The 142,628-nt window shown below is 43.1% G+C and overlaps 7 protein-coding genes and 2 long non-coding RNA genes across 27 annotated transcripts in view; 2 read left to right on the forward strand and 7 right to left on the reverse strand.

The window, feature by feature from the left end:
* LOC133724578 (protein NLP8-like) overlaps positions 1–2,941 on the reverse strand; it is a 3,923-nt gene extending 982 nt beyond the window's left edge. The window contains exons 1-2 of one of the 3 annotated variants that reach the window (XM_062151337.1): positions 2,647–2,941; positions 1–2,324 (exon numbers count right to left, since the gene is read on the reverse strand). The exon at positions 1–2,324 is cut by the window's left edge and continues 982 nt beyond it. In XM_062151337.1, the coding sequence (XP_062007321.1) occupies positions 1–2,274 (2,274 nt within the window). In that variant the 5' untranslated portion in view covers positions 2,275–2,324; positions 2,647–2,941. Of the gene's footprint in view, positions 2,448–2,646 lie in introns of all 3 variants that reach the window. The other 2 variants (XM_062151335.1, XM_062151336.1) reach the window with 2 other exon arrangements.
* A 49,107-nt stretch (positions 2,942–52,048) lies between these two features.
* LOC133724581 (uncharacterized) lies at positions 52,049–55,514 on the forward strand. Its single transcript, XM_062151338.1, has 3 exons — positions 52,049–52,451; positions 54,904–55,042; positions 55,131–55,514. The coding sequence occupies exons 1-3, from the start codon at positions 52,098–52,100 to the stop codon at positions 55,313–55,315; spliced, it is 678 nt and encodes a 225-aa protein (XP_062007322.1). The 5' UTR covers positions 52,049–52,097; the 3' UTR covers positions 55,316–55,514.
* Positions 55,515–57,393: 1,879 nt separating this feature from the next.
* LOC133734903 (U-box domain-containing protein 25-like) lies at positions 57,394–59,167 on the reverse strand. The gene has a single exon (XM_062162534.1). The coding sequence runs from the start codon at positions 58,821–58,823 to the stop codon at positions 57,519–57,521; it is 1,305 nt and encodes a 434-aa protein (XP_062018518.1). The 5' UTR covers positions 58,824–59,167; the 3' UTR covers positions 57,394–57,518.
* An 8,355-nt stretch (positions 59,168–67,522) lies between these two features.
* Positions 67,523–84,041, reverse strand: LOC133724582 (cation/H(+) antiporter 15). Of its 3 annotated transcripts, XM_062151339.1 has the most exons (8): positions 83,939–84,041; positions 83,762–83,856; positions 83,623–83,674; positions 83,094–83,155; positions 81,788–81,872; positions 70,987–71,386; positions 68,781–70,439; positions 67,523–68,542 (listed from the first exon to the last, which is right to left on the reverse strand). In XM_062151339.1, exons 6-8 carry the CDS (start codon positions 71,218–71,220, stop codon positions 67,826–67,828), a joined length of 2,610 nt encoding a protein of 869 aa, XP_062007323.1. In that variant the 5' UTR covers positions 71,221–71,386; positions 81,788–81,872; positions 83,094–83,155; positions 83,623–83,674; positions 83,762–83,856; positions 83,939–84,041; the 3' UTR covers positions 67,523–67,825. The 3 variants fall into 3 exon arrangements, with proteins under 3 accessions (XP_062007323.1, XP_062007325.1, XP_062007324.1); XM_062151341.1 differs by lacking the exon at positions 70,987–71,386; XM_062151340.1 differs by lacking the exons at positions 81,788–81,872; positions 83,094–83,155; positions 83,623–83,674; positions 83,762–83,856; positions 83,939–84,041 and having other exon boundaries at positions 70,987–71,539.
* A 3,882-nt stretch (positions 84,042–87,923) lies between these two features.
* Positions 87,924–93,303, forward strand: LOC133724585 (SAL1 phosphatase-like). The gene is made up of 8 exons (XM_062151344.1): positions 87,924–88,160; positions 89,568–89,643; positions 90,207–90,280; positions 90,373–90,578; positions 91,413–91,623; positions 91,710–91,808; positions 91,899–92,052; positions 92,842–93,303. The coding sequence occupies exons 1-8, from the start codon at positions 87,957–87,959 to the stop codon at positions 93,006–93,008; spliced, it is 1,191 nt and encodes a 396-aa protein (XP_062007328.1). The 5' UTR covers positions 87,924–87,956; the 3' UTR covers positions 93,009–93,303.
* A 381-nt stretch (positions 93,304–93,684) lies between these two features.
* On the reverse strand, positions 93,685–97,361 carry LOC133724584 (2-oxoisovalerate dehydrogenase subunit alpha 2, mitochondrial-like). Its single transcript, XM_062151342.1, has 9 exons — positions 96,901–97,361; positions 96,309–96,446; positions 96,021–96,203; positions 95,709–95,866; positions 95,513–95,612; positions 95,090–95,201; positions 94,841–94,980; positions 94,561–94,746; positions 93,685–94,002 (listed from the first exon to the last, which is right to left on the reverse strand). Exons 1-9 carry the CDS (start codon positions 97,123–97,125, stop codon positions 93,835–93,837), a joined length of 1,410 nt encoding a protein of 469 aa, XP_062007326.1. The 5' UTR covers positions 97,126–97,361; the 3' UTR covers positions 93,685–93,834.
* A 7,794-nt stretch (positions 97,362–105,155) lies between these two features.
* LOC133724586 (uncharacterized) lies at positions 105,156–109,742 on the reverse strand. 11 transcript variants are annotated; one of them, XR_009853785.1, is made up of 7 exons: positions 108,833–109,222; positions 108,171–108,290; positions 107,301–108,077; positions 106,191–107,153; positions 105,814–105,867; positions 105,650–105,682; positions 105,158–105,379 (listed from the first exon to the last, which is right to left on the reverse strand). It is a non-coding gene; the product is annotated as an uncharacterized LOC133724586 (long non-coding RNA). The 11 variants fall into 11 exon arrangements; XR_009853786.1 differs by having other exon boundaries at positions 105,157–105,379; positions 105,814–107,153; positions 108,833–109,223; XR_009853790.1 differs by lacking the exon at positions 105,650–105,682.
* Positions 109,743–111,283: 1,541 nt separating this feature from the next.
* On the reverse strand, positions 111,284–116,174 carry LOC133724587 (2-oxoisovalerate dehydrogenase subunit alpha 2, mitochondrial-like). 4 transcript variants are annotated; one of them, XM_062151345.1, is made up of 9 exons: positions 115,772–116,174; positions 113,951–114,088; positions 113,663–113,845; positions 113,325–113,482; positions 113,128–113,227; positions 112,665–112,776; positions 112,415–112,554; positions 112,136–112,321; positions 111,284–111,545 (listed from the first exon to the last, which is right to left on the reverse strand). In XM_062151345.1, exons 1-9 carry the CDS (start codon positions 116,042–116,044, stop codon positions 111,378–111,380), a joined length of 1,458 nt encoding a protein of 485 aa, XP_062007329.1. In that variant the 5' UTR covers positions 116,045–116,174; the 3' UTR covers positions 111,284–111,377. The 4 variants fall into 4 exon arrangements, with proteins under 4 accessions (XP_062007329.1, XP_062007331.1, XP_062007332.1 ...); XM_062151347.1 differs by lacking the exon at positions 115,772–116,174 and adding an exon at positions 115,011–115,035; XM_062151348.1 differs by lacking the exon at positions 115,772–116,174 and adding an exon at positions 114,898–115,020.
* A 1,171-nt stretch (positions 116,175–117,345) lies between these two features.
* On the reverse strand, positions 117,346–119,532 carry LOC133734919 (uncharacterized). Of its 2 annotated transcripts, XR_009858668.1 has the most exons (4): positions 119,268–119,532; positions 119,129–119,180; positions 118,602–118,662; positions 117,346–117,501 (listed from the first exon to the last, which is right to left on the reverse strand). It is a non-coding gene; the product is annotated as an uncharacterized LOC133734919 (long non-coding RNA). The 2 variants fall into 2 exon arrangements; XR_009858674.1 differs by lacking the exon at positions 118,602–118,662.
* Positions 119,533–142,628: the final 23,096 nt, after the last annotated feature.

The following is a 142,628-nucleotide window of genomic DNA, read 5'->3' on the forward strand; positions in this document are numbered from 1 at the left end:
TTGTTTACTTACCTCTTCCTTAGCCTGATGAGCAGCTGGAACCAACATACGTTCATTCATACAACAGCCATCCTCTTCCAACATAATATCCAAACTCTCACCATCATTACAAAACATTGAAGGTACTGAAACTGGATATTCGGGAACTGGAACAATATTCTGAGCAGGCAAGTTCTTCTCAGAGAAGAAAAGATTTTTCTGTGCATCAAACTCTTGGATGGTAGACCCTGTTGCCACAAACCCTCCAGTGGTTGGGTCATACTTCAATCCTCCTTCCACCCCCTGAACAGAATCAAGTACAGTTTGTATTTTCTTCAAGGAACGATTCACCTTATTTATTTTACGAGATGGCCATCTTGAGATCCCGTGTTGTCTGCAGATCCTTTTTAGTGTAGTGGGGCAGACTCCAATGCTTTTTGCAGCATCCTTGAGACTCCCAGAGAAGTATTGCTGTAGAACACTCAAGCTCACATTTTTCTCTGCTGTACTACGCTTTTTCTCCACCTGCCTTCTTGATCCAAGTGGTGCCTGTTCAGAAGGAAAATCTATTTTGACTCCACCATCTCTTCTATTATAAACATTTGAGGGCATCTTCTCAGTTAACTTCATTTCACTATCTGATGACGTTGTCTGAGAATCTCTCCTGGGGATAGGTGGGGCATTCGAGACTGCCTCCCTTTGAAACCCAGTGTTGGAGCCTTCTACCCCAGACAATTCTGCAACTGACACTGTCCTTAAACTCTTACATATTCTCTGCATGGTACCCGAGAGGTTGTTTAACAAAAGTTGCTGTTCAGAACTGCCCTTCATATTGACAGGCAGAAAAAACTCTAAGATATAGTCATCATCACCAGTGTAGGTGCTCCTTAGTCTGATTGCAACAGCAGCGTTCAAACCATACCTGCGAGCATGATGAACTAGTGGATAGTCATATATGTCATACACCTTCACATCATGAACGAAGAAGGGATGATTTGATTGAAGTGCTTTCCCAGCAATACCATTTCCTTCCTCAAGATGATGTTCTGCACATGCATGCACAAAGCCTTGCATCGCTCTATCATTTATATAACAAGCTGTTTCCTCAATGCATAGTATGCATTTTTCATTTGATTTTGTAATACCCCCTCGAACACGTACTCTTCTAATTTCCTCTGCATCACCCTCAGAGTAGCAACAAGGAATCCAGGTGAGAGCCAACGGCAATGTATGTGCATGACACACAGCTCGTAAGACATCAGTAATTTCAGTTAAAGCAGCCCTTTGGTTCTTTGAGAGGCACTGGGGATGAAGTCGGGGAGGCGTAGTGGTCCTCAACTTCACAGCCTGGAGGGCCTCACAAACCATCTCCATCTCTGCATCAAAGTTGAGTTTATCTTTTGTACTGACAAGTTCAAACACACCACAACATGACATCTCAGAGTTCAGATCAAAAACCGGTAAAGCAATTGATCCACGGACCTGATGATTAGCTGCATGTTCCACCCTCAGGTACTCGTCCTTGTTGTAATAGCTAACATTTGATGTCCACTCTGGAACTTTGGAGACAAATACACGGCCAGGAAGCCCCAGGCTAGTACCCTGCTTTTCTTCTGCAGCGAATGTAAACATCCTTGACACTTCCCGATACCCTGCAAGAACATGGTCAAGCAAATAGGGCTGTTCGCAAGTGCTTAAGAAGGAGCGATCACCATGCTTCATGGGAACCCATACTTGTGCCAAAATTCCCCCACCAGAAGACTCCTTGAAAAATGACAATGCCTTTAGCATCTTCTCATTAAGTGACCATCCACATGGCCTGGGGATCACACAGTCTGCCATGTCCATGACATTATTCTGTTGAAAAGAACCATTCTTCAGTTTAGCAGCTGCATCATGAGCGTGGTGGGAATCAGTTGACGCCCCGTATTGGGTGGTGTCCATTTGCTGAAACACTATCTTGTCACCACAATCAAAAGAACTCCCCGCCTCATCAAAAGTCCCACCATCTTCAGTCACAGGCAATGTTCCACCGTTCTGTTGTGTGAAGTTCAAGGCATCCAAAGGAGCATAACTCACCGATGGATACGCCGCCGCAATCTGCTCCATTGTTCCCGGGCTGCTGCACCATCCAGCATAAGAATCGAAATTCATAAACTCAGCAATGTTGTTAAACATATCCTCCGAAATCGAGTTCCTCACTTCACCATCCAGTGGCACCAAACCCTCCAACCCAGCTGCAGAAGACGACGACCCCTGATCCTTCCCCTCTCCAGACGAAAACTGGTATTCCATATTCGGGTTTCCAAAACAACTACTAATAGAGTTGCTCCACCACACAACAGCTGCTCAAAACAGCCTTCATCGTCAAATTGCCTCTCACTTACTAAACACAAAAACCAACAACTCTAGAATCAAAGCAGCAACCGATTTCAGGACCAAACCCAATTCAATTCCTGCACTACCCACTACAAAAAATTACACTTCCCACGATACCCCATATTCAAAACCCAATAAGAATCGCCAAACTCACTCACCCACAAAACCCAAAACAACAAATTCTCTAGCTTTTTTTTTTTTTTTTTTTTTTTGAAAGGACAGATTCTGTAGCTTTGCATATATATATAGAAATAGACAATAGAGCAGAAAGTCAAGAGAAAACTTTACCTCAAAGTGATCTATACTGGGCTCTGCCGACCTCCGCAAATTGCTGACACAAAACGCCAGAGGTTTCCATTAGGAGTAACGCTGACAAGGCACATGAGATTCAAAGCAGTTTGCTCAGAAGTAAGTGAAGGGTTGTGTCTGTATGTGAATTTTGGAAGTGGATACGTGTGCAACTGATGCAAGTAAAGACACTTTAAACCGAAATTGAGGATCAAACTTCAGAGCTCCCCATTGGAAACCCCAAAAGTAGTGTTGCACAGCAAGTCCATTCCAACGACTTGAAACAGAGGAAGCGGTCTTGAAAGAATAAACATATATAAGACAAATCAGCACCACACGTCCGGATAGTACAGCGCAGATGGCAAAGGTGTATGATATTTTTTTGTTCCGAATAGGGTTCGACTCCCCGCCAAGTGCTCCTCTTGCATATTTTATCCTGCTAATTTTTAATAGGACTAAATACTGTTTAGTCCTTGATCTTTTGACCATAAAACAGTTCAGTCCCTGGCCTTCTAATTTCACACGTTTAGTCCCTGTACTTCAAAATTTCAGACCAATAGGTCCTTGCCGTCTAAAAGTCGCGGCGAAATGTCTATTATGCCTTCAGTTCTTTTTTTTTTTAATAAATTTATTCCTTTCTCTTTTATTTATTTATTCTTTTTTTTTTTTCAAACAGAAAGAAAGAAAGGGAAAAAAACAGAAAAAAATAAACAGAAAGAAAGAAAGGGAAAAAATTTTTCCTTTTCCAAAAAAAAAAAAATTAATTAATTAATTAAAAATAAAACTGAGGGCATAATAGACATTTCACCACGACTTTTAGACGGCAAGGACCTATTGGTCTGAAATTTTGAAGTACAGGGACTAAACGTGTGAAATTAGAAGGTTAGGGACTGAAGTGTTTTATGGTCAAAAACTCAAGGACTAAACAGTATTTAGTCCTTTTTAATATTTGTGCTTTTTTGATGAATTAGAAATTACAACTTAAATCCTCTAATACAATAGAAATCTAAATTACAAGGACTATGGTGCAGAATTTACAAGGACAAGTACTTTGCATAATGCTTCGCTGTTGTCTCCTACATATAAAAAGCCTCAGAACTGCTCTAGTACTTGGTCTCGTGTAGTCTTTGATGCTAATTTGTTGAAGCTTGGTCTCCGCTGGAGAGTGGGAAGTGGAACTCAAATTAACTTCTGGAATGACAATTGGTCTACAGCTGGGGCTTTTAGACATCTCGTTACGGACACTAACCTTATTAATGATATTGCTAGTTTGCTACTGTTAATGATTTTTTGCAAGATGGTCATTGGAATATTGATTTGCCCAAAACTTGTTTACCGTCTCAAATTATTTATATCATCACTTGTATTCCTGTGTCTATGGAGTCCTCAAATGATAAGCTCATATGGGGTGGTATTACTAATGGTGTTTTTTCAGTCAAGTCTGCCTATTATCAATTATGCAGAGATCAAAATGATCATAACTTTAGGTGGAATGAAATTTGGTCTCTTGCTATCCCTCCAAAATTAAAGATCTTTTTATGGATTTTAGTGCAGGGGAATCTGCTCACGAATGAACAAAGATTCAGAAGATATATTGCTCAGTCCCCTTCTTGTAGCTTGTGTTATGGAAATACTGAGAATATGGTTCATCTCTTACGTGATTGTCCTAATGCTCAACAGGTTTGGTCAACTCTTCCCATTCCTAATACAATGCAGATTACCTTTACTTTGGGATGGAGAGATTGGATTATGACCAATTTACTTTAAGCTAAATGTGGATAGATCCAGGTCTTCTAATGGTATGATTGGTTCAGGAGGAGTGATTAGAGATGTTATTGGTGAATGGATAAGTGGATTTATGATGAACATTGGTGCTGGTTCAGTCATTCAAGCTGAGACTTGGGGTCTCTATCATGGCCTTCAAATTGCCTCTTCTCTGCATATTAATCATTTGGAGATTGAATCTGATTCTGCATGTTTACTTCAGCTTCTCCAATCTGATGCTATTGAATTGCACCCTATTGGTACTATCCTCATGAATTGCAAGCATTTAATGAACCAGTTTGATACTTGCTAGATTAAGCATATTCCAAAGAAGGTAATATGGTAGCTGATATCCTTGCAAAAGAAAGTATTAATCACTCTGCTAGTATTTGTACTTTTACCTCTCCTGCTGCTTTAGTTGTTGAAGCTATCCCTGATGATATCCTGGGTGTTGCTAGACCTAGCTAGGGAAGTCCTTAACGGATTTGGATCCTCTAAAGTTAATATTTGTGAATTTACATGAATTTCATAAAATCTTACCCATCCTTCTAATCTAATGGATTTCATTGTGCCACATAAGCTAACATTCATTTTTAAACAATTTTTCCCCAAAACGAATGTTAACGTCGTTAAGATGCGGTGAAAGAAAAAAAAAATACAATCCTGCTTCAACGAACTGAATGGATGCACTTCTGATAACCCTTCTATCGGTCTTTTTCTCTCTCTTCCTATCTGTCTTTCAGGAGCAAAAGTGTCTCTCTTTTCATTCTTAGCAATCTTTTTTATTCTACATGTAATTTTGATTTGATATGAATTTTTCCTTGCCTTTAACCAGCAGCTTTGAAGATGAGAACATTAATTCTTCTTTATGGATGAAACAATCCTGTGAAAAATTGCGCCTTAAACACAAAAGAGATACGAAAATGGTTCCGAGATTTGACATTACATGGATTGAAAAGAAGAGGCAGATTAACTACTTTTTGGGCTTTAATTCAATTTAAAAATTTAGGATTTGAGATTCGTAGGTTAAAACTTCACTTGATTATTGCATACCATCAGATCTAGGTTACTCAATATTTCAAATTTGGTGGATAAGAATTTTCACAAAGACTAAGGATTTGGTAACTACAGATCAGAGATAGGTTCTATCATATATGAGGAACTGAAGGAGAAAGACTTAGTTGGTTCATATGATCAAATGCATACGATCACAAGACAAAGCTGTTCATATGAAGTGGAAATGGAAAAATAGGCAACGGCAGCGTGAGTAATGTCGTCTAGTTTTAATTTTTAATTTTCTCTTTTAAATATGATTATCTTCTTTAATAAACGTGGACTAATCTACACCGCTAAATTGTTTAGATAGTGTAGATTTTATGAAATTCACATAAATTCACTTGGGGAAATGATCATTTACCCAAATTTAGGGTTAGTTAATCCCCCTTACCCAAACACTCTAAGAGTTTGACTACTTAAACAACAAATTACAATTTTTAAACCCAATTACCCAACTCTTTCAAAGAGGGCCTGTTTTCTTCAAAATTTCTAACCGTTTTGCCCTTTTGTAACTGGCAAGCTTTCAAAATCGTAACAGAATGAGATTTAGAGAGAGAAGCTCCCCGATTTTAGAGAGAGAAAGGATCGGCACGATTTCTAGAGAGAGAAGCTCTCCGGTTTTTGAGAGGGAATCTTTGCCATTTTAGAGAGAGAGAGGAGCTGTGCGATTTCTAGTGAGAGAAACTCTGCGATTTCTAGTGAGAGAAGTTCTGTGATTTCTAGAGAGAGAAGCTCTGCTACGATTATTACATGGAGCGAGATTGAGCTCTTGTTTGTGTTCCTCCATCGTGGTTTGATTCTTTTCTTCATGGATCTCTAATTGTTTGATTTTAGCTCGGTTTAATCTGTTTGATTTGAATTTCTAGGTCTTTTTGTGTACCAATTGTTGTCTTAACTTCAAACTGATTTTGGTGAATCTGAGCTTCGTGTTAACTTTGAACTGGTTGTGAAGTGTTTTTGTAGTTCTGATTTGAATTTCTAGGTCTTTTTGTGTACATTGTGTTACTTTTGAATTTCTATGTTAACTTCGAACTGATTTTGGTGAATCTGAGCTTCGTGTTAACTTTGAGCTAGTTGTGAAGTGTTTTTGTAGTTCTGACTATATTATTGGGGGGCAATAATCTGTCTATTGGGGGGCAATAATGTGTTTTATTATTATAATTGTTGTTTAGTGATCTTTTCCTTTGTGTTCAGAGCAATTGGTTACAGTTTCTGAAGTGTTTTGGTAGTTCTGACTACATTATTGGGGGGCAATGATCTATCTTTTAGGGGGCAATAATGAGTCTTAATTGTTATGAAGTCCCTATAATAGTTGTTCAGTGATATTTTCCTTTGTGTTCAGAGTATTTTGTTACTGCTTCTGATGTGTTTTGGTAGTTCTGATGTTATTATTGGGGGGCAATAATTTGATTATTAGGGGGTAATAATAGTTTTGTTTTGTTATTTTTTGTAGGAATATTGGTGATTAATCTTTGGTTGCTAGGTGCATTTATTCTGGCAAAGGTTATATGATTCCTCTGAAGCAGTAGTACATGTTTCTGGAAAGGATTGTTAGGTTTGATAGTTTTTATTGGGTGGCAGTAATATGTTTATTGGTGGGGCAATAATTGTTTATGTTCAAGCTCATTGTAACATTTTTCTTTTGAGGATGATTGACATTGACTTTTATTTTGATTTCTGTTGCTTTTTAAGAAATGGATTAAATTTTGAACATAATTGAGTTTGCAGTGACTGGGTTATAAGAGGTTTATTAGGGGGCAATAGAGATTTTATTGCCCCCCAATAAACCTGATTATTTGGGGACTTTAGTTCACCAAGTATTGATTTTGAATACCTGTACTTTTGCAAACTAATATAAAACCCAACTGAGTTACTTCTGACCATCTTTATAAAGATTATTGGGGGGCAATAAGGTTTTTATGACCCCCCAATAAACCTGTTTATTTGGGGGACTTGAATCTATCTGCAATTTGTTGAAAGGACCTGTAATAATTTGAATGCAACAGAAGTAATTATGTCATCCAAATCATGTCATTTCACTGTAATTGAAAAATAAATTGCATACGAGAATGTACAATCCCTACTTTTGGAATCCCTAAGTTAAATTTGTAACGTCCCGAACCCAAATTCACCCGTTTACTAGTCATTTGGACGGTAAACGACCTTTACTTTCACTTTTACTTTCGGTTTAGTACTTTTAGTGGCCCTAAAAGTCGACTTTTTGTTCGGGTCAAAATTTGAGAAAATGTTCTTCATGGAAGTTGTAGGGGACGTTAAACCGAGCGCGTGGATATGTGGTACGTAAAAATCGGAGCTCGTATGCAAAAGTTATAAGCGAAATAGTAAAGTTACTGTTCATGGTTACTGTTCATGGTAAGTTTCTATAAATAGCCAATTTACTGTGGTAAGTTTCCATTTTGGAAACTTACCGGCTTTTCTCTCTCTTCTCCCCCGACCATTTCTCCTCTTCGGCCCGATTTCTTCTTCCTCCGGTTTCTTCCTTCTCCGGCCGACCCACGACGGAATCCGGGCACCGGCAGGCTCGCCTCCTCTCCCTTGTCACGCCTGGGGTGGTGTTTTGCGGTGGCTCGACCGGTGGAGCTCGGAATTGAGCCGTGAAGTCCACTGTAGCAGTTGGAGAGTTTCGTCGATTTCCGGCGATTCCGGCCATTTCCGGCCACGAAATTGGCATCGAAGGTTCGGTTTTCATCACTGATCATTTCCCCTATGGCCTTGTGTCACGATTTGTTGTGTAGATGTCGAATTGATGAATTGAAATTTTAGGGTTCTTGAGGAATTTCTGGGCTTGTGTTCACCGGCCGAACTGGAGCTCTTTCAGGTAAAATTGGCACTTGTTGTAGTTGAATGAATGGTTGAGTGTGTTGAGTAGATGCTACTGTCCAAGTTTGGTGGCCATCGGAGGTGGTGGCCGCCGGCGCGTGGGGCCCACGCGCCGCCACTGTTGGTGGCGCGTGGAGGTGTGTTGAGCAGTGATTTAATTCCAGTTTTTAGTCCATTAAATTGTATATATGTTGTAGAGCTTGTATATGAAGTTTGGTGAATTTTGGAGGAGTTTGGAATTGTTTGTGATTTTTCGAAGTTCGGTGTTTTGTGATGGAATTGTTGGAAATCCGGCCGTCGGATTTTCCTCGTTTTCGTTGTGGAATATGTTGATTGAGGAATTGGTGTTGTGGAAGAGATTTGGGTTGAATTTGAGAAGTAGTGAAGATAGGGATTTTCGGGTTTCGTTTAGGTTCGTAATTATTTATTCGAATTGTCGTTTATGGAAATGTACTTGTGTACAGGACGTTGTTGCGAGCTATGGCTAGATGAAGGAACTCGTTTGTGTGGTCGCCAATAGTACTGTGAGTGGACGTTTGTTTTTGAATATTGATGCATGCATTTATTTTTTGAATTAATGTTTTATTAATTACCATATTATTTTAGTTTCGGATACGATTTCGGTTTTGGAATATTACTTGGATTTTCCATCATGATTTTTGGAACGTGAGTTTTATCCGCTCGGATTTGAACTTGTGATTTAAGTGATTTTCGACGAATTATTTTCCGAGGTGATTTCCGGAAATTTATAATACATTTCTTTTCGTCGATATTGAGAATTTTGAATATTTTTCGAAATGGGATTTCGATGGAATTTGGCATTTGGAATGTCTTGTTGATGATTTCAGATTTGGTTTATGATTTCGAGAATATTTTTGGCGTGCGGGGTCACGTCATTGGCATATGTATTTTCTCGTGAGATGATGGGGAAGCCTTATTGATTTTCGAGTTTTCAGATGGATTTTAACCCACCATACCTGGGTCGTTATATTTATTGCTAGCTAGCCTATTAGTACTCCTCCCTGCTTACTATGTGTTTGTGGGTGAGTAAGAGCAGAGCATGGGATGCTCCAGAGTGTGGGACACTCCGACCCGAGCCTGGGAGGCTCCCTTCTTGTATGGTGATAACTTCTTCCCCATACTTTTTCGTGACTTGACTAGCGGGGCTAGTCCGTTATTTTCGTAACCAGCGGGGCTGGTATGTTTTCACGAGAATTGTGGATTTCGATGTTATCGTAACCAGCGGGGCTGGTCTTATTTTCTTGAGAAACGAGATTTCGGTTTACGATACATGATTTTCGAATGTTTTGACTAGCGAGGCTAGTCGGTTTATCGTTTTGAAATCCTTGGATTTAAAGCTAAATGTGTTTTTCTTAAATGTTGCATGCATCGTGTTTTTAAAAGGAATAAGTGTGGGAAAGTATGAAATCCTTTTTCTTTTAAATTGTTTATTTTTGTCCACTCACTCTAACGTTTTTCGTGTACTTTTCCCTGGGCCCTTCGGTTTCAAATGCCCAGTTTGCAGGCGCTATTAGTTGAGGTCGGGCGTACATGGTTCGAGGCATAGTTGATGAATTGCTTCCGCACTTCTTTGTTTGGCTCTGACCTATCGTGGGTTACTGTTTTGGGTAGTCCACTTTAGTGGTGACTCGACCAGTTCCCGGTAGAGTTATCTCTAAGGTGGGCCCCGCAGGGCCACCTCGGATTTCAGGGCGAAATTCGGGGCGGGTCCTGTCAAAATTCCTACTTTCAAAATAAAGATCCTACTTTATAGTACATTAGAAGTTAGATATCATGTTCAGGATTTAAGTTTCAATTTCTCCAAGCTCCATCAAGAGTCATGATTCACTCAACTGTGTGCTTCCTCTTCATAATCACTCAACAGGTTGAATCTTGGTCTTGCCATTCTGTGCGCAAACAAAACCAAAATCATCATCTTAGACTTTCAAAATCAAAGTTTCCAACATTACTGACCCCCAATGAAGACATTATTGGGGGGCAATAATTTGTCTACCCCACAATAGACCACCAAGAAAACTCAATTTTTAATCAATAACAGATTAATATACTTTAATAAACACAAAGAAATAGAAGACTTTTCAAAGCCCTAATTTCAATGATTAATGAACCACATTTAAGACATTATTGGGGGACAATAATTTGTCTATTGCCCCCCAATAGACCACCCCAAAAATGACTATTTTATTTATTTATTTTTAAATAAAGGGCTGGTGCAGTTGCCTTCAAGCCTTGATTAATGAAACTGTAGAATATAGGAGGGGACATTAAGCCTAAACCCCTGATTACGATAAGCATCTAGAGTATTTCCTAAAATAATATCAAGAATCTCTACAAAAGACATGTATTCTAACAAGCACCAACGACCAGTTTCTATCATTCACAGATTATTGTACTTTAATAAACTCAAAACAACATAAGACTTTTCAAAGCTCTAATTTCAGTGATTAATTAACCACAATTAAGAAATTATTGGGGGGCAATAATCTGTCTATTGCCCCCCAGTAGACCACCAAAAAAACACTCCATTTTCAATCAATAACATATTAGTGTACTTTAATAAACAGTGCAGTGATTATTGCCTCCAGTAGACATATTATTCGGGGGCAATACTTTTTTTTTTTTTTGGTTTCGACTCCACAATAGGCTTCCAATGAGTCTCCATTTTCACTCAATTAACAGTTTATAATAAAAAAACAACATTCACAACAGTATTTCACATGTATGAACTAGAAACCCTAGATTTCACAAATTTTCGCACATGCAAAGTCTATTTCACAGATATGAACCAAATTTAAGCTATCAATAAGTTTAAATCAAAGATTTATGTAATCGATTTCGTAGAAAACCTGAAAATCTGAAAAACGAATCAGAAATTCAATTTTTACCTCTTTCGATGTTTCCGAAGCCGGAGAAAATAATACAACCGCTGCCAGACCTTGAATCTTAATCGCCGGTGTTCAGTGAGTATCGTGCTCGTTTAACAGAGAGAGAGAGAAAGAGGGGGGGGGGGGAGAGAGAGAGAGAAAGAGGGGGGGAGAGAGAGAGAGAGAGAGTTTGGGTTCCTGTTAAGCCTAATTTGGGTAAGTGGTCATGGCCCCAATTCACAATTACTAACTTTAGAGGATCCAAATATGTTGTTAACAATGGCTAAGTAGTCTTCTTTTTTCTTTTTTGGGCTTGTTGCCTCCAAAAAAAAAAAATCTAAATTAAAGGCATTTGCTGTAGTAAGTGGTAGATCGCCATTTCAGCTTCCAATTTCTATTGAATGTCCCAAATTTGATAGACAAATCAGCTACAAAACTCTTTTCCCGCCATATATGCCTGAAATCAATAGCTTCAAATTGAATTGCTAGCTGCCTGATATCATGCACAAGGACTCTGATACGCCATGATGTTGTGATACTGTTGTTGATACAGTCAATTAGGATATTTGATTCACTCTCCACTTTTATTATTTTTAGAACAATTCTTAGGTTCACCCCTAAGGTGAACGAGCATATTCACCCCCATTGTCGATTAACATACTCTTACTTAATAAATTTATAATCCAACGGTCCATATCTTAAATTAGCCTTTGAAGATCATCTTTGTAAAATATCAATCGAATCGGAAATTGTTTAATTATCTGATTGAATCAAACAAATGGATGGTTCTAACAACACTTACTACTATTATGATGAACCATCCATGTATTTCAAAGAAATGAATAACTTAAGGGTTGTTGAAGGATGTTGACATCATGTGTGCCTCTTCAAACTAGGGTTTATTCGTAGAGTTGTAATAGGAGAAGGTTCTAGATTTCCTAGATATGTCGGATTCTATTACCTTTCATATACTCTGTACCTCCCTATATAAAGGGCTCTTATTATCAATAATAATATACATAATTCTCTCTGCAATTCCATTTTTACTTAAACACGTTATCAGCACGAGCCCTAACTCTAGCCTAAAAGAAAAAAACCATGTTAACGTTAGTGATCCGTGGGATCTCTAGTTAGCTTTAGAGAGAGAGAGAGAGAGAGAGAGAGTGACACGAGATGTATAGTGGTTCGTCTCCCGCCTTAGCGGGAAACTACGTCCACTTGAATGTTACACTAGTGTGTTGAGCCTTGCGGCCCAAGGGGATTACAAAAGATGTAATGGGATGTCTTTCTAAGTGGGAGGAGAGTTCCTTTTAAAGGTGAAGGAGTGCTCTTCCTTTACACGGTTTTTGATGTGGGACAAGCAAAGATAACTATTCTAGTGTAGAAAGCCCAGTTTGTGACGGCATGTTGGCAAGGCCGGGAAGGTGGCTTCCCAGCGACGGATTTGCCACTTCCGGATACCGTAGCGTAGCTTGAACATAGGGCTACAAGATGCAAGTAGCGGTTGGGCCTCACCATGGCTTGTGGGTGTCCCAAAGAGCGTGTTACTTATGCTTGGTGAGATAGCAAACTAGTCTTGCTAGTAGAGGTATCTACAACTACCCGAAGTCCGCAAGCAAGAGGAGCTTCTTGGTTGGGGAGTTATAACCACGAAGTCATCAAGCATAAGTAACCGGGCAGCACAGAGCCCCTACAAGTCCCCGAACTCCGTAAGCAAGAAGGGACTCGTTAACCTGCACAACAAAGACAAAAAATAGGCCCAAATTATGTTGGAGTTGTCCTAGCCTCGCTAGCAGAGGAATATGTCGCCGTCGGACTTGTTATCGGAAAATGTCGACGCTGGACCTGCTAGCGGAAAATGTCGCCGCGGACACGCTGGCGGAAGATGTCACCGCCGGACTCGCTTAGCGGAAAATGTCGCCGCTGGACATGCTGGCAGAAGATGTCGCCGCCGGACTCGCTTAGCGGAAGCTGTCACCGCTGTCCTGCTAGCGGAAAATGTCGCCGCTGGACTCGCTTGCCTCTCTGGAGGAATGTCGCCCCGGACAAGCTGGCAGAAGATGTCGCCGCCGGACCTGCTTAGCGGAAGATGTCACCGCCGGACATGCTAGCCTCGATGGAGGAATATGTCGCCGCGGACTCGCTAGAGGAAAATGTCACCGCTGGACCCGCTAGCGGAAAATGTCGTCGCTGGACATGCTGTTCTGTTGACTGATGTTGACTAGAGTTGGTCGGCGTTGACCGGTGTTTGATCAGCGTTGACTAGCTTTATGGGTGATGACCGGATGCCAACGGGCCAAAGTTCATGGTACGTGACGAAGCCTTTGTGTTGGCTTCCCACAGACAGCGCCAATGTTAACGTTAGTGATCTGTGGGATCTCTAGTTAGCTTTAGAGAGAGAGAGAGAGAGAGTGTGACACGAGATGTATAGTGGTTCGTCTCCCGCCTTAGCGGGAAACTACGTCCACTTGAATATTACACTAGTGTGTTGAGCCTTGCGGCCCAAGGGGATTACAAAAGATGTAATGGGATGTCTTTCTAAGTGGGAGGAGAGTTCCTTTTATAGGTGAAGGAGTGCTCTTCCTTTACATGGTTTTTGATGTGGGATAAGCAAAGATAATTATTCTAGTGTAGAAAGCCTAGTGTGTGAGGGCATGTTGGCAAGGCCGGGAAGGTGGCTTCCCGGCAACGGATTTGCCACTTCCGGATACCGTAGCGTAGCTTGAACATAGGGCTACAAGATGCAAGTAGCGGTTGGGCCTCACCATGGCTTGTGGGTGTCCCAAAGAGCGTGTTACTTATGCTTGGTGAGATACCAAACTAGTCTTCCTAGTAGAGATATCTACAAGTCCCCGAAGTCCGTAAGCAAGAGGAGCTTCTTGGTTGGGGAGTTATAACCACGAAGTCATCAAGCATAAGTAACTGGGCGGCACGGAGCCCCTACAAGTCCCCGAACTCGGTAAGCAAGAAGAGACTCGTTAACCTGCACAACAAAGACAAAAAATAGGGATATGTAGAATGCTTGTTGCATTGGGCAACAAATGTGAGTTGCATTGATATGCGTTGGCATATACGAATGTATGAGGTGCGTGATACATGGTCGTGTGAGCATATGGATTGCATATGATAAATGTGTGACTCGCGCAAGGAGACGAACGAGGTCGAGTTTGATGGGGTTACGCTCGTGAGATGTAAGTTGCATGAGTGCCGCGAAGGTACGCATTTGTAACCCATGATCGATGACCGCGCGTACGGTTGTGTCTGTTTGGTTTTCGCTCGTATTAATGGAACGCAAAAAGAATTTGATTTGTCGCGGTCGATAAACGACAAATGGTAGAAAAAATCAATGTTCCATTAACGTGTGGTGTGTCGAGTAGACATGAGCGTAAAACTCGAGGATTGCCGGGAAGGCATGAGCGGAAAGCTCGTGAGCGGGAAACTCGGGGTTGCCGGGAAGGCATGAGCGGGGAGCTCGTGGGTTACCGAAAAGGCATGAGCGGGGAGCTCGTGGGTTACCGGGAAGGCATGAGCGAAAGCTCGGGATGCCGGGGAGGCATGAGTGGAAGCTCGTGGGTTGCCGGGAAGGCATGAGCGGGAAGCTCGTGGGTTGCCGGGGAGGCATGAGCGGAAGCTGCAGGGTTGCCAGGAAGGCATGAGCGAAAGCTCGGGATGCCGGGGAGGCATGAGCGGAAGCTCGTGGGTTGCCGGGAAGGCATGAGCGGAAGCTCGTGGGTTGCCGGGAAGGCATGAGCGGAAGCTCGTGGGTGCCGGAAAGGCGTGAACGGGAGCTCGGGGGTGCCGTGAAGGCGTGAGCGGAAGCTCGTGGGTGCCGCGAAGGCGTGAGCGGTTTGCTCGTGAGCGGAAACTCGTGAGCGGGAGCTCGGGGGTGCCGTGAAGGCGTGAGCGGTAAGCTCGTGAGCGGAAGCTCGTGGTGGCGGGAAGTCACGAGAGCGAAAGCTTGGCAGTGCCGCTGAGGCACGAGCGCGAAAGCCTGGCGGTGCCGCTGAGGCACTAGCATTAACGGGTAGCTCGATGGTGATGCCTTGAGGCATGAGCGTGGCCGTTGCTAATTATGCTGGGCTGTATGTATAAGTCCCCGAAGTCCCCAGTCAAGGAGGGTGTTCTTGCGGGTTGATACCAAAGCGTAGCTTTGTGCCGTATATTAAGCATAATTAGTGCGAGTGCGTCGTCCATCTAGAATTGGTCGGAGCGAACGCTTTTGCCCTTTCGAGTGGGCCCCTGCTAGGCCCTGCGAGGAGTCCCCCACTCCTGGCTATAGACCTCCGGATGGTCAGAAAATTGTTTGATGAGGGGAGCTGTGTTTAAGCAGTGGGTGTTAGGTAGCGAACCTAATCTTAGATACCCAAGCGTCGGGGTTAACTGCCGGATCAATGGCTGCCGTGGGCTGTGTTAACTGGTCCCTTTACTATTTCTCGGAGGAGAAACTTGACTGCAATGCCGCGTAGCGGTCATTGTCATTATGAGGCGTTGCCTTACCGCTTGGCGGTGACCACAGACTCGTAAAGTTCGTACTTGTATGAAAAATGATAAACATATAGAGCAAGTAATAACATTTTGTTTGAGTGTCCCATGTTTATTTAATTGGGTTGCAAAAATAGAAGCATGGCATATGTGTATAGCATGTACTTGTAGTAAAGTTGCTAATAACATTATGTATTATTGTAAACTTGCTTAGAGATCGTTTGAGATCGGTATATGAAGCATGGCATATCTAGCATGTGAGGTCTAGAAAGTGTTGCCAAATCTATGAAATGTTGTTGGCATGCTCAAAAGTTTATGGAAGCATGTAAAAGCATATCAAGTGTGATATATTGTAGGCATGCTTAGAAGTAGTAAAAGCATGGCATTGGCATGACACTAGCTCAAATTGAAAGAGCGTAAAGGAAGATATAGTTACTTATCTTATGCCAATTTGGAGCGAGTTGGAGTTGGAATTGATTAATTGCCCAAATTATGTTGGAGTTGTCCTAGCCTCGCTAGCAGAGGAATATGTCACCGCCGGACTTGCTATCGGAAAATGTCGCCGCTGGACCCGCTAGCGGAAAATGTCGCCGCGGACACGCTGGCGGAAGATGTCACCGCCGGACTCGCTTAGCGGAAAATGTCGCAGCTGTCCTGCTAGCGGAAAATGTCGCCGCTGGACTCGCTTGCCTCTCTGGACGAATGTCACCGCGGACACGCTGGCAGAAGATGTCGCCGCCGGACCTGCTTAGCGGAAGATGTCACCGCCGGACATGCTAGCCTCGCTGGAGGAATATGTCGCCGCGGACTCACTAGAGGAAAATGTCGCCGCTGGACCCGCTAGCGGAAAATGTCGTCGCTGGACATGCTGTTCTGTTGACTGATGTTGACTAGAGTTGGTCGGCGTTGACCGGTGTTTGATCAGCGTTGACTAGCTTTATGGGCATTGACCGGATGCCAACGGGCCAAAGTTCATGGTACGTGACGAAGCCTTTGTGTTGGCTTCCCACAGACGGCGTCGATGTTAACGTTAGTGATCCGTGGGATCTCTAGTTAGCTTTAGAGAGAGAGAGAGAGAGAGAGAGTGACACGAGATGTATAGTGGTTCGTCTCCCGCCTTAGCGGGAAACTACGTCCACTTGAATGTTACACTAGTGTGTTGAGCCTTGCGGCCCAAGGGGATTACAAAAGATGTAATGGGATGTCTTTCTAAGTGGGAGGAGAGTTCCTTTATCACTAACGTTAACATTGGCGCCGTCTGTGGGAAGCCAACACAAAGGCTTCGTCACGTACCATGAACTTTGGCCCGTTGGCATCCGGTCAATGCCCATAAAGCTAGTCAATGCCACTTCCGGATACCGTAGCGTAGCTTGAACATAGGGCTACAAGATGCAAGTAGCGGTTGGGCCTCACCATGGCTTGTGGGTGTCCTAAAGAGCGTGTTACTTATGCTTGGTGAGATAGCAAACTAGTCTTGCTAGTAGAGATATCTACAAGTCCCCGAAGTCCGTAAGCAAGAGGAGCTTCTTGGTTGGTGTTAACGTTAGTGATCCGTGGGATCTCTAGTTAGCTTTAGTTAGTGAACACTTAGGGCGCCTTAGCAAGTGGGCCATTGAGCTCAGCGAGTTCGACATAGACTACAAGCCAAGAACCGCCATGAAGGGCCAGGCAGTGGCGGACTTCATCGCTGAACTCACCGAGCGTCAGCCGGAACCCGGTACCGAGACAGGGCCCGGAACAGAAATGGTAACCGCTGAGGAAGCAACTCCCACACAGTCAGATTGGAACCTGCATGTGGACGGCTCCGCCAGGGCCAAGGCCAGCGGCGCCGGAGTCATCTTAACAGGACCCGGGGGACTGAACGCGGAGTACGCGTTGAAATTCAACTTCAAAGCTTCAAACAACATGGCGGAGTACGAGGCCCTCATTGCCGGCTTGCTCCTCGCCATTGACTCAGGGGCTGACAGCGTCAACATATTCAGCGACTCTCAATTAGTCGTTAACCAGGTCAACGACAGCTTCCAAGCCAAGGACCAACAGTTAGCGGCATACTTGGGGTACGTCAAAACGTTGCTCAAAAAGTTCAAATTTCACACCATCACACAAATCCCCAGGGAAAAGAACGCCAAGGCTGATTCACTGGCGAGACTGGCAACCGCCCAACCACATCAAAGTCCAGCGGACACAAGAGTGGAGTGCCTTGACAGGCCAAGTATCACAAAGACCCTGGCGGAGATCTTCAGCATTGAGGTCAGTCCTAGCTGGATGGACGAGATCATTGCATACAAGCGCAGCGGCACATTGCTAGAGGATAAGGTCCAGGCGAGACAGCTCAAGAGGAGAGCAACCCGCTACAACATCCAGAATGGCAAACTTTACCGCCAAGGATTCACCCATCCCAACCTCCGCTGTCTAACCCCAGAGGAGGGAAAGGTCGTCCTAGCGGAAATCCATGGCGGAGAATGTGGAAACCACTCGGGCGCCAGATCCTTGGCCAACCGCACAATGCGACAGGGCTACTTCTGGCCCACACTTGGTGATGACGCCTGGCGGATTTCGAGGTCTTGCCACAAATGCCAACAGTTTGCAGATCTCCCACATGCACTGGCAGAGCCGCTGTCAATTATCATCGGCCCATGGATTACTCCACGTGGGGCCTCGATTTGATGGGAAAGTTCCAAACCGCCAAGGGCCAGTTCAAGTACATCATTGTTGCCATCGACTACAACAGCAAGTGGATAGAGGCGGAGCCACTGACGGCAATAACTACCACCAAGGTAATTCACTTCCTCTGGAAGAACATCTATTGCCGTTATGGTGTCCCACATACAATCATTACAGACAACGGCACACAGTTCAACAACAAGGAACTCATCTCCTTTACCGCCAACCATGGCACCAAGTTGAGTTTTGCATCTGTCGCCCATCCCCAAACCAACGACCAGGTCGAAGCAGCAAACAAGATAATCAAAAAGCTGCTAAAAAAGAAGCTCGACGACGCCAAGGGTTTGTGGGCAGAAAAGCTTCCAGAGGTCCTATGGGCCATCCGGACAACTCCAACTACCGCCACCGGTGAAACCCCTTTTTGTATGATGTTCGGAACAGAGGCTGTCCTACCTGTTGAAGTCACTCAGCCTACCGCTAGGGTCGAAGCCTACTGCCCAGAGACCAACAGCGACGGCGTCAACCTGGACAGGGACCTCCTAGAAGAAAAAAGACACAAGGCCCATTTGCACAACTTGCAAAACAAACAACGGGTATCGCGTTTCTACAATGCCAGAGTCAAGGCCCGGAACCTCCAATTGGGAGACTGGGTAATGAAGGAAGTCATTCCGCCACCAACGAAACTCCGCCCAACTTGGGAAGGTCCATACAAAATTGTGGAAGTCGTTAGCCCAGGCACCTTCTACTTAATGGACAAGGATGGCGTCACGTCGACCCACCCTTGGAATACCGAACACCTTCGGTATTACTACAAATAGTCATGCCGCTACCCAGGAGCATCTTGACTTAGCTAAATTTTTGTTCAATATTTAGCTAAGGGAAGCTACCCAACGGGTACTACCCTACTTTTGTACACGCTGATCAGTCAGCTATCAATGAAACGAGGAATTATTCAAACCATTGTTCCCAAGTCCAGCACCGAGGGCAACTGGCAACGCCAGCAATCGTTAGCGAACCTCGTCCGCTACATGGTGCACTTGGACCAATCTTAATTCCTTTAATGTTTCATTGATTAACAAAAGAAAAATATAAGTCAAAACTCTAGCGGTACAGGCATATCATCACAAACACAACTTCAAAAATTTCATTCCATTTCAAAATATTTGTTACAAGTTATTATGCCTCAGCGGCTACAAAAAAAAAAAAAAAAAAAGAGAGAATCTATTGCGGTCCCAGCTGGCTTCAGGGGTTGCCCTCGGCATCTTCTGCTTCAGCAGGCGGCGGCACGATCGCTCTACTCGTTTGATCGGACCCTCGGGTTGTCGGACTTGGGGTCTCTATGGTGCCGTCCGCTCGGGTGTGTGCCGCCAGGAATCCAGCACGCGACACCTCCGACGGGGTGGGATTGGGGGTCTGCTGGGACCCTTCCGTCGGATGTACGCCGCTTTCTCCACTGCCTGAGCGGGCGCCTCCCGCTGGGGCAGGCACGACATCTTTCTCCGGCGGGGCACTCTTGGCCGGCGGCGCATCGGGCTGTGACGCTTTGACGAAGTCGATGGCGCCCTTCCGCTTCAGTATGTCTATGTTTGCTAGGGCCCCAGCCTTCGTTGACTCGGTCATCGCCTTCGCATACTCCGCCGACTGCTTGAATGCTTCAACAGCGGCAGCCGCGGCAGTATCCCCTTCAGCCCTCAGGTGGGCAACCTGGCCTTCCAGCCGCTTCAGCTCCGTCGCCCTGGCGACGGACTCCCGCTGCACAATAATAAGTTTCTTGTCCTTAGCGGCTATCCGCTCCTGCAGCAGGGCGATGTCCTCCTCCAACTTGGCCACGTCCCGCTCGATGGCCACGTTGAGCTTACCGCGGGCGTCGGCGAAGTCACATTCCGCCTTGGCCAGCCGCCTTTCTGTCTCCGCCAGATTCTCCCTCGCCTCCGCCAGCTCCCTCTGGAGGCTTTGAATCTCCTCCCTCAGCTCCCCTTCGACCAGAGGCTGCTTCTTCGCCGCCTCAAATATGTCGTGCAGCCCAGCTGATATCTGACCAAACGACGAGCTGTAGGGCGATTGGTCAATCGCTGTCGGGCGCGAGATCCCAGCTAGGCCGCCAAACCGTAGCCTTTCGCACAGATGGAAAAGGAACTCCCGCTCACCATCCGTCATAAACTCCGTGTAGGCGGCGAAAGAGTCCACGTCACTGGCAGCGGGCGCCTCCCCTTCCACCACAGCAGCTTTAAGCGAGGCTTGACGGGCCTTCTTCTGCTGCCGGCCCCCGATAATCTCCACATCCTCCCCCTCTTCCTCGTCGGGGGAGTCTATCTGCCGGCGCTTCCTCTCCAGCACCGTTGTGTTCCCGCCAGCGGCCCTCGTCACCCTCGGCAGCAGTTCTTCCCTTGGGGCGGTGACAGTCCCTGCCGGCTGCACCGGTCTTTCTTTGGAGCAGCCGCTGTTGCGGCCCCCTTTTTGCCGCCTGCCACGGGGACCCCCGCCTGAACGACAGGCAGGCCGTCGTTACCAAGGTGAGAGTGGAGCGGCATCGGCAACACCACCGGAACCTCGGACTGGCTCAGCGCCAGTGTCTCGGGGTTCACTACAGTCTTCTGGGCCGCCAACCCCTCGGCGTACATTGTCTCCAGGAAGTTATCAATCTCCGCACGGTCCATTGCTTTTTTGAAAGCGTCGCGGCTCGATTTGTTACCTGGCGGAGTTTCTAAAAAAAAATAAACCAGTCAGTCTGGGCTACTTATTACAAAAAAGAGAGCAGTATGGCGGAAATTTCTTACCAACGGAGCGAGTTAGTTTCTGCTCGACTAACAACTCCCAACCAGTCAGAAGTCGGAAGTCCAGCAGGTTGCGGTTCCGCCAACAACCTCTGATCCGCGCCACGCGACACTCCTCCTCACGCGTTAAGTTGTACAGCAATCCCGCTGCACAAACACAAATCGATTAGTAAAGGTACATCTGCAAAATACAAGCACCCGCCAGCTACATTCAGCAGAAACTGGTTACCAACCTCGGATAGGTTGGAACTCCGACTTAATCCTAAACGTCGGCCCTTCCTCATTCGCCCCAGCCTGATACTCCCACCCCTCTGTGGCGACATAGAAGGTCCCCCGCCAGTAGGACATTGAATCCCTTAGATTCTCGATCAGCTTGGGCGCTCCCTAGTGGCGGCTCAGGTTCACTTGCCCTCTGCAACCCTGGCGCTTCACGTAGACCAGCTCGTAGAAGTGAAGCACTTCCGCCATAGTAGGCCCCTCGCACCCGGACAACCACCACAGTGAGTTCATCGCCAGCATCAACCGCCACATGTTGGGGCAAATCTGACCGAAGGCAAGGCCAAACTCGCACACCAAGATTTGGAAATTGGGCACCAGCGGGAGAGTCACTCCTTGGCGGAATATCGCCTCATGCACGGCCGCAAATCCCTCTGGGAGAATCGACGCCTTCTCATCTACCGTCGGCGGGCGTAGCTTCACCGAGCCCGGCAACCGGAACGTCTTCTTCATTCGAGTGACGGCGGCGGAATTCATCCGCCCTCCTGCCTTGTCAATGGCGGTTCCATCCTGGAGGAACCACGCTGACTCAGCATTCTCCCCCGCTGTTTCTTCTTCCCCAGCGGAGCCGCTGGCAGCGCTATTGCTCGCCAAACGCTCGTCGCGCCTAGCTTTGGCAGCAGCGGCCTCACCCGCCCTAGAGCTCTCTGGACGTGGACCATAACCCATAGCTACTTCCCAAGGTATGGTCTGTAGCGGCTCAACCTCTAGCGGTTCTGGCAATGAGGTTCCTGCATGGGCAGACGGACGCAACGAGTCAATAAATATCCTATCCGCCGCGCTGAACGACATGTCAGACCCGGAATCCTCACTGCTCGAAATCTCTATGACGTTAGCCATCCCAAACCCTAAAACCCACACCAGTTAGCACAAACACAGATCTAGCCTATTCTTACATCAGTTATAGCCAAGAACATCAAGAACAATTTACCCAGAAAATGCCAAAATAAGAGGAAACACTCAGCCCAGATTCAACCATCTAGCAAATCCCTAAACGCCAACTCTCTGCCAACCACCATAACCCAACCCCCCACAAATCTCACTTCACACCTCAGAACACGCCAAAGAAGAACAGAAATCATCCAAAAAAAAAACCAAAAACGACAAAACCCAGAAAATAGCAGATCCAATGAAACAGGGAAAAGGGGAATCCAGGTACCAACCTCGGTGGTGAAGCCTACGATGTGATGGTGCGCAGTAATCTTAGGGGGGTAAGATCGTCGTTTCTCCGGGAACGGTATCTCCAAGCTCCGGCAACCTCTTTCTTCAGTCTCGGACGAACAGAGCGAGAAGACGACGACTGTGAGTTTGAAGCTTTTACCAAAGTGTCAAATCTCGCTGACTTTCCCCCCCTTTTATGTCAACATCAGCGCGTTCTCAGCCGTCCGCTCAAAAACGACATCACACGACAGCCGTACACGTGTCGCATACCTCCACTTACTCTCCGGATTAACCGAGGCGTCGCCTCGGTTCCGAAATCCATAATTACTATCATTTATGGCGAGAAGACGTCCAGGCTTAGGAGACAAGCCTCCGCACGCTAACCCTCTGCGGGTTGGACACGTGTCAACTACCACCAGACGAAGCGTCTGGTGGAAGTAACTACTTGGGATGACTTCCCCAACCCTCCGAAGTCTCCGCTGAGCGAAACCCCGCCAGCGGAACTTCTCCCTTGTCATCTTCCAAGTGACGAAGTCTCCGCTGAGCGAAACCCCGCCAGCGGAACTTCTCCCTTGTCACCTTCCAAGTGATGAAGTCTCCGCTGAGCGAAACCCCGCCAGCGGAACTTCTCCCTTGTCACCTTCCAAGTGACGAAGTCTCCGCTGAGCGAAACCCCGCCAGCGGAACTTCTCCCTTGTCACCTTCCAAGTGACGAAGTCTCCGCTGAGCGAAACCCCGCCAGCGGAACTTCTCCCTTGTCACCTTCCAAGAGACGAAGTCTCCGCTGAGCGAAACCCCGCCAGCGGAACTTCTCCCTTGTCACCTTCCTAGAGACGAAGTCTCCGCTGAGCGAAACCCCGCCGGCGGAACTTCTCCCTTGTCATCTTCCAAGTGACGAAGTCTCCGCTGAGCGAAACCCCGCCACCGGAACTTCTCCCTTGTCACCTTCCAAGAGACGAAGTCTCCGCTGAGCGAAACCCCGCCGGCGGAACTTCTCCCTTGTCATCTTCCAAGTGACGAAGTCTCCGCTGAGCGAAACCCCGCCAGCGGAACTTCTCCCTTAACATCTTCCAAGTGACGAAGTCTCCGCTGAGCGAAACCCCGCCAGTGGAACTTCTTCCTTGCCATCCTGCAAGCGGGGCGTCTTCCGCTACACACCTCCAGCGGAACCCCCTTTTTCATCTTGCAAGCTGCGTGCTTTGTTCAGCGCAATATCGCTCAATAAAGTACCTCCAGGCACGTCTACTGGACGCTGCTTCCTGCTGCAATCAACGACGGATCCCAAGGCCACGCCTCACTCTGACAACGCCCGCCACGCGGCGTTACGGTCAGACCGTCCCCACGGGACACGGGGACTTGTCAACAGTCTACGACGGCCCTGATCAGGTACGTTGACCCCCGTCACTCGGGTACTAAGATTGAGTTCGCTACTCAACACCCTCTGCTCCGTGCAGCTCCCCCTCAACAAACAATTTGCTGACCATCCGGAGGTCTATCTTAGCCGGGGAGTGGGGGACTCCCTGGGGGGCCTAGCAGGGGCCCACCCGAAAGGGTATAAAGCGTTTGCTCACAAAATCCATGGTTGACAACGCACTGACGCTAATTATGCTCTTGCAAGTCTAGCGGAACAAAACGCTTCAAACCGCCGAGCAACTCCCCAACCAAGATTGCCCTCCTTGACTGGGGACTTGGGGGACTTGTACATACATGTACATTTGCAAGCATAATTAGCTATAATGGGCCACGCTCAGTGTACCGCCAAAGGTACTAATTCCAACCAAAGGAATGACATGCAGACACACCGCCAGGCGGGCTACAACCTCAGCGTCGGATCACCCCCAGGTCACCACCGACGCTCCGCCACGCGCCGTGCCAAAATGGCATCAGTAGCTCCCAGAGCTGGGAACTGAAGCACATCAGTCCCACATCGAAAACAAGGAGGAGGTCAGCCTCCTCCTCACCTATAAAAGGTTCTCTCCTCTCTCATTAATTACGCATTCAATACTTACCTACTGTTACTTTGTCAACATAAATACATTGACTAACTTAGGCATCGGAGAGTTGAAGACCGCCCAGCGCGGTCTCCCTCTGACGCTCTTTGTATTTTACTTGACAGGTAGCGGAGGCTTTGAGAGCACCACAAGTATCGATCCGCCCACCGGATCAGCGTTAACAAAGGTTCAGCTACCGCTGGACTTTTAGACATTAACACCGGGAAGGCATGAGCGGGAAGCTCAAGGGTTGCCGGGGAGGCATGAGCGGGAAGCTCAAGGGTTGCCGGGGAGGCATGAGCGGAAGCTCGTGGGTTGCCGGGAAGGCATGAGCAGAAGCTCGTGGGTTGCCGGGAAGGCATGAGCGGAAGCTCGTGGGTTGCCGGGGAGGCATGAGCGGAGGCTCAAGGGTTGCCGGGGAGGCATGAGCGGGAAGCTCGTGGGTGCCGGGAAGGCATGAGCGGGAAGCTCGTGGGTGCCGGGAAGGCATGAGCGGAAGCTCAGGGTGCCGGGAAGGCATGAGCGGGAAGCTCATGAGCGGAAGCTCGGGGTGCCGGGAAGGCATGAACGGGAAGCTTTTGAGCGGAAGCTCAAGGGTTGCCGAGAAGGCATGAGCGGAAGCTCGGGGTGCCGGGAAGGCATGAGAGGGAAGCTCGTGAGCGGAAGCTCCAGGGTTGCCGAGAAGGCATGAATGGGAAGCTCAAGGGTTGACGGGAAGGCATGGGTGGAAGCTCGGGGTGCCGCGAAGGCATGAACGGAAGCTCGGGGTGCCGGGAAGGCATGAGCGGGAAGCTCGTGAGCGGAAGATCAAGGGTTGTCGGGAAGGCATGAGCGGAAGCTCGGGGTGCCGGGAAGGCATGAGCGGGAAGCTCGTGAGCGGAAGCTCCAGGGTTGCCGAGAAGGCATGAGCGGGAAGCTCGTGAGCGGAAGCTCAAGGGTTGCCGGGAAGGCATGAGCGGAAGCTCGGGGTGCCGCGAAGGCATGAGCGGAAGCTCGTGGGTTGCCGAGAAGGCATGAGCGGGAAGCTCGTGAGCGGAAGCTCAAGGGTTGCCGGGAAGGCATGAGCGGAAGCTCGGGGTGCCGCGAAGGCATGAGCGGAAGCTCGTGGTGCCGGGAAGGCATGAGCGGTAAGCTCGTGAGCGGAAGCTCGTGGTGCCGGGAAGGCATGAGCGGGAGCTCGGGGTGCCGCAAAGGCATGAGCGGTAAGCTCGTAAATGGAAGCTCGTGGTGCCGGGAAGGCATGAGCGGAAGCTCAAGGGTGCCGCGAAGGCATGAGCGGTATGCTCGTGAGTGGAAGCTCGGGGTGCCGCGAAGGCGTGAGTGAAAGCTCGGCGGTGCCGGGAATGCACGAGGGCAAAAGTCGGCGGTGCCGCTGAGGTACGAGCGCGAAAGTTCGGCGGTGCGAAAGCTCGGCGGTTGCCGTTGAGGCGAGAGCATGAAAGGTCGGCGGTGCCGCTGAGGCACGAGCGCAAAAATCTCGGCGGTGAGAAAGCTCGGCGGTTGCCGCTGAGGCGAGAGCATGAAAGCTCGGCGGTGCCACTGAGGCACGAGCGCGAAAAGCTCGGCGGCGCATTAACGGGTAGCTCGAGGTGATACCCTGAGGCATGAGCGTGACCGTTGCTAATTATGCTGGGCTGTATGTATATGTCCCCGAGTGCGAGTGCGTCGTCCATCTAGAATTGGTTGGAGCGAACGTTTTTGCCCTTTCGGGTGGGCCCCTGCCAGGCCCTACGAGGAGTCTCCCACTCCTAGCTATAGACCTCCGGATGGTCGGAAAATTGTTTGATGAGGGGAGCTGCGCGGAGCAGAGGGTGTTGGGTAGCGAGCCCAATCTTTGGTACCCAAGCGTCAGGGTTAACTGCCGGATCAATGGCTGCCTTAGGCTGTGTTAACTAGTCCCTTTACTATTTCTCGGAGGAGAAACTTGACTGTAATGCCGCGTAGCGGTCATTGTCATTATGAGGCGTTGCCTTACTGCTTGGCGGTTGGTCGTAGACCATAGACTCGTAAAGTTTGTATCTGTATGAAAAATGATAAACACATAGAGCAAGTAATAATATTTTGTTTGAGTGTCTCATGTTTATTTAATTGGGTTGCGATTAAATAGGAGCATGGCATATGTGTCTAGCATGTACTTGTAATGTGGATGCTAATATCATTTTTGCATTTTTGTAGGCATGCTTAGAGATCGTTTGAGATCGGTATATGAAGCATGGCATATCTAGCATGTGAGGTCTAGAAAATGTTGCCAAATCTACGAAATGTTGTAGGCATGCTCAAAAGTTTACGGAAGCTTGTGAAAACTTATCAAGTGTGATATTCTATAAGCATGCTTAGAAGTAGTAAAAGCATGTGATTGGCATGGCATTAGCTCAATTTGAAATAGCGTAAAAGATAAGATATAGTGACTTATCTTATATCGATTTGGAGCGAGTTGGAATTGGAATTGATATAGGCTCTATGTAATCGGCAATTGACCGCAATAGTTTTCTTTGGCCTTGAATGCCGTGGACAAGGCACAATACTGCGGTCTTTGGTTAGTAGAAGCATCAGACACATATGCTTTGTCTCCTACCAAAAAGAGTAGAGAGTTTACACTTGTCCACATAAATGCATTTAATAAGAGTATAGCAATTGTGCTTGAATTTGATTCGGAGAACATGCAGGTTCATAATAATTATGAAAAGAGTGATATCAATTGCATGATATTGTTGCATGGATTGAGGACAGTGCATGAGATATAATTGACTATCTACCAAGTAAAATTGCGATACGCTGGGTGTAGGTGACCACAGAAGTACGTGTAGCAACATAAATTAATATGGGTAAATTAGGAGGTACGTAGCAGGCAAGCTAGTTTAGCATTTGTTTCTTTAGGACTAAAGTGGCAGCTTGTGATTTAGCTAAAAAGGCTGCAGATGCATTGCTCGACAGCGGTGCGTGTCCCTGTCAAATTACTACATGTGATGGCGCATGTGGCCAACAGTCCTAGCATATGAAGAAGTAAATTTGCTGACGACATAGATAGTGTACCTACATGTACGTTTGCAAAGCATAATTAGCTATAATCAGCCACGTTCATCGTACCGCTAGAGGTACCAACTACCGTCAAAGGAGTGACCCACGGATAAGCAGCCAGGCGGGCCACGGCCTGAGCACAAGAGTTCCCCGGGATCACCGCTGACGCGCCGCCACGCACTCTGCCAAGACGGCATTAGAAGCTACTGAAACTGGGAACTGAAGCACATCAGTCCCACATCGAAAACAGAGAGAAGATCAGACCTCTCCTCACCTATAAAAGGTCCTCTCTTCTCTCTTCATTATTACGCATTAACTACTCATTTATTATTGTGCTGTCTATATATCAACTGACTTAGGCATCGGAGAAGTGAAGACCGCCCAACGCGGTCTCCCTCTGACGCCCTGTCTTTCATTTGGCAGCCAGCAAGAATCTCCAAGTATACCGAGTAGCGGTCCGCCCGCCGGACTAGCGTTAAACGAAGGTTTGGCTACCGCCAGACTTTGAGCATTAACATTGGCGCCGTCTGTGGGAACCCTTGAACAAAAGGTCATCCCATCACAACTACCATGACTAGCGGTAGCGGGGGAAACGCCGATGAGCAGGCAGACCAATCCGCCATCCCCCAACCATCCAATCCAGCGGTAGGTGTTAACCGCGCACTATTCAACACCCCAACTAACCCCGGCGGTGAGACGAATCCAAGCAGCAGCCGCCCACCAGGCCAGGACCTCGCCGCCATGTACGAGCTGGCACTGGCAGACCTTCACAAGGCGAACAGAGAGCGTGAGGAGGAGCGCAGAGAGAAGACCGAGGCCCAAAAGCAGGTGGCTACGCTGATGTCACGTTTTGATGACCTGAAGAGGACGTTGGAAAGAACCGCCAACCCGGCACAGAGCGAGCATTCGCGTAGCACAAGGTGTAGTCATCCCAACGCTGGTACATTGGGACCAGAACCAGTCGTGCAGATGCAGGTCCCGCTGGATCCCCCTGAACTACTGGGGATGGGACCACCGCCCATTCCCCAACTCATGTTGGAGCAGGAGGCAGAGTCAGTACCACGCACCAACCGCTCGGAATTTAGGGCAAGAACTGAGGGCGATCCGCCTGCGCCAAGGCGTAGGCAGACCCAGCGGAGTACATACGCCGGACCCGCCGGCGACGCAACAACCCAAATTCTGGAGAGGATGCAACAGTTGGAACAAAGGTTGGTCCGGGCGGAGTCGGGCACCACGCCGCCAACTCAAAGTCCACTTTTCACGTCCAGACCAGGGCCCTTCACCGCTGCAATCCTACAAGCTATCAGGCCTGCGTGCGCAAAAACTCCAAAGATGTCGCATTACAGCGGTACAACCGACCCCTTCGTCCACATGGACACCTTCAAGAAGGTCACCAACAACAAGGGATTTGACGACCCCACTCTGTGCCACTTGTTCAGCGAAACACTGGACGGAGAGGCAATGAATTGGTTCTTCGAATGTCCGCCAGGATCCATTGACTCATTCAACGCACTATCACATACCTTCCTCTCCCGGTTCATCTTATTGTCCGCCGGACATCATAACACGAGTCAGCTGTTCAGCGTCAAGCAGGGAGAGAACGAATCACTAAAGGCATTCGTCACAAGGTGGCGAGCGGCAGCATCTCAGTGCCGCGATCTAGACAAATCGATGGCATCGGCGGCCTTCAAGCAAGGACTCCTCAAGGGGCCATTCCTCTATCACCTCAACTACAATCATCCAAATGCGGCATATGACCATATCATGAGTGAGGCGGTCATTCACGCCCAGGCGGAATTCATTACATATGGAGAAGTCCCACCGCCACCGGCAACGCCAGCAAAGGCAACACAGCCCATCTCCAGTCATGAGACCGTTAATAAAGCACCCGCCGCATCGCCAACTGACAAGAAAAGGGAATGGCCACAGGGCCACTACCAGAGCAAGCGGCAGAAGGATCAATACCACAAGGGCAACCGCCCGACCCAGGAAGATAACCGCAACAGACCAACGGAGTCTTCTCAGCGGTATGCAGTGTTCACAGTCCTCACAACCTCGTACGAGGAAATTTACAATCAGTGCAAGGATCAAATACCGCCACCTCCTCCAGCAAAATACCCAAAGACGGGCAAACCTAAAAACACCGGCAGATGGTGCAAATACCATGAAGACAGCGGCCACAATACCAACAGCTGCAACGCACTGAAGACGGCAATTGAGACCTTGTACCGTGAAGGCAAGATGGAACAGTTCAAGGTGCGCCAACCGCCACCCGTGATCGCCAACGTAGAGACGTTGGGTCGCATTAACACAATCGACGGCGGTGCTCCAATCACGGGCTTGTCTCACAGAGCCAGGAAGCGTTATGCACGCATTAATCACCCAAAGGAGGTCTGCCATATCCGTTACGAGAGATCCGCCAAAGTCCCAAAGGTGGGTTGGGAACCTATTACATTCTCTGAGGAGGAGGAGCGCGGGGTGCACCTACCCCATGATGACCCCTTCTTGGTCGACGCCATTCTTGGTAGGTTCTCAGTGGGGAGAATATTGGTAGATAGCGGGTCCGCTGTCAACGTCATCTTTAACGGTTGCTACAGCCATCTTAAGCGGAATAACAAGTTGCTCCAGGACCATGAGCCACTGCTCAGCTTCTCTGGTGACGTCACACAGCCGCTCGGTTCTGACTATATGCGGTTGACTATTGGCGCTAGTCCGTCTATGGCGGAGGTACATACAGAATTCATAATCGTTGATTGTCTCAGCTCATATAATGCCATCCTCGGACGACCGGCGCTCAACAAGCTTAAGTGCATTATCGCCGGATACATGCTTCTTATGAAGTTCCCCACACCTAACGGCACAGGCAATGTGAGGGGAAGCCAGCAGTTGGCACGCGAGTGTTATTCAACGACTATGGCACGGTCAACACGCCTCCATGATGTCCTGACAGTGGGAAAGCAGGCTTCGCCACCAAATATCTTCGAGGATCCTAGGGATGAGGAGGAGAAGTATGTAAGGAAGGAGCCGGTCAACCCGGACACATCCTTAAAAGTTGTCTGCATCTCGGATGAGCACCCTGAGCGGACAGTCCGCATAGGCGCCCAACTAGACCCAGAAGTAGAGGCAGAACTCATTCAATTCCTACGTCATAACGCCTCCGTCTTTGCATGGTCCTACGCGGACATGCCAGGTATCTCCCCTGAGATTATCACTCATAAACTGACCATCAAACCCTCTTTTTGTCCCATCAAGCAGAAGCGGAGGGCCTTTGATGAGGAAAAATACCGGGCAATCGGAGAAGAGGTCGCCAAACTCCAGGACATTGGATTCATCCGCCAAGTCATCTATCCCCAGTGGATCTCAAATTTGGTAATGGTCAAAAAGCCCAGCGGCAAGTGGCGGATGTGTGTTGACTTCAAAAACCTCAACAAGGCATGCCCAAAGGATAGTTTCCCGCTACCCCGTATCGATCAGTTGGTCGATTCAACCGCCGGACATGAGCTCCTCAGCATGATGGACGCTTTCTCCGGATACAATCAGATCAAAATGCACCCCAGCGACCAGGAATGCACAACCTTCACCACCGACAAAGGCCTCTACTGCTACAATGTCATGCCTTTCGGTCTGAAGAACGCCGGTGCCACGTACCAGCGGTTAATGAACGCCATGTTCGCGGAGCATCTGGGAAAAATCATCGAGGTCTACGTGGACGACATGCTAGTTAAGAGCATAAAGGCCGGCTGACATGTGGCAAACCTCAGGATCATAGTAACCATTCTCTTGGCCTATGGTATGCGCCTCAACCCGGAAAAATGTTTCTTTGCAGTCACCGCTAGCAAATTCCTGGGATACATTGTCAGCGAGCGGGGCATCGAGGCTAACCCAGACAAGGTCCAGGCCATCCTTGACCTGGCGGACCATGAGTATAAGGTGCACGTCCAGTGCCTCCAGGGCAAGTTAACCGCCCTTTCTCGATTCATCTCTCGACTCACTGATAAGTGTGCCCCATTCTTCAAACTCCTCAAAACAATGCACAAGAAGGTCATCGACTGGAATCCAGAATGTCAGGCGGCGTTCCAGGGCCTGAAGGAATATCTGGCGGCAGTCCCTCTCCTCTCCGTCCCTGTCCAAGGAGAAACCCTATTCATATACCTAGCGGTATCCGCATCAGCGGTAAGTTGCGCAATTGTCCGAAGGGAAGGCCAAGATGAGCTCCCGGTTTTCTACGCCGACAGAGGCATGAACGGAGCAGAAACAAGGTATCCTCCCTTGGAGCAACTGGCCCTTGCCCTTATCGTTGCCGCCAGGCGCCTCCGCCAATACTTCCAGGCCCACACGATCCATGTGTTAACCAATCAACCGCTGAGGCAAGTAATGCAGAACCCTGAACACTCAGGGCGCCTCAGCAAGTGGGCCATCGAGCTCAGCGAGTTCGACATAGAATACAAACCAAGAACCGCCATGAAGGGCCAGGCAGTGGCGGACTTCATCGCTGAACTCACCGAACGTCAACCTGAACCCGGTGTAGAGATAGTACCCGGAGCGGAAGTGGTAACCGTCGGGGAGGCAAGTCCCCTCCAGTCGGATTGGAACCTACATGTGGACGGGTCCGCCAGCGCCAAGGCCAGCGGCGCCGGAGTCATCTTAACAGGACCCGGGGGACTGAAAGCGGAGTACGCGTTGAAATTCAACTTCAAAGCTTCAAACAATGTGGCGGAGTACGAGGCACTCATCGCCGGTCTGCTCCTCGCCATTGACTCAGGGGCTGACAGCGTCAACATATTCAGCGACTCTCAATTAGTCGTTAACCAGGTCAACGACAGCTTCCAAGCCAAGGACCAGCAGTTAGCGGCATACTTGGGATACGTCAAAACATTGCTAAAAAAGTTCGACTTTCACACCATCACACAAATCCCCAGGGAAAAGAACGCCAAGGCTGATTCACTGGCAAGACTGGCGACCGCCCAGCCACATCAAAGTCCAGCGGACACAAAGGTGGAATGCCTTGACAAGCCAAGCATCACAAAGACCCTAGCAGAGATCTTCAACATTGAAATCAACCCCAGCTGGATGGACGAGATCACTGCATACAAGCGCAGCGGCACATTACCAGAGGATAAAGTCAAGGCACGCCAAATTCAGCGGAGAGCAACCCGCTACAATATACAGAATGGCAAGCTTTACCGCCAGGGGTTCACTCACCCCAACCTCCGCTGTTTAACCCCGGAGGAAGGAAGGGTCGTGTTGGCAGGAATCCACGGCGGGGAGTGCGGAAACCACTCGGGCGCCAGATCCCTGGCCAATCGCACAATGCGACAGGGCTACTTTTGGCCTACGCTTGGTGAGGACGCCCGCCAGGTATCAAGATCTTGCCACAAATGCCAGCAGTTCGCCGATCTCCCACATGCGCCGGCGGAACCGCTTTCAATCATCGTCGGTCCATGGGTCCACTCTACATGGGGCCTCGATTTGATGGGAAAATTCCCAACCGCCAAAGGACAGTTCAAGTACATCATTGTTGCTATCGACTACAACAGCAAGTGGATAGAGGCAGAGCCACTGACGGCCATCACTACCGCCAAAGTCATTCACTTCCTCTGGAAAAACATTTACTGCCGCTATGGTGTCCCACACACAATCATTACAGACAACGGCACACAGTTCAACAATGAGGAGCTCATCTCATTCACCGCCAATCTGGGCACCAAGATGAGCTTCGCATCTGTCGCCCACCCCCAAACCAATGGCCAGGTCGAAGCGGCAAACAAGATAATCAAGAAGCTGCTAAAGAAGAAACTCGACACTGCCAAGGGCTTGTGGGCGGAAAAGCTTCCAGAAGTCCTATGGGCTATCAGGAAGACTCCATCCTCCGCCACTGGTGAAACCCCTTTTTGTATGACGTTTGGAACTGAGGCCGTTCTACCTATCGAGGTAACTCAACCCACCGCTCGGGTCGAGTGCTACCACCCAGAGACCAACGACGATGGCATCCACCTGGACTTGGACCTCCTAGAGGAAAAACGACACAAGGCCCATTTGCAAAACCTGCAAAACAAGCAACGAGTATCGCGTTTCTACAACGCCAGAGTCAAGGCCCGGAACCTCCAGCTGGGGGACTGGGTAATGAAGGAAGTCATTCCAGCACCAACAAAACTCCGCCCAACTTGGGAAGGTCCATACAAAATAGTAGAAGTCGTTAGCCCAGGCACCTTCTACTTAATGGACAAGGACGGCGTCACTACGACCCACCCCTGGAATACCGAACACCTTCGGTATTACTACAAATAGTCATGTCGCTACCCAGGAGCATCTTGACTTAGCTAAATTTTTGTTCAATATTTAGCTAAGGGAAGCTACCCAACGGGTACACCCCCACTTTTGTTAAACACTAACCAGTCAGTTATCAATGAAACGAGGAATTATTCAAACCATTGTTACCAAGTCTAGCACTGAGGGCAGCTGGCAACGCCAGCAATCGTCAGCGGACCACGTCCGCTACGTTGTGCACTTGGACCAATCTTAATTCCTTTAATATTTCATTGATTGCAAAAGAAAATCCCAAGTCAAAACTCTAGCGGTATAGACATGTCATCACACAACGTCAAAAAGTCCATACTTCATATATTCAGGGCTGGGACTCCCCACCCAAAAATGTTCCTTACATTCAAAAAAAAAAAAAAGAGTACATATATTTTCAGCCTCTGCGGCTGCACAATCAAAACAGGGCACGTCCGGCATCTCAGGGGTTGGCCCCGGCGTCGCCTACTTCGGACTGCGGCGGCTGTACGCAGCTTGTTTGGTCAGTCCCTCGAGAGGTGGGACTTGGCGTCTCTATGGTCCCATCCGCCGGAGTATGATACCCACTGCCTGAGCTGCCACCTCCTGCTGGGGGACTGGGTACTGGCGGGGGTTTCTTCGTCGGCGCTACATTTTTTGCTTGCGGCACCTTGGGCAGGGACGCCTTGGCCCAGTCAATGGCACCCTTCGCTTGCAGCATCTCGACATTCGCCAGGGCGCCGGCCTTCGCCGCTTCATTCATCGCGTTTTTGTATTCCGCCGACTACTTGAAATTCTCCACAGTGGCGGCGGCGGCTCGGCTTCCATCGTCCCTCAGCCGGGTCACCTCACCCTCCAGTCTCTTCACTTCCCCTTGCCTGGCGGCAGACTCCCGCTGCAGGATATCAATTTTCTTCTCCTTAGCGGCCACACGCTCTCGCAGCAAGGCCATGTCTTGCTCCAGCTTTGAGACATGATCATTTCGTTCTATGTCCCGCTGGATGGCCACGTCTAGCTTGCCTCGAGCATCCGCAGCATCACAGTCCGCTTTCATCAGGCGTCGCTCCACATCCGCCAGCCTGTCCTTGGCCTCCGCCAGCTCCCTCTCAAGCCTCTTGACCTCCTCCCGGAGCTGTCCCTCAATTCGGGGTTGCTTGGAGGCCGCCAAGAACATTTCGTTCAGCCCAACCGCCAGGTGCCCAAAGGCTGAGCTAAAGGGCGACTGCTCGATCGCCGTTGGCCGCGCCATCCCTGCCAGACCGCCGAACCCCAACCGCTCGCACAGGTGATAGAGAAACTCCCGCTCGCTGTCGGTCATGAACTCGGTGAAGGCGGCGAAAGAGTCCAGTTCGCTCACGGGCATCTCTCTCTCGGCCGTCACAGGGGCCTTCGACGGGTCTTGTCGGCCCTTCTTCTGCCTGTGGACCCTGAGGGTCTCGTCATCATCCTCCTCCCCGGCCGAGTCACACTGGCGCCACTTCCGCTGGATCCCCCGTGTATCTCCAGTGGGCGCAGCCCTGGACCCCTTCGGCGGTTGTCTCCCCACCTCTGTAGCGGCAGCCCCCACTGGCGCCACTACTTTTTCTCTCTGTGGCCCACGTCGAGTGGCAACCACTCTCTCCTGCGGCACGATAGAGGACCCCTTTTTTCCCCCGCCCGCATTCCCATCCGCTTGCACGCTGGGCAGACCGTCGGCCCCTAGGTGGGAGTGGTACGGCATGGGCAGCACCACCGGAACCTCGGATGCACTCACCTCCAGAGTTTCCGGGTCCACAACTGTCCTTTGGGCCGCCTCCCCTGACGCATACATCGCCTCCAAGAAGTTGTCGATCTCCGCACGATCCATGGCTTTGTCAAAGGCGTCGCGGCTCGCTTTGTTGCCTGGCGGAGTGTCTGAGAACATGCATACACCCGTCAGCTTTAACGAAGTTATCAAGAGATACAATGTGGCGGAGATCTCTTACCAATAGCGCGCGTTAGCTGTTGGTCGACCAACAACTCCCAGCCGGTAAGGAGACGGAAGTCCAGCAAATTGCGATTCTTCCAACAGCCTTTGATACGCGCAATACGGCACTCTTCCTCACGTGTCAGGTTATAACGCAGTCCCGCTACAAAACAAGAAACAAGGCGTCAGTACAACAGTTGAAATACATACGGTAAACCGCCAACTATGTTCAGCAGAGATCGACGAACAACCTCTGATTGGCTGAAACTCCGACTTAATCCTAAACGTCGGTTCCCCCTCGTTCAACTCTGATTGGTACTCCCACCCTGTCATTGCCACGCAAAACGTCCCCCGCCAGTAGGACATCGAATCCCTCAAATTCTCTATCAGCTTGGGCGCTCCCTGCCGGCGGCTCAAATTTACTTGCCCTCTGCACCCTTGGCGATTAACGTACACCAGTTCGTAGAAGTGCAAAACCTCCGCCACAGTCGGCCCCTCGCACCCGGATAGCCGCCACAAGGAGTTCATCGCCAGCATCAACCGCCACATGTTGGGACAGATTTGCCCAAAGGCGATGCCGAACTCGCACACCAAGATCTGAAGGTTGGGTACGAGCGGCAATGTCACTCCCTGGTGGAATATTACCTCGTGAACAGCGGCGAACCTTGCTGGAAGAATTGAGGCCTTCTCGTCCGCCGTCGGTTGACGAAGTTTCACCACTCCCGGCAGCCGGTATATCCGCTTCATCCGGTTGACAGCGGCGGCAGTCATCCGCCCTCCCGCCTCGTCAACAGGGGTCCCATCCTGGAGAACCCACGCCGACTCTGTTTCCTCCCCCGTCACGTTTCCCCCGTCAGCGGAACCACTGGCGGCACTGTTACTCGCTAGCCGCTCCTCATCCCTATCCCGCGCAGCAGCATTCTCACCCGCCCTAGAACTCTCCGGACGCGACGTACGGCCCATGACAACTTCCCAGGGTCTGGTTTGTAGCGGCTCGATGTCTAGCGGCTCTGGCAGTGAGGTTCCTGCACGGGCAGACGGACGCAACGAGTCAATAAAAACCCTATCCGCCGCACTGATTGACACGTCAGACCCGGAGTCCTCACTGCTCGAGATCTCTATGACGTTGGCCATCCCAAAACCCTAAAACCCAAATCAGTTAGCCCACAGAAGGATCTAACCTATCCCTATATCAGGCATAGCACAGAAACACCACGAACAGCTACCCAGAAAAAACCAAAATATGAACAAACCCCCTCAACCCAGATTCAACCATCTAGCAAAACCCTAACTGACAACTCTCTGTCAAACACCATAACCTACCCCCAAATCTCATCTTACACCCCCGACGAACATCAACAAACCCAGTTCACACACCAATCCCAGAAACAAGCACCAAACCCATAAATCGACAAAAACACGAAACCGACAAAAAGGATTACCAGAGCACTAACCTCAGTCGTGAACTCTCCAGCGCACTGATGCTCGCTATGCCTCGACGACGGACGTTTTCGTCTCTCCAACCACGAGAACTCCACCAGCGCGCGGCACTCTCTCTGCAGTCTGGGATGGGCAGAGCTTGAAGACGACTCAGGTTCGAATGGATTTTGTGATGTCCCTTCTCGATGCGTTCCCCCCCTTTTATGTCAACATCAGAAGCTTCTGGGCCGTCCGCTAGAAAACGACATCACGCCCCAGCCGTACACGTGTCCCCTGCTCGCATTAACCCTCCGGGTTAACCGAGGCGTCGCCCCGGTTACGAAATCCATCATTACTCGCATTAATGACGAGAAGACGGCCGGACTGAGGAGACGCGTCTCCGCACGCTAACCCTCTAGTTATTTGCCACGTGTCACCTTCCGTCAGACAAGGCGTATCACGGAAGCCATCACAAGCACACCCTTCTCCAAGTGACGGTATCCGCTGAGCGAAACCCCGCCAGCGGAACTTCTCACTTGTCCTCTCCAAGTGACGGTCCCCGCTGAGCGAAACCCCGCCAGCGGAACTTCTCACTTGTCCTCTCCAAGTGACGGTCTCCGCTGAGCGCAACCCCGCCAGCGGAACTTCTCACTTGTCCTCTCCAAGTGACGGTCTCCGCTGAGCGAAACCCCGCCAGCGGAACTTCTCACTTGTCCTCTCCAAGTGACGGTATCCGCTGAGCGAAACCCCGCCAGCGGAACTTCTCACTTGTCCTCTCCAAGTGACGGTCTCCGCTGAGCGAAACCCCGCCAGCGGAACTTCTCACTTGCCCTCTCCAGGTGACGGTCTCCGCTGAGCGAAACCCCGCCAGCGGAACTTCTCACTGGTCTTCTCCAAGTCTGTCTCCGCTGGGCGGAACCCCGCCAGCGGAACTTCTCACTAGCTGTTATTCACGAAGTCTCCCAACAGCGGAACTTCTCCCTTGTCATCATGCAAACGGGGCGCCTTCCCCTACACACCTCTAGCGGAAACCTCTTTTATCTGGCAAGTCGCGTACTTTATTCAGCGCGGTACCGCTCAATAAAGTAACGCCAAGCACATCCACTAGACGCTGTTTACTGCTGTACACCAGCGGGGGGACACCCGCCAGCGGCGGTTCCCGAGGCCACGCCTCATTCTGACAAATGACCGCCACGCGGCGTTACAGTCAGATCGTCCCTACGGGACAAGGGGACTAGTCAACAGTCTACGACGGCCCTAATCAGGTACGTTGACCCCCGTCACTCGGGTACTAAGATTGGGTTCGCTACCCAACACCCTCTGCTCCGTGTAGCTCCCCCTCACCAAACAAATTTTGCGACCGTCCGGAGGTCCATCTTAGCCGGGGAGTGGGGGACTCCCTGGGGGGCCTAGCAGGGGCCCACCCGAAAGGGTATAAAGCGTTTGCTCAGTAATATCCATGGTTGACAACGCACTGACGCTAATTATGCTTTTGTAAAGTCTAGCGGAAGAAAACGCTTCAAACCGCCGATCAACTCCCCAACCAAGATTGCCCTCCTTGACTGGGGACTTGGGGGACTTGTACCTACATGTACGTTTGCAAAGCATAATTAGCTATAATCAGCCACGTTCATCGTACCGCCAGAGGTACCAACTATCGTCAAAGGAGTGACCCACGGATAAGCAGCCAGGCGGGCCACGGCCTGAGCACAAGAGTTCCCCGAGATCACCGCTGACGCGCCGCCACGCACTCTGCCAAGACGGCATCAGAAGCTACTGAAACTGGGAACTGAAGCACATCAGTCCCACATCGAAAACAGAGAGAAGATCAGACCTCTCCTCACCTATAAAAGGTCCTCTCTTCTCTCTTCATTATTACACATTAACTACTCATTTATTATTGTGCTGTCTATATATCAACTGACTTAGGCATCGGAGAAGTGAAGACCGCCCAACGCGGTCTCCCTCTGACGCCCTGTCTTTCATTTGGCAGCCAGCAAGAATCTCCAAGTATACCGAGTAGCGGTCCGCCCGCCGGACTAGCGTTAAACGAAGGTTTGGCTACCGCCAGACTTTGAGCATTAACAGATAGTAATTAATTGTTTTGATAGATAGCATTTGACTACATGTAGATGTGTTAACCAGATGGCACAAGTGGGAAAATGAATTTGATATATATCCCATGTGTACGTGTACATGTTCCTACCCACACAGCATATGTCAGAAAAATCATCCCTTTGTTGGCTGTTTAATTACCAAAAACTAAATGTATAATTATGTGGTTATGTGCGTAGCACATGTAGATGATGCTTAGGATGTCCACATGTGCTGCCATGCAGTAAGCCACCGACTTTGCAATCAATGACAATATACTATACATGCTTTAGACTATTATAGTATAATAGGCATAGCTATCGCATCAGTAAGGTGAGAGAGGCTTAGCTTTCTGCTTTCTGCATGGTTTGGTAGAACTGGGAACGTCGATCCAGACTGGGTGGGTGTCCTGATCAATCAACAAGGTACCCACAGTGAGCTGCCTGGAAAACAACGCTCTGGCCAGCGGGGACTTGGTTATTGCCGCTGATGCAGTCTAGCGGAGAAAGTCATGAATACAGGGTGCCGCTGACAGAGCCGTAGCGGAGGAATTCTGCCGTTGATGCATATGCGGAGGGCCTGCGGAGGACTGGCGGAGGAGGATGGCTGTTTGTTGGGCGGAGCTATTGGTTAGCGGAGAAGCTCGGCGGAGCGGAGCTTGTGGCCGGCGGATGTCCCTCCGGCGGAGGATGATGTGGTCAGCGGAGCGGAGGTTCCTGGCGGAGCGGAGAAGGATAGTTGGGCGGAGCTCAGAGGTCAGCGGAGATGGCAAACTGGAGCTCGGCGGAGACCTGCTTGGCGGAGGTGAAGCTCAGCGGTGAACAGTCTAGCGGAGGTGGAAGGTTGGCTGAATTCGGCGGAGGAGGAGTTCGGCGGTGCCGCTGACTAAGTTCGGCGGAGGTGATGGTGTTGTGCGAGCTGCTGCTGGCGGCTTGGTGCAGCGAAGAAGAAGGAGGGTGGCCAAAGTAATTCTCTGGGTGTCCAGAGAGAATTGGCACCAGAGTTGTGCAGCGATCAGCGCGAAGTTGTGCAGCAAGCTCCTGCAGCGGAGCGGAGTGCCTGCGGAGGTTGTGGGGAGTGGGCTGCGAGCTGCGAAGTGCAGCGGGACTTGAAGCGCCAGAGTGCATGCGAAGCCTGGCGGAGCAGTTGCAGGTAGTGGGTGCGACAAGGAGATGGAAGTTTGGCGGGAAAAGCTAGCGCTGAAGACTTTGAAAATGGTTCTGGGTGCCCAGAGACATTTTCTGGGTGTCTAGAGAAAATTTGTACCAGATTTTTTTTTTTTTAGCCATCGTTGACTTTTTCCTCCTCAGCGTTGACCAGACGTTGACCGGCCCCGATGGCACAAGTTATCGCTAAGAATTTCAATTACATAACTCAAAGAAAGAAATTATTTTGAGCTCGGTTAATATGACTTAACTCAATGGTAAGTGACGAAGCCTTTGTGTTGGCTTCCCACAGACGGCCCAATGTTAACGTTAGTGATCCATGGGATCTCTAGTTAGCTTTAGAGAGAGAGAGAGAGAGAGAACGACACAAGAAGTATAGTGGTGCATTTCCCGCCTTAGCGGGAAACTACGTCCACTTGAATGTTTAACTAGTGTGTTCGGGCCTTGCGGCCCAAAGGGATTACAAAAGATGTAATGGGATTGATGAGTAAGTGGGAAGGAGTCTCCTTTTATAGGAGAAGGAGGATCCCTCATTTACATTTTCTTAGATGTGGGACAAGCAAACAACTATTCTAGTATAGAAATGTCATATTGTGGAGGCAACTTGGCAAGGCCGGAAAGGTGGCTTCCCGGCGACGGATCTGTGACTTCCGGATACCGTAGCGTAGCTTGAACATAGGGCTACAAGATGCAAGTAGCGGTTGGGCCTTACCATGGCTTGTGGGTGTCCCAAAGAGTGTGATACTTATGCTTGGTGAGATAGCAAATACTCCATATTGTTGGAGGTATGTACAGTTGGGGAGTTATAACCACGAAGTCATCAAGCATAAGTAACCGGGCGGCACGGAGCCCCTACAAGTCCCCGAACTCCGTAAGCAAGAAGGGACTCGTTAACCTGCACAACAAAGACAAAAAATAGGCATATGTAGAATGCTTGTTGCATTGGGCAACAAATGTGAGTTGCATTGATATGCGTTGGCATATACGAATGTATGAGGTGCGTGATACATGGTCGTGTGAGCATATGGATTGCATATGATAAATGTGTGACTCACGCAAGGAGACGAACGAGGTCGAGTTTGACGGGGTTACGCTCGTGAGATGTAAGTTGCATGAGTGCCGCGAAGGTATGCATTTGTAACCCATGAACGATGACCGCGCGTACGGTTGTGTCTGTTTGGTTTTCGCTAGTATTAATGGAACGCAAAAAGAATTTGATTTATCGCGGTCGGTAAACGACAAATGGTAGAAAAAATCAATGTTCCATTAACGTGTGGTGTGTCGAGTAGACATGAGCGTAAAACTCGAGGATTGCCGGGAAGGCATGAGTGGAAAGCTCGTGAGCAGGAAACTCGGGGTTGCCGGGAAGGCATGAGCGGGGAGCTCGTGGGTTACCGGGAAGGCATGAGCGGGGAGCTCGTGGGTTACCGGGAAGGCATGAGCGAAAGCTCGGGATGCCGGGGAGGCATGAGCGGAAGCTCGTGGGTTTCCGGGAAGGCATGAGCGGGAAGCTCGTGGGTTGCCGGGGAGGCATGAGCGGAAGCTCCAGGGTTGCCGGGAAGGCATGAGCGAAAGCTCGGGATGCCGGGGAGGCATGAGCGGAAGCTCGTGGGTTGCCGGGAAGGCAAGAGCGGAAGCTCAAGGGTTGCCGGGAAGGCATGAGCGGAAGCTCGTGGGTTGCCGGGAAGGCAAGAGCAGAAGCTCAAGGGTTGCCGGGAAGGCATGAGCGGAAGCTCGTGGGTGCCGGGAAGGCATGAGCGGAAGCTCGTGGGTGCCGGGAAGGCATGAGCGGAAGCTCGTGGGTGCCGGGAAGGCATGAGCGGGAACTCAAGGGTGCCGGGAAGGCGTGAGCGGGAGCTCGGGGGTGCCGTGAAGGCGTGAGCGGAAGCTCGGGGTTGCCGCGAAGGCATGAGCAGAAGCTCGGGGTTGTAGCCAAGGCATGAGCGGTAAGCTCGTGAGCGGGAGCTCTGGGGTGCCGTGAAGGCGTGAGCGGAAGCTCGTGGGTGCCGCGAAGGCGTGAGCGGTTTGCTTGTGAGCGGAAACTCGTGAGCGGGAGCTCGGGGGTGCCGTGAAGGCGTGAGCGGAAGCTCGTGGGTGCCGCGAAGGCGTGAGCGGTAAGCTCGTGAGCGGAAGCTCGTGGTGGCGGGAAGTCACGAGAGCGAAAGCCTGGCAGTGCCGCTGAGGCACGAGCGCGAAAGCCTGGCGGTGCCGCTGAGGCTGAGGCATTAACGGGTAGCTCGATGGTGATGCCTTGAGGCATGAGCGTGGCCGTTGCTAATTATGCTGGGCTGTATGTATAAGTCCCCGAAGTCCCCAGTCAAGGACGGTGTTCTTGCGGGTTGATACCAAAGCGTAGCTTTGTGCCGTATATCAAGCATAATTAGTGCGAGTGCGTCGTCCATCTAGAATTGGTCGGAGCGAACGCTTTTGCCCTTTCGAGTGGGCCCCTGCTAGGCCCTGCGAGGAGTCCCCCACTCCTGGCTATAGACCTCCTGATGGTCAGAAAATTGTTTGATGAGGGGAGCTGCGTTTAAGCAGTGGGTGTTAGGTAGCGAACCTAATCTTAGATACCCCAGCGTCAGGGTTAACTGCCGGATCAATGGCTGCCGTGGGCTGTGTTAACTGCAATGCCGCGTAGCGGTCATTGTCATTATGAGGCGTTGCCTTACCGCTTGGCGGTGACCACAGACTCGTAAAGTTCGTACTTGTATGAAAAATGATAAACACATAGAGCAAGTAATAACATTTTGTTTGAGTGTCCCATGTTTATTTAATTGGGTTGCAAAAATAGAAGCATGGCATATGTGTATAGCATGTACTTGTAGTAAAGTTGCTAATAACATTATGTATTATTGTAAACTTGCTTAGAGATCGTTTGAGATCGGTATATGAAGCATGGCATATCTAGCATGTAAGGTCTAGAAAGTGTTGCCAAATCTATGAAATGTTGTTGTCATGCTCAAAAGTTTATGGAAGCATGTAAAAGCATATCAAGTGTGATATATTGTAGGCATGCTTAGAAGTAGTAAAAGCATGGCATTGGCATGACACTAGCTCAAATTGAAAGAGCGTAAAGGAAGATATAGTTACTTATCTTATGCCAATTTGGAGCGAGCTGGAGTTGGAATTGATTAAGTGCCCAAATTATGTCGGAGTTGTCCTAGCCTCGCTAGCAGAGAAATATGTCGCCGCCGGACTTGCTATCGGAAAATGTCGCCGCTGTCCTGCTAGCGGAAAATGTCGCCGCTGGACTCGCTTAGCGGAAAATGTCGCCACCGGACTCGCTTAGCGGAAAATGTCACCGCCGGACTCGCTTAGCGGAAAATCTCACCGCTGTCCTGCTAGCGGAAAATGTCGCCGCTGGACTCGCTTAGCGGAAAATGTCGCCACCGGACTCGCTTAGCGGAAAATGTCGCCGCTGTCCTGCTAGCGGAAAATGTCGCCGCTGGACATGCTGGCGGAAGATGTCGCCGCCGGACTCGCTTAGCGGAAAATGTCGCCGCTGGACTCGCTTGCCTCTCTGGACGAATGTCGCCGCGGACACGCTGGCAGAAGATGTCGCCGCCGGACCTGCTTAGCGGAAGATGTCACCGCCGGACATGCTAGCCTCGCTGGAGGAATATGTCGCCGCGAACTCGCTAGAGGAAAATGTCGCCGCTGGACCCGCTAGAGGAAAATGTCGTCGCTGGACATGCTGTTCTGTTGACTGATGTTGACTAGAGTTGGTCGGCGTTGACCGGTGTTTGATCAGCGTTGACTAGCTTTATGGGGGTTGACCGGATGCCAACGGGCCAAAGTTCATGGTACGCGACGAAGCCTTTGTGTTGGCTTCCCACAGACGGCGCCAATGTTAACGTTAGTGATCCGTGGGATCTCTAGTTAGCTTTAGAGAGAGAGAGAGAGAGTGACACGAGATGTATAGTGGTTCGTCTCCCGCCTTAGCGGGAAACTACGTCCACTTGAATGTTACACTATTGTGTTGAGCCTTGCGGCCCAAGGGGATTACAAAAGATGTAATGGGATGTCTTTCTAAGTGGGAGGAGAGTTCCTTTTATAGGTGAAGGAGTGCTCTTCCTTTACATGGTTTTTGATGTGGGATAAGCAAAGATAACTATTCTAGTGTAGAAAGCCTAGTTTGTGAGGGCATGTTGGCAAGGCCGGGAAGGTGGCTTCCCGGCGACTGATTTGCCACTTCCGGATACCGTAGCGTAGCTTGAACATAGGGCTACAAGATGCAAGTAGCGATTGGGCCTCACCATGGCTTGTGGGTGTCCCAAAGAGCGTGTTACTTATGTTTGGTGAGATAGCAAACTAGTCTTGCTAGTAAAAACCAAAACCCGAAAAATCCCTCACCAAGCTGCCGCAAACCCTAGCCGTGCTAGCCTACCGCGCCACAGCCCTGCCTCCTGCCGCAAGCTCTGCAACCCCCCCTTCCGCAAGCACCGCAGCCTCCCCACTGCGCATCTGCTGCCCCGCAGCCTTGCGCCCAGCCCACGCTGCCCCTGCAGCGCATCTGCTGCCCCGTAGCCCTTCGCCCAGCCTTGCTGCCCCTGTAGCCCCTACACCAGCTAGCCAGCCAACCTACCGCAACCTGCGCACCAGCAGGCCGGCTCGCCTACCTTCGTCTTATAGCCGCGCGAGGCCTTGCGTCCCTGCACCCCGAGCGCTGCTGCCTGCTGCCTGCCTGCTGCTACTCAGCGTTGCTGCTGCCCTGCGTTGTGACTGCTGCTGCCACTAGCTGCTGCTGTGCTGCCAATTGTTGCTAAGGCTGCCCTAACACACCTGCTCCAACACGCGCGTGTTTTCAAGCCCCGAATCATCAAGTAAGCTTTTGTGATTAAAGTTGCTGTGCTGCCAATTGTTGCTAAGGCTGCCCTAACACATTCTTTTCTTGTCTATTGGGACCTCCATATTTGCTCATTTGACCTCTCATCTCTTTACACCTCCTATTTACTTTTTAAAAAGTAAAATTTGCTAAGTAAACCTCTTTCAAATCCCTAACTTAACCTTAATCATAAAAGAAAATTTTTGGGAGCATTAAAGATGAGTTAGTACGTGCTCCCATAATTATTTATTTACCACAAAATAAACTTGACATTGTTCAAAAAAAAAAAGAGATAATTATTGAAAAAAGATAGTGTAACTAATTAACATAAATTTATTAGGGCTTTTTCAAGCCTACTATTTCATGCTTAATTATGGATTTTCAAAGTTTAGGTTTTATGGTTTATGGTTGCATGCTGGAATTTAGATAGGTTGCAATATTAAATTTGTTCACGCTCTATTCTTTTATTATTTATTTTTGTCTTATATGCCGCTTCACAAACTTATTTGGTTAGTTTACATGAGGGCTCTCTATCCCCCGTTTCATGATCCTCATGCCCAAGAGAAAAACATTTGTATCATAGTTTTATTTTTATATAATTCGCCAAGTAATTTTAAATGCATTTTCTCTTGATTTTTTCTTTTTTAAAAGCTTTTATAAACAAAGAAAATTAGAAATATGAAATGAGAACTAAAATGGAAATGAATAATTAAAGTACTATAAATGTGTTTCCATTATTATAAATCTTTGTGGAGAAAAAAAATATTTTCCTTATTAGTTTGCTGTCTTTAACAGTCTTTTTGTATAAGGATACATATGTCATTGAATAATTAAAAATTGAGGGAGGTCTAGTGAGTAGATTAAGAGGTCCCAATAGAAACTCTCTTCATTTATTTGCTACAGAATTTTGAAATATATGAACATGGTTTCGAGTATTTAATAAGCGGAATTGTGGGGATTCACGCTTAACGAACTAAGAGCGTTCGTAACCAATGAACTAAGAGTGTTCATAATAAACGAACTAAGAGCGTTCGTAATCAATGAACTAAGAGTGTTCATAATATTCAGACTAAGAGCGTCCGCAAGCATCAAATTGTGACCATATTAAAACATCATTGTTTGGTCTAATCCAAATATTCTTGGAAATTGATTTCTTAGTAGCATAGCTCGAAAATCTTATTATTTTAGTTTTCGTGGAAGTTTAGCTCCTAAACTAATATATCTTCTCTTCTTATTTTCAGGATGTCGAATGAACCTAGACTCGACTTTCCCATGCTTGACTCAACAGGCTCGGATTACCATAGCTGGGTAACCGATGTTGAAAACCACCTCACTTCAAAGGGAATATTACCCATAATCCAGGAACCTAACCCGGATCTCGTGTTCACACGAACACCTACAAAGCATGCTCAAGCAGTCATTTTGATGCGATGTCATATGGACAAAGCACTCAAATTGGAGTACATGTCAATCAAAGATGCAAGAGAGCTATGGGTAGCGCTAGAAGAGTGCTTTGGCAATGTCCAAGATTCCCTCCTCCCTGACTTGAAGGTTCAATGGAACAATCTGCGCTTCGCTGACTTCAAGTCTGTTGCTGAATATAATTCAGAAGCTCTTCGCCTACAATCCATGTTGAGATTTTGTGGACAACCTGTCACAGAGCAAGAGCTAATTGAGAAAACTCTCTCCACCTTCCCCGTTTCAGCCATTATGGTATCAAAGCAATATCGTACCGAGGTCAATGCTGGACGGATCACGAGGTTTCATCAGCTTATCAATATTATATCTGTAGCTGAGAAACATGATAACATACTCGTGAGGAATTATAATTCAAGGACCATTGGAACTAAGAGCGTTCATGAGGCGAATTATAATACACCCAAAGTAGGGCGCAAGGAGCGGAACCCTAATAAGGGATATGAGGGACGTATGGGTCCATATAACCGCCCTAACAAGGAAGGAAACCGCAAGTTTTGTGCGGATATACGTGGTGACAATCCCACACGTGGGAGAGGTGGTCGTGGTATCCCTGGTCGTGGTGGTGGGGCCATGGGTTGTGGTGGTGGCGCCAACCCTCCTAGGGAACGCCCACAACGTGCACCTCAATTGAAGGGAGGCAACCACAATGATGTGTGTCATCGATGTGGATCAAGTGAGCATTGGTTCAAGCAATGCAAGGCAAGCGAGCAACTAGCTGCAACATATAGGGCATACAGGGACTTGAGGGAGCAAGAAGTATACCTTGCAGAAGAAGAAGATGATGAAGATGTCAATCTCACCATAGAGGACTTCAAAGCTGGAGATGAAGTGCACAAGGATGCCGCAGACTTTGATTAGAATAGTCCTTTTATTTTTCAAGAATTTTGTAATGGCAATATGCCTTAGTCAATAAGTGACAATTGTATTAACTCTTTCTCATGTGGCGCACCCAATGAAATATGATGTCTAGGAAAGTAATTGACATTAGTGGTACTTAAGAGAGCCACGCTCCACCAACATCTCTCTCTACTTTCCTGGTCATATTTGATTGGAGTTATCAAACGGATTGAGTAACTACAATTTGTCTAAGTCTGATTTTCTTTATTTTGGATTAGACTTTTGGGACCTTTGATGTAATCATTGGCTATTTTTATTAATAAAGTATCGTATTATTATTCGATGTCATGGACATGTTTTAATTCCGAACTTTATTATTTTTCAATATGTTTCCTGGAGAGTTGGAATGCCTTGTTGATAGTGGCACCACACATACTATATTGCGACATAGGCAACTATTTCTATGGATGACGCCTAGTCGATCTTCAGTGACAACGATGGCTGGACCAGCACAATTGATTCATGGTCGAGGACCAGCTCAATTTATGTTGCCAAATTGATGGCAGTCTCCTTGAAAGACAAATAGTATTTTTTTGCTACTCCGGTGAGGGTAGTTTCATAGTACACCTGAAGATCTGGTGCTTCAAATTTTCCAAGGGTAAGAGCAGAAGCCATCATAAGACTATCTACCCATTGATCAAGAGTTTTTCTCTTGTCTAGAGCTTTGTCTAGATTTAGCCATATACCATAATTTGTGATTGGTACTCTAAGCATGTTGTCTTCTGGCACAAATCTTTGAGAATTTCTTTCTTCTTTTCTGCCTATAGGTGCTTTAATTTCTGCACAGGGAGTTTCAGTTTTCCCTTTTCTCTAATAATGAAAGTTTTGGAATTGGAGCTTTCTCCATCTTCCATTTCGATATCTTGATAAGGAAGGATTTTTCTTACCTTTCCTGGTTTGAAATTTTTCATTTCCTCGATTAGTTGTTCTAATCGTTCAGTATCTTCGCAGGATTCTGCTTCATCATAGAGTTCATAGAGCTTTTGTGCTCTAAGCATATTTATTGGTCTGTTTAGATCAGCTTCTAATTCTTCTTCAATAATAGGATCTGTTGTTGGTTCTTCAACAGAGAGTTTGGTACCACTAACACTAGCTTCTCTAGTGTTGTAGCTTCTTCTAAGAAGATTTTTGTTTATCCTGATATTTTCAGGACATACGTCACTTTTTCTGTGATCGTCAAATTTTAGACTGATATCTCCAGTCTTTCTGCTTTCATATATTGCCGCTTTGGCATTTTCTGCTGGTTTTTTCAGACCAGATAATTTCCATTCAATAGGAAAAGTTACTTCATTCCAAGTAACCTTGTGAATTTGCTGTGAATGGTTCTTCTGACTGGTGAGGAATCCAGTAGTAAGACCTGGGATATTTGATATCCTTATCTTTGGTTCTACTGTGGTACTCATCAGTTTATAGTATTTTCTGTATACTATTGCAAGTTCTTGCATATCCTTTTTCATTGATATGCCATCTGTCTTGACTTTCAGTCTGAAATAGTGAGCTGCATCTTTCAAGCTGGTTGAGAAATTTGGGAAACAGTTGAAATATTGCATAGAGATGCTTCAAGTGTTCCCAACAGACTTGCTTGAAAATCTGTTAGTCTATTGTCTTGTAAGACACATAGAACTGAACAGTTTATGCCTTCTCAGGCAAGAAGTTTTATGCTTACTTAGACTGCTCCAATATGCATAAATTTATAATTCTTTGTTCTTGCTCTGGCAACTTCATCAGGAGTGATCACTAAGAGATCTGTTTCTCCTGTTGTAGAAGGGGTTGTGAATTCCAATAATTTGAAACGATGGCTATCCATTAGTTCAAACTTTCCCCTTTTGTAGATTTGTTTAAAATCTAACTTTGGAATTGTGGAGTTTTTTTCCCTCCTGTTCAATTTCATTGTATTCGAATTCTTCAGCATTTAGGAGTTGTACTCCTTTCTTTTTCCCAAAGATGCTCATCATTTTGACATCTCTTGCTACCAAGTGTTTTGGTTTGTCATACCTGATACTAGTCAGACTAGTAGAAGGTTCTAGAAAAATCATGCTTGGCGTAGGATTCTTCTCGGGCTTTTCTAATGGTTTGAATCCATTAGCTTTCTTTGATTTTACTGGAGGCTTTTTCTTATCCTTCAGTATATCTTTCATAGAATCCAGCGTTGTTTTGTTGTTTAGTGGTTTTTCTGCCAACACTTGTTAGCTACTCTTCTTCCCTTTTAGGAAGTTCTTTGATATAATCTATTTTGTGCTCCAATTTTTCTAATTGGGCGATTATATTTGGTAACTTATCTAGATGATTTTGATATCTAGATACTTCTTGTATCAAGTTCTGATGTTTTTCATCAGAAGATTTTAGTAGAGAATTCAACTTCTCTAATATCATTTCGTACATTGTCCCCATTGGGGATTCCCCTTTTGAGCTATTTGTAGGCTCTGATACCAATGATTTACGGGTCTAACCGATGCTTAAATAATCAAGAGGTTTTTGTTCCTCTTTTAATGTATAAAAGAGATTTTCAATATTCTTCTCAATCTTATAAATTCTTTTCTGAACTATAAAGATAATATCCCAATAGTCGGGAGTTTCTCTTTTAAGCCTTGATATATAGTCCTTTAATTTTCTCAATTTTTCTCTTTCTTCTGCTAATTATTTGCTAGTATTATTACCGATAGCAACTAACTCAAGTCTGTTGACGATAGAAATTATGAATAGTGAAATAACTGTTTACCTTCGAGTATAGAGGATGGATTTATACCTGTAATATGTCAAACAAACAAACTCAAAAGCATGGGCCCACTACGCTCCGTCAATTTTATTTTTACTGAAGGAAAAGATAAATACTAAAGAGAAAGTAAAAGACTCCTTAAAGACAAAATGTCCTTAAGTGTAAACTTTTGTCCTTAAATGTGTAAAACTAAATGTTGTGGAGTTATTTGTGTTTTGAAATCTTATCAAGGGAGTATATGTAGTTAGCTAAAAATTTAATTGAGTATTAGGGAAGATCTTATTAAAGTCTCTATGGGTAAGTGTGAACAAAAAAAGTGGGTGGGAAGCCCCTAGAATTAGAATAAATGATCAAAAATCCAATTTTTTTAATTTAATTATCGTTACTTATTCTCAGTATCGTCAAACCCTATAATTTTTCTTAGAAGAGAAAATTTTACTAACTGTAATGAATGAGCCAATGTGATATTGATGGACTTTATTTAGGATACCATCCGTAAAATTTTCTCATCTTAAAAAGAGAAATGGAGCTGATCCTCTCATGAGCTCATTTTTGTGCTGAGCTTCCTAAACGTTTTACCAGATGATGCCACGTGTATAAAACCAATATCAAATGGCTCCTATTACTTGAACTCAATTTTTACTTATTATACTTTTCATCAAAACTCAAAATAGTGAAAATACGAGACTCTCGTCTTCATTCAGCGTTCATCAACAACCTCCCAACCCAGGTCATCGCCGGCCACCATCAACCACCCCAGCCAATCGTCACCTCGGCCAGCAATCACCCCAACCCATCTTCTTGCACCAATTTTATCAATTGGGTATCAACAAATTGGACTCTCTCTCAAATTTCTGAGATTGCAGACTGAAGACCATTCCAGGGCCCACTTCGGAACTCTTTCTCCGATCCCTTAGCAAGAACAAGCTGAGGCAAAGCAAGATTAACAATCCTATAGGTATACTCACCAAGAGATGGATCGTTAGCATTTTTCAAGAAACCAAGAACTTGCTGAGGCCGGTTCTGAAATCCCATCCAAGCTTCATCCCCGCTAACAATGTATCCGATGGGAAATCAAAACTTTGCCATACATATATCTCTGACAACAAATTTCCAGTCTCCAAAAGCTGTGCAACAGGATCTTCAACTACTCTGGAAGAATTAGAATACTATACAGTGTTACTCATCTGGGGTCTAAAAATGACCAAAGTACCATTTTCCGTTACCGTCAAGGCTCCATCTGAACCTGGAATTGGGTTTTCTCTGTTGGCGACCTATACAACTATATTTGAAAAAGTGGTGCACCAAATTTCTGAATACCATGCTTTAGAGTTACCGGTGGATGAGTCCTAATTCAAATCTTCCACCGGAAGAAACCAAGGTATTGGAGCGGGTGATGGATTGGATTGGAGATATAGTATCAACTGTAGTGCATAAACTGAACACTAAAAAATGAAAAAGAGAGATAAATAAGATGAAAGGAAGACTCTTCATCTGAGTTAGGACTTATCCAATCATACTTTGCAGAAGCAGCAGATGAAGGAAAAAGAGGAGGGGAATAAAGAAGAACAAACGTAGGCCATTAGATTGAAGAGAGCCACATGGCATCATCTGCTTCAAAGCTTAGGAAACTCAAGTAATAAAAGAGCTTAGGAGAGGATCCACTCCCAGAGGAAATACATATAAGGCAGGGAAATTCCAAAATTTGGCACCAAAATCAACATGGGCGCATGTAAAGCACCCATTCCCAATCTTCTCCTCACCTCTTCTTCTTCTTCCTCCTCCTCAACCCAAAAAACCCTAATTCCCATTTCGAGAACCCCATTACTTACGAGGCGGTTGGTCCTCCTGTCTCTCCCTCTAGCTAACTTTCTGCTTCCAAGTAACAGCAGTGCTGTTGATGCAATCGAGTCCACTTCTGCTGTCGTCACAACCTTCAACCCAATCAGTGATGCGGAGAGAGACGCAAGTGCTGCCATTTCCCGGAGAATATCTGAAGCCTTGGACTTGTTGGAGAGAGGGAGGGACTTCCAGGCCCGCGGTGACTTTGACCAAGCTCTTCTCAGCTTTACTCAGGTTCCCACTTTCTCTCTGTTGCATCAATTTCAGTTTCAAGTGTTTGCATGCATGGGTATTAGACTATTGAGGAATTATCATGTTTATGTTAACTTTAATCTTGTTTAACTAACTTTGTAACTGATGGTTGTTTTGATATTTAACCTTTTTGAGAATCTAACATTTATGTACATATATATAGACACTACGTAAACTAATCCTAAACCAAGTAGAATACTAGACTACCCTTTATGAAGTTATTTAGTTGCAGCCTAAATCTAAACCTTGAAGATGACAAGGCCAATGGGTATTTTGAACTCGTTACGTCCTGCAATCATTGCTTATGTTCGTGTGATAGGCAGTTAGTTGACGGGTTGAAGGTGGGGGGAGAGGGGGTACAAGTTTCTCACCTTCAATTTCCAGATGATACAATTTTCTTCGTTTCTGGAGATGAAACAAAATGGCAGAATTTGCTAGAAATTCGGGATTGCTTCAGTGCAGTGTCTGGGCTAAAAAATTAAAAATAAAAATGAGTTAATACAAAGGTTAGAAAACTGGAAAGTTTCGCCAACTACCCAGGTTGCGAGGCCTTTGAAGTACTTAGGTCTAAGAGGAAGTCGTAGAGCTGCAGACTTTTGGAATCCAGTGGTGGAAAAGGTTGAAAAACACTAGGATAGTTGGAACAAAGCTTTTATTTCGAGGGGGATCGTTTGACATTAATTCAAGGCAGTTTTGGAGAGTTTTACCAGTGCATTACATGTCCTTGTGTTAAATCGCGGAAGAGGTTGCAAGAAGGATAGATGACCTCATGATGGAGCAGAGGAGGCAGGAGAGGGCATTTAATGAGATGGGAGGTAGTCTCTCAGCCCAAAGAATGAGGAGGTCCAGGAGTTGCTAATGTGGCTGCTAGGAATATTGCCTTGTTAGCGAAATGGTTATGGTGATTCCCAATTGAATAAAGTTCACCATGGCATAAAGTGACAAAAAGTAAATTTGCGGTACAAGAAAATGGGTGGATGCGAATATGGCTGTAGAGAGTTAAATAAAATCCCATGAAAGGATATTCTCAATGTTATGGGGGATTCTTAGAGTGCTGCACAGTGAAAGTTAGGAATGGAAGGAGGGTGAGGTTCTGGGAGGGCAAATGAGCAGGGAATATGGTCCTAAAAGATGAATTTTGTATTTCTTGTTAAGATACTTGCAATGAGTTGGAATTTTGGGTTTAGAAGGAATTTGTTTGACCACGAGATGGAGCAATTGATTTCATTGTTATGGGCTGTGGAAGTTGGAATCTACAGCAGGCTTTTGTTGCAAATCCTATTTGAGGTTTCCATGTGAAGATACTTGTATCCCAACATTTGAGCCAAGCAGCTTTGATTTGGAAACCCGAAGTTCCACCCCAAGTCAAAGATTTGGTGTTGGATTGCAGCCCCTGCTAAAATGCTTGTGACTTGCTCCAAATAAAGAGGTGCTTGTTTATTTCCAAATTGGTGCATGTGCCAAAAGATGAGTAGAAGTTCTGATCATGTTTTGATTCACTATGAAGTAGCTCAGAAGCTTTGGTCTAGTCTATTTAGTGAAGCTGAAATGGCATGGAATCCTGCGGCAGGGTAGTACTCTCTGTTAAGCACAGCAACAAGGTGTGTTTTTTGAGAAATGAAAAGAGAAAAAGCTTTGTGAAATTGCAGTATTCGGGTAAATTGGCTGGAGAGTTTTGGGTTCTGGTAGCCGTAAAGAAGAATGGGGTAACATAGTGTTTAACTAAATTGAGGTTTCAACCTCGAGGCTTATTATATTGGTCATATATGGCAATACTTTTCAAGGTTAAGTTGAGCTAGTTGGTTTTGCAACTTTAAAAAGCAAACAGACTACTTGCCTTTAGGCATGGGGTTGCACAATAGCTGGCATGACCATATCACCTTTATCTACTCCCCGATAAGTAATACTAGCTTTGGATGGTGCATCTTAAAATGATCTTGACATCTGTATTTATTCTCTCTATCTCTATTCCTCCTTCAGTCCTTCTCTCTGTGTTTCTCGTTGCTTTTGTGGTTTTTGTGTTGTTGCAATTGGTACTACGTGAAAACCGACTCCTGTTGTGGTTTGACAGTGATAATAGGAAAGAGAATTGAGTCCAATTCATTCTTGGTATCTTTTGTGCATCATTTTAGTGTACATGAGTTATAACAGGCTAAACGAAAAAGGTAAGGTAGCATACATAGTCAACAGAAAAGTCCAATAAAATTACTAGCCTTAAAATTTTGATCATTGCAGGTTTAGGATTACAGGGTCAGTTATGGTGCGTTTTGCATCGACCAGAATACCTAGAGTTTCAGACCATTTCTTCTAATTACACATGTCAAGTCTAATGTCTATTTTATACTTTGCACTATTGGCCCCAAAAAGATTGGCCATTATACACTAGATAGAATAAAACAAGATTTGCATTTGAAATGCCCGCATCTCATTTCAGGTGATTGAGAAGTACAAGGAATTTGCATTTTCAGACTATGCAAGAGTAGGCAGAGCACTGACTTTGTATGAAGTTGGCAACAGAGATGATGCAATTGCAGAGATGGAGGATGTTTCCATGTCTTTGAAGGGATATCCAGGTACTGCATAGATATTGCATTCCTGGCCTAAGCAGAGAAAATCCTTAACTATTTAATGAAATCATGTTTTGTTGGGGTTTTTCTGCAGAAGTGCATGCAGCTCTGGCCGCAGCGTTGTATGTAGACAAACATGCTCCACTGCTCGCAGAAAACCAGTTCACAATTGCAACTCTTCTTGATCCTCACTATACAGACCTCTCATACGTAAAAGACACAAAACATTGGCCTCCGAGTTTGGTTAGTTCATTGCAACACTTTATCACACTTTCCTAGACGCTTGTATAGCTGAATTGAAGTTGATGTATTCTCTTACAAAACCAAACACCGAAGGCGTGTTTGGTATCTATTGGTCACTTGCAAATATTTATAGTAAGATCCTTTCGTTGTAATACCAAAAATGAATATATAGATGATATACGGGAATACATTCATGTTGCTTATACAAATACTGTGCTACTATCTTATCGTGCCAGTCATTAATTCTTTGGAAATGGTATTGGTGGATGCAGGATTCTGATATCTTTGCTATCTTAATGATTGGAGACAATGTTCTGTTTTATTTCCTTTTGTATCATATCAGAAACTCATAAGCTTAATGCCTCCTTCTGTACTAATGCTTGTTGATACATCTTTGGTACTGGAGATAGTGCTAAGAATTATGAGTCCAAATGTGAAAGAGTTCTCCTTGGTTAGGCACTTATGCTAAGAATAAAAACTTGAAGGAGTTGGAAGGAGGTGAAACGTTAGTGGGTGTTATTTCATTACCGTTGAAGATGTCTCACATCATCAATTTTTTTCCCCACTAGTCTCTCCACTGCCCATGGTTGTGCTGAGTTGCTGTACTGTCTTGGTAATGTTTGATATGATTATATACAAGAGCTTTTAAATTGCCGTGGCAAAAGTCAAAAATAGTGAAGCATGCTAAATCTATTCACACTCAGTTTTGTTTGGCAGTACAAGTTATATGACTCACTGTTATTGAAACTATGTTGGAGTTCATTTCCAGCATTCCTTTTAAGTGACCTCTCTGTAGATTTACAATTTTGGAGACATTATACACTACTGAGTGTTGATATGCCTCATAAAGGACCGTTCACGTGACGCGGTAATCGAGCCACATACATGATCTGCTGGAAAATAGAAAGGTGGCACCCAAGGGTCTTTAGGCATCTCATCCTCTTTCCTCTAACTTAGGCATCTCAGTTTCTTTGAGAATAATCTCCAGGCGGTCCATAATTCACGTGTTTTGTGTGTAGTTAGACAAGTTTTTGTTAATCACGTTGTTGCTATAGGTGTTATTTTGTATGGGGGTTGCTGGATCAGCTTGGTTAAATTCAACTCCATCATCAAGTATATCTACCAACCATTGTTAGATTAGTGTTCTTTTAATGGAGGAGGAGCTCCACTTTTGACTATGCCAAAGGCATGTGCTAGTTTGGTAATGTAGCATTGCCACTGTGAAGCTGCAAGAATTTTCCCCTCTTCACCTTGCTTTGCTTTCGTGCCAAAACAAGTAAACAACCTTTGGTGGCCGAAATTGTGGACCTTTTGAGTATTGTACTCCTGCCATTCAAATGTCAAGGCCAATTCTAATGATACTGATGCTGTGCCCATGATCTTTGTTCTACTCTTTTTCAGAAAATGATATCGTCAATGATGATGTTTCACATCACCTATCCACACATCCCTCTCGTTTGTAGAGAGCAGTATCGCTCAATGCTTTTATCATTTGTCAATTTTGAAAAGTAAAGATCGCTGTCTTAGGCTCTTAGCTAGATTCTTATCCATAAAACAAAAGAACTATTTGTGTTCTAGCAAGCCTAACTACATGTCTAACAAAGAAAAGAAGGCAGACCGAGCTCGTGAATTGTTTCTATGCCGGCCGCCCCATCGATCAACCGGTCAGGTAGCCGGTTTGTTCACTAGGATGGGGGCTAGAAAGTAGAGGAAAATGTTGTTTGGAAAACAACTAAAAACAAGAAATATGTTTTGCAACTGATCACTGCTTTACTCAAATACTGGATATACAAAATCCTAGTGCTGAGGGAGGAATCGTGCATCAGATTTGCCAACAAGTTACAACTGATCACTGCTTTACTCAAATGCTGGATATACAGAAGTTTAGTGCTGAGGGAGGAATCGTGCATGAGATTTGCCAACAAGTTGAATGAAGTTGTCTACGAGATAAGGCGAAATTGGAGAAGAATTTTGTCAATAAGTTTAGGGTGAATTTAGTCCAACGTCAGATTTGTATTATTGGGTTTGGGTATATTGGAATGTTGTCCTAAGTTGCATCAAATCCTAGTAGAAGTAAAAGTACACAAATTGCATCATTAAATCAGCTAATGTGGTTTGAGTAGATGATAGAAATAAGCAAATGTGAAATGAGATACACATTGATAGTTTGTGGTACCTCTACAGAAGCCAAGAGGCCAACCATAGGCAATAATTAAATATTCAAAGACGATTTTGTAAGCTAGACCATTGAGATTAATTGCTTGGAGTCCTGAGACCACTTGGTTCTAAGGAGTTTGAGTAACATTCTCGCCTTCGCTTTGGTGCTATTGCTGCACTGGCTCTGCATAAGCAATAGTAACTGAGTCAACACTCCGGCGCTAATGGCTTCCTCTCGTGCCGATAAAGAATCATTGCACACAATCAAAAGTGAGGTAACGGCACTCTCACTCCCTCGGTGGTGTTCATGGTCATCATCAACATTGGACCACGATACCCTGAAAACCATCTTAACAAGAGCATGAATGCCATTGCCACCGGTGCCATTATTGTTATTACTATTAAGCAATTCCTCTTTTCCACTCTCTACTCCTAAAAGCCTCTCAATTATCGCCGTTGCCAATGGCGCCAAGCTTCTTTCGCGCTTTTCGGTCCTAGTAATGTATGTCACTAGTCCATTTAACATGCCATTTCTGACCAAAGACTCTATGTTATCTTCAAAGGAAGACAATGTTGACACGGCTCTGATTGCAGCATCTGCAGCCTCCTCCTCCGAATCACTCGGGTGAAGAATTAGCTGAACCAGCTGAGTCAAGATCCCCTGGTTCTTTCCAAGAACAACACGCAGCCCTTTTGTTCTGCTGCTGCTGCTCTCTGATGCTGAAACTGCCTCTATAAGGTGGCATAAGTTGATTCTGATGAATGCAGAGCCGCCCGCCAACAAGACTTCGAAAGATGACAATTTACTCTCTTCTTTCAAAATATTTAGAGGCTCGAACCCACCCCCTAGAGGCAGCAGTATCAGAACACGAGAGAGCGCAAGCTCAACAAACTTGATGTAGTAGTACTCTTCACTGATGAGTAGTACTCTGGCTTCTGGAACTAGTCCAAAGACTAGTTCTAGTAGCAAAGGCAAGTACCCGAGCTGCAGTAGCAAGTAATTTGTGGACGGTGAAGATGAAATCTTTTCGAGTGCTTGAACCTTGTTCTCGAAGGCAAACTCACGAGACTCTAGTACGTGTTTGAGTGAAGCTAAAGAATCAGTAGTTGTGGTTTCCAAGTGACAATGATCATCAGAATGATTCGAGTTTTGAGTTTGACTACCCATTTGCAGCCACTGAGTGATCAAATGGCGAAGAGTGTGATTCGGAACCATGGTGATTGGATCATCAAGCTTCTGCATTGTGACTGGACATGTCAGATTACCAGCAGCCAGCCATTGTTGAATGCTCGACCTGTCATAGGTTAGGCCTGTGCATAGAGTCACTGGATCTTTGAACAGCTCCAGACTAATTGGGCATATAAACAGCTCAGGTATGCACATCATTTCAAATCAAATTAACCTACTGATACAGGTAAATAAGAACTGGGTTATATTATTTACCCAAAAATAACAATTGGGTATGCTCAAAATGTCATCTTTTCCGGAGCTTAGAGATTGAAATGTAAGTGGAGGCAGAAAGCTGTAATGAGGAAAGAGTGAAGAGCTCAGTCCGCTAAAGAGCACAGAGAACTGAGAGACAAGGGAAATGAGACTAATGCAGTATTAGTTGGAGGAATCAGATGAGAACACCAAGAGCCAAACAGAAGAGGCAGGATCGGTTGGTCAGAAAATAGACCTTATCCTAGTGAAAGAGTTGGAGACTGTAACCAAGAATATAGAATGATTGCCAAAATATGGTCCCTCCATGTCTCTCTCATTTTGCAATTGTATTGAACACAGTCAAACTGACCCATCAAATACCAGAGAGAATTGTTAATGTTGTTGAAGTTTGAATCCCACCAATAAGACTTTGAAAGTAATAAATCATGGCAGTGACAGAAACAGAGAGAGAGAATTGTGACATTGACATATGAGGCAGTGTAAATAGTAGACTGGTCACAGGGTTGAAGAGAGTATATTCCACCATATTGGTATAAAAATCAAGAATCCACCTTTTGTTAACTAGTTAGTCAAGATTAAAAAAGGAAAGATAACAACTATGATGCATGAAGCATTTATAACTACTTTTATGACTAGAATTCTCATAATAAGAATTGTAATTAATAAAAGGTGGATTCTTGATAGTTAGCATTTTTTGGACAACTAGTTAGCATTTATTTCTAGTCATGAAAGTGGAGAAATAAAATGCTAACCGGTGTAATAAATGATTAAAAGGAAGGGAAATAAATTAGGTGGAAATGAAAAAAACTCCAACATCAAAGTTTTTTGTTGTTGTTCTTCTAGTAATAATAAACCAATACCTTGACCTAGTGCTCTGCTAGGGTTTATCGTTGGCCTTCCTCCTTCAACAAAATACTCAAAATTTTCAAACCTCAATGGTCACTGCCATTGCTAGCCGTGTGGCTAACTCTCTATTTCTTTTTGCTGCTTTCAATCTGGCGCTTGGTGTACCGCCTTGGACAAGGATGTCGAGGGTGCTGTTTGAGACATGGCTGATCTGAGGTCAAGCTCCAAGGGCGTGGAATTGTATTGGTTTGTGGCGGATCAGCTAGTCTAGATCCTGGATCGAGGTCGTCCGGTTGGCGTCAGCAATGGGAGTATTGATAGTGTCCAATCGGATCCACAAACTGGCATTCTCTTTGACAACAACATTGAGGGAAGTGGTGGTGTTGCTTGCTGGGCCGGTGTTGGTGGACGGATTGCACTGACGTAGTTGGAGGTAAGGGCAGCTTGCATCTGCTCGGGGTCTATTCATGATGAAGATTTGGAAAGCAGTTCAGTTTGGTGGCTTCACGGGGATGTGATAGATTGCTTGGATCGAGTTGCAGACACTGATGGCGTGGTGCAATGTCCTGATGGTTGTGCTAGATCGGGATTGGTCTCCAGTTAGGGAGCTGTTTTGCTACACGGCAGTGTTCATTCGACTTTGTGGGTTGGAGGATGAAGATGATGGAGCAGTGGCCCCGACGGCGAGTATCGGCGGCAACACGACTTGTGGCTTTTGGCTTGAGAGACACTTGTGGGACTCAATGGGCTAGGGATTTGGTTTACCCTAATCTTTGGGCCTGCATTTGGAGTGGCGGGACCTCTTGAGCATTGAACTGATCGGTGGGCCTCAGCTTTGGGCTCACTGTTCTAGGGTTTCAAGTGGACTGGATTACCCTTTTGCTATGGGGTTGGATGGATTGGGTCTCTATGGCCCATAGTACTGTTTAATTTTTGTTTGGGTCGCAAAAACCAAAGCCTTAGTTGAAACCATTTTATGTCTGCTTCGAGGTTTATAGGTCTTTGTTAGAATAATGGTGCGTGTACTGGGGGTATGTTGGGTTCCTATGCTTTTCTAGGATAGGATGTTAGGATGCTCTAAGAAATGATTCTTTCTGTCGACCTCGTAGGGGTATTTCATTTTTGTACTGCTTGCTGAATCTAATGAATGAGTTTACCCCTTTCGTAATTATAAACCGTTAATGTTAATGTTAATGTTAATAGAATAATAGGTATTAAGTTTATCATCATTATCAACAATACATGATACACCCAATCAATCAAACAAACCAAATTCGAATGAAATTTGAATGGTCAAATTCAACAAAGTTTAAGCTTGGAATAATTACGAGGAGTATATACCATTTGAAATTTGTTTGTTGATGGAATATATAGTTCTTTTTTCTTATATATATATATATATATAGTCCATCTACGGTGCGGACGGTACTGATTTCCCATTTTTCCCCACTTTCCGATCACATTTTCACATCTTAACCGTTCAGTTTTTAGGTCCTAATGTATAGATCACCTCTGCACAATTTCAGCCAATTTGGTGATCGTTAAGGTATCCAAAACTGCAAATTACAACAAAGTACACGAACGGTTCCGGTTCGACAGATTCGGTTCGTTCGTGTAAATTGCAGTTTTGGATGCCTTAACGATCACCAAATAGGCTGAAATTTTGCAGAGATGATCTATACATTAGGACCTAAAAACTGAATGGTTAAGATCAAAATATGTGATCGGAAAGTGGGTGAAAACCGGAAATCCGTACCGAAATTTAGGTACGGACGTCCGCACCTGAGAAAAATCCTATATATATATATATATATATATATATATATATCCTTCTTTGATTGAAGAAGAAAGAAGAGAGTTGGATTCGAACGAAAGACCATTTTAGTAGAGAGAATTCCTATGAAATTACCATAACTACGGTCCAATATGATTATGACCTTAAGTTACAGGGCTAGCTCTAAGTGGTAGTCAAAGTTGAATGCATGCACGGACACCCTTGTAAACATGACTTTCTTCTACTCAAACAACAATTAGGAATATAATCCAATCCACCTAATCATACCACTTAGGTATTGGCTCTATTCTTGGACGTTTGACTGGCCAAACTTTCATACCATATTAATCAAGGCCAAACATTATGTTAAAAAAAAAAAAAAACTGTGTTTTTTTTGTTTCTTTTTGATACTTTTTCATGAAAAAAAAAATAACCAAAGTGTAAGACATATCCAAAAAAAAATTTTGGTTTTCCAAATCTTTGTGAGAAAATGGTTCTTAAACATGCTATACTTTACACCGGAACTTAAAGACAACATTTGATACAATTTTTTGGGTAAAAAAGAAGAAGTGGGTCAAAATATTTGTTCCCTTAGTCTAAGCACACTAGAGAGAAACAACAACTATAAGTAATTCTTCTCAAATTAAGCATATATTTCCAACACATGAGTCTCAAAATAGCGTATTATATAATTTTTAGGTAGAAAGAAGTTGTGTTTCTCTTGAAATAAAATTTATGGAATTTAATTTAAATCACAAATTAGTACGACTTCACCTTATAGATATCATTCTTTGAATAAGATATACACAAAGCAAAATCCTTTTGCAAAAAGCTTGGAAAAGTATTTCTCTAACTCAGCAATGGTTTTTATTATTATAGCCGAACACCATAAAAAGTATCCGTAATTTCATTTTTAATAATTAACTCATAAAAAAAGAAATTAGGAGAAGTGATAGTAAATGTTCTCTAATCACTCAAATATGATAAATTGAAAATTGATTTGATTGATTATGAACTTTTTTAAGCATCGAAGGTGGATTGTGTCACCTTGGACACCAAATGCTATAAATAAAGTGTTTCAATAAAGCCCCAACATGCTAAATTTGATAGAAAAAGGCACCTTGAGAAAACGAACTGTAGTGTCTCCCCAACAATGAGATTGATATTTGATAGAAAAGGCACCTCGGGGAGATTGATATTAGAGCTTCTAGAGAAAGAGAAAGAGCCAAACAACAAAGAGACAAAGTAAAGCCCGCAAATGAAAAGAATATTTGGTCTTTGAATACTATCTTGTCTGCCATTGGAACAATTCAAATTCCACTAATAATAGATTATCAATGGTGGTTGTTTATTTGGTAAACTTTATCGATGATGGTTTTGGTTGCATATATATATATATATGAATATATGATCAAATTTTGGTCAATCATCACCATATGTAATGTGTGGACAAAAGCAATATTATATTAGCAAGCAGGTGAGGGGCGCACGTAAACCTACGTTCTTAACCTTCTTCTTCTTCTTTTTTTTTTTTTTTTTTAAGTATAAACTATTTTTTTTCCACCCCACCTCATGATGTGGATAAAATTTGAACTAATGACTTCCAAACAAGACAAACTCTCAAACCAAGAGCCTTGCAAAATTGAGGCAAAAGTCTATTACATCTCTTGAAAAAATAAAGACTTAAACAGAATTGGCGATCTATTGATCCCAGCCAAATTTGAAGTCTTCAACCCTTCACTCTAGATCATCTTCTTGATCTTCTTGTTTCACATAGTGAGCTTCTCTTGATTCACAATATGCTTTGCAGGCGGTGACAATTTCTTCACGAGCTCTACAAATACGTGCCCAATGACCGGATACTCTACATCTGGAACATTCATCTCTGTGCTCAGACTCCATTGATTGAGGCGCTTTGAAAGCGTCATAAGGATGCCTCTTAAGTGTTGGTGGCGACACCAACATGGCCAGAGGCGTTGCCTCCCTCTCTCTTTCCACGTTAATCTCTTCGGTTCCGTGTTCGCCTATTTTGGTGGTTACCTTCCTTAGTAGAGCGATTATATGGACTAGTACGTCCAAAAGTATCCCCAAGATTAGGGTTTCGCTCTTGGCGCCCTCTCTTAGGGGCGCCTATAATTAGACTCCAGAATATGCTCTGTTTTCACGGATCTTGAATTATAGTTCTTTACAAGGATGTTGTCATGCTTTTCAGCAACATTCATAGCTCCAATGAGCTCATGAAATCTTGTAATCCGTCCTGCAGTAACATCAATTTGATAGTTCTTAGCAACCATCAATGTAGAGACGGAGAAGGTAGATAGAGTCTTTTTAATCAACATTACATCTGTGATATCTTTTCCATAGAATTCCATCAATGATTTAATGTGAAGTGCTTCCGAGTTGTATTCAAGAACTGTCTTGAAATCACAGAAGCGAAGGCTATGCCATCTCACTTCGAGGTCAAGAAGCAGGGAGTCACGGACGTTGCCAAATCTTTCTTCGAGTGAGACCCACAGCCTTCTGGGGTCTTCTTCATTCATATATTCGTACTGGAGCGAATCATGCATATGACGAGTCATTAGGATGATGGCTTTCGCCTTATTTGCCTCCAAGGCTGCTCTATTTGCTTCCAAAGCTTGAGCTTACTCAACAGTCAGCACGTCTTGGCTAGGCTCGAGAATCGAATCATGGATTCCTTCAGCCTTGAGATGCTGGCAGACATCACAAACCCACTTGTGATATCCAGAGCCAGTTGTTCCCAATAGAGTAAATTCCAGTTTATTCAGGTTACTCATCCTGAAAGAGAACAAGAAAAATGGTTAGTTTCGGAGGGGAAAAAGCTACCACGAAAACATATAAAATTTATGAGCGTAGTCACTCCCAAGAAATTATGAATTTCCGAGCATAATCGCTTCCTAGAAATTAGGGATCTTTAAGCGTAGTCACTTCCAAGAAATCTGATTCCAAGAAGTATTGGATTAGATCGAAACAATGATGTGTTTGTGGTCGATCATAACTTCTCAACAAACTCTAAGTTTGGAGGACTCTACAAGTTCCAAGCTTGGAGTGAGTGCGAACCCCCACAGTTTGACTTTTGGTCTCCCCAAAGAAGAAGAAAGGGGGGAAGAAGAAGGGAGGTTGCAAATCCCCTAGGAAAAAAAAAGAGAAAAGGAACAAAAACTCTAAAAACGGGAACTTTAAAACATAACTCTAATTAGGGTTTCTGGTGTGGCAACGGTGTGGCTAGAGGTGTGGCGTGCTATGGCAAGGTGTGGCGCGCTGTGGCAGGGCTGTGGCAAGGTGTTCTAGGGTTTTAGGGTTTTAGGATTTTTGGTTTTTGGGATTTTAGTGTTAGGGCTTCGTGCTGATAACATGTTTAAGGAAAACTGAAATTAGGAGAGAATTGAGTCGTGATTTCATTGATAATAAAGGCCTCTTTATATAGAGGATTATAAGCATAGAGACAGAGTTGTACATGGAAACATAATCGTACATTGATTGGATATCTACTAAGTTTCTCCGAGAATATCTCTAATATAAACCCTATTACAACTAGATCAAGTAACCTAGAGTTTGGGCCAGACACATATTCTGGATTTACTTGAACAAGTATAAAAATTTAGAATGGGCCTTAAGTTGGGTACTGTTTCTATTGTATATATATATTTATGTTTAGTGTTCTTTTGTACTTTATAAAAACTTATGTATAAATAAAAAAAATTAAGTAAACGCTCTAAGTTGTAATACAAGGCTCATATTAGGAAACATGCAAGTAAAGTGAAATGGCTCAACAATAAAACCCTAGCGCCGCCTTCTTTGGGTTGCTTCCAAGGCATGGGAGATGCATGTCGCCTCCATAACCTTACTCATCTCAACGTTTATGCCATATAGTAGATCAATTCAATCCTCGTAGTGAGGAATGGTCGAGTGAACGTTGCTTGGCATCGATGATAGGGTGGTTCAGCTTTGGGCTCTATGGCCAATTCTGCTTTCTGGCTTTCTGCGATGAAAATTTTGGAATGGAAGGGGTCGGGCTTGGCTGACCTTCATTGGCTGCAGTCTAATTACTCTTCTCAAACTTCTGGTGGCGGTGATATTGGACGGCGGCGGCTCTGCGATAACCTTATTATCGTCGGTGTCTGGTCGGGTCCAACCTTGGCCAAGCTTGGAATTGTTGAAGTTGCAGACAACGTTGGAGATGATGATGGTTGAAAGCGACACTTTAGTTTGGTCGAATGTGTGTTTAGGCCGTTTTTTGGCCTAAATTCGAGCCCAATTCTTGATGACTTAGACGGGCGGCTGGGCAGCTTGCAAGTTGGTCAAGAAATGGCGGCCTGGTGTGGTTTGTAATGGCGGTGGTCTCGCGCTCCCGCACCTGGGGGTTCTGCCAGCTTTGGCTTGAGCAGCTTGAAACTTGGGTTTGCCCTCTCGAAATCTGGGTAATGATGCTGAGGCTGATGGTGGAGCTCTAGGGAGCCAGAGGAAGCACAATTTGGTGGCTAAGTGAGGTTCTCTTACCACAACTTCTTGATTTTATCTATAGAAGCAGTAGTAAGGTATGTAATGGCCATGTTAGCATATGTTTTAATGAAATCCACATTTACTCAAAAAGAAATGTATAAATAAAAATTTTAGAGCACATACAATTTTTTTAGGGTGCGGCTATTGCCACCCTACCATTTTCTTAGTTCACCCTACAAACATTTGAATTATTGAAAGCTATATTACCCAAGTGCAAAATGACTAATAAGTACATTAATTTTCTAAAATCCAAATATGTAAGAAAAAATAAATATATAAGTAATTAATTAAATACAAAGACTTAATTTCTCATTGGATAACATTAATCTTTATCTTCTCACCCAAATTTGAATTTATTACTATTTTTTTGTCTTTTTGTTGCCTCCTCATCGTTAATTCGTTATTCAATTCACAAAACCATTACCTTTAACTTCATCAAAATCTTTGCAATATTCTTTGTGAACACCAAAAGTAAAAATTTAAAACACGAAGAAGAAAAAAATCAATCTCTTCTTCATTGATCATAGTTGTAAATTTACTAATTTTTTTACATAGATTGAAATAGAGAACATTGAAATTGAAAGAAAAAATTAAAAAAATGGGAGTAAATCATATTATGATTTTATTAATTAAGATCAACTTTAATAAATTTTATTTTTTTATGAGTATAAATTAAATGAGAGATTTTTCTAAAAATATTTATTTTTTAATTGGATATGTCATATAAGGATATTCTTGGAAAGAGAAATGGGTTAAATAAGTAAATTTAATAATTAAAATTAAAATGTAGGGTGTAATGAGCAAGTAGGGTGAACAAAGAAAATAGTAGGGTGACAATAGCCGCACCCTTTTTTTATTAATTCTATAGTTATTTAATTTTGGGGAGTGAAATTCACATGCACTCTCTATTTTACAATTTAAATTTAATGTTTCATTTTTTAGTAACTTAAATTTCTTTCTTTGTAAGAATTTCAACAAAAAAGAAAAATAAAAGCGTGGATTGCAAATTAGCAGAGAGTATGGATTGCAAATTAGCGAGTATGGATTGCATTCCCATACTTTTATTCAAAATAAATGATTTTGTAGTTAGTTGAAAAAAAAAAAACTTTTGTTTAGACTACATGGGATGCAACATTTTAATTTTTAATTATTCGTCTTAAACCTCTAAAATCTGATAACCAGCCCCGTACCAAAGACCAATTAAGCTTTCTAGCTCTCCGGTAGAAGAGAATGTATAGCTCTATTTAGAAGATAATTCTTGACTAGTTTAAAAAAAAAAAAAAAAAAAAAAAAAAAAAAAAAAAACTCTTGTATTAGTTTCTACCTCTAATTGGTTTCATATCGATCGTAAATTCCAGCGAGTAGTTCTGCCTATCTCTAATCTAAAATTGCTAGCTAGTAAAATATATATGTAATATAAGCTATGAGCTATATATCATCAAGCTTCCTCAACCGTTCTGTAAAACAAAACAATATACTAACTGTTATTTTTTGGACAAAATTGTCGATCGCGAAAAGCCAAATACATATATCCTCATTAGTTTAACACCAGGATCGATGCAGCATTAGCATACGAGTACTTACTTTTCGTAGCTAGACACAAACACACACATATATTGCTACAATTAATGTGTTGATCGAGTTAGTAAAAAAGGAAAGTTCTTAATCAACCCTCAGGACTTAATTTACTAACAGGCATAAGATATATATAGTACGTGATATCTGCCATTGGTTCATTATAAACAAAAGAAACTGTAGCATACAGAAGAGAGACAAAGTTTGTGCTAGCTTTTTAAGATGGTGTTTAGGGGCTGTACACGTTACTATTTTGTACCCTAGGTGGTGGTTGAGTCCGCTTGTTCATATGTCGCTGCATGTTGCCAAACTGCGCATTTTGAAGTTCATCTGCTGGGCTGCTGGCTACCGGTTGCGGTGTTCCGTGCTCCTCATTGGGATCCTCGAGCTCGTGATCGACTGCTGCATTCCCTTCATCACCAACGAATTGTTGCACTACCAAAACCGATGCGGTTGTTGCGAAGTCGGAAGACGCAAGCAAATCCCCAATAGCACCGAGTTCCGGGCACTCACTCCAATCGGTTAGCCCCGCCGTTAATGGCGATATTATGCCTTGTCCTCTGCCGACTATAAATAGGTCATGCACGCTGTCCATTGACCTTACCACCGCCACCGTCTCCTCTCCATTGTTCACCTCCTTCTCCAGGTACACAATTGATTCGTCGTTCATATTTTGCGTCCTAAACTCATTTATCAACTTCTCGTCGAGTTGCTTCTCCCACCCCTCGTCCGTTTCGACACACAATATCTTTGAATTGTTGTTGCCGTTGTTTGCGGCATCAGGATCGGGTTTCACTATTCCTACCGGCTCCACGACGTCCGGCCCGGGAACAAAACGCATGACTGCAAGAGTTATTCCTGGATGTTCAGACATCCTCCATGCATATGACAACGCCTCTCGGTCGTCCGGTCCACCGAAGAAAAGTACCACTATATTGTGAGATGCCTGCAAGGGTCGAACCAATTTTTTTCTAAGAAAGAGGCAGTTAATATTAGTCTAAAAACAATTACGCTCATGGAACTAAAACATGCCAAGTACTTATAAAATTTAGGTTATTATGAATCGGATAATAGTTGAGCTATATTGGCTCAATCCAAAGTAACGTGGACCAAAGTACTATCCACTAGCTTTTGGTCTTTCAATATATAAGCTATATTGGCTATAACAAAGATACTCAACATACCTGGTTTGCAGCCACGCGATTGGAGCCATTGAAACCTCTATCCACTAGAATTCCGACTGAGCATGGCGCATTTGCTAATACATTTTGGTTCATTGTTCGAAAAGCCGGGTTCATGGATTCCATTCCTCCATCCACCGTTTGCTGTTTGTGGAAAGGAAGAATTAAAAAGGCAACACGTTTGTCCTCTGCCAAGTTGCAAATGTCTTCGTGCATTGTAGAGTATGGTGAGATTGCAGTCAAGGGCTGCACCGAGACACAACCGGCATGCTGCTCGTAGTTCTCGAACGCATTTATGATGTGGTCAGACTGAGCTTGGGTTCGATTGAGCGCCGGCCTGCCGGATTTCCTAGTGTTATGAACAATGAGCATTGCAGATGCACGGCCACTGAGCTCAACTAAATGGAGTATGTAGACGCACAAAGGAGATCTCTTTGTGGGGTAAGAGGCTTCTAAAAGGTTGATCATTGTAGGCACATTTCGAGGTGTGTGGACACAAACAAGTACTCGTAACTCCGCATCGGGCTTCGACCTTTGAATCGTTCTTCGTTTGTAAGGTATAGACCTTCTTGCCGGCTTGTAAACTGTTGTTACTATTGGTGTAATGATTCCAGTCATAACAACAGCTACAATCACCATAATTGCAAAGGCCTCATCGTCTAGAACCTTCTGGTCTTTGCCGACATTGAGGACAATCAATTCGACAAGGCCTTTTGTGTTCATGAGCAGTCCTAGAGTGAACCCTTCGTCAAATGGCATCTGGTAAAAGAGGCAGACAATGACTGTACCGGCTATTTTTCCGATGCAAGCGAGAAAGATAACAAGTACAAGAAGGCCCCAGGTTCCAATTCCTTCGATCGTAGTAATATTGGTTCTAAGTCCGCTAATGGCAAAGAAAAGAGGGAGCAGAAGCCCCGAAACAAAATCTTCGAGCTTCTCGATGAGAGTGACGCCAAGTGGTCCATTAGGGATGACTAAACCAAACACGAAAGCCCCAAAAACGGAATGTGTTCCTATGGCGTCAGTAACAAACCCGGAGATCATGACCCCGGTGAGAATAAGGCAAATGTAGAACTCGCTAAAGGATTCTCCTTCTGGAGTTCTTCGGATAATCCAGCACACTGCAGGTCGGACCACGAATATGCAAAAGCAAACAAAGGCAATGCTAGACAAAACAACGTAGAGGGAAGCCAGCGAAGTGGAGTCATTTTCCGCCAAGGCAATGGCCAGAGCTAAGAGACCCCAAGCGAACATGTCGTTTACCAGTGCCGAGGATAAAGCAATCCTGCCGAGCTCGGTGTTGACAAGCTTGAGCTCGGCAAGGACTCGAGCAAGGACCGGGAAGGCGGTGACGGAGAGGGCAACGCCGAGGAAGAGAATAAAGGTACCTTGGTTCATTGATTTTCCTCTATCGTGGATGAGGAACGAAAAGGCAGCACCAATGGCGAAGGGGAGGATCATGCCGGCAACAGCAATGATAATGGCTCTTTTGCCCATGCGGCGAATAACGGAAATGTCCATCTCCAAGCCGACCAAGAAGAGGAAGTAGAGGAGACCCACATTTGCCATGGTCTCGATCACCATCACACTTCTCATGGGGAATATTGTGTCGGCGAATGGTTTATACTGTCCAAGCACCGATGGACCCAATAACACTCCACCCTGCAATAGTACTAGAGAACATTAGTACCTATATATTGATGTAGGGCGACCTTGATCAACATAAAGTAGTTATGATTTATGAAAGTTGAAGGTCTATATCGAATTTCAAATATGACGGGATGTAGATCAACTTCAAGTTTGAGGTTCCCTGACCCTTGATATCCTTAAACCCTAAGCAACAATACTAAAATTTAAACCACCAACTACAATTATAATTAGTTAGATATAGAATTTGCGTGGTCTACTAACTAGAAATTCAAAATAATTACTCAATGTAGACCCATTTGTGACTAACCTAGCTACTTACAAAAACACCTAAATTTGTAACTTTATTAGAAACAGTAGAAAATTGAAAAAAAAATAGTACCTTTATTATCTATACCTGTTTATCATCTCAAAAATAGGTTTCAACTTGATGGAAATGAAATTATTTTGCTTGAAGATAATTAATTGACCAATTCGTTGGTAATATATATATATATATATATTTATAATTTATATATGAAGTGTGATATATTTGCTCATCAAAGATGTTGATAATAATTACCATGATTTCTGCGATGACACGAGGTTGCCGAAAGGGTTTGAGAAGGAGGACGAGAACGCGAGTGGTGACGACGACCAGAGTCAACTGCAAGATGAAAAGAGGGAGGGAATAGTCTAAAGGGTTATCTCCCTGCCAAATACCATTGGTGGTTATCATGGTTGGGGCATAGCATACTATTGAACTATCTGATGCATTAGTCATATTAGTCCCGTTGGCCGATGTCGCGTTCGCCATGGTTAGCTAATTTCTGCGTACCACTTCGTTTAATCTTCACCGTTTTATGTCACTACTGCCACCACCGCAAAAAAAGAGATAACAAGGAATGGCAGGCGGCCGTTAGCTTCTTCTTGCTTTCTTAATCAACGTAATGGAATTGACCTGAACATCGAAAAGAGTGTTCCTGCTTGCAAGGAAAAATGATATGAACATAGGTTTCTGTTGATTGCGTCTTTTAGACGCAGAGATTGAAAGGGAGAGAAAAATCTACAAAGTATCTTGAAGGAAATGATGGAGAAATGAATGAGATCGAAGGGAGAAGGCCAGCTCAGTTTTTGATGGATATCCACCCCATTTGTAGGTTATTCTATCTACGGCCTATATATGGTTACTTTCCAGTTTGCCTATTTTAAGATAGAATGTTCTGCCTCATCCTATATACGTGCAAAAAAACATTGATAGCTTGTTAGTTTAAGAATTTTGTGAATTTCTTGAAGGTAATTCTGAGATGCATCTCATAGCAATGTTTGTTTTTCTTGAAGAATATGTTTCAATTCGGAAGTGGTCTGAAGTGCATGTGTGCATGATTAATGTTTTGCTAATATGGACGACTTTTAATTGAACTCAACCATATATGTGATTTATGGAATTGCATTTTATATGATTGATTTGGTTTTTTTTTTTTTTTCCTTTTAATAAAAGAGATAAATGACTTTGAACCATGGGTAAGAATAGTACAAAAAACAACTACTCTATTTAGACAATAACAGCGCAGAGTAGTCTATGCTAACAAAACACCTCACCTCGTAGACAATCTAATGTACATGACTCCATACACCGATCACGCCATTATGGTACGATGAAATTAAGTACTTCTATAAAGGCTCCTAGAGGAGCTTCTCCTAGTATTGACTAGATAAGATAAACACGATCGAGCTAAACGGTTTGCCAACTAGCTCGGAAAAAAGAGAAAAAAAAAAAAACACAAACACAAACAAACAAACATAATGCATAGGCTGGGCCAAGGCCCACTAAACAATTAACAATCCCCAAACAAGAGAAGGGTTTACTGGAAAATAAACAACTAGAAAAAAAAACCTAAAAAAAGGCATCAGCCCAAAGTCCAAAGGAAGCTCAGCCCAAAAGCATCAACAGCTAGCCCAGCTTAGGACCACAACTGCACAGACTACCGAAGCATTCCACGACTGCCACCGCCGCTAGCAAAGCTCAAGGGACCACCACCTCGACGCCACCACCAGAGCTATCGATGCACCGGAAATGCCAAAAAACACTCGGAATGAGTCCCTAATGCCCCTAGCCGCACGAGATTTCTTAATGTCGTCGCTTTGCTGCTGCCACCTAGTACTGAACCAAATCCAGTCACGCCACCTTAAGCCGCCCCTTGAACGGCAGAGTTACAGGAAACTCAAACCCAACGATAGCCATCACAATTTAGCCTCTAAGCCAAGCGATCCCAAGCTAAAAGACCTGCCATAGACCTACCACCCGTTTGGCAGCAGAACCACAGCATCAGCGTAACGAAGGTTGGCGTCGACACTGGGCCACCACCAAACGAGCGACGCTAGAAAGAGAGAAGAGACTTGTGCAGCTATGGGAGAGAAAAAGCTACGGTTTTTTTATTCCCCTAAAAAGCATTGCTTGATGAGTTATGACCTAGATCTTTTTTTTTAGGAATATTACTTTTCTTTTGGGGAGGTTAGCATTAGAAAGTTAGCAACACACATACCCTTCAGGGGGTATCCCAACAGAGCCAGACTAATTCATTCCGAACGCCACGGGGCAATAAGCACCCATTAGCTGACCACCAAGGCCTCATGGGGATTCGAAAGCCAGACCTGGGGGTTCCAGACTGGGACCTTCTACCACCCCACTATCCCTAGTGGTTGGAATATTACTTTTCTAATAGAAGTTGATTTAGTAAATAACTTTTAGTTAACTCTAGCTATTTTAGGGGGAGTCCCTTTTTGAATACATTTTTGAATATATATTGGAGAGAAATTATTTTTCTTGTTCACTCTTTGAAAAAAAGAAAAAGAAAAAAGTCTGTGCTTTCACACATTGAAAAGTTTTACATAGAGTCCTTGTTAATTTACTTGTTCCATGTTGAAGTGATCTAACAAGTCAAATAATCATCTTCACATCTCACATCTCATTGTGCATGGTAAAGTGTCCCACAAAACCAGTTGGGAGTTTAAGACATGCAAATTGAAGTTTCAAGGGTTCGATTGTTGAGGTTAGTACTTGATAGGAGCATTTTATGCGACATTTATATGGTTGATCCCTATATCAATCTTTGTTAGTTTCTTATATTTTCTCTTTATTTATTTACTTTTATGTTTATTAGGTTTTTCAGAGCAAATATACAAAAAAGAGATAATATGAAGGAAAGATGCGTGAATAAGGAAAATCTTGGAGTCTAGACCTGAGTAGGAGACCTCGATGGATCTAGCAACCCAATCTATGGAGATGACGCAACAAATTGAGAAAATATTCAGAAAATATTAGTGGTGACATGGCTTATTCTCATTGGACAAAGTGATGTGGAGAAATCCTAGTTCAATCAAAGAATCAAGAAGTTGGTTTTCTTTACACCTCAAGGAATCTCAAACGAAAGAGAAATGAAAGAGGACTCAAGAGCACTATAAAAAGTCTAGAAAAGCAAACGAGAAGACTCTTATGCGCGAGATTCAAATAGTGGACCCGAGCACAAGAATTTGAACAGAGCGATTTTAGACTAGTCGAATCCATTTTTAGACTAGTCGAATTCCGGTGATTTTCAACTCCAATTTTAGGATTTTTCTTTTTTCTTTCTTATGAACCTTTGTGAGCTTTCAATCCAAACCATGTGTAACTAAACATCTAGGTTAGGGGATGTTGAAGCCCTAGACATGATTTCAATAGCTTTGTGATACTTGATTCTTTTCTATGTTTATTGGATGAATTTTTGTTCTGGTTTCTAATTAATGATTCCCGTATTTGTTTTCTATGGAGGCCTACGTAGAATCATGTTTTAGGATCTGTTGTTTTAAGCTTGTAGACGACCACCTAATTAATGCATGTTTAATAAGAAACAACCAAGGAACTAGCCCTCTTTGTGGAAGCCAATTTCTAGGTAACCTAGTCATAACACCCTTCATTAGGCATCTTTTTATGTTCATATACTCTTCTTGCTTAATGAGTGCTACACCTTAGGTATATGATAACATCATTCTTTACCATTTTGTTGCATATCAAGTTATGGTAATAACATCCTTCACATAACATGCCAACTAAGAGACTATCTTATACGGTTTTGACCTTAAAATCCTAGGCTTAATCGTGGACATAGTCATCCAATTGCACGGAATTGAGTTAAGTGGATTGCTATTGATTGATTGTTTAGAGGTGTAAACCTTCCCTAGCTCTTTTCTCTGATTGATTTCTCACAACGTATTTTGATATTGCTTTAATTCTTGTTCTTAATTATTTGTTTTTATAACCAATCCAAAATCAAATATTTTCTTAAACATTTAGATTCAATAATCCTCGGTGGGAGACCTTACTTCCCTAAACTACAAGTTACATTCATAATTGGTAGTAGGAAAATAGTTGGCTATTAATTTAACCAATCAGTACTACTCAATCTAATGAAAGAAGTCGAAGCATATCGAGAAGTGGTGAGCAAATTGGTGAAGGTTTTCAACTAGCTCGAATGAGTCTAGTCAGAGGTATTTGAGTCAAAAGTTCTCCATGTTGGTTGTAGGGGTGGCCAGAACCCTGAAAAATCAGTTCGAACGTTCAATTCAGTCCGGTTCAGTCTAGATTTTTAAAACAATTTGACAAACTGGGCCGGTAGGGTCTCAATCGTGTCAAACCCGATTTGATCTGAATTTAAATAATTTAAAGTACGTAATAATGCTACGCTCTACCTAACTCACCAAAGTAGAAGACTTAAAGTGGCCAGAAGCGCTGCCACCTCAACGTGGAATTTGGAGCACAATCCATACACTAATCGACTCCTCACAACAAGCCCAGTATATTCTTTAACTACATCGAAGCCCAGAAATGAATGAGGAGTGTGGAAAATACCTCGAATATTTTAGACTCCCGAAAATTCAACTCTTCGATTTCCCATTCTCTCAATGATTCTAGCTAAGTGGTGGTTTATTGGAATGATCAGCAAGATGAGAGGTTCAAGGGGTCACTGGAGGTGGCCGAAAAAGGAAGCTCCGGTTGGGTTGAAGGTGCAGGCTGCCGAACCAATTTTTGCTTCAAATCGCTTCCATCGACGGTGATTGGAGGAAACCACAGCTCGAAAGATGATTGCATGAGGAGGCGCTTCAGATGGGACATGTCCGGGGTTCTGGGGTGGCTAGATGGCAGAGAACCCGCCTGGTCTGTCTCGAGAGAATTTAGGAAATATGGTTTGTATGTTGACTGAAATGGAAACTTTTCTAAATGGAAAGGTCAAACTACTATTTATAGTAGGTTTTCCCGAAATAGTAACTTTCGCTTTTCATATCGTAAACTTTCTTATCCAAACTTTGATTTTTACATACTGCGTGTCCACAAACTCGGTTAAACGTCCTCTACGTACAACTTTCATGAAGGAAGTTTCCTTGAAAACTGAGTTGAAGAAAAAGTCAACTTTTGGAGCCCCTAAAAGTTCAAAATGAAAGTAAAAAGCAAATATTTTAATTATTTACCATCCAAATGACTAGTAAACAGGTAATTCTAGATAGGAGACTTAATATTTTATTTAGGTTTACCAATTCTTAGATATTGTTAGATAAAAATGACTTCAGACCTTATTTTTTCCCTTATAGAATGAGAATTAATTGTGTCCTACTTATAATGAGTTGATGCTCTTGCTTGATTTAGGTGACACCACCTCATTGTCATATGAGAAACTCTCTTTCACAAATAGTGTAGGTGGAGGTATATATGCTCTTCTCCTCTAATTTGAATTGTTTCTGCATTGGGGCTTTTCTTTGTGTCATTGTGTTAGCATATAAGATAATTTCTATTGGCTTTTACTTTAGCAATTCACATAATGCATGATTATTGTTAGGTTTGGTTATTATATTTCTTAATGGTACCCCACCTTGATTTTGCATAATTAATTATAATATACAATTGGTTATCTTGAATACTCTATTAGACTTTATTGATTCCTATTATCATCTTCAATTGACCTCAAATCAATGAATTTGGATGTCTCTACTGTGAACTAACCTAAGATCTTGTGAACATGGAGACCCTAGACTGACTCATCAAAAGCATGCAATGTAGAGATTAAATTAGGAGGATTTAATTGCTATAAGAAGTCTCAATAAAAAGAGAACATCATTGCTAGATAGACTTTATGTGATACCATTGGCTTGCGCATAGACATAAAAAAGAGAAATACGAATTTGATCAAGAAGACAAGAAGCACTTAGATATCTTCCACCAGATTAACATCCAAGCATAGTCTTCATTGCCGAATAGCTTAAAGGTAGTTGGTTTCAAGATTAGTAGGAATAGCAATACAAGGCTGCTCAAACATGCATGTAGCATATTTTTGTTTGAAAATGACCTCATGATATTGTTGTCTATCAACATTCAATTGGAGATAATTATATTTGACTGTATTGAAATACAACATCAATAGTGTAGGGGTTAGCGCAATTGATGAGAGAGGGTATTAGGAAGTTCTAAATTCAAGAGGGAGAGCGAGAGCTAGCAACCCTTGTCTCGACGAGGGTTCTTCACGCTGTGTTTAGTGTCGACGGATATGTTGACAGGCTGGTGGTTTTTGGTTTGTGGAGGCGACTTGTGGTGTTGTCGATTGCAGGGGAGATACCTGCGCTGGGCAGCGTTCATGTCTTGCAGTTTGAAGGCGGCCTGATATGAAAGTAACAGTGATGGTGATAGCGTCGATAGGAGGGCAATCGGCAACGATTGTTGTTTACTTTTGAGGAGAGAATCAGTGGCGGCTGGTTGGTTTGGAGATCGGGTTTCTTTTTTATTCCGGCCTATTGGTTTTGTTGCTGGCCTGAGTTCCAAGGGCGGCAACGAATTGTAGATTCAAGTCGGACTGCCGATGGTGATGCATGGCTGGACAGGCCAGCAGCTGGAAAGCTTGATGGCGGTGAAGGCTGGGCAGATGCGGGCTAGGGTTTTTACCCACTTTCCTCGGTTTTGGGTTTGGGCCTTTAGGCCTGGGCTCAAAGTTGGGTTTTTAGGCTCTCTTTTGTGGGCCTGTCAGGTGGGTGCTTTGCCGCCCTCACTTATCACTTAGTAGTGAGCATATGTCTGGCTTAAGAGGTGGGCTTTCTTAGGCATTGAGGCTAATATATGGTCTAGGACCAATCGTTTCGGATCAAGACTGCTAAAGGAGTTGGTAATTATCTAGAATAAGATTTGCGTTTTTCTCAAGCAACTTATGAATAAGGAGGTGCTCCTATTTTTTGCCAGGAATTGGCTTTTTGTTGGTACCACAATTGCGCGCTTGGCCAATGAGGATGCTAGTGAATGATTTTGCCCTAGAAGACATGAAGTTTCTTTGTTTATAAGTTCACTAATTTTGGCAAGCTTATGATCGACTTGTAATGAGTCTGTTTTGCTTATAATAAGGTTTCCATATTTTCTTGTAGGCTATCTTGTTGTAAGTACAGTCAGACTATCCATTGGCAATTTGCCGGCTATTGATCTTAATGCTATCAATTTCCATTTCAAAAAAAAAAAAAACATCAATGGTGTAATAGAAATTGGAAAAAATGAAAATTGATTATAATTTAAAAATATTTAGAAAAATTAGCAATTTATACTGTATTTTTTACGACATCCAAAAATATGTCGCAAAATCCGTCGAAAATGGTATTCACGACCCATGTATTCCATCGTAAATAAAATAATGGTCAAACATTTGCTAAATGATTTATAGCGACGCATGCTCAACCGTCGTAAAAAGCTTTTTGCGATGCTTTTCATGTTTTTACGAAGTTTTTCATCCTTAGTAAAAAGTTAATTTTTTGTAGTGATATTCAATACTACTATATATAATGTTGAAATGGAAGAGTTGGTTATATGCTAATGTTTGATGCAAGAACTTAAGGTATGCTAATTTGTCCTAACAATGTATGTTATGCTTTGGGTGTTGGTTTTTGTGGCATTGGAAGAATAAATCCACCTTTTATCATGAATTCCGCTTCCATCATGATCCTGAGAGGATTGTTCTCGATGCCGCAACTAAATGATCAAATGCTAAACAACCTCTTTCAAATTTGAGTTTGTCTCCTGAAGAGAGCTGGCAAATTTGACTTTATAAGATCAACTTCGTCGGGATAGGCAAATGGGTCATCAGAAAAATCCTAGTCCGGACTCAAAGCGGTGACCATCGTCAGAATCATGGCCGGCGACATTGTTGGGAATGCAGTTATCGTGATGGTTTGACATGGCCAGCGAAATGATCGGTATATTAATTAGTCGGTAACCGAGATTTCAGTTTGATGAGTTTGAACCGCAGGCAAATCCACCATGAAAGCCGGCGAGTTCTGGAGTTTGATCTCCAGATATATTGACAGATCTGGAGGAGAAGAAAGGAGATGAAGAAAACAGAGGAAAAGAAAGAAGAATCAGAGAAGGAACAATTGAGATTTTGGGCTACTAAAATTTGCAACTTAAAAAGAAAAATTAATTGTAAGAAACTTTGTGGCTGGAGATCTAGAATAAAGAAGAAAGAGAGAGAAAGAAATACTTTCAGGGACTGCAAAACACGAGAAGGACGATGACAAAGTGTTTTTAAACTATTATACATATATATGTTATTTTTGTTTGCAATATACCAATACCATGCAAGTAGTTTGGTGGTTGGGGATTTCATTTGCATGAGTGTTTGGGTGGGTTCGAGTCTCCCCAACCTCAAAGTCTGGAGTTTATTTTGGATTTTTCCATATCCGGTTGGCCAAGGTCATTTTGGGTATTTGACTTCCATGTAGGCCCCACTTTTGCTGAGTTGGAATGCAAGTCAAGGGATTGAATCGATGTTTGGCCCATACCACAGGGTACTAAGCAGTATTTAGCCCTATATAGAATTATGCTATACTATGGAGACTTCTAGCTCTATGACTTAGCTTCTTTCTTTTTCTTAGGCCTTTGGCCCCCATGTAACAAAAACAAAAATAGTAAAAGGACAAGAAAAAATTTATTAAAAATTAACAAAAGAAAGTAAGAGCTCTACTAGCACAAATGCACACTTCTTCCTAATTTTCCTATTTTTCTATTCCCCAATGACATCCATAGCATGTGCACCCGTGCAAAAAAATTATCATTTAATTAAGCCATGATATTAGTAGAAATCGTCATGACTATCGAGATGACGTACTATTGTTACTCTAATTGTTGATACGTATGACTTAAACTAGATTGATATCTATATGTGCTCACGTTGATTAATGTTTCTCAAATGAAATAAAGCAAAAATATATATTTTGTTTGTCTTTCTCATTAAACCTTGTTTTTTTGTTATTGCAGCATGAAATCTTCCATTTTCTCTTGGAAATACGATATACTTCCTTTTATATTTATTTAAAAATTAGCCCCAACTTACACAACAACACTTGGTATTTAGGCATGAGATCAATGTACTAAACCTTAATTCTGGACAAATTAAGTTAGTCTATTGTAGAATACTAGAACCCACTTGTATAAATGAAACATAATGTATTTATCCATTATATGTTTAACCACATTCTTTCATGATTGTATTAGTAGAAAATGTAATACCCCGAAAATTCATTATTAATTTATAATTATTTTTTAGAAATTATTGAAACGTTTTATTTTTGAGGGGTCAAAATGTTGATTTTTTATTCGTTAGGTTTCTCCAAAAACTTCCTTACAAAGTCGTAGAGTGCGTTGATACGAGTTCGTGGATAGGTGGTACGTGAAAATCAGAGATTGTATGAAGAAATTATGGTCAAGGGAAGTTATTTCCATTTTTGGAAATCTTCAGGATTTTTCTCTCTAGAAAGCCCGACCCGGCTCGCGAAACCATCGACTCGACCCGACTCGGTCAGAACTCGGCCGTCCGGCATTCTCCGGCAGTGAAACCAGCGCCAACCGACTCAAACTTTCATTCTCTCCTTCCCCCAGCCACCGGCTTCCACCAACTCGCATCGAAGACGGCGGATCGAACGACGGAAGTGGAGGCGGCGCCGACCTGGAGCGATCTCCCTCCTCCGGCCACGGCGGGACATGAAATTGGTCAGGTTTTGAAGCTCTCTTCCTCCTCTTTTCATCCATGGTAGCCTTGAAGATCAAATCAAAGTGTGGAGGGAGAAATCAAGAGTTGAAGATCAACGGCTGAGATCTTTCGAGCTTGATTTAGGCCAAATCGGCTTTAGGGCCAGTTATGAAAGTTGTTCATCGTGTTATGATCTTCAATATGGGTCGAGCTGATCTTCCTGGTTTTGAAGTCAGCCCGGTGGCGCGTGGGCTTCACGCACAGCCGCTTGTGGCTGCATGTGGCAGCGTGTCTAACCACTCTAGAAGCAGTTTTTTACTCCGTTAGCCTCCATTCGTCAATACGAACATGTGAGTATGCTTACTTTTGTGGTTGCTCGACTTTTTGATTGAGTTAGGTAATTTTTTTTTTTCGGTTCATTCGGTTTTCGATCCGTGAGGAAACGACCTTTGGGTCGTCCTCTTGTTTGGGCGGTTTGATCCTAGAAGTATTTTGGAGGCCTTAGGTGGTCTCCGATGGGGTTTTGTCTCGATTGACGTATCATTCGGTTTATAGTTCTCGTGTTTTGAACTTTAAAACGATTGTGTGCTTTGTGTTGTATTGAGTGTGACTTTGATGTGATTAGGTGATTGACGGAATTGTGTGAGTAGAGTTTGATGATTTTGTGCTTGTCTCGGTTTGTGTGTGAAGATGCAGCAGGATATAAATGTGAGTAAATCTCACATTGTTTTGGGTGCTAAATTAGTAATGCGATAGTTTTAGTAGAATCAATTGTTAGCTATAAATCATATTTGTTGCAAGTAATATTTGTTTTCAAAAATATGAACTTGATCGTCAACAGGTCATGTGTAAGTGAAAACAAGGATTTGTAACAAATGATTTTCGATTGAGTAGATTGTGAAATATAGTTGGAATTGTTTGGTGAAATTAAAAGCATTATGTTTTGTGTGTTTTGATCATTATTGTTGTATCATGTGATTTTGAGGGAAACAAATGAATTTGAGAAGAAAAGACGGTTTTGTCAAGTTTGAGTTTTGAATGGAGTATGTACAATTTTGGGTGATGGTTTGTAACAGGACCCGCCCCGAATTTCACCCTGAAATCCGAAGTGACCCTGCGGGGCCCACCTTAGAAGAAATTCTACCAAAAATTTGGCAGGACTTCCCCTAAAATGGGCTACCCAAACCTGTAGAAAACATTTACACTTCTCAATCAATTCATCCTTATGCTCCTGGAGCCACCCTGCTCCCCAAATCAACATCAGTCTCCAATTCACAAAACACACATCTCAACTCGAATAGCATAAATCCCATAGGTAATCAGAGCAATTCTAACAGAAAGGTATAAGAGGAAAACCTAATTCAAAGGCAGATGCGGAAGCCATGCTGTTGACTATGCCTCAACTCCGTGTACGCCCAACCTCAACCAATTCGCCTGCAAACTGGGCATTTGAAACCGAAGGGCCCAGGGGAGAGTACATAAAATACGTTAGCGTGAGTGGACAAAAATAAACAATTTTTAAACCAAATGGATCTTATACTTTCCCACATTTATTTCCTTAAAAACTCTCAATGCATGCAACGATTTAGAAAACAAATCACGAGAAGCTCTGCTCAAGAAAAACCGACTAGCCCCGCTAGTCACAAACAACTGAGAGGAAAGATCGAAACTCCGATACTCAACAGGATAAGACCAGCCCCGCTGGTTACACGGAAATCAGACTAGGCCCCGCTAGTCGAGAAATGATAGGATATGGGGAAGAGATATCACCATACGGGAAATGGAGCCTCCCAGGCTCTACCTACCCTCAACTGCCACTCACACATAGATTGTGCGAGGAGGAGAACTAATAACCTCAACTTCCACTCACACATAGATTGTGCGAGGAGGAGACCAAATAACCTCGACTGCCACCCACGTGAGGAGGAGAATAAATCACCTCTACTGTCACTCACCAACACAAAGTAGGTGAGGAGGAGAACAAGCTACCTCAACTGCCACTCACCAACACAAAGTCAGTGAGGAGGAGACCTAATCACATAACCCGCGTATGGTGAGGAAAAATCATCGAAAACCAGTAAATCCATGTAGCTTCCCCACATTTCTCACGAGATAGAAACCATGTATTCAACGACGTGACCCCGCACGCCAAGATTACTCTCAATCTCAAAATGGATAAGTGAGAAATAGGAATAAATCGACGGCGTGTCCCACACGCCCAAATATTCTCAAATCTGTAACCAAAACCGGAAATTAGTATAAGTAAATCTCATTTCCAAAATTCTCTCAAAATCTCCAAGAAGCCAACCAAATCCAAAATCCTTAATTAGGCATTCCCGATGCCAAAATCGAAAGTCAATAAACAATTGAGAATATCCAACTCCATTGAAACTCATCTTAAAAATCTTCCAGGAGCTTAACTCGGTGATTAGGGATATGCTTAATTCCGGAAATTTACCTTGGAAATAAGGAATTCATCAAATAATATTATAAATCAAAACCAACCTTTGAAACTCATTATTGAAAACAAATCCATGATATAATTCGAAATCAATTTCCGAAAATTAATTCATTTCCTCAAAAAGTAATATGAATAATCACTAGAGCATTATTTTAAGAAAATAAATGCATGCATTACTATTTAAAACAAAAGTCCACTCACAGTACTACTCCGACGATCACGCATTCGTGTTCCGTCATCGAGCAATAGCTCAGTACGTCGTCCTGTACACAATTATATTCCGTGAATAATTATTCAATAATTTAATACAATTCCTAAAATCAATTCCTCATAATTTCGCCTCCCAATTCTCCTCGGATTTAGCCCAAATTATACCACTAATACCAATTCGTTAATTTAAACGTTCCAAGGCAGAACCGAGAGATATCCGACAGTCGGATTCTCGTAATTCGATAATCGAAACCCTAAACTTCAAAAATTCATAATTAATTTCAAGTTTCTCCAAAAATTACCAAACTTCACATACAACCTCTACACAATTTATAGGATTTAATGGGCTAAAAACCGGAATTAAAACACTGCCCTACACGCCTCCACGCGCCACCAACAGTGGCAGCGCGTGGGCCCCACGCGCCGGCGGCAACCACCTCCGATGGCCACCAAAATTTGGCAGCACCATCTACTCAACAAACCCAACCTCTTTCTCAACTACAACAAGTTCCAATTTTACCTGGAAGAGCTCCAATTTGGCCGGTGAAAATTTTCCAGAAATTCCAAGAACCCTAGAAATTGAAATTGTTAATTCGACCTCTACACTACAAATTGAAATGAAAGACGTTCAGGGAAATGATCTATGTCAAAAACCGAACCTTCGACGCCAATTTGGTGGCCGGAGACTGCCGGAATCGGAAAATATCGGCGTTGACTCAAAACTGCTACAGTGACCGTCCTCTTCTTCTCGTTGCTGCACCTTCCACAGTTCATATTAAGCTACGAAACGACCCAAAAATGAAGAGAAGGAAGAGAGCTTTCCAACGACATCTTACACGTCAAAATCCGTCGCCGGATGGAGGAGTTATGGCCGGAAGAAGGTGAAGAGGTCGGAGAGGAAGAGAGAATCGGGGAGAGAGAAGGGAGAGGCTCGGTAAGTTTCTGAAAATGGAAACTTACCACAGTAACTCGGCTATTTATAGAAACTTATCATGAACAGTAACTTTAGTATTTTGGCCATAACTTTCGCATACGAACTCCGATTTTTAAGTACCACATATGCACGCGCTCGGTTTAACGTCCTCTACAACTTCCATGAAGAACATTTTCTCAAATTTTGACCCGAACAAAAAGTCATATTTTATGGCCCCCTAAAAGTACTGAAACGACAGTAAAAGTGATAGTAAATGTCGTTTACCGTCCTAATGATTAGTAAATCAGTAAATTTAGGTTCGGGACGTAACTGTTTGAGGTGTGAAAATAATAATTGAAAAGGTTTTCGATATTGTTTGAGATTGGTGAATTTGTATATCAAGTTATGATAACCAATGTGGTGACCAAGGTGATGATAATCGATACAGTAGTACCAAAGTGGTGAAAATCGATATAGTACCAAAGGGGTGATAATCGATATAGTAGTACCAAAGTAGTGATAAATTGTATAATGATTGTTGTATAAGGGATGTGAATTATTGTTGAATGATTGATGTTAAGATTGAAGATGTGGTGATTTGCGTTATCAGTAGATGAATGAGTATTGATTTTTAGTTTGTTTCTATTATTGAATTGCTTGTTTTCTTTCATAATCTCATTAACTAAATTATATGCAATGATTACAGTTTTCTAAATTGATTGGTTTTAATGTAATCTCCTGAACTAAACGATATGCACGGATTACTATGACTTTTATTGATTTGATTCTAATATAGTCTCCTGAACTAAATTTCTATGCAGGGATTACTATGATTTTGGTTGTGTACTTTTGATGTGATCTCCTGAATTAATTCATATGTAGGGATTACTTTTTACTTGGTTTAAGTTATGAGTGCATTATATTTTTCGAGAAGAGGTTGTTGAGATTTCAATGATTGTGATAGGTCATTGAGGTGACAATTATTCGGTTGAGATAAATGGAGGTGATTTGGATTTTTGGAGTTTTAAATGTTTTAAAACGTTATTTGAGTTTGATTTGTTTAGTTGAAGTTTTGTACAATTGGTTGCTAAGTTAAGAGACAGAGCATATAGGTTTTAGTCATGAGTAAACTTACGAAAGCATGTTATTGCAGGATATGAACTTGATGTTATTTGTCATGAAAATTTCATATTGATTTTGTTAGGTTGAGATGACTTAAGCATGTGTTTTTTCCTTATTGTTTTGAGTTTACTCACAAGAGCTTTCATAAGCTTACCGGGTTTGTTGTTTCAACCCGGTGCACTACTCAATGATGTAGGGGTCTATCCTGCAGGTTAGGGTGAACATGATGGAGTCATGGTCCCTTGCCGTTGCAGTCGCGAGTTTAGAAACTTATTTGTTGTGCGCACTTGTTAGTCTTCCGCTGTGTAGTGGGTGTGGTGAGGTTGTTTACCTATTGAATTGTTATTTCAGTTTAATTTGTAAACTTGTGTAATGGAATATATGACTCTAAAGAATGAGTCTGTATTAACATTGTGGGTTCTAGACATTATCATATACTTGTTTTAAGAAAAAAATTTCTGGTATTTTGTATTGATGTCTGAACCATCATGCCCGGAGTATTTATGTTTATTTATTTGTTTATTAGCTGTGATTGAAAATTGGGGCGTGACAGAAAACGTCAAGACTATTGATAATATAGAATGTGCCTGGTTTACTCTTATTCTTGATATGTAAGATATAAACTAGTTTTGTACCTATATATACTTGCGTTAGTTTATGTTTCTCAAACGAAAAGACAACAAATTATATATCTTGTTTCTTTTTCTCATCCAACTTTCCTTTTTTGTTATTTCAACATTTAATTTTTCATTATTCTCTTGAAAATATGATATATTTCCTTGTATATATATTTACATATTAGCCCAAGGTACAAATCACCTAGCACAAGATCCATGCACTAAACCCTAATATCAAAAAGAGAAATTCAATTTCTTTTATAAGACTACCCTCTATTTCTTGTATATATAGGACCAAAATATGTTTTGATTATTTGTACTACTCAAATTACTCATTAGGATTTTGATTTCAAAGTATTATAAAATCATGAATGTTTCTTTTGCCTCAGGAGGCCAAGATGAGAAGGTACACGGTGCTGGCATGTTAGTGCCTGACGTAGGCTTCAATAACATCGAGTCAATGATCTACCAGATGTACATATATCAAGAAAACAATGACGTATTAATTTATAAAACCACTTCATAGTTGTATCCAAATTTGCTTATGCATCAGGGATTGATGAAAAATACTAGCTAGTACCCATGGGCATTGATCACTTACCCATGAAAAAATTAACTGTTAGAAATTATTTTAGAAGAGCTGAAGGACTCTAATACTTCTGCATCATCCTGTACTATATACTTTTGTGAACTGAATTTGTTTTTTTCTTCCATTAGTAACTTCGTCATGGTCTATCAATGTAACAATTTAGCAGCCATGAAGACCACACATGCATTGCAACAAGTGAAATTGGAGAAAGATGAGGATGAAATGGTAGGGATCTCTTCAACTGTCGATCATGGAGAAAACTAGAGTTAGAATCCTTTTGCACAAGAGATCGATAACCACAACGGAATATAGTTAGCTACAAAGAAATTACATGGACAATAGTTCTACCACCTAACTTCCAAAGATATACACAAGTTTCCATGAAGGATGCCCCTATTATGTCCACCAAAAAGAGTTAAGAGTAAGATGCTAGCATAGACCTAGTCTGCTAGTTCATACATAGTTTTACTAATCTCTTTTAGGTCTCTATAGAAACAATAACTGTTTGTAAAATTTGTTGGTTTTAAGATTGAGAAGGTTTATAGCTTGGACTAGGTCCACAACCTCTTGTCCAGCACCAAGCAAAAACTATTAGACTTTTACTATAGAAGTGTTTATTTGTATGTTAAGAAAAAATAGATGTAGTTTGGTGTATCTACGTACTAAAAGCATGGTGATTTTCTTTTTTGGGCAATTTGAATGGTTCTCAAATAAATAATATATATTGGTTAAATCTAATTAATTAGAGTTGACCTTGGATCTTAATTAGTAATAACTACACCAAAATATTCAATGAATTTAGTTTAAGGAAATTCAAAATCAGATTGTGTTGAATTTACTTTTGTATCAAATGAGAGGGCAATGTACAAAAATTAATTATTTTTACCTAATTGTTTTAGGTAACTTATATTAATGGGGGAAATAAGAAATTAAGAAGAGTATTTGTTTTTTTTTTCCTCCTTTTCTCTCTTTGTCCTTATGTGTCTTTTCATACGATTTGACAAAATTGTTATTAGATTAGGAAAAAAAAAATGGAGGTCAAAATATCAAATTTGGAGGTTCAATCAGGGCTTCTAATGTGGACTACTAAAATGAGGATTTCATGAAGACTTTCTAATCAACGGTTTGGGAGACCCACTTTTCGATTACATTACCGTAAATTAACCGTTAGATATTTATATATGTATGAGTAGATCACTTCTGAAAATTTTCTTCCAACTTGCTAATCATTCAGGAACCGAACTAGATCAAATCAATGAACGAACCAAAGTTGTCAAACCTGAACCGTTTATGTTTATAAATGATAAATCACGATTATGAATGCCATGAAAATTTTCAATTTGGTTAAAAAATTGCATAAATGATCTAGACATAAATATCTAAATATCTAACCGTTGATTTGTAGAAATGTGATCGAAAATAAATAAGTCTCACAAAAAAATTCTCATTTTAATGGTTCTCGTAAAAAACTCTCCTAGAAGTCTAGAACCACCCAAAACAAAATACACAAGAAAAAAAAAAAAAAAAAAAATCTTTTTAAGAGCAAGAGTGCCAATTGACAGTTTGACAGTATACCTGGTCCCCTAAAATAGTTGCCCCCTTACAAAAGCGAGATGGCTATAAATTGCTTGAGAGCAATACCCAAAATTCAGCATTTGGAAATCACCAGCTGCTCACACTCATTCTCCAACTCCTTCCTTTTCTCTTCCAACTCCAAACCCAAAAGGGTCTTTTCATCAATTCGAGCTTCAATGTCTTACGAGAAGGAGCTCGCTGCTGCCAAGAAAGCTGCCTCTGTCGCCGCTCGCCTCTGCCAGGCACTACTCTCTCTTTCTCTCTTCCAACCTTTTTTGCTTCGAAATTAGTAATATTTTTGTGTATATAACTGGAATTCAGGAACTTTTGGTAGATTGGTAGTGTTAGTAGCAAAACCCAGAACCAAAATTGTAAGTAGAGGATGTTTGGAAGCATGATACTGTGAGTTTAGAGGAACTAAAAAATGCAAAATATCGGTTTGAGCAAGACCCATGTTGTGAATATGCCCATTATTTGTGTATGATGATTATACGGGGTCAATATCAGTGTACTGATGATTATGTGTTTACGTTTAGTTTGCTGCTAATATTTGACAATGCATTCAAGAAAGCCTTTACCGCCTTCAGTACAATGATATTTAAAGCCCATATATGCATCGAAAGAGCAAATATGGTAATTGGAGTAAGCTTTGAAGCGCATGAGTTGTGATTTTAGAATAACTGAGAATGCTAACAGTTAGATTGAGTAGGACCCATGTTGTGAATACTCCCACGCTGTTGTCTTCGATGCATATATGGACTTTTAATGTACTGATGACCATGTTTATGCCTTTAGTTTGCTGCTACAATTAGACAGTGCATGTGATGTTGTATACAATCTCAACTCATGAAAGGCTTTCCCCCAATACATGCGGGGAGATAGTCTTTCTTATCCTCTGTACAGTACTGAATACTGTATCTTCTTATCATCGAAATATAAGTTTGACTATTTAGGACTGGAACTCATCATTTTGGAGAACATAGATGTTTCATTAGTGTACCTATACATTGATTTTACAAAAGATTTTGTTTAGGCTGGCTAGAGGATGTTGCTTTCCCCTTAGCTATCTTAATGCGAGGAAGAGGACAGCCATTGGATAAGGGAATGAAATTGAAGAAGTTACGAGGGGTTACTGCGAGGGAACTGAATTCTTGCTACACACAAAAAAGAGATAACTAATAGTTTTTTGCCTAAGGTTGTATTCCATTACAACACTTTAAAATCATGCCATTAAAGGGAGTGTTATTGTGCCACTCCCAAGTTTAGTCAGAAATAAAGGAAGTGGTTTCTAACAGTTCTAGTGCAATTGATCTAGTTGAGGCGCAAACAAAATACAGTTTGCTAAAAGGGCGTGACTTCTTTCCAAAGTGAATGTATGAATATGTATATGTGTAATGTATCAGTATGTGACCGTGTATAGACAAGGATATATTCGTTCAAGTCTGATAAATTAGTTGCTAGTTGCTTCGTGCACTTTCTCTTACGATAATATAAAAGGCACCTTGGGAATTATATGTCCTAACATATGGCCTTTTAATGACTACTTGTTTGTTACTTATGCTGTAATTAAACTTTTTATATATAATTCATGCTTAGCAATATCTCAGATCATTCCAAGTTGATTTCAGTTGTGTTTTCATTTGCTTCAGAAGGTACAACAGGCGCTTTTGCAGTCAGATGTTCATTCAAAATCAGATAAAAGTCCTGTCACAGTGGCCGATTATGGTTTGTTTGCGAACTCTTCTGTGAATGCTTTCAATCAAATGCAGTCTACTTATATACTATTGAGGGGTTTTAAAACCTTGATATTTAAAGGGTAAATTCCATTTGATATGCAGATGTATAATTTAGCATGTAGATTGTACCATAAGCTTAGCAATTGAGGATTTAAATTAGCAATTTTGATATTATAGATTTTCTAACAATTAGATCATACCATTAGCTTAGCATTAGGTGATTCCCCCATTTAATTTAGTGGCAAAGTTTGCTTGAATAGATTCATACTAGGTGTGTCCTGTCCACTTTATGGACACTCACAGGCCTTTATTTGACTGAGCATCTTTTCAATTTGAAAATAGAGACTAATTCCTTATCCCAAGAACCATTCAATGACAAAAAAACTGTATCAGCTATGACATTGTATATTAAAATATATTAACTTATAAAGTCCAAACTGAAGTGGTGATGTTTGGGATTCTGTGCTTCTTACACTTAGTATAGCTATTAGGTGTCATATAAAAGGAAACTGTCAATAACTGCCTTTCTTCTTTCTGTTGGTTACTTTGAAGGTTCACAGGCTCTTGTTAGTTTTGTTCTGGAAAGGGAACTTCCTTCGGAATCATTCTCTCTAGTAGCTGAGGAGGTGAGAGCATCTTTTTTATTTATTTATTTCTTATCATCCTTCTAGCTAGAATTGTTACTCTATCTTTTTTTCAACTTTTATATTCTCTCTAGGATTCGGGAGATCTCCGAATAGACAGTGGCAGGGAAACACTAGAACGCATCACAAAACTTGTTAATGATACTCTTGCCAACAGTGACAGTTATAGTGATTCTAATTTGACCACTGAAGATGTGCTCAGGGCTATTGACAATGGCAAATCTGAAGGTGGTTCTTGTGGCCGGCACTGGGTTTTAGATCCCATTGACGGTACCAAAGGGTAAGCTTCTGGACTTTATATTTGACAGCCTCTTATCATCTGTGAGATAAACGTAATGTAAAGCATTAGTTGAAGGTTGGGAAGAACACTAAAGATCGATTGAAATGGTATTTGGTTGATGGTTTTATTATGATTTTGACATTTTGTCTTGTACCCAGTCGATTTACAACTTTGTGATTACCCTTGCTGAATAGCTGCGTGTTATGTCTTGCATGCATGTAACTTGAATTGCTGAGTGTAATCTGGTTCTAAAATACATTTTGTTTGATGTTTTATTCCAGGACTTTATTATTTTCTGCACATAAATGTATGAAATTGTTTAAAGCTATTAATGTATTGGTCATCATGTCCCAACAAAAAAAAAAAAATCAATGTATTGGTCAACATGACAAAGTTTCAGGCCTAACAGATGTCCATGCATTCATTTACAATAATCTGCAATCATTTTCTTTTTGTATGTTGCAGATGTCTTATTCTTGGCTATTTGCAGACATCATGAGGGCTTTTATATTAAGGAGCTTTTTCAATGTGATCTCAAGCACTCATGCTTTTTATGTGGTTATTTTCATGACCATTTTTACACATTTATACTCTCTTTTAATTTGAAAAGTTCATGATGTGAAATAATATCTCCAGTTAAATAATCATTTGGTTTCATCACAAGGATGTCAATCCTCTATATGGAAAAGTTTAGTACATATTTATTGTGTTTCTATGTGTGTGATTTCCTGACATTTTTTTTTTCTTTTGCTTCTGTTTAGCTGGTTTTATTGTCATGTACTGCATATTATAAACCTGGCATGATGAGAGTATTATTGTTGGATTGTGCCATAGGTTTCTTAGAGGAGACCAATATGCCATAGCATTAGCATTACTGGATGAAGGAAAAGTTGTGTTGGGTGTCCTGGCTTGTCCAAATCTCCCCCTGGCGTCCATTAGTGGTGATAATCAGCAGTTTTCTCATGATAAAATTGGTTGCCTTTTCTTTGCAAAACTTGGTGCAGGAACATATATGCAGCCATTGGATGGTTCATCACCGCTAAAGGTCAGCACTAGATAATGTTTATTCATTATAGAAAATAAAAAAGAAATTGAAAAGTTAACATTAGGATTTTTTATGGTATCCTCCAGGTGCATGTCAGTGCTACTGAAAATCCTGAAGACGCCTCATTCTTTGAGTCTTATGAAGCAGCACACTCCTTGCACGGCTTGTCTAGCACCATTGCCAAGGTATTGCATCCTTGTTTTCTTCTTTACAAAAATAATTTTTTTTTTATTGTCTATCGAATATTATAGCTGAAACAATGTATTAATTAACAGAAACTTGGAGTCAAAGCACCGCCAGTTAGAATTGACAGCCAGGCAAAGTATGGGGCACTTTCCAGAGGAGATGGAGCAATATATCTTCGTTTCCCCCATAAAGGATATCGCGAGAAAATATGGGATCATGCTGCTGGGTGCATTGTTGTTACTGGTAAAGAATTCTTTCCAATACTCGATTCTTCCCTTAATTGTAATGGATGGGGCTTTGTAGGATAAGCTGCAAGCTTGAAATCTAAGCTTCCTCTTAGGAGAGGATGAAATTAATAGGTCTGGATTTGAGTTATAATGTTTAACTTGTCTTGGATCCAGATAAAGTTTAGATCATTCATTCCCGGAGATACTAATATTTGTTTCAAGCCAGTAATCATGGCTGTGTACAGAATAAGGCATTCAGGTAGAAAGACACTGTAAATGGGACTACATGGAGTAGTTCATGCACAAACTTAACAGGACAAAAGAAGTGCCATGAAAGTACAATAGTTTCTAAGTCAACAATTGGTGTCCGTTTCTAGTTTCCTGTAATTCCCAAAGTTATATAAAAACGCACGTCAGTTATGAACGCAGAGATGGAAGAAAGGTTTTCACATTCTTTTATTGTATGAATGAGGTAGCTGCTAAGTTGATGGGTGGTTACTTGAATCTTGAGTTCTTGATTGACTGAACAGACCATATATTAACAGCTTGAGGATTCTGTTAGTTTCATTTTATGTCTAGTTTGGGTAAATGATGTTTCCTTCAATGTTTTATTGCGCATGGAAACCCTTGAAGAATGCATCGGTGAGCTTATGGAACTTCCCCCTTAGGAATCTCTCCAGAAGAACCCTGGCAAAAGCTATTATGTGTTCCCAGTTTCTTAGCTGTATACTTCATAAATTAAAACTACGGAAAAAAGAAAAAAAATTGTTCCTGCAATTAACACATGTTTGTCATCATTTTACAGAAGCTGGTGGTGTAGTCACAGATGCTGCAGGAAATCCATTGGACTTTTCAAAAGGGAGGTATCTGGATCTTGAAACAGGCATAATTGTTACCAACCAGAAATTGATGCCATCACTCTTGAAGGCAGTTAAAGAATCCTTGGAGGAAGAGAAAGTTTCATCTTTGTGATTCTCTTTCGAGGTCCTAAACCTAGCATTTGGAGATTCACCTTTAATACTTGTCTAATAATAATTCTTGTCTAGTCGAGCACCTTTTGCAATTTCATGTTGTGCTAAAAAAAATCAACTCTGGAGGAGAACTCAAAAATGAAAGAATGAGTTCAGTAGAAGCATTTGTTCTTTTCCTTTGTGCTTTTTTGAGTGCTTACTCCTCTTCAAGTACATGAGCTTGAAATTATCAACTGTAGATGCAAAACAGCGTTTTTGGTATAAAATAATCTGAGATAACTATTCTCTTCTGGTTAGCATTGCATTTTCATTGTTCGTCCAATCTGATCTGCATCACTTCCATATTACGACTTTTATAGGCCTGCAAGCAGAGCAAGCTTAAACACATCTTGCAAAAGCCTTCTCATATTTCATCTGCATCATTCCTCATCACTTCCATACAAAGTAATCTGAGTATGTGGTGGGATCTGTCGTGTCTAAATGGCTAAATCAAAAAGAGAACAGAAGGACTGCTCATGAAGTGACCTGAATTTCATGGCCATGACTTTGATATTACAAAGAAACCAATTTGGGATTTACTATTAGTAAGAGTAGACTGCTGCCTAAATTCAAAGTCAATCATACATGGCTATCGGCTGGATACTAGGATAGTAGGACGGGTCAAAATGGATTTAATATTGAAATAAGTTGAAAACCTATTGAATTTATTAATGCCTAAGCATGAAATGACAGAGAACAAACACAGCAGATGACCCAAATTCAAAGTGTGATGGAATAAGGGGTAAATATTTTATTAAAGAGCTATGTACACTTCCACCTATGTACACTTACACAGGAACATCAGATGGGTAATCCTGGGGGTGTCTCTTAATTGTCTCTCTTAGCCGTTTCTCCTGCTCAACAAGATTGGAAGGAAGACAGTCGTATACATCAGTGAACATGTCAGCAACTGGTGGCTTCTCTACTTTTTCAGCTTCTTGGATTGCATGTAATATCTGCGACAAAGGTATGATGAGTGAGAAAGTTTCAAATTCTGGCGGCCATATCTAACTTTGGATCATTATCATATGAACGTAAATGATCAAAATCTGATCAAGTCAAAAGTGTGTTTCCTTTAAATGAAAGAAATCTTCTGCTTCTAAAGTCAAAAAGGGGCAAAACTACAACTCACAATAAACATATACAATAGAGCAAATAGCCAAAAAAAAAAAAAACAGTACAAGGATTCTGCCGATAAGCCTAAACAGCATGTCTCTATCTTTAGCTTGTAGCAATTTAATTTAAAAGCAGCATCTTATATTCATCATCATTCAACCTGCGCAGAATAAGTGACAGTTGATTTCTCTCCAGTTCTTACCTTCAGTTTAGCCTTTTCATAAAAGAAATCCCTAATGAAATCTCTCGACTTTTAGCATAGAACTAGTATTCCTACATGAAGGCACTGCCTTAACTATGGCATCACTGAAAGGTATCTATATGGAAGGAACATGGTGAACTAACACATTTTAGTTTGTTATTCTCAAGTTGCTTTCAGATAGAATAGAAAGAATTACCTGCTTTCTCGCACTGTTTCTAGCCTCTATCTCTGCCTCACCACTCCACCAACCATTTCTTTCAATCCATTTTCTAAATCGAGTTACTGGGTCTCGTTCCACTTTCCACAATTCAATCTCATCAACTGGGCGATACTTGGTCGAATCATCTGATGTGGAATGGTGCCCAACTCGATATGTTAATGCCTACCAATGGAAAAAATCAAAACTTAGAGCGGGATCCATCAATATGCCAAACAGAAGGACAGGAAAATCAGCAAAGCAAGAGACCTCTTCTTACCTCTATTAAGATTGGTCTCTGTTCAGTGATTGCCATTTTGCGTGCAGCGTAAACTGCACTATACATGGCAAGTGCATCATTCCCATCTACTCGGATACTTCGGATTCCATAAGCCCGACCTTTGACAACAACACCATCACCTGTCAATAGACACCAACCCAAAAATGAGAAAACAATGCTTGTTTCGAGTCATCAAGAGACTGTCTCCAGTTGAAGTTGTAAAAAATACAAGCAGGAAGAGGAAAGTACTCCGAAACTGGTCTGAAGTAGGTGTACTGATAGCCCATCCGTTGTTCCGACAAATGAATATAACTGGAGCCTCCGTAACAGCCGCAAAATTTAGAGCAGCATGGAAGTCACCCTAATATTATTAGAGTTATCAGGAAGAAAACAACCAAAAACCACAATCTCCTAACTGAAGGGCCTGTTACTTGAATGGGTTTCCTTTGTTTTTCATATCATCAGAAAGATTCATCCATTCTCTAACTAGACTATAGAACAGTAGATGCTAAATACATCAAGTATTAACTCAAGGATACAATTAGTAGCTGATTATGGGTAGTCTACTAGGCTAGGAGTGGGATAAATGCATTCACTTACTACAATATTTGAATTGAAAACAGGAGGTGCAGGTAGTTTTAGGTTAAAATATATTAGTATCTTGTATTTCACCTCACTTGTGCCACCATCACCAACATATGTGACCACACATGCATCTTTTCTGTCCATTTTTAGAGAATAAGCAACACCAACAGCATGTGGAAGTTGTGAACTGCAAATCAAATTATTTTATGGTGTGATTCTAATGATTTTAGTAAAAGACTTAAAACTGTTCTACATAACTCCTAAAGAAATACTTGTATCTTACGCCACGGTTGATGCTACAGTGAAGTAATTGTGCTTGTTAGACCCATAATGGATTGGCATCTGCCTGCCTTTCCCGTAATCAGCTTTGTTACTGAAACACTGGTTTGCAAATTCTTGTACAGTGAAACCACGCCATATTAAAACTCCTGGCTCCCTGTACTGCATGAAAGTTAAAGAAAACTTTGTCTCAAATCACTCTCATCCCATCTCATAAAAAACTACTGAAAGCTCTGATAAGGCAAAGGGAATTGAGATCTTAATGAGTAGGTTGGGTGCATATACAGCCACAAAGTATGCGCATAAGTGATTGAACCTGAGGAAGGACAATGTCATCAAAGGTGAGTGCTGCAGCAGATGCAATGTTGATGGCTTCTTCACCAACTGTAGTCAGATAAAATGAAATTCTTCCTTGCCTCTGTGCTTCGTAGAAAATGATGTCCATAGTTTGAAGAATCACCATGTCTGTATACATTTTTACAGCAACTTCCGGGCTGACCTAATTGAATTGGTAGTCCACAGGTCATAAGGCTCCTAAAGGATATATTTATGTTCAATAAAGGATAACTGAAACCCCTATTGCAAACGGAAGGAGGTCTACTACCTCAGCATAGTTGCTGCACATAATTTGCTTCCCATTGTCATCAAGGACCCGATAACAGGACTCCCGCTCCTTAGTCGTCTCAGATATGAACCTCATTTCAGGAGTAAACTTGACCTTCCCTTCTGGCAAATCCAAAACCTGCCAAAACAGAGGAATCTTTACTTGAGCAAAGTTGCATAAAGCACATCTCCACACCCCTATGCATTCTCATTTGCACTCAAAGCAAGTCTTCATGACCCCCACGTACACGTTTAACTCTCATATCGAAAGCTAATTCATTGAAGATGCCCATGAGCTATAGCATTACATCTTTCAGACATAAGAACAACTCCTAAATTGATCAGTACACCATAAGACATGCTGCAACACCATTTTGCCAGACTAAAAGCTAAAAATACTTAAAATGCTGTAGAAAGCAGATTGCACAAAACTGAAACAAAAAAGGGCTATCTTGTGATACTGATTGATAAATTCACCAGCAAAACAAAAAAAATGAAAAAAAAAAAATAACATCACAATCATCACTGAACCATTGTTCATAACAGAACCAACATTCATATAACGAATGACAAAGTTTCAAATTTGATTAGACCTGATTGGCATCAGCCTCGTCGGAGAGCGTTTCTACTTTGCCGGATTCAAAACGACGAGAGCAGAAACGGAAATGGGCCGGCGAGTTTCCAAACTCTCTCTCCGGGATTCTGAGGTTTTGAGCAAAGGAAACCGGAACCGGAGATTTGCGAGTGAAAGATGAACTCCAAGAGCTGAAATGGATAAAACCCAAAGAACCCATCTTGGACTTGAAACGGTTGATCATAATGAATCTTTTTCAAGAACTAAGCGCAAAAAAGGCTCGGAACCTTATTGGATAGGATCCCTCCTTCTTGCAATTATGTAAAACTAAACTTCTGATGGGGTCAGTTAAGGAAGATCATAAGGCTGCTTCAGGTTTTGTTATTAGAGATGATATGGTAAACCAATTCTAGCCTCTTCAAAACATATTGATCGATGAAACTCTAGCCGCTAAAGAGCAGGAATTCTTGCTGGTCTAATTCATCGTTACAAACAGGACTAAAATATCGAATATCGAGGAAATATGGATAGTCCAAAAAATGAAAATTTCGATGGAAATATAGAGAAAATTTCGATATAAGTAAATTTTCAAAAAAAATGATAGAAATTTAGAAAGTAACAAGGAAATCATTAATAATTTTCATGAAATGTTTACATGATCAGTTAGAGAAGTTTTAAATACACATCCCTAATTACTTAATACACACTACATACTTAATACACCACCCATTTAATTTATCGTTCTAATATTTTACTAAATACACAACCTAAAGTACCTAAAATATCCTTAATCTCAAAAATAATGAAATATCTTATTATTTGACTATATTAAGGCTACTATTTAATATGATTAGTATATTCTAGTATATTAATTAATGTTTTAATTTGTAAATGACCATATTGATTACTTGCGTTAGTTATTGAGAAATCCATAAAGATTTATTATTGTTCACTTTAAATAGATGCATATAAATATGTTTTGTATTATTTGAGTTCTCATCCACCAAACACCATGTTGATCAAGTATAAAATTATGAGTTGAACATTTAACTAAAACTATATCAGTAGTTTCTTCACAATGGCGGAACTACAAAGTTGTCATTAGAAGGGCCAAACAAATTAACAATTACAAAGTTTTTTCACCTGTGATGTTTTATATAAGAAAATTAATGGATTAATTATATCTCTTAGAAAAAAAAAGGAAATTAACTAAAAAATGGGATCCGTTTTAAAAACATTTAATGTCATTGATTTTGAAATTCTAAATATTATGGTTTCTAACCTCATTTAATTACAATTTATATAAGGAAAATTAAATTAGATAGTTTCTAACTTTATTCTTGTATTAAATTAGGAGGCCATGTATAGAAATTTGTTGTATTTATCTAACAATTTATACATAAATAGTTTAATATAAGGAAAATATGACTATTTTTTTTATTCTTCTAATGCATAGATGTCTGTTTTGGTCATTTAACCTACCTACAAAATCTAATTTGAAATATAAAATAATAGGGATGTGCATTAAGTGATTAGGGGTGTGTATTTAAAATTTCTCGATCAGTTATCTATAATATTTCAAAAAAAGTGTTTGATGAACTTAATTGTATAATGATTGTAGTAATTTAATTAGAGTATAATAAGATACACTGACTGACATGCCCTTTCAAAAAAAAAAAAGATACACTGACATGACAAAGATATGAAATTCTACATGAGAATTCTCAAAAATGATTTAAATAGGAGATTAGGAGAGTTAATTATTAATTATAATAATATTTTACAATTAAATACATATGTTAAAAAAAAATCGATCTTCAAATAAACAGAAAAAGAAGTAGAAAATGGTCCATTGAAATACATAGAAAAGTTTTTTTTTTTTTTAATAGAGCCAAATGTTTACTAGTTAGCAAATTAGATAATTAGAAAATTTATAAGCATAGAGGGAAAAGACACAGAGAGTAATATGTGACCCTATAAATTTTTAAAGTTTTCCTCTTTAGATGTTATCAGTTTAGTCAGATTGGATAAGGACAATGGCTAGTCTTCACGAGCCACATATCGCGAGAGGTGGCGATAATCTCAGAATTTAGCGAAAATTTTGAATATTTTCGAAAATATTGCGAAAATTTCGAATATTTCCGGAAATATAGTGAAATTTCAAAAATTTCTCTCGATATTCTCTTGGTAAGTCAAACATATATCAAGACCCTAAAAAAACAAAAATATTGCCGAAATTTTGAGAATATTATTAATTTTTCAGTCCTTGGTTACAAATTTATCCGGGTTGAAGGTGATTCTAAAGGAAAATTCCATGGTACATTATCTATGTACTGTAATAAGTAGTTTAGCTCGATACATGAGTAAATTATGTTAGACTTAACTTATCTCTATTTCTGCATACAGCAACTTTATGCATAAGTAAATTAGGTTGACTTGATCTCAATTAATCTACTTCTGTCTCTAGCTAGTCTACCTATGTATCAAACTAGTTTACTTCATGTATTAGTACATTAATATACAATAGACGATCTCAATTCTAAAATATTAATAGACAGTATAAACAATAGAATTTTGCATCCATGGAGAATAAGAAAACTACTCCAACTACTGAAGCTCTCTTCTCAATTCCAACACATTAGTTACAAACACATTTGGATAAAAGCAAACTTTCTTGCTGATGTAGTCACAAATGTTGGTGTACATACATGTACATTTGCAAGCATAATTAGCTATAATGGGCCACGCTCATTGTACCGCTAAAGGTACTAATTCCAACCAAAGGAATGACATACAGGTACACCGCCAGGCGGGCTACAACCTCAGCGTCGGATCACCCCCAGATCACTGCCGACGCGCCGCCACGCGCCGTGCCAAAATTGCATCAGTAGCTCCCAGAGCTGGGAACTGAAACACTTCAGTCCCACATCGAAAACAAAGAGAAGAACCTCCTCTTCCTCACCTATAAAAGGTTCTCTAACACTTCAGTCCCACATCGAAAACAAAGAGAAGAACCTCCTCTTCCTCACCTATAAAAGGTTCTCTCCTCTCTCCTCATTAATTACGCATTCAATACTTACCTACTGTTACTTTGTCAACATAAATACATTGACTAACTTAGGCATCAGAGAGTTGAAGACCGCCCAGCGCGGTCTCCCTCTGACGCCCCTTTGTATTTTACTTGACAGGTAGCGGAAGCTTTGAGAGCATCACAAGTATCGATCCGCCCATCGGATCAGCGTTAACAAAGGTTCAGCTACCGCTGAACTTTTAGACATTAACATTGGCGCCGTCTGTGGGAATCCTTGAACTAAAGGTCATTCCACCACAATCACCATGACTAACGGTAGCGGGGGAAACGCTGAAGAGCAGGCAGACCATTCCGCCATCCCCCAACCCTCCGACCCAGCGGTAGGCGTTAACCGCGCACTATTCACAACCCCGGCCAACCCCGGCGTTGGGGCAAATCCAAGCAGCAGCCGCCCGCCGGGCCAAGATCTCATCACTATGTACGAGCTAGCACTGGCGGATCTTCATAAAGCAAACAGAGAATGTGAGGAGGAGCGCAAGGAAAAGGCTGAGGCCCAAAGACAGTTGGCTACGTTGATGTCACGTTTTGATGAACTGAAGAGGACGCTGGAAGCTACCGCCAATCCAGCGCAAAGAGAACAATCACGTAGCACCAGGCGTAGTCGACCCGGCACTAGCACATTGGTATCGGGGCCAGTCATACAGATGCAGGTACCGCTAGACCCACCTGAGTTATTGGGGATGGGACCACCGCCCATCCCCCAACTAATGTTAGAGTAGGAGGCGGAATCACTGCCGCACACCAACCGCTCGGAAGCTAGGGCGAGGACTGAAGGCAATCCGCCTGCGCCGAGGCGCAGGCAGGTCCAGCAGAATATTCAGGCTGATTCCGCCGGCGATGCAACCGCCCAGATATTGGAAAAGATGCACCAACTGGAGCAGAGGTTGATCCGGGCGGAGTCGGGCGCCCCAGCGCCAACTCAAAATCCACTTTTCGCTTCCAGACCTGGGCCCTTCACCGCTGCGATTCTGCAAGCTATCAGACCAGAGTATGCAAAAACCCCAAAGATGTCGCATTACGGCGGAATGTCTGATCCCTTCGTCCACATGGACACCTTCAAGAAAGTCACCAACAACAAGGGATTTGACGACGCCACCCTGTGCCACTTGTTCAGCGAAACATTGGACAGTGAGGCAATGAGCTGGTTTTTCGAGTGTCCGCCAGGGTCCATTGACTCATTCCATGCACTATCACACGCCTTCCTCTCTCGGTTCATCCTATTGTCCGCCGGACATCACAACACAAGTCAGCAAGTACAAGAAGCCGCCAACTACGTTTAGCGGAAACCGGTTAACAACCTCGGATATGTTGAAACTCCGACTTAATTCTAAACGTCGGCCCTCCCTCGTTCGACCCAGCCTGATACTCCCACCCCTCTGTGGTGACGCAGAAGGTCCCCCACCAGTAGGACATAGAATCCCTTAGATTCTCGATCAGCTTGGGCGCTCCCTAGCGGCGGCTCAAGTTCACTTGCCCTCTGTAACCCTGGCGCTTCACATAGACCAGTTCGTAGAAATGAAGCACCTCCGCCACAGTAGGCCCCTCACATCCGGACAACCGCCACAGAGAGTTTAGCGCAAGCATCAACCGCCACATGTTGGGGCAAATTTGACCGAAGGCAAGGCCAAATTCGCACACCAGGATTTGAAGGTTCGGCACCAACGGAAGTGTCACTCCTTGGCGGAATATAGACTCGTGCACCGCGGCAAACACCTCCGGAAGAATAGACGCCTTCTCATCCACCGTCGGCGGGCGCAACTTCACCGAACCCGGCAACCGGAACATCCACTTCACCCGGTTGACGGCGGCAACATTCATCCGCCCTCCTGCCTCGTCAACGGCGGTGCCATCCTGGAGGAACCACGCGGACTCAGTGTCCTCCCCCGCCGTTTCTTCTCCTTCAGCGGAGCCGCTGGCAGCGCTGTTGCTTGCCAACCGCTCGTCGCGCCTAGTTTTGGCAGCAGCGGCCTCACCCGCCCTAGAGCTCTCTGGACGTGGAGCACGACCCATAGCTACTTCCCAAGGTATGGTCTGTAGCGGCTCAACCTCTAGCGGTTCTGGCAGTGAGGTTCCTGCATGGGCAGACGGACGCAACGAGTCAATAAATATTTTATCCGCCGCGCTGAACGATACGTCAGACCCGGAATCCTCACTGCTCGATATCTCTATGACGTTAGCCATCCCAAACCCTAAAACCCACACCAGTTAGCACAAACACAGATCTAGCCTATTCTTACATCAGTTATAGCCAAGAAAATCAGCAACAGTTTACCCAGAAAACACCAAAACAAGAACAAACAACCCCCAAACACTTAACCCAGATTCGACCATCTAGCAAATCTCGAAATCCCAACTGTGTCAAAAACACCAAAACCCATCCCCAAAACCCACTTTACACACTCAGAGCACACCAAACAAGAGCAGAACACCCCGAAATCAAGAAACCCAAAAACTGACATAAGCAAACACACAGAAATTCAATGGAACAGGGATGAGATTCAGAGAACCAACCTCAAACGTGAAATCTTTGGTGTGATTGAAGGCGCGTGTCTCCACCGGTAAAGGCCTCGTCCCCAAGATCCGATAACTCAACAAATTGCGTCCCTCGGAACTCTCTTCGCAAATCGCACAGAGCTTGAAGACGACGACTCAGGTTTGAAGTTTTCACAAAGTGTCAAATCTCGCTAAAGTTCCCCCCCCTTTTATGTCAACATCAACGCGTTCTAAGCCGTCCGCTCAAAAACGACATCACACACCAGCCGTACACGTGTCACAGGTCTCCACTTACTCTCCGGATTAACCGAGGCGTCGCCTAAGTTACGAAATCCATAATTACTAACATTAATGACGAGAAGACGGCCAGGCTTAGGAGACAAGCTAGCCTCCGCACGCTAACCCTCTACGGGTTGGACACGTGTCAACCACCACCAGACGAAGCGTCTGGTGGAAGTAACCACTTGGGACGAATTCACCAACCGTCCGAAGTCTCCGCTGAGCGAAACCCCGCCAGCGGAACTTCTCCCTTGCCATCTTCCAAGTGACGAAGTCTGCGCTGAGCGAAACCCCGCCAGCGGAACTTCTCCCTTGCCATCTTCCAAGTGACGAAGTCTCCGCTGAGCGAAACCCCGCCAGCGGAACTTCTCCCTTGTCATCTTCCAAGTGACGAAGTCTCCGCTGAGCGAAACCCCGCCAGCGGAACTTCTCCCTTGCCATCCTGCAAGCGGGGCGTCTTCCGCTACACACCTCTAGCGGAATCCCCTTCATCTTGCAAGCTGCGTGCTTTGTTCAGCGCAATATCGCTCAATAAAATACCGCCAGGCACGTCTACTAGACGCTGCTTCCTGCTGCAGTCAGCGGGGGGATATCCGCCAGCGGCGGATCCCGAGGCCACGCCTCACTTTGACAACGACCGCCACGCGGCGTTACAGTCAGACCGTCCCTACGGGACACGGGGACTAGTCAACAGTCTACGACGACCCTGATCAGGCACGTTGACCCCCATCACTTGGGTACTAAAGATTACCCAACACCCTCTGCTCCGTGCAGCTCCCCTCAACAAACAATCCGCCGACCATCCGGAGGTCTACCTTGGCCGGGGAGTGGGGGACTCCCTGGGGGGCCTAGCAGGGCCCCACCCGAAAGGGTATAAAGCGTTTGCTCACTAAAATCCATGGTTGACAACGCACTGACGCTAATTATGCTCTTGCAAGTCTAGCGGAAGAAAACTCTTCAAACCGCCGAACAACTCCCCAACCAAGATTGCCCTCCTTGACTGGGGACTTGGGGGACTTGTACATATGTACATTTGCAAGCATAATTAGCTATAATGGGCCGCGCTCATTGTACCGCTAAAGGTACTAATTCCAACCAAAGGAATGACATACAGGTACACCGCCAGGCGGGCTACAACCTCAGCGTCGGATCACCCCCAGATCACCGCCGACGCGCCGCCACGCGCCGTGCCAAAATGGCATCAGTAGCTCCCAGAGCTGGGAACTGAAACACTTCAGTCCCACATCGAAAACAAAGAGAAGAACCTCCTCTTCCTCACCTATAAAAGGTTCTCTCCTCTCTCCTCATTAATTACGCATTCAATACTTACCTACTGTTACTTTGTCAACATAAATACATTGACTAACTTAGGCATCGGAGAGTTGAAGACCGCCCAGCGCGGTCTCCCTCTGACGCCCCTTTGTATTTTACTTGACAGGTAGCGGAAGCTTTGAGAGCATCACAAGTATCGATCCGCCCATCGGATCAGCGTTAACAAAGGTTCAGCTACCGCCGAACTTTTAGACATTAACAGTTGGACATAATCAAAATGTTGTAAGTTGGAACTACTATTTTCGTCTTTCAGCTTCTAATGCTTTGTATCATGATCTTTTAGGTTTTGATTGTATTAGGAGATGCTATATTTAGCCTTTTTGAATGTTTTCTTGCTAAAAAAAAAAAAAACCAAAGCAGATGGTCCAAATTCAAAGTGTAAGGCCAACTCCAATAAGAGCTAGGGAGCTATATTGGGGACATGGCTATAATTTAGCCCCCAGAAATATTATTTTTTATTCATGAACAAGTGAACCATCTCCAGTACACTACACCAAAAATTCAATCAGACGACAGTTTTTCACTGTCGTCTGAGTATAGAGGTTGCTGTTGTCTATCTCAATGTCGTCTGATACATAATCAGACAATACCATAAAACTGTCGTCTGATAAAGTTTAGTACAACAGCAGCTACTATCATGTCTGTTGTCTGAATACCACGAAGAACAATAGCATCTTATATACTTACTGTTGTCTGATAAAGTTTAGTACAACAGCAGCTACTATCATGTCTGTTGTCTGAATACCACAAAGAACAACAGCAGCTTATATACTTACTGTTGTCTGAAGACTGTGCCAGACAACAGGGGCTTATATGCTTGCTGTTGTCTGAAGGCTTGATCAGACAATATGTACTTGCAAATCCCATTGTCTATCTATTATTGATACTATAGATTTCTAAAAAAAACCGTTGTTTGTTGTTTTGCTGGACAATGCCTTTCTCATTCTTTTAGTCCTTAAAGTATTATAGTTAGATAACTCATACAACAGTTTTTGTTAGGCATTTTATGATGATCAATTATTGGACAATAGTTTTTAGCTGGAATAGAATGGTCCGAGAGACATTCAAAAGACCTATATTCTGCATATATGGGATCCAAATGATAACCCAAAACACATTTATTTATGTAAAGATTCGATACATTCATCCATATATCCAACAAAGTCATTCTATCCCAACATTAACCCCCACGATACTTGTCCATAAATGTGATGCACATTAACCCTGCCTAAATCTCACAAATATGTGAAAACAATGCACCGGCAGCTTTAAGTACATCCTTTTGTTTACCCTCGGTAAGAACCTGCATATAATAATGTAGAGATGAGTGAATACATTATAGCAGATAACCGGTCATTCAGAAGGGTAAGATGAAAAGAATTGTTATCTTCCTTATAAGATCAGGTCAAAACTTCCATGAATGAATCTTAAAACAAAAGTTTCCATGATCGATGATCAAACAACTCGAATGCTGTTTCCCGTATGCAATTAGAAGACTAATATACTATCAAAGATCAATTTCATGCAGCAAACAGAGATGCTGCTAGAACTTTTGTGGGCAAAAGAGATATACCTGAACTAGACTTAATTCTTGCAGGGATGGAAACTGGAAAGGACATTGTAAGAAAATCAATTAAATAGAATCTGCTATCCTTTGGAGGAGAAACAAGATTAACTGTAAAGAAGTAGAAGTAGGCCAAATCTTTAAGTAGAAGTAGATCTTATATTTTGACTTACAAAGATTTGGTGCAATTGAATCTTCCAATATTGACTGAGAATAGGTGAAGCAAGCTTTCCGAACACATATTAAGAAAAACAGAACGAAGATTCAATTTGACAATCAAAACAGTAGAACAAGAATCAAATCAATAATTCAACTTTTTAAAAGAAAAATATAGATTCAATCATTTCTGGCACTTTGTACAAAACCATTTGCTACTTTGCTAGCACTCTCTACAAAACCATTACTCCATTTTCATTTTACAACAGATCATCCAACTATATTACAACTAGGTCAGTCCACTACAACAAATCAGCAGAAAAAGAAAAAATAGCAGTGAACAATAGAACAAAGAATCAGTAAATGCGAGAATTGACGAATATGAGGTGAATACCATTTGGAAGCATTGACAATAAGTAGAACATTCTCCTTGTACACACTAAGATCCACATCGTTGCCATTAGCATCCTGCATTAACAAACTTAACAAGTCAACCATCAAAGGGACTGCAAACTGATTGAATATGAAGCTTTACTTTGACAGTGAGATCATAAATTGAATATCACTAGTCGCATCATTCCTCATTGTCTGACAGGAAATTTCAGCTATGCATTTCAACAAACACCTTAGGCACAAGAAACCCAGTGTTCTATTTTCCAAGAAACTGAGATAGTTTAACACCCAGAAAAGTACTTAATGTTTGCAGAAAATTATGCTGCAGAAATCTTAATGCATAGAGCTAACTTCGTGATGACATAAATCCTTCGTACGAACTCCAAAAAGAGCAAGACTGATTTCATTTGAAGGATGGGAATGCCTACTTTTCAAGTATTAATTGGTGCTTTCAAGAAAGACTGGACATAGAAAACTACTAAAGAGACCGAAATAAAAAGACAGTATTGCTGTGTACAGAAATTCCTGCAGCAGACCTGCAACTTTGAAAAATCATAAGTAATTCTAGAAAAATTGTTTTTAGGAGATTCCAACTCTGAAACGATCTTTAAGATGTCTATTGCAATTTGTAAGAAGCTAATAATTTCAAGTTCCCAACCTAACTGTACAGTTTTCAGTAAAAGTTCAACTGGGTCAGAAACTCAGAAACACAAATTCACATTTGCAGAACCTCTTTTCTACCTTGAGTTTTAACCAATGAATCCTAAATAGAAGAGCTGGAACTTAACAAAAACTAACCAAAAGACTCAAAATCAATTGAAAGATATCACCAGTTAGACAAACATAGCAAGGATTTTGGAAAAGAAGGAACTTATGGATCTCTCTGCCCTGCTCTACCAAACCATCCACCTTCATTCCCATATCAATCGATCTCTCTCCAACTTTCAACACCACAGAACACAAACTGGAATTGAAAACAAGATTGTTGTAACTGAATCCTTCTAAAAGCAAGGTAAATTAACAATTAATGGAAGTGCTTCCTAACTGAGGAGATGTAATTATATTTGTGACTAGAGAAACTAGAGAAGAAGTTCAATTATAAAGCACGCACCTAGAGAAACAAGAAACCCCCAGAAGCGAAGACGACGCTACAGCTCCACCTAAAGCACGCACCAGCTAAAACCAAAACACAACGAACCCAATTCTGATTTCAGCATAGTCAAAACAAGATGAACACCCAACACATAATTGAATATCCAAAACAAATAAAGGTAAACCTTCTCAATGTTCATAATCAATTCTCACTGTATTAATAACCTAACTTAGACGAAAGTGTAATCGCTGTCAAACACAACAATGAATGAGAACAAAGAGAGTGGATAGTTTGAAGGAGAAGGAAGACAGACCTTTGTATCTTATGAATTGGAGTTGACACTCGAAATTGGTTCTGAAGGTTTGGAGTTATTGCTTCGGCGGCGGCAGCGAAATTTGCATGTTACCAAAACTGGCACATACACTTAATAACATATTACAGATAGAGAAACAAAGCAGCATACCAAAAGTCCAAAACTGGCAGCACGCCAGCATACCAAAACAGATGCTTGATTGATATTATTTTCATACCAAAACAGATGCAAATTTCATCTCAATTTATACAATGAACCATTTGTCAATTCTGTCAAACACTTAAACAGCAAATAATATGTTCTGGGAATATTATTTTTGGGACTAATGCGTTAATGTGGGAAAAAGAGGTTTCAATTCCCTGCAAACCAACTACGTATAACAGAAGGTTCTGTTACCTTTTATCTCCCTCGATCAACGCCATCTCTTTCTTCACACGGAATTGCACTTCATCACACATGTGGCAACTTCTTTCATCTTTCTTCTGATGGAAAAACACGATAGCTCTTACTAAAATGAAAATCATCAAGTGGATATATCTAACTTGGAAATCAGATTAAATGTCCCTAAGACTTACAGCGCAGTCTGTTTTCCATACAACACCTCAATCATATCTCTACCATTGCAGTGAGCGAACTCTGCGGAGGACACGTGATGGTCTTCTCTTCTCCACAACCGGAATAATATTTTCCATTAGCTGCAGCATCAATACATAATAATAGTCAATTCATAATTAATAACCACAAATTTTCTAAAAGAAAAGAATCCCTCTATCTTTCACCGAGTTTTCATCTAATCTCCCTCATATGCACAGATGATAGGAATTAATCAACAATCACGGGTAAAAGTCACATGTCAAATCATGAATTTGCTCAGAACTTGAAAAAAAGGAAACTATTATCGTCTACTTCACTTATAAACTAAAAATTCACGGACACATTATGAAAAGAAATCACAAGAAGAATTACATCTAACCCCCTTGATTACTGCAGATCCATTAATCTTCACTATGATTTCAAAGCAACTACTGATACATAGTTACACACACACAGAGATAGCAATAACAACTATGAAGAAAACGGGAAAAAGCATAAATTATCGCCGCTTTAGAGCTCTGACATTGCAGAAAAGATATGAGATGGAGGTAATAAAATAATGGTCCTGTGGGATGCAAATCATGCAATTTGAATCAAGATTGAAGAAAGCCGAACCAAGTAAGTGAGTAACCAAGCAATTTACCCAGAAATCCCGAAATTGAACCCAGCTTGAAGAATCTGAAATCGAAAACTGAAATCGAAGTATCGAACCCACAAATCTGCTTGAGCCTTGAGGACATCTGCTTTGCTACTTGAATTCAGAATTGAAGAATTGAAGAATTGAAGAATTGAAGACTGAAAATTGAAGACTGAAGTTGGGAGACTGAAAATAGAGCACCCGATACCATCACCACACCAATCACGCTGAAGTTGGGAGACGTTTGTGCATCCGCTAAGGTGAATAGGATCAGACCCACCACCAGAAGGATTGCAGAAACGTACTCATGGAGGAGGGGAGGAGCCGTCGCCAACTCGCCGAGGAGGTCAGGAGGAGGAGAAGAGTAGGAGACGGAGAGGGAGAGGGAGAGGGAGAGGGAGATAGTGAGATACCTCGAGCCTGGAGGCGGAACTCGGAGAGCGGGAGAGGCGGAGACGGGTTGCTGGACAGAGTGACAGACTCTCCAACCCCGAGTTCGGCGGCCCTGCAACAGCCGAGGTGGATGAGGGAGAGAATCGAACAGAGGCCCTGCAACAGCCGAGGTTGAAGCCAAATTGGGCAGGTGGACCTGTACAAGACCGCTTCCGATCCTTGTATCGCGGGACGGCTTCTTCGTTCTAGATCTTGGAGTGGATGCAATCCATCTGAGAGAAGCTGATGGCTGAGGATTGAGGGCTGAGGATAGTGAGTATATTGAGATCCAGTAGTGATAGCTGAGGATTCGTGAGAGAGTTGGCGGTCACTGGTCACTGGGTGAGAGAGAGAGAGAGATGGCTGAGAGTACTGAGGACTGAGGGTTGGTGAGATCGAAATTGATTTTGAGAGAGAAGCGGGAGCTCGGGTGTTTTGGTCGAATGGGGAGGGAAAAAGTTCAATTTTTGATTTTTGTCGAAGTGTTAAAGCAATATATCAACCCTAGCTAAAAGTCAGCTATTGTATCGGAAAAAACAAATTTAAAACTCAGACGACATCAAATATAAGAGCAAATGCACCGCACTGATCTTGGACGTCCAAGACCAGCCAAAATGGCAAAAAATGACAAAGCTGCAATGCACCGCAAAATTATTGGACGATCAGCTGCCTTCCCGACCAAGCCCAATGGCAAGGCTTGGACTTTGACTTGGTCGACCAAAATGGCACATGGGCCTCACATGTAGGGTAATGGCTGTAGTTAAACATGGTGGGATTAAATATTCAAACATCACATGCTTCTCCAACGGCTATATCTCACCCAAAAGAACGGCATATGCATGGTTTAGCCTTTTGCCTTTTGACTCTTGGGGTGCAATTGCCTTTTGTCTTTTGCCTTTGCACAAATAGGAGGCAAGACCTTGCCTTTTGCCTTTGCCTATTGACTCTTGGGGTGCATTTGCTCTAAGGTGCATTGTCTGAAACTCATGTGACGACAGACAAATTAAAAAGCATTGTGTGAACCACTCAAATCAGACAACATCTTTCAGCAAGCATTGACTTAAAAGATATCAGACAACAGACACCTAATAACAGTTGTGTGACTAAAAATAATCAGACAACAGCAAAAATCAACCATTGTATAAATGAACCTTGGACAACATCACATAATAACTGTTGTCTGAATTAATTCATTCAGACAACATCAAAAAAATCAACCATTGTCTGAAATGCTATTGCACAAGAGCCAAGAAAAAACTGTTGTCTGATTCAAAAACTCAGACGACATAATTTTTCTTGCTGTCGTCTGATTAAATCAGACGACAGTTAAAATGTTTGCTGTCGTCTGATATGTGTTGTCTGATTCCGAAATTGGTGTAGTGGTAAGGCAGGGTGAAATTTTAGCCATTTCAAGTATTTTATGATTTTACATTATGTTTTTCAATTTTTATGATTTTATTTTATTTGTAATAATATTTTAATTTAGACTAATTTTGCTCCACTTGTTTCCAAATGCCTTCTCCCTTTTGGCCATTAACCTTCGTAGAATTTTCAGAGACTTTCATATATGCAACACAAAGAGCTTCATCATATTTTCTTGTCCAATTCACACCTTTGAGAGAATGAGTGGACATTCTTCAAATAAGTAGAAGTGGTAAAAGAGAAGGTAGAAAGTGTGAGAAATTAGGAAGATAGAACGTATGTATATATAGGTAAAGTGAGAAAAAATGACCGTTTTTTTTTTCTTAGTAATACAAATCTTAACGTTAGTTATAGCCGCATGCATGTTTAATTAAGCTCCTTGATTGTATACCATTGGATTACAACGGTTATTTATTATGAGCCCTTGAATTTGTGCATCGCAACAGCAGAAGCCATGTCAATTATGCTTAATTGATGTTGGTTTTCTGTGGGTCCCACAAGAGCAAAAAAGTCTACGGATAATAGACCTCTCCACTCTCCTTTAACCTATAGCTCTTTGGACCTTTTGTTGTTGGAGCCCATAATTTAGCAAAAATGGCTAGAGATCTCAATTTAGCCCTCTTATTAGAGATGACCTAACGGAATAATGGGTAAATATTTTATTAATACACTTCCACCTATGTACAGTGGAATAACTTTACACAGGAACATCAGATGGGTAATCCTGGGGGTGTCTCTTAATTGTCTCTCTTAGCCGTTTCTCCTGCTCAACAAGATTGGAAGGAAGACAGTCATATACATCTGTGAACATGTCAGCGACTGGTGGCTTTTCAACTTTCTCAGCTTCTTGGATTGCATGTAACATCTGCGACACAGGTATGATGAGTGAGAAGGTTCAAATTCTTGCGAGCAATTCTAACTTTGGATCTTTATCATATGCATGTAAACGATCAAAATCTGTTCAAGTCAAAAGTATGTTTCCTTAGAAAGAAACCTTCTATATCTAAAGTCGAAAGGGGGCAAAACTACAACTCATACAAGCAATATTATGGTTTCTGGTGAACAAAATATACGAAAGAGCAAACAGCAAAGAATATATAAACAGTAAAGGATTCTGCAGATAGGCCTAAACATATGTCACAAGGTGTTCTCTGTCTTTAGCTTGTATAAATTCAATTTAACAGCAGCATTTTATATCCATCATTATTCAACCTGCGCAGAATAAGTGCCAGTGTCTTGATTTCTCTCCGGTTCTTTGAGTTTAGTCTTTTCATGAAAGAAATCCCTAATGAAAATTATTCTCCTGACTGTTAGCCTAGAACTGGTCATTCCTACATGAAGGCAGTGCCTTAACTGTGGCATCACTGAAAGGTATTAAAATGGAAAGAACATGGTGAACTAACACATTTTAGTTTGTTGTTCTCAATTTTCTTTAGATAGCATAGAAAGAATTACCTGTTTTCTTGCACTGTTTCTAGCCTCTTTCTCTGCCTCACCAGTCCACCAACCATTTCTTTCAATCCATTTTCTAAATCTAGTTACTGGGTCTCGTTCCACTTTCCACCGTTCAATCTCATCAACTGGCCGATACTTGGTTGAATCATCTGATGTGGAATGGTGTCCAACTCGATATGTTAATGCCTGCCAATGGAAAAGATCAAAACTTAGAGTGGATTTATCAATATGCCAAACAGAAGGACAGGAAAATCAGCAAAACAAGAGACCATTTCTTACCTCTATTAAGATTGGTCTCTGTTCACTGATTGCCATTTCGCGTGCAGCATAAACTGCACTATACATGGCAAGTGCATCATTCCCATCTACTCGGATACTTCGGATTCCATAAGCCCGACCTTTGACAACAACACCATCACCTGTCAATAGATACCATCCTAAAAATGAGAAAATACTGCTTCGTTTTTGTTATCAAGAGACTGTCTCTGGTTGAAATTGTAAAAAATACAAGCAGAGAGAGGAAAAGTACTCCGAAACTGGTCTGAAGTAGGTGTACTGATAGCCCATCCGTTGTTCCGACAAATGAATATGACTGGAGCCTCCGTAACAGCCGCAAAATTTAGAGCAGCATGGAAATCACCCTAATATTATTAAACTTATTAGGAAGAAAACAACCAAAAACAATAATTAATCTCTAAAATCAAGGGCCTGTTAATTGAATGGATCACATCAGAAAGATTCATCAATTCTCTAACTAGACTACGGACTAAGTAGATGCTAACTACATCAAGTATTTATGGAAGGATACAATCTACTTAGTAGCTGTTTATGGGTAGCATACTAGGCTAGCAATGGGATAAGTGCATCATTTACTAAGGATCCAAGGACTTGATAACTATGTTAAACTCCTTTACATATTTTTGCCTAAGCAATATATAAAACAGGATGTGCAGGTAGTTTAGGTTGATATATATTGGTATTTTGTATTTTACCTCACTTGTGCCACCTTCACCAATATATGTGACCACACATGCATCTTTTCTGTCCATTTTTAGAGAATAAGCAACACCAACAGCCTGTGGAAGTTGTGTACTGCAAAGCAAATTATTTTGTGGTGTGATTCTATTGATTTTACTAAAAGACTTAAAACTGTTCTACATAGCTCCTAAAGAAAATACTTGTATCTTACGCTATGGGTGATGAAACAGTGATGTAATTGTGCTTGTTAGACCCATAATGGATTGGCATCTGCCTGCCTTTCCCATAATCAGCTTTGTTACTGAAACACTGGTTTGCAAATTCTTGGGCAGTGAAACCACGCCATATTAAAACTCCTGGCTCCCTGTACTGCATGAAAGTTAAAGAAAACTTTTTCTCAAATCGCTCTCATCCCATCTCATGCAAAACTACTGAAAGATCTGATAAGGCAAAGGGAATTGAGATCTTATTGAGTAGGTTGGGGTGGGGTGCATATACGGCCACAAAGAATATTGCAGAAAGTGATTGTATGAGCATAAGTAATTGAACCTGAGGAAGGACAATGTCATCAAAGGTGAGTGCTGCAGCAGATGCAATATTGATGGCTTCTTCACCAACTGTAGTCAGATAAAAGGAAATCCTTCCTTGCCTCTGTGCTTCGTAGAAAATGGTGTCCATAGTCTGAAGCATCACCATGTCTGTGTACATTTTTACAGCAACTTCCCGGCTGACCTAATTGAATTGATAGTCCACAGGTCATAAGGTTCTAATAGGATATATTTATGTTCAATAAAGGATAACTGAAACCCCCATTGCAAAAGGGAGGAGGTCTACTACCTCAACATAGTTGCTGGACATAATTTTCTTCCCATTGTCGTCAAGGACCCGATAACAGGACTCGCGCTCCTTAGTCGACTCAGATATGAACCTCATTTCAGGAGTAAATTTGACCTTCCCATCTGGTAAATCCAAAACCTGCCAAAACATTGGAATCTTTATTTCAGCAAAGTTGCATAAAACACATCTGCACACCCGTATGCATTCACATTTGCATTCAAAGCAAGCCTTCCTGAGTGACGTAGTAGCGGAACCAGGAATATATATATATATATATATATATATATATATATATATATATAAACGAGAGAAATTTTATTTTTCATCAGCGTGAAATAAAACTATGACAAATGTTTCAACTTTTATATAGTGATAGTATTTCTAATCAATACATATCTCAAAAAACAAAAGCATTTACTATCAATCCATTACATTTGCAATCATACATTTCCTAGCACAAAAAAGCTCAGTATTTTCAGGTCTCGTTTGGTTAGCCGAAAGTAGGCATTAGAAAAGGAAAGTTTTGCATTTCCTGCGTTTGGAATGCAAAAGGAAATGAAATACTTTCCTGAAGCAAAGGAAAATAAGGGGGAAAGTGGTTCTTTTCATACTCCAAAGGAATCACTTTCTCACATTTTTTCCTTGCATATATTACTCACAACATATTATTTTATTACATTAATTACAAATTTTTTAACAACTTTCCGGATAACTTTTCCTATGTTACCGATGAAAGTTCTTCAAAAATTTCATTTCCTTTCCCATGAGAAAGACAAAGGAATTTCATTTCCCATCAGAAAGACAAACAAATTACTTTCCTTTCCGCAAACCAAACAAGTTCTCACCGTAAAACATAAATAGTACTTTTTTTTTTTTTTTGAGAAGAAAATAGTACTATTTAATATATCTATAATTGACATCTGCAAATGAGAAGATGAAGAACTAACCGACTGAAAGATAGGAAGCAATAGTTGTTTTAATTAAGATTCATATTTCACAGACTTGATAAATTCATAAATTTGGTGCAAGGGTTTCCATAGACTTGATCTTCCAAGCAAACCTCAATACAAAGGTGACCAGCTTGAGAGGGAAAACGGAGCATGATTGAGCAATGTGAGGTTGTGCTCTTTGGAAAATGGGCTGTCCTTTTCCGCGTCAGAGTCAAGATAACCATCAAACAACGATGTATATAGGTTCTTTTGTATATACGTAACTTATTATAGCTATGGGGGCCAAATTAATAAATTAATGAAACTCTTTTGACAGAATTCATTATTTTACTGCGACAGTGGCCCCCACTCGTCTTCATTGCGTCCGCCACTCATTACCGCCGCGTACACGTTTAACTCTCATATTCAAAGCAAATTAATATCTCATCTTCTAGCTAATTCATCGAAGATGCCCATGAGCTATAGCACTACGTCTTTCCGACATAAGAACAACTCCTAAATTGATCGGTACACCGTAACGTATGCATCACCATTTTGCCAGACTAAAAGCTAAAAATACTTAAATGCTGTAGAAAGCAGATTGCACAAAACTGAAAGAAATTTATTTTTGGTAGGCAGAAAGGAAGCGTTTTGACATGACTCCGCGCACAGATTAATCTCTGAGTTTAGAAAGTCTTCAAAGATACCGGGTGATCTTGATAAAAAAAAAAACAAAAAACAAAAAAAACTGAAACAAAAAAGCGCTATCTTGTGAGACTGAATGATAAATTCAACAGAAAAAAGAAAAAAGAAAAAAAAAAGAGCTAACATCACGGTCATCACAGAACCTTCATTCATAGAATGAATGACAAAGTTTTATATTTGATTATACCTGATTGGCATCACCCTCGTCGTAGAGCGTTTCTGCTTTACCGGATTCAAAACGACGAGAGCAGAAACGGAAATGGGCCGGCGAGTTTCCAAACTCTCCCTCCGGGATTCTGTGGTTTTGAGCAAATGAAGCCGGAAAAGGAACCAGGACCGGAGATTTGCGAGTGAAAGATGAACTGCAAGAGCTGAAATGGATCAAACCCGAAGAACCCATCTTGGACTTGAAACGGTTGATCATAAAGTCTCGTGATTTCCTGACCCAGAGAGCCATCATGCACGGTTTGTTTCAAAGAATGAGAAACAGAAAGGTGAAGGGTGGCAACGTGTGATGTGCATGTGCTTTTATGGGAGGAAGAGAAAAAGAGAGAGTGACAGATCATCAGTAGCCAGAATTAAAAGGAGAAGATAAGGAAAAATACTTAGGTAGGGACTTCCCCACCACGTGGCCTTACGGCCACCCAATCAGAGGAAAGAAAATTTTTCATCTTTTCCGAAAATGCCCCTGCTCCCTAATGTGCAATACCCAAAACACCCCCCTGCTGGGCGGTGATTGGCCCTCCCCACCACGTGTCCCGTGCGTGTGCCCTACGGAAGAATCTCTCGAAGATAAGAGTGCCAAATCAATTATTGTCATCACTACTATCGGAAGACAAGGAGTGAAGAGCCGTTTTAAACATGCTGGCATGGTGAGCATGCATTCCAGCCTAACTGCAAAATCATCTTCTGCCCCTTTTAAACGGTACCTGGTTATACCCGCCTTTTAATCCTGGCCATTGAAACAAGATTCAACAGTTGAGATGATGCCACCTCAAAATCCAAATATCTCCATCTTCGTCACTCATAATCTGTCTTAATATTTTGGCAATGGTTAAACTATCTTCACTATCATATGTACTTTAGTAACCTGAGTGAGTGCGTGTGTTTGGTAGTGGTTGAGATGATTAATAATTTATGAATAATCATCAATTATTGTCCTTTTTTTTCTTAATTTTTAAATTAAGAACTAAATTCACTTTGCCCACCTAAACTCTACACCATACATCATTTGTACCCCTAGACTTTTAATTTCATCATACATACCCTTTTACTCTTTGATTTCATCGTTTGTACCCAACCGTTAAGTCCTCCGTCAAGTCTTCCATCAATTGCTGACGTGACATGTCGATATTTGAATAGTGGGTCCCCTAAAAGGGTAAAATAGATAATTGCAAGTTCCCCTACCCTCATATTTTCTACAGATCTCAATGAAGCATACGACATCAAAATCCCTTCATTCATCTACTAATACTAAAACCCAGAATTCAAATTGATATTCCAACTCAAAGAATAAGTTTCTTGTTGTAACGTGTCATTAGACAATGTGACAGGACCCGCCCCAGATTTCACCCTGAAATCCGAAGTGGCCCTGCGGGGCCCACTTTAGAAGAGATTCTACCAAAAATTTGGCAGAACTTCCCCTAAAAGTAGGCTACCCAAAACCTGTAGGAAAACATTTACACTTCTAAATCATCCATCCTTAATCTTCTGGAGCCATCTGCTCCCCAAATCACAACTCCAATTTCACAAATATCAGTCTCAACCCAAAAACAATATTAATCCCATAGGTTATCAGAGCAATACTAATCCACTAGGTAACAAAGAAAACAGAAATAGAATGAGTACGCGGAAGCAATGCTGTTGGCTATGCCTCGACTCCATGTACGCCCGACCTCAACTAATTTCGCCTGCAAACTGGGCATTTGAAACCGAAGGGCCCAGGGGAAAAGTATTGAAAAACACGTTAGCGTGAGTGGACAAAAATAAACAAATTAAAACCAAATGTATTTCATACTTTCCCACATTTATTTCTTTAAAAATCCCGATGCATGCAACAATTTAAAGAAACACAACTTTAGTTCAGCTCAAGAAAACCGACTAGCCCCGCTAGCCACAACCAAGCAAAGAGGAAAGAACTCTGATACTCAAGAAAATAAGACCAGCCCCGCTGGTTAAGGGAATCGGACTAGACCCCGCTAGCCCAGCAATAATATAATGAGTAGGGGAAGATGATAGCCATACGAATAAGCCACTCAGGCTTGGGTGATAGCCTCCCAGGCTAAAGAACTCCCATAACTCCCGTAATATACCCTTACGCCACTAAGTGTAGCGATAGGATACTGGGCTACAGAATTACTGTCACAGAGACAGTAACCTGCGCCACAAAGGCGGAAGGGCTACGGTGATCCCATCACCGCGCCACAAAGGCGGAAAATCAATGCTAGCATGATAAAATCACCCCTCAGTATGGCACAGGGAAACATAACCGAAAACCAAGTAAATCCATAAATACATAAGGCTTCCCCAACTCTCGCAAATGAATTTCCAACGACGTGTCCCACACGCCAAGAGTATCATCATGATTCGAAACAAAACCAATTCCAAAATCATCATCAAGGCATTCCCAATGCCAAAACCGAAAGTCGATAAACAACCAATAAATAATTCCATCGAAATCTCATTTCGAAAATCTTTCAGAGATCTCAAATCGGTGAATGAAAAATAAATATGAAATTCCGGAAATCACCTCGGAAAAGAATTCATTGAAAATCACAATATCAGAATTTCAAATAATAATTATAATCAATTTCTGAAAATCAATTCATATTCTCAAAAACAACTCATAAATCCAAATCCAAGCATAATAAGTTCATATCCGAAACTCATGAAAAATCAATGTCAAATTATAATCCAAGACAAAATATCATGCTCGATAAATAAAACGATAATTAAATAAACCAATAATTTCAAAATAAATGCATGCATCATTTACTTAAAAACAAAAGTCCACTCACAGTACTATTGGGCGACCACGCAAACGAGTTCCTTCATTTAACCATAGCTCGCGGCATTGCCCTGTACACAATTATATTTCCGTAAACGACAATCCGATAAAATAATTACGAACCTAAACGAAACCCGAAAATCCCTATCTCCATTACTTCTCAAATTCAACCCAAATCTCTTCCACAACACCAATTCCTCAATTTATATATCCCACAACGAAAACGAAGGAAATCTGACGGCCGGATTTCCCACAATTCAATCACAAAACTTCAAACTTCGGAAATTCACAAATAATTCCAAACCCCTCCAAAATTCACCAAACTTCACATACAAGCTCTACAACAATTCTACAATTTAATGGGCTAAAAACTGAAATTAAAACACTTCCCTACACGCCTCCACGCGCCACCAACAGTGGAAGCGCGTGGGCCCCACGCGCCGGCGGCAACCACCTCCGATGGCCACCAAAATTTGGCAGCACCATCTACTCAACAAACCCAACCTCTTTCTCAACTACAACAAGTTCCAATTTTACCTGGAAGAGCTCCAATTTGGCCGGTGAAAATTTTCCAGAAATTCCAAGAACCCTAGAAATTGAAATTGTTAATTCGACCTCTACACTACAAATTGAAATGAAAGATGTTAGGGGAAATGATCTATGTCAAAAACCGAACCTTCGACGCCAATTTGGTGGCCGGAGACTGCCGGAATCGGAAAATATCGGCGTTGACTCAAAACTGCTACAGTGACCGTCCTCTTCTTCTCGTTGCTGCACCTTCCACAGTTCATATTAAGCTACGAAACGAACCCAGAAATGAAGAGAAGGAAGAGAGCTTTCCAACGACATCTTACACGTCAAAATCCGTCGCCGGATGGAGGAGTTATGGCCGGAAGAAGGTGAAGAGGTCGGAGAGGAAGAGAGAATCGGGGAGAGGCTCGGTAAGTTTCCGAAAATGGAAACTTACCACAGTAACTCAAACTATGAACAGTAACTTTAGTATTTTGGCCATAACTTTCGTATACGAACTCCGATTTTTACATACCACATATGCACGCGCTCGGTTTAACGTCCTCTACAACTTCCATGAAGAACATTTTCTCAAATTTTGACCCGAACAAAAAGTCATATTTTATGGCCCCCTAAAAGTACTGAAACGACAGTAAAAGTGATAGTAAATGTCGTTTACCGTCCTAATGATTAGTAAACCGGTAAATTAAGATACGGGATGTTACACAATGAGTCCACAATGTGAAACATAAATAATAAACAATAGAAGAAGAAAAGAACCTGTCTTTTATGTGTTGGAATGAAATTACATTCCATCATACTGGTCATTGTGATCTTCATTGAGAGAGAGGCAACATGATAAAACATGCAGCATGCTTTGTTTATCACTATGAAAAACAAAACCATAAATGGTTACTTTGAAAACAAATATAAGCATTAATAAACAATTGCTAGTTAGAATTAAACCTTAACGTACAAAATAGTTTACAACAAGCCATTCTTATAGGTCACAACTAACATCTAAAGTTTAAAACCCATCACACAACATATTTGGCAGTCTTTTAACCTCTAATCATCTTATCAAAAGATTAGAGGCTACAACCCATTGACACATCAAAAGGGTTGCTCAAAAAGTTGCATCAGAGTGCAACATTACCACCAATGTTTGTGAATTTGAAAAATAAATCTAGGACTTGTTGAACTGCAGTACCATATATTAACCCATTTCTAATTCACATTCTTTGGGATTTTCTTAATACGGGCAGATGCTCTTATAGGTGTCGCAGCCTTGACACTTGTTGAAACCTTAGAAGATGTTGCCGCTTTGGAAGTTGTAGAAGTTTGAGAGGGTTTAGAAGATGTTGAAGCCTTGGCAGCAACTCTAGCAGCCTTAGTACCAGCTACAGACGAAGCTTTAGTACCAGCTGCTTTGATTTAGTACCAGCTACTTTGATTTCATCTCTTCGTTCTTGAATTGGCAATAAAATCATTTAAGTTTGCAACCTTGACTACACATGCATCAAAACATGACAACCAAATGTAGGAAGAAGTTTAACACTCCAAAAATCAAAAATTTTACCTTGGCTTTTGTTAGGTCCATAATTACCTAGTAATTATTCCCCTAATCTTGCACTTTTGCTTAGCCTTTGTGTTTATTTATATATATTTATTATGTTTTCCTTATCATGCTAGGAAATGATGGAGAAGCTTGAAAATGCACTAAAAAGTCAATCTTAGGACATTTTCCTACTCTAGTTAGGAGAAAGCGAGCTATATAAGGAAGGAGGGGTGGAAACCTGACCAAATGAACTCCAAATGAGCTGAAAATTTCCAGATATATTCTAGAAATCCTAAGGATCATTTATTATAAAGAGATCAAGAGTTAGTTCTGAGTGGAAGGACTTCAAAAGATCGGTGCAAGTTTCTGCACTAGAAGACAAAACTGCAAAACCGGACCTGTACGGATTCCGGCAGCATTTCCGGGCAAAACACGGCGAATTAAGCTCTCAAATTTTACCAGGATGATCTACACTCATGGAGGAACATTTGGTATGAAGAAGTCAAAGGCCAATTCCAAACTCTCGGTGGAGATTCAATTGAAGGAAAATAGGAGAAGAAAGTGCGCAAACGGAAAAAAAATAAGTCAACAGTGGTCAACGCCGGATTCCGGACATTTTCGGCCGAGTTGGCCGGCCGAGAACATGTGTGGAGGACAAGAAAGAGGTGACTAGGGTTAGAGACTTTAGGTGTGAAGACTTTAGGTCTAGGTTATTTTGAAATTCAAAATTTGGAAGATGACAAGTGATCTTATTCTTACACCTTACACATTTGTCTCTCATTTATTACATTGTTCCCTTACACAATGACCCTTCTACCCTTACTTTTTCTCCTTCACCAAAATATCTATGGGCTTTCTAGGTCATTTCTATGTGGAGTCAAAAACTAGCTAGATCCACATTTTGTGCTTACACATTTGTCAATCACATCTAGCCCTTCATTCCTTTTGATCTCCACCCTTGATTTGAATTGTCTTGGCCTTTAAATAGCCCATTCTCTCTCCCCAAAACCGTTCACCCTTTGACTCTCTCACTTTGCAACATCAAAATCTATCTTTTCTCTAGTTCTAGCATAGTTTCTCTCTAGTTTTTCATAGCTAGTTCATAGTTCTTTGATTTTGTGAGATTTTGTGGATTTGTATAGTGATTTGGGTTCTAGAAACCGAAATCCCTATACTTTGAAGCATTTCTCTTCTCATATAGCATCTAGGAGACAAGGGAGACATCTTGTTCTATTGGTTTGGCTCCAAAAAGAGTCAAACCCGTGGGTATATCACTTGTTCTCCACTCTTTGCTCTCTTTTATTTGTTATTTATGATGTTTATGGCTTGTAGTTGTGTAAATATGAGTTGTGAGTAGTTGAATTTGGGGCTAGGGCTAACTTGTGCACAAAACAATGTAATCTTTATGTTCTTTGATGTTTATGCATGTTTTGAATCTTTTGGCACTATGCCAAAAAAGCTATCAGACGACACATATCAGATGACAGAAGGTTGATTTTCTGTCGTCTGAAAAAATCAGACGACAGATAAATTAAATGTGTTGTCTGAATACACCGAGAAACCATACTTGTTTCATTTTGAAGATATGGTCAGATTCAGACAACAGTTAAATGTCGTCTAAAAAGATTGAAATTTTCTATATTGGACCTGGCAGAAATTTCAGAATTCCCTCCAATAAGTTTTAGGCTTTTCCCTTCAAATACCCAAACCCTATAGCTGACCAGTCAATGTAGTGATATTCAAACAACACAATTAAGAAATTGTGTTGTCTGAATAAGATGAGTTAATTTTTTTTTTTTAAGTGTTTTTTTGGCTTAACTCCGAAAGACTTCGTGTCTTTCTCTTTCTCTTTCCCATCTCTGCTCGTCGCTCTCCTTTTCTCTTTTCTCTCCTTCAGCGACAAAATCCCCCCTCTTACTCATAATTTCCTTCCTCAAAATCCCGAAACCTCCCTAGATTCTCTCCGAATCCCTTCCCATCATCCAGAAATTCAAGGCCAAGACAATTGCAGTCAAGTACAACGGCGCCGCCATGAAAGAGAACACCATCCAGGCCACGGATAGCCTCATCTCTACAGCGCCTTCGCCTCTTCATCTTCCCGCTCAACCCTCCGTTCAGATCCAATCCCTGGAAGGCTTCTCTCCCAAAGACAATGGTTTTTTTAATTTGGGCGTTTAGGGTTCTTCTGGTTTTGAGATTTGTCTGGTTTTATTTTGCTTATGATTTTTATTTTTGCAGAATTGGTTAGCAGTGATAGATTTGTTCCTCTTCGACCAATGGCGGAGCTAGGATTTTAAAATAGGGTGGACTAAATTTTTTTTTTAATAAAGGTTTACTAATGCTTTAAATTATTTTTTTTCCCTAAGTTTTACTAGTAACATGTTTTATTCTTTCCTTAAATTAAACCACATCATATATTAATTACATATTAAATAATCAAATAGCTAACTGATCCAAAAAAAGCAACATTATAACGTTTGATAGAAATTCTATAACAAAAGTCTAAGACAAAAGAACATATCTACTCAAATTTTATCTTGTGCTCTTGAATAGAACCAAAAATCTTTCATTATTGAATTTGTATCATAATTCTCAGCCAACTCTTATTCTGACTTAATTTACCTAAAAAAAGCAAGCTTTTTATGCGAATATATATGTATCTTAAAGCAGAATAGAAAATAAAACACAACCAAGCACTTCAAGCAAAGAAATAACATAGATATGACCCAAAAAAAATTAACATATGGGCTAACTTTAGAAATTTGAAGTGGGCTACTTTTTAATATTTAATTTTTTAAACTAAAATTAAGCTATAAATTAATGTTTTTCAAATTTGGGGTGGGCTGTAGCCCAGCGGAGCCTGTGTGTAGCTACGCCTTTGTCTTCGACCCACTTTCAGAATCCACAAGGCCTCCTTCTTTTAACAATGACCTCCTAATTTCGGATGCCTTTGCGATTCCTAAGGTAATATGAAAGCAATTTGCAATACTAATTTGATTCTTTTCTCTCTGTTTGTAAATACTAAATACAATGTATTCTTAAGTTGGATCTTCAAACCTACAAGATTTGATAAATGGTATCAGAGTTGGTTGTTCAACTGTGTGACTAAGTACAACACATGACAACTGTGGAAGCGCATCAACCTCAAATGTGGATGGGGAAGGAGGCATAAACGAATTATCTGTGGTTCATTCTAGTTCAGTGCACGGTTCTCATGCTTATTGATTTCGTTTTTCATTTCTATATGTTGGCGGGTTGAGCATGCATTTAGCTGGTTTTGATAGAACATTTGCTACTAGATGACATCGCCTAACAGTATGATGTTCATGTCCTGTGATATTGCATAAAGTTAGATGTTCAAATCTTAGGCTCTTCTTGGCCCTATACCCTAAAAATAATTAAATACCAAACAAAGTGACCAGAAATCCATTGCATCTTCACCAGCAGTAGCTATAATGGAAGCAGTAGTCTGAACAGGAAAATGTACTCAAGAACTTAACAAAATCAGAAATATCCAGGTCATTCATTTTTTTTTGTTTCTGAAAATGATAGAATAGACCAACATATAAGGAGGTTTCCTTTTAATTCTAAAAGCCAGGACTTTCATTTCCACTGATTAGATCCCCACACAATGGAATTTGGCCAAGGAGGAATCCACCAAAAATATAGACAACCATGCCATCAACTGGAGAAAATTAAATAGGACTTCTTGGCTTTTGGTACGTCCTTTTGGAGATGCCATCAATTGGCAATAAGGTATATTTTATTTCGTTACTTTTATTATGCCGGTCACAGCAGGACCATAAATTTCATCCTAGTTAAGGAATCCCTTTCGTAAAGAAAAAAAATGGTGGATCATAAAATGCAATTCTGCCTCCCAACTGGCTCTTGCTTTCATGATCTACTTTATTACTTTCAGCTGACCCTGTTTTCTCTGAGTAGTCTTGTGTTTTCTGTCATTGTACGTATAGCATTAGCATTCTTGGAAGTTCAAAGCTTAGCCGTTGTACATACCTCCAATAATATGGAGTATTTGCTATCTCACCAAGCATAAGTAACTCCTACTTTGGGACATCCACGAGACATGGCAAGGCCCAACCACGACATCCATCGTGTAGCCCTATGTTCAAGCTACACCACGGTATCCGGAAGTCGCAAATCCGCCTCCGGGAAGCCACGTTCCCGCCCTTGCCAAGATGCCCTCACAACTAGGCTTTCTAGACTTAGAATAGTTGTTTTGCTTGTCCCACATCGAAGAACAAGTAAAAGAGATGGCTTCCTTGACTTATAAAAGGAATGCCTCCTCTCACTTAAACATCCACTCCATTACATCTTTGTAATCCCCTTGGGCCGCAAGGCTCGACACACTAGTATAGCTTTCAAGTGGACGTAGTCTCCCGCTCATGCGGAGGCGAACCACTATACATCTTGTGTCACTCTCTCTCCCTCTCTCTCTCTCTAAAGCTAACTAGAGATCCCACGGATCACTAACGTTAACATTGGCGCCGTCTGTGGGAAGCCGGCACACAAAGGCTTCATAACCAACCATGAGCTTTGGCCCGTCAGTGTTCGGTCAACGCCCATTGGGGCCGATCAACATTCGGTCAACGCCAGTCAAGCTTGGTCAACGCCCAACCCATGAAAGTCAACGCTGGCACTACCAAAAAAAAAATCTGGGCGGCCAAAATTTCTCTGGACACCCAGAAATCTTCTCTGGGCACCCCTCCAATTTTCAAATTTCTCGCCAGACTTCATCTCCGCTGAACTTCAACCTGCAGCTCCGCCGAACTCTTCGATCTCCACTGAGCTCAAGCACCGGCGAACTCCTCCGCCAAGCGGACACCGCCGACCTTGCACCACCGCCCTTCCTTCAGGCGGCTTCCAAGCTCCAATCATGGCGGCCAACCATCGAACCGGACCTCCGCTGCGTTCCAAACACCATTTCTGGGCTTCGGTCGGCAGCAGCGCCAAGCTCCATCAGCGCCGCCGCACCGCTGACCATCCATCAGCGCCCCCACTGACCAGCTCCGTCAAAACAAGCTCCGCTCCGTCGGCCGGGAACTCCGCCACACTCGAAGCTGCAACTCCGCCCAACTTGCATCTCCGCCGGACCCGACTGCTTCTCCCTCTTCTAGCCATCTCCGCTCCGCTGCATTCATCCGCTCCGGTCCGTCACTGCGCCCCATGCTCCGCTAGGCTGCCTCGACCGACCAGGTGCTCCGCTAGCTGGCACGAGTCTCCGCCGGACTCTCGAGTTTCCGCCCAACTCTTTCGTCTCCGCCGGATTTTTTTCTCCGCTGAACGAGTCATTCTCCGCCGGAAAACCCACTTGCCATTTCCGCCGAGCACCATTCTCCGCTCCGCCGAAGTTCACCGCCCAACTTCCCCCGCAAGCAAACACCGCCAGGCCCGCCCACCAGCACAACCCAGCGGCAATCCACCGCCCATCAGCACCGAGCTCCGCCCCGCTGAGTTTTCTCCTCCGCCAGCCATCATCGCCGAACTCCGCTCCGCTGAGATTTCTCCTCCTTTGGGCACCACCGCCCAACTTCCTCCGTTGAGCATCGCTGGATAACCATGACTTCATTTAATCCCCAACTTCAGAGATAGGTTCAGAGGGAGACATAATCATCGATCGCCTTGCCAAATACCGATACCATCATCCCTCTACTACGAAACTTTGCCGGAGTAATGGCCGTCACGCTCGGCCAACTCCGCTAGCCTCCAAATCGGCATAAGATAAGTGCATTCCTCTTATCTCTTACGCTCTTCCAATTTGAGCTACCGCCGACGTCATGACTATACATGTCTCTATGACCCTTAAGCATGCCTACGGAGTGTTATTAACAACTTTATTACAAATACATGCTTGCTCTCTGTGTTTGTCATTTTTTCATGCAGATACAAACGTTACGAATCTATGGTCTACGACCAACCGCCAAGCGGTAAGGCAACGCCTCATAATAGCAAATGATCGCTACGCGGCATTGCAGCAAGGGACTAGTTAACACAGCCTACGGCAGCCATTGATCCGGCAGTTAACCCCGACGCTTGGGTACCAAAGATTGGGCTCGCTTCCCAACACCCTCTGCTCCGTGCATCTCCCCCTCAACAAACAAATTACCAACCATCCGGAGGTCCGTCATGGCTGGGGAGTCGGGGACTCTCTAGCGGGCCTAGCAGGGGCCCACCCATTGAGCTTCCGCTCATGCCTTCCCGGCAGCCCATTGAGCTTCCGCTCATGCCTTCCTGGCACCCCATTGAGCTTCCGCTCATGCCTTCCCGGCATCCCATTGACCTTCCGCTCATGCCTTCCCGGCATCCCACATGTCTACTCGACACACCACACGTTAATGGAACATTGAATTCTTCTACCATTTGTCGCTCGCGACAAATTGAATTCTTTTCGCGTTCCATTAATACGAGCGACACCCAAACCAACACAAACGTTCACGTACTCATCATTCACACGTTACAAACGCTTACCTTCGCACCGCTCGTGCAAACTACATCTCCTTGTGCGCATCACACATTTATCATATGCAGTCCATATGCTCACACAACCATGTATCACGCACCCCATACGTTTATATATGCCAACGCATATCAATACAACTCACATTTGTTGCCCAATGCAAACGAGCATTCTACATATGCCTGTCTTTTTTGTCTTTGTTATGCAGGTTAACGAGTCCTTTCTTGCTTACGGAGTTCGGGGACTTGTAGGGGCTCCGTACCGCCCGGTTACTTATGCTTGGTGACATCTTGTTTGAACTCCCCAACCAAGAAGCTCCTCTTACTTGGGGACTTCGGGGACTTGTACATACCTCCAATAATATGGAGTATTTGCTATCTCACCAAGCATAAGTAACTCCTACTTTGGGACATCCACGAGACATGGCAAGGCCCAACCACGACATCCATCGTGTAGCCCTATGTTCAAGCTACACCACGGTATCCGGAAGTCGCAAATCCACCTCCGGGAAGCCACGTTCTCGCCCTTGCCAAGATGCCCTCACAACTAGGCTTTCTAGACTTAGAATAGTTGTTTTGCTTGTCCCACATCGAAGAACAAGTAAAAGAGATGGCTTCCTTGACTTATAAAAGGAATGCCTCCTCTCACTTAAACATCCACTCCATTACATCTTTGTAATCCCCTTGGGCCGCAAGGCTCGACACACTAGTATAGCTTTCAAGTGGACGTAGTCTCCCGCTCATGCGGAGGCGAACCACTATACATCTTGTGTCACTCTCTCTCCCTCTCTCTCTCTCTAAAGCTAACTAGAGATCCCACGGATCACTAACGTTAACAGCCGTACTTCGATTATCTACTAACTATATGATTTCATTTATTTTTGTCAATTTGTTCTACTTGTAATGTGCTTTGGTCACCAAACCCAAACAATAACCAGAATCCTATATTTTAAGAGAAATCAAAAATAAAAAATGCCACAAATTTCTTCTTCGTTAAGTAGTTTCCCTTCGCACTCAAAAAAGAAAAAGCACTTCTCTTGTGAAAAGCTTAAAGTGGTGTGCCATGACATGAATGATGGGCCTCTCTAGCCTTATGGTATGCTTCTTTAACTTGTATTGAGAGTGATTCAGAGCATATGATTTTGTTATCAAGAAAGCCAGAGGCTCATAGGAAAACCTCCGTAGAGTATCTTGTATCTGCAGGATACACAACTTGGTCATCACTGATTATGAGGTACTATTGAAGTGTTGAGATTCATTGGAACATGAATTTCTAAGTCTAAAGTAGCCCAATTTCCCTTGTTTACCTTGTGATGGTACATATATAAATAAAGCCTGTATTTGATATTTTGGTGTTGTAACGTTGATTGATATGGTCAGCAGATCAGAAGCTGAACTGCATATGGATAGCAATGACTACTTATCCATATATATATATATATATATATATATATATATATGGATTTTTCTCAGGTAAGGATGTCCTTAGTTTTTCTTATGGAACGGATTTACTGTTTTCACCCACTTTCCGATCACATTTTCACATCTTAACCGTTCAGTTTTTAGGTCCTAATGTATGGATCACCTCTGCAAAATTTTAGCGAATTTGGTGATCGTTAAGATGTCCAAAACTGCAATTTACACGAACGAACCGAATCTGTCGAACCGGAACCGTTCGTTTACATTGTTGTAATTTGCAGTTTTGGATGCCTTAATGATCACCAATTTGGCTGAAATTTTGCAGAGGTGATCTATACATTAGGACCTAAAAACTGAACGGTTAAGATGTGAAAATTTGATCGGAAAGTGGGTGAAAACCGGAAATTCGTACCTAAGAAAAACTAAGGACATCCTTAGTGTAGCCGGACTGTATATATATATATATATAGCAAGGTTCCAAAGAGGACGTCCTTGCTATACATAATCTGCGGATGGGTTGTGGACAGCCGTCCGTTTCTTTAAATGAAAACCAACGGCCCAGATCGATCTCTTCCCAAAGAACAACGCGGGTCGAAGTACAAAGCCTCAGACGAACTGTAAACTCTCCACTTCTATGCAACCAAGGACGTTGGTTCTCCATCTCATCTCCACCCAAAATCCAGGTCTTCTCCTCTCCAAATACTAGAAACTCATCTCCGGAGTGATTCCATCGGCGACGCCCGATATCAGTACCCGCCGAACCTCGTCATCTCCTTAGTCCTCCTCACTGCTGCCGTTTGGGTTCGACGATGACGCGATCAACGGAGCTCATCACCGGTGAAGGTCCCCAAGTCGCCGTATAAGGTAAAGCTTTGAGTTTTCTGAGTTTGAAGATTTGGGATTACTGAGTTTGAAGGTCCCCAAGTCGCCGTTAAAGGTAAAGCTTTGAGTTTTCTGAGTTTGAAGATTTGAGATTTTTCAGATTTCAGATTTCAGATTTTGAGGGTTATGGATTTTGTGGTGTGTGTGATTTTTCAGGTTTTGGATTTGCAAGATGATTTCAGTTAATGTCTGAGGATAGTTGTTCATCATCTCATTTCGCAGAATAATGTCTCAAACAAATCAGTTAACTACCAGAAAACATGCTCTATAAGGTAAGCTTTGAGCTTTCTGTATTTGGTATTTTTTTTAGATTTTGCATCTGATTTGGTCAGTTTAAGGGATATGGATTTTGTGGTGTGTTTGATTTGTTGAGAAATAGCCACTGTGATTGGTTTTGAGTTTGTTGAGAAATAGCTATTGTGATTGTGTTTGATTTGTTGAGAAATAGCTACTGTGATTGGTTTTGAGTTTGTTGAGAAATAGCTATTGTGATTGACAACCATGATGAGGCAGGTAAACATTTGAAGGACAAGAAAAATGGCCACTACCATCATCATAGACATGGTCACAATCATTACTCAGGAGAAGAGAAAGATCACCATCATCGGGATTCAGTTAAGCACATCGAAGACAACAATAGAAATGGAACTGATGACATTAATGATGGTCCTGATGATCAGAATGTGTAGATGATCTTATAGGACACAGAGTTCATTCCCTGGTTTGGTCTTGTTTACATTGATTCTTAATTGTTGGGAGGGATGTCCTCTTTCCTGCATTTGTACCTTAAACTTCTATTGAATTAAGGGGCCTGGCCTTTTTTAACATTCCCAATTATGAATTGATATCTGAAAATTTTGCTATGTGAAGTTGTTTTGTGATCAGTTTAGAGAAAAGAAAAAGTACAAAAAGAAAGGAGTTTCTCAGCATTGCTGGTTTGACGATTAAAGCCGAGCTTGTTAACTGAACAAGTTTTTAACTAAATTTTTTACTGTTAGCTGCAAATTTTCAGCCAAATTGATTATCATTAAGGTATTTTTTTTTTAATCGAAGGAGGTCAGCCAAATTGATTATCATTAAGGTATTGATAACTTCCTTAAAGCTAGTACGGTTCAGGTTGACAGATTCAGTCCGTCCATTGGTTTAAGCTAGTTAGATACCTTAACGATCATCAATTTGGCTGAAAATTTTTAGAGATGATCTATACACTAGTACCTAAAAACTGAACGGTCGAGATGTGGATATGCGACCTAAAAGTGACCCAAAACTCGAAGTTCACTCCGTAATTTCAAAGCGGAACTCCGCTCTGGATATATATATATATATATATGGAATTTGAATTTCTCTGGCAATTCAAATTATCTTGGCAAGTTATCTGATATTATATTGGCAAGTTATCTGATATTATATGGAATTTGAATTTCTCTGGAATGTTGGGGATAGGTGCAGGCTGATGCCTTGGGGTCATGCTGATTGATTTTCCTACAACATGGCACTTAATTACATCTCAGACTTTCAATTTATATTTTGCTTAACTAAATGAACGGGAAAGATGGGGGAAGAAGTGATAAAAGAATTTCTGGATTGCCAAGTGGCATGGTTTGGAAATGTACTCCTTTTGAGTTTCAATACTATAGTTGCATATCAGTTTCATCACCTAATGTACTCCTTTTGAGTTTCAATACTATAGTTGCATATCAGTTTCATCACCTAACTTGTTTGGTTACTCATGAACACTGCAACAATTATGATTGGTTATAAGCTTTCAAGAATTATGGAAGGAAGTCATGGGTTGTGAATTTATTTTGTCTTTTGATCATCTTTTTCAACCAATATTGTTAAAATGATGACAGACTATGAGATTTATTTTTGCTAGGTATTTCATATATTTAACATAGTTGAATTTAAGTTGTAACTTGACCAATCCTGGTTTTGCTATAGCTGTAATTGTTATGGCTAGAGCCATCCACAGAATTGTGCAGCTTGTACCTTAGTACATAGAAGAGTTCTATACTGCTCTGGCATATTTCTACTCTAGAAATAATGTTTCAGAGGTTTTTATTGCTCAAGAAAATTCCTTTCTTTTTTTTTTGCTTGCTTGTGGTCTAGTTATATTCTGTTTAGCCTTGTGAAATGAAGCTTGAATAAGATGGAGTATTTGACATGATCTCCATCCGGTTCTTTCAGGTTGGTGAATACAATTTGTATACCAAAACGACGTTGGATTTTCTGAAACAGAAGTGAAGGTACATGAACCATGACTGCTGGGAGGTAGATCTTTGTTATTATGAGTTTCTTGGACAATATTGTGAAGGGTCAGTAAACCACTTTCTGATTTGTTTTAGTCAATTTTATAAGCTGCTATCAATTTCATTGTCTTTCCTTGTGAAAATAACATGAATATTAGTTTATGAGCTTCTTTCTCAATTATGACTAAAGTTGTTTTTTTTTTTTTTTTAAACAAGAAGTTATCGTGTCAGTCAAGAAACTTTACTCTAAAAAAAATACTTCATACTCTTGGGAAAAAAAGGATAGATATACATATAAAAGCATATCAATTGTTGTCAACTTATAATCAGAATGTGAACCAAATACTAAACATAGTACATATATAATTAAGTACAGCTTTCTCTAGTTTGTGTACATATCAATTATCAAATGCATATATAATTAAGTAGTTCTCAATGAACTTTGTAGTTAGATAGATATTGTTAGCCAAAATTTTAACAGGAGAAGTTCAGAACTACACCACAAGCCCACCCACCATAAATTGGTGCCTATTTCTCGTACACACTTAAACTATTTCACTTGAGCCCTTTATATAATGGCTTTGCTGCTCTTGCCTCACTGATTCACTGAATTTTCATTCTGATACTTTCTCTATCCATTTGAGTTTGTTTCTTAGTTGCTGATTGGGTTTAGTGTTTTTCAACCAATTTGGGTTGTTTAATTTGTTGGGTTTATTTTGATTGTTTCCTTTTGCCTTAATATCTTTCAGCTAATGAATTTGAGGTATGAAATGCAGAGGGCAACCTCTTTTGTTGCTCAAGTAAGTACTTAAGTCTCTTAGACAACCCTCTTATATTCATTCATTTCATATGCTATTTACCTTAAATCTAAATTTAGTGTTGATTCAACCATTTATTGATACATATTGCTGACTATTGATATGTTTCTTTCAGGCCATGGCTCCCCGGTCTAACAGCACAGCCAAAGCTAAAGCAATAGCATTAAGGATGAAAGCACTGCAAATGAAAAGAGGTAAAAAAAACTGTGTCGAAACCAGCTGTTGAAGAGACTGATGCACCACCTAAATCTGCCTTCACCAAACATGATCATTAGTATGAGATATCAGTTTTTTTTTGGATTCCATTTGTTGATCATGGCAACTGCTATGGGTTATTGAACTGATGTTTACTAAGTTTAGCTCCATTATGGATGTATGTATAGCTGCAGTAACAGATTAATCAAATATTGGATGTATGTATAGCTGCAGTAACAGATTAATCAAATATTGGTATTTTTATGAATGAATTCCATATTTGATGAATGCATTGTGTAGTTTCCAGATTTATATAATTGTAGTGCAACGAGAATACAAATATGTCATATGAATTAGAAAGCAACAACAGAATGAAATCCAAATATGATATTGGACATATCTAAGAACAACAGAAACAAGAAAAAATATGTTGTTACTTGTGCACTCAAACAACATAAAATTGTCATCTGAAATAGAAAAACAACGACAAAATGAAATCCAAAATGTTGTACGTTGGACATATCTAAGAACAACAGAAACAAGAAAAAATATGTTGTTACTTGCGCACTCAAACAACAGAAAATTGTCATCTGAAATAAAAAGCAATGACAAAATGAAATCCAAATATGTTGTTGGACATATTAAAGAACAACAAATACAAGAAAAAATATGTTGTTACTTGTGCACAAAAACAACAGATAAATGTTATTGTAGGCTACTAAAGACGATAGATAAATGTAATCTGAACTGAATGCCAATAACAGTTAACTGTTATTGGAATTTGAATAAAACAACACTAAACTGTTATTATAAGTCCATTCAGACAACAGATAGGATTTCATATCTTCTACTGTACATACATGTACATTTGCAAGCATAATTAGCTATAATGGGTTACGCTCATTGTACCGCCAGAGGTACTAATTCCGGCCAAAGGAATAACATGCAGATACACAGCCAGGCGGGCTACAGCCTGAGCCTCGGATCAACCCCAGATCACCGCTGACGCGCCTCCACGCGCCGTGCCGAGATAGCATCAGAAGCTCCTAAACCTGGGGACTGAAGCACATTAGTTCCACATCGAAAACAAGGAGAAGATCAACCTCTTCCTCACCTAGAAAAGGTTCTCTCCTCTCTCCTCATTAATTATGCATTTTACTACTCATTTATTGTTATGTTGTCTATATGTTTAGACTGACTTAGGCATCGGAGAAGTGAAGACCACCCAACGCGGTCTCCCTCTGACGCCCTGTCTTTCATTTGACAGCTAGCGGAGATCACCAAGTCAAAAGAGTAGCGGTCCGCCCACCGGACCTGCGTTAAACGAATAAGGTTCGGCTATCGCCGGACTTTGAGCATTAACATTGGCGCCGTCTGTGGGAACCCTTGAACAAAAGGTCATCCCACCACAATTACCATGACTAACGGTAGCGGGGGAAACGCTGAAGAGCAGGCGGACCAATCCGCCATTCCCCAACACTCCAACCTAGCGGTAGGCGTTAACCGCGCACTATTCAACACCCCAGCCAACCCCGGCGGTGAGGCAAATCTAAGCAGCAGCCGCCCACCGGGCCAAGATCTCACCACTATGTACGAGCTGGCACTGGCGGACCTTCACAAGGCAAACAGAGAGCGTGAGGAGGAGCGCAGAGAAAAGGCTGAGGCCCAAAGACAAGTGGCTACGCTGATGTCACGTTTTGATGAACTAAAGAGGACGCTGGAAGCCACCGCCACTCCAGCGCAGAGCGAGCAATCACGCAGCACCAGGCGTAGTCGGCCCGGCACCGGTACCTTGATACCAGGGCCGGTCATACAGATGCAGGTACCGTTGGACCCATCTGAACTATTGGGGATGGGACCACCGCCCATCCCCCAACTAATGTTGGAGCAGGAGGCGGAATCACTGCCGCACACCAACCGCTGGGAGGCTAGGGCGAGGACTGAAGGCAATCCGCCTGCGCCAAGGTGCAGACAGGTCCAGCGGAATATCCAAGCTGGTTCCGCCGACAACGCAACCGCCCAGATACTGGAAAGGATGCAACAACTGGAGTAGAGATTAATCCGGGCGGAGTCGGGCGCCCCACCGCCAACTCAAAATCCGCTTTTCGCTTCCAGACCTGGGCCCTTCACCGCTGCGATTCTGTAGGCTATCAAACCTGCGTACGCAAAAACCCCAAAGATGTCAGATTACAGCGGCATGTCTGACCCCTTCGTCCATATGGACACCTTCAAGAAGGTCACCAACAACAAGGGATTTGACGACGCCACTCTGTGCCACTTATTTAGCGAAACGTTGGATAGTGAGGCAATGAACTGGTTCTTCGAGTGTCCGCCGAGATCCATTGACTCATTCCATGCGTTGTCACACGCTTTCCTCTCTTGGTTCATCTTATTGTCCGCCGGACATCACAACACAAGTCAGTTGTTCAGCGTCAAGCAAGGGGCAGACGAATCACTGAAGGCATTCGTCACAAGATGGAGGGCGGCAGTGTCTCAGTGCCGCGACCTAAACAAAACAATGGCATCGGCGGCCTTCAAGCAGGGACTCCACAAGGGGCCATTCCTCTATCACCTCAACTACAATCATCCAAATGCGGCATATGACCACGTCATGAGTGAGGCGGTCATTCACGCCCAGGCGGAATTAATCACATATGGAGAAACCCCACCGCCACCAGCAACACCAACAAAGTCAACACACCCATCCCCCAGTCATCAGGAAACCACTAACAAGACCCCTTCAGCGCCGCCAACTGACAAGAAGAGGGAGTGGCAGCAGGGCCACTAACAGAACAAGCGGCAGAGGGACCAACACTACAACAAGGGCAACCGCCCAACCCATGGGTATAACCGCAACAAACAGGTGGAGTCCTCTCAGCGGTATGCAGTGTTTACAGTCCTCACAGCCTCGTACGAGGAAATATACAATCAGTGCAAGGATCAGATCCCACCGCCACCGCCACCCCCACCAAGAAACCCAAAAACGGGAAAACCAAGAAACACCGGCAAGTGGTGCAAATACCATGAGGACAGCGGTCACAATACCAACAGCTGCAATGCTCTCAAAACGGCCATTGAGACCTTGTACCGTGACGGCAAGATGGAGCAGTTCAAGGTGCGCCAACCGCCACCTGTGATCGCCAACATTGAGACCTTGGGCCGCATCAACATCATCGACGGCGGTGCTCCAATCACTAGCATATCTCACAGGGCAAGGAAGCGCTATGCATGCGCTAATCACCCAAAGGAAGTCTGCAACATCCACTACGAGATATCCGCCAAACTCCCAAAGTCAGGTTGGGAACCTATTACCTTCTCAGAGGAGGAGGAGCGTGGAGTGCATTTACCCCATGACGACCCATTCTTGGTCGACGCCATTCTTGGCAGATTTTCAGTAGGGAGAGAATCCTGGTGGATAGCGGGTCCGCTGTCAACGTCATCTTCAGCGGTTGCTACAACCACCTCAAGCGGAACAGGAAATTACTCCAGGATCACGAGCCACTGCTCAGCTTTTCCGGCGACATCACGCAACCGCTGGGTTTCGACTACATGCGGCTGACTATTGGCACCAGTCCATGCATGGCGGAGGTACATACAGAGTTCATAGTCGTCGACTGTTTCAGCTCGTACAACGCCATCATTGGACGGCCGGCACTCAACAAGCTCAAGTGCATCATCGCTGGATACATGCTTCTCATGAAGTTCCCCACACCCAACGACACGGGCTGTGTGAGGGGAAGTCAGCAGTTGGCACGAGAATGCTATTCAAAGACTATAGCGCGGTCAACGCGCCGCCATGAAATCCTGACGGTGGGTAATCAGGCACCGCCACCAAATATCTTCGAGGATCCTAGAGATGAGGAGAAGAAGTATGTAAAGAAGGAGCCGGTCAACCCGGAAACGTTGTTGAAGGTTGTCTGCATTTCGGACGAGCACCCTGAGCGGACAGTCCTCATAGGCGCCCAACTAGACCCGGAGGTAGCGGCGGAACTCACTCAATTCCTACGTGACAATGTTGCCATCTTTGCATGGTCATACGCAGACATGCCAGGTATCTCCCCTGAAATCATCACACACAAGTTAACCATCAAACCATCCTTTTATCCCATCAAACAGAAGCGGAGGGCCTTTGATGAGGAAAAGTACCGGGCAATAAGAGAGGAGGTTGCCAAGCTCCAGGGCATTGGGTTCATCCGCCAAGTCATCTATCCCCAGTGGATTTCCAACTTGGTTATGGTCAAAAAGCCCAGCGGAAAGTGGCGGATGTGTGTCGACTTCAAAAATCTCAACAAGGCATGCCCAAAGGATAGTTTCCTTCTACCCCGCATCGATCAACTGGTTGATGCAACCACTGGGCATGAGCTCCTTAGCATGATGGACGCTTTCTCCGGCTATAATCAGATCAAGATGCATCCCGGCGACCAGGAGTGCACCACCTTCACCACCGACAAGGGCCTCTACTGCTACAATGTTATGCCTTTCGGTCTGAAGAACGCCGGTGCAACTTATCAATGCCTGATGAACGCCATGTTCGGGGAACATCTCGAAAAAATAATCGAGGTCTACGTAGACGACATGCTGGTCAAGAGCATAAAGGCCAGCGGACATGTGGCAAACCTCAAGATCATAGTAACCATTCTCCTGGCCTATGGTATGCGCCTCAACCCAGAAAAGTGTTTCTTTGGCGTCACCGCCAGCAAATTTCTGGGTTATATCGTCAGCGAACGAGGCATCGAAGCTAATCCGGACAAGGTACAAGCCATCCTCAACCTGGAGGACCCTGAGTATAAGGTACATGTCCAGTGCCTCCAGGGCAAGTTAACCGCCCTTTCTCGATTCATCTCCAGACTCACTGATAGGTGTGCCCCATTTTTCAAAGTCCTCAAAACGACCCACAAGAAGGTCATCGACTGGAACCCAGAGTGTCAGGCGGCGTTCTAGGGCTTGAAAGAATACCTGGCGGCAGTCCCACTCCTTTCCGTTCCTGTGCAGGGAGAAACACTGTACATATACCTAGTGGTATTGATATCAGCGGTAAGCTGCGCCATTGTCCGGCGTGAGGGCCAGGAAGAACTCCCAGTATTCTACGCCGGCAGGGGCATGAACGGAGCAGAAACAAGATATCCTCCCTTAGAGCAACTCGCTCTTGCACTCATCGTCGCCGCCAATACTTTCAGGCCCACACAATCCATGTGTTAACCAATCAACCGCTAAGGCAGGTAATGCAGAACCCTGAACATTCGGGGCGCCTCAGCAAGTGGGCCATTGAGCTCAGTGAGTTCGACATTGATTTCAAACCAAGAACCGCCATCAAGGGACAGGCGGTGGCGGACTTCATTGCTGAACTCACTGAGCGTCAGCCAGAACCTGGCGCGGGGACAGAGCCCGGAACGGAAATGATAACCGCTGAAGAGTCAGCTCCCCTACATTCAGACTGGAACTTGCATGTGGACGGCTCCGCTAGCGCCAAGGCCAGCGGCGCCGGAGTCATCTTAACAGGACCCGGGGGACTGAACGCGGAGTACGCGTTGAAATTCAACTTCAAAGCTTCAAACAATATGGCGGAGTACGAAGCACTCATCACCGGCCTACTCCTCGCCATCGACTCAGGTGCTGACAGCGTCAAAATCTTCAGCGACTCTCAATTAGTCGTTAACCAGGTCAACGACAGCTTCCAAGCCAAGGACCAACAATTAGTGGCATATTTGGGGTACGTCAAGACACTGCTCAAAAAATTCAAATTTCACACCATCACACAAATCCCCAGGGAAAAAAACGCCAAGGCTGATTCACTGGCGAGACTGGCAACCGCCCAACCACATCAGAGTCCAGCGGACACAAGAGTGGAGTGCCTTGACAAGCCAAGTATCACAAAGACCCTGGCGGAGATCTTCAACATTGAAGTCAATCCCAATTGGATGGACGAGATTATCGAATACAAGCGCAACGGGACATTGTCGGAGGACAAAGTCAAGGCGCGACAGCTCAAGCGGAGAGCAACCCGCTACAACATCCAGAATGGCAAACTCTACCGCCAGGGGTTCACCCACCCCAACCTCCGCTGTTTAACCCAGAGGAGGGAAAGGTCGTGCTGGCAAGGATCCACGGCGGAGAATGCGGAAACCACTATGGCGGCAGATCCTTGGCCAATTGCACAATGCGACAAGGCTACTTTTGGCCCACACTCGGTGATGACGCCCGGAGGATATCGAGATCTTGCCACAAATGCCAACAGTATGCTGATCTCCCACATGCACCGGCAGAGCCGCTGTCAATCATCATCGGCCCATGGGTTCACTCTATGTGGGGCCTCGACTTGATGGGAAAATTCCAAACCGCCAAGGGCCAGTTCAAATACATCATTGTTGCTATCGAATACAACAACAAGTGGATAGAGGCAGAGCCACTGACGGCAATAACTACCGCCAAGGTAATTCACTTCCTCTGGAAGAACATCTACTGCCGCTATGGTGTCCCACATACAATCATTACAGACAACGGCACACAGTTCAACAACAAAGAACTCATCTCTTTCACCGCCAACCTTGGCACCAAGTTGAGTTTTGCGTCTGTCGCCCACCCCCAAACCAACGGCCAGGTCGAAGCAGCAAACAAGATAATCAAGAAGCTGCTGAAAAAGAAACTCGACAACGCCAAGGGTTTGTGGGCGGAGAAGCTTCCAAAAGTTCTATGGGCCATCTGGACAACTCCAACTTCCGCCACCGGCGAAACGCCTTTTTGTATGATGTTCGGAACAGAGGTTGTCCTACCTATTGAGGTTACTCAACCTACCGCTAGGGTCGAAGGCTACTGCCCAAAGACCAACAGCGACGGCGTCAACCTGGACAAGGACCTCCTAGAAGAAAAACGACACAAGGCCCACTTGCACAACTTGCAAAACAAGCAGCGGGTATCGCGTTTCTACAACGCCAGAGTCAAAGCCCGGAACTTCCAATTGGGGGACTGGGTAATGAAGGAAGTCATTCCACCGCCAACAAAGCTCCGCCCAACTTGGGAAGGTCCATACAAAATTGTGGAAGTCGTTAGCCCAGGCACTTTCTACTTAATGGGCAAGGATGGCGTCACAACGACCCACTCTTGGAATACCGAACACCTTCGGTATTACTACAAATAGTCATGCCGCTACCCAGGAGCATCTTGACTTAGCTAAATTTTTGTTCAATATTTAGCTAAGGGAAGCTACCCAACGGATACTACCCCACTTTTGTACACGCTGATCAATCAGCTATCAATGAAACGAGGTGTTAATGTCTAAAAGTTCAGCGGTAGCTAAACCTTTGTTAACGCTGATCCGATAGGCGGATCGATACTTGTGATGTTCTTAAAGTTTCCGCTACCTGTCAAGTAAAATACAGAGGGCGTCAGAGGGAGACCGCGCTGGGCGGTCTTCAACTCTCCGATGCCTAAGTTAGTCAATGTATTTATGTTGACAAAGTAACAGTAGGTAAGTATTAAATGCGTAATTAATGAGGATAGAGGAGAGAACCTTTTATAGGTGAGAAGGAGGCTGATCTTCTCCTTGTTTTCGATGTGGGACTGATGTGCTTTAGTCCCCAGCTTCAAGTGCTTCTGATGCTATCTTGGCACGGCGCGTGGTGGCGCGTCGGCGGTGATCTGGGGGTGATCCGAGGCTCAGGCTGTAGCTCGCCTGGCGGTGTATCTGTAAGTTATTCCTTTGGTGGGAATTAGTACCTCTGGCGGTACAATGAGCGTAGCCCATTATAGCTAATTATGCTTGTAAATGTACATGTATGTACACGAGGAATTATTCAAACCATTGTTACCAAGTCTAGCACTGAGGGCAACTGGCAACGTCAGCAATCGTTAGCGGACCACGTCCGCTACATAGTGCACTTAGACCAATCTTAATTCCTTTAATGTTTCATTGATTGACAAAAGAAAACTCTAAGTCAAAACCCTAGCGGTACATGCATATCATGACAAACACCAAATTTCAAAACTTCATTCCATATAAAGGGCTGGGACTCCCCACCAAAAAATGTTCATTACAAAAAAAACAAAAAAAAATATTACGCCTCAGCGGCTACAAAAAAAAAAAAAAAAAAGGGAAATTCCGACATTTGTTAGGGGTTGGCCTCAGCATCTTCACCTTCAGCATGCGGTGGCGGCGGTGCACGGCTTGTTTGGTCAGACCCTCGGGCGGTGGGACTTGGAGTCTCTATGGTACCATCTGCCTGGGTATGAGCCGCCAGGAAACTAGCACGGGACACCTCCGACTGGGTAGGAGGAGGAGTCCGCTGGGAGCCATCCGCCGGGTGTGCGCCACTCTCTCCGCTTCTCGAGCGAGCGCCTTCAGGTTGGGCGGGGACCACAGCCTTCGCCGGCGGGGCATTCTGAGCTGGCGGCATGTTGGGCTGGGACGCCTTCGCCCAGTCGATAGCGCCCTTCTGTCTCAGCATCTCCACATTAGCTAGGGCCCCAGCCTTCGCCGCCTCAGTCATTGCCTTTTTATAATCCGCCGACTATTTGAATGCCTCAACAGCGGCGGTCGCGGCGCATCTCTGTTCAGCTTTCAAGCGGGCGACCTCACCCTCCAGCTTCTTCACCTCGGCTAGCCTGGCGGCGGACTCCCGCTGCAGGATATCAATCTTCTTATCCTTAGCAGCCACCCGTTCCTGCAGCAGGGATATGTCTTGCTCCAGCTTGGAGACATGTTCATTCCGTTCCAAGTCCCGCTTGATGGCCACCGCCAGCTTGCCGCGGGCGTCTGCGGCGTCACAGTCCGCCTTTGTCAGGCGCCGTTCCACCTTCGCCAGCCTGTCCTTTGTCTCCGCCAGCTCTCTCTGAAGACCCTGGACCTCCTCCCTGAGCTCCCGCTCAACCCGGGGCTGCTTCGACGCCGCTAGGAACATTGCATGCGGCCCAACCGACAGGTGACCGAAGGCCGAGCTAAAGGGCGACTGGTCAATGGCCGTTGGGCGCGAGATCCCCGCTAGGCCGCCAAACCCCAGCCGCTCGCAGAGGTGGTAGAGAAATTCCCGCTCACCATCGGTCATGAACTCCGCGTACGCGGCGAACGAGTACAGGTCACTCGCGAGCGTCTCTCTCTCCTCGACCACGAGAGCCTTGGGCGGAGCTTGTCGAGCCCTCTTCTACTGGCGGGCCCCAATGGTCTCCACGTCGTCCCCCTCTTCCTCATCAAGGGAGTCATTCTGCCGGCGCCTTCGCTGAAGCACCCTTGTATTCCCAGCAGCAGGCCTCGATCCCCTCGCCGGCGGCTCCTCCCTTGCAGCGGTGACGGTCTCCGCCGGCGGCACCGTTCTCTCCTTATGAGAGCCGCGCCTGTTAGCAGGCACCCTCTCCTTCTGCGGCGCGGCGGTAGCAGATCCCTTCTTCCCGCCATCCACATTTGCCCCCGCCTGAACAACCGGCAGGCCGTCACCACTAAGGTGGGAGTGGTGAGGCATAGGTAGCACCACGGCAACCTCGGACGGGCTCAGTGCTAGTGTTTCCAGGTTCACGACCGTCTGCTGGGCCGCCAATCCGGAGGCATACATGGTCTCCAGGAAGTTGTCGATCTCTGCGCGGTCCATCGCCTTATCAAAAGTGTCGCGGCTAGCTTTGTTACCTGGTGGAGTTTCTAAAAAAAAAAAAAACAAACAAACCAGTCAGCTTGAGGCACTCTGATCGAAAGTACAATGTGGCGGAGATTTCTTACCAACAGCACGAGTCAGTCGTTGATCGACCAACAACTCCCAACCGATAAGAAGGCGAAAATCCAGCAAGTTGCGACATCTTCTTCACGAGTCAGGTTGTAGCGCAAGCCCGCTGCACAAGCAAACAGTAAACGTTAGTAGAAATACAAGGCCATGCATAAGAGAAACCGCCAGCTATGTTCAGCGGAGACCGGTAAACAACCTCGGATATGTTGAAACTCCGACTTAATCCTA

This window comes from Rosa rugosa, chromosome 1 (assembly GCF_958449725.1).
Source record: "Rosa rugosa chromosome 1, drRosRugo1.1, whole genome shotgun sequence".
In the NCBI taxonomy this organism is placed as follows: Eukaryota; Viridiplantae; Streptophyta; class Magnoliopsida; order Rosales; family Rosaceae; genus Rosa; species Rosa rugosa.

What these genes read in the sequence shown, in the direction of transcription:
- LOC133724585 (XM_062151344.1), top strand. Translation starts at nt 87,957, where the DNA reads ATGGCTATAAATTGCTTGAGAGCAATACCCAAAATTCAGCATTTGGAA. An exon ending in CCCATTGACGGTACCAAAGG is followed by an intron (nt 90,579 to 91,412) that starts GTAAGCTTCTGG and finishes ATTGTGCCATAG; the next exon opens with GTTTCTTAGAGGAGACCAAT. An exon ending in TGTCTAGCACCATTGCCAAG is followed by an intron (nt 91,809 to 91,898) that starts GTATTGCATCCT and finishes ATTAATTAACAG; the next exon opens with AAACTTGGAGTCAAAGCACC.
- LOC133724584 (XM_062151342.1), bottom strand. Translation starts at nt 97,125, where the DNA reads ATGATCAACCGTTTCAAGTCCAAGATGGGTTCTTTGGGTTTTATCCAT. An exon ending in TGTGCAGCAACTATGCTGAG is followed by an intron (nt 96,204 to 96,308) that starts GTAGTAGACCTC and finishes CAATTCAATTAG; the next exon opens with GTCAGCCCGGAAGTTGCTGT. An exon ending in GAAACAGTGCGAGAAAGCAG is followed by an intron (nt 94,003 to 94,560) that starts GTAATTCTTTCT and finishes CCTTTGTCGCAG; the next exon opens with ATATTACATGCAATCCAAGA.
- LOC133724581 (XM_062151338.1), top strand. Translation starts at nt 52,098, where the DNA reads ATGGGCGCATGTAAAGCACCCATTCCCAATCTTCTCCTCACCTCTTCT. An exon ending in CTCTTCTCAGCTTTACTCAG is followed by an intron (nt 52,452 to 54,903) that starts GTTCCCACTTTC and finishes ATCTCATTTCAG; the next exon opens with GTGATTGAGAAGTACAAGGA. An exon ending in GTCTTTGAAGGGATATCCAG is followed by an intron (nt 55,043 to 55,130) that starts GTACTGCATAGA and finishes GTTTTTCTGCAG; the next exon opens with AAGTGCATGCAGCTCTGGCC.
- LOC133724587 (XM_062151345.1), bottom strand. Translation starts at nt 116,044, where the DNA reads ATGATGGCTCTCTGGGTCAGGAAATCACGAGACTTTATGATCAACCGT. An exon ending in TGTCCAGCAACTATGTTGAG is followed by an intron (nt 113,846 to 113,950) that starts GTAGTAGACCTC and finishes CAATTCAATTAG; the next exon opens with GTCAGCCGGGAAGTTGCTGT. An exon ending in ACTGTTTCATCACCCATAGC is followed by an intron (nt 113,228 to 113,324) that starts GTAAGATACAAG and finishes TTTGCTTTGCAG; the next exon opens with TACACAACTTCCACAGGCTG.
- LOC133724582 (XM_062151339.1), bottom strand. Translation starts at nt 71,220, where the DNA reads ATGGCGAACGCGACATCGGCCAACGGGACTAATATGACTAATGCATCA. An exon ending in GTGTCATCGCAGAAATCATG is followed by an intron (nt 70,440 to 70,986) that starts GTAATTATTATC and finishes GTACTATTGCAG; the next exon opens with GGTGGAGTGTTATTGGGTCC. An exon ending in ATCGCGTGGCTGCAAACCAG is followed by an intron (nt 68,543 to 68,780) that starts GTATGTTGAGTA and finishes CGACCCTTGCAG; the next exon opens with GCATCTCACAATATAGTGGT.
- LOC133734903 (XM_062162534.1), bottom strand. Translation starts at nt 58,823, where the DNA reads ATGATGTGCATACCTGAGCTGTTTATATGCCCAATTAGTCTGGAGCTG.